This window comes from Triturus cristatus, chromosome 1_2 (genome assembly GCF_964204655.1).
Source record: "Triturus cristatus chromosome 1_2, aTriCri1.1, whole genome shotgun sequence".
Lineage (NCBI taxonomy): Eukaryota > Metazoa > Chordata > Amphibia > Caudata > Salamandridae > Triturus > Triturus cristatus.
Genome location: NC_140580.1, coordinates 347,215,111 through 347,359,289, shown reverse-complemented (window position 1 = coordinate 347,359,289; position 144,179 = coordinate 347,215,111). Strand labels below are relative to the sequence as shown.

At 45.4% G+C, this 144,179-nt stretch overlaps 1 protein-coding gene across 2 annotated transcripts; it reads left to right on the top strand.

Annotated features, from left to right (window-relative positions):
* The first annotated feature begins 52,023 nt into the window (after positions 1-52,023).
* On the top strand, positions 52,024-107,528 carry MUL1 (mitochondrial E3 ubiquitin protein ligase 1). 2 transcript variants are annotated; one of them, XM_085604106.1, is made up of 5 exons: positions 52,024-52,159; positions 70,195-70,328; positions 81,915-82,002; positions 92,426-92,546; positions 106,060-107,528. In XM_085604106.1, the coding sequence occupies exons 2-5, from the start codon at positions 70,209-70,211 to the stop codon at positions 106,790-106,792; spliced, it is 1,062 nt and encodes a 353-aa protein (XP_085460232.1). In that variant the 5' UTR covers positions 52,024-52,159; positions 70,195-70,208; the 3' UTR covers positions 106,793-107,528. The 2 variants fall into 2 exon arrangements, with proteins under 2 accessions (XP_085460232.1, XP_085460236.1); XM_085604110.1 differs by lacking the exon at positions 52,024-52,159 and adding an exon at positions 61,415-61,574.
* The last annotated feature ends 36,651 nt before the right edge of the window (positions 107,529-144,179 follow it).

The following is a 144,179-nucleotide window of genomic DNA, read 5'->3' as shown; positions in this document are numbered from 1 at the left end:
GCATTCATATGGGGGGCTGGGGGTATGGCGTGTACATACGGGGGGGCTGGGGGTACAGAGCGTACATACGGGGGGGCTGGGGTTACGGCGCGTACATACGGGGGGATGGGGGTACGGCGCGTACAAACGGGGGGCTGGGGGTACGGCGCGTACATACGGGGGTGGGGGTATGGCACGTACATACGGGGGGTACGGCGCGTACATACAGGGGTGGGGATACGGCGCGTACATACGGGGGTGGGGATACGGCGCGTACATATGGGGGGCTGGGGGTACGGCACGTACATACGGGGGTGGGGGTATGGCGCGTACATACGGGGGCACGATGTGTACATATGGGGGGGCTGGGGGTACGGCGTGTACATACTGGGGTGGGGGTACGGCGCGTACATACGGGGGGCTGGGGATATGACACGTACATATAGGGGGCTGGGGGTACGGTGTGGACGTACGCGGGAGGGGTGGGAGGCTGGGGGGGGCCGTATGACTCATACCCCGGGCACAAGTGTACCCGGGGTAGGGGTCGTACAAAGTTCGCTCCGTACGGGACATTTTCCATACGCTTGTGTATTCGGGATGCCGGTACGGATCGTACTTGTGCGCTCGGACTTCAGTTTTATGACTCGTACGTAAAACTGTCCGGGGACGCGTCGTAGACTTTTCCCGAGGTCATTCGTATGTATTTTTCACGTACGAATCGTACTTCGCCGTTTGTACGGGACTTGTACGATTCGTACGTAAAAAAATACGGATGCGAGTCGGACGGTTAATATTTTTAACGGATCGGAATCGGCACCATAATGTACAAAGAATGGCAATGGGTTATGCACCTATAGCAACATGATAACAACAATGGGTATATCATTTCCATCCATGGAGCCTAGTACACAGCTAAAATGGCAAATTCCCTCACCTAATGAGGGGGTGATATAAAACAAGGAGAACAGTCCATTAAATGTCCTAAAAAGTTCTGTGAAAACAATAAGTTATTTAATAAAAATGAAGAATTACATTAGTAGCCCACCCAAAGGGATCATGGAGCTGTCTGTGTTGTGTTGTGCTATGTTATCAGGGGGAGAGCAAGCCTGGCTACTGCTGCTGCTTTCCTTTACAAGTTGGAATTAAATTATAGAAGAGCGGGCCCCTGATCAAGAAGACAAGTCTGCATGGAGGATGTTTTGAATAATTTTGGTGCCCAAGAGCCACAGCCACCTTGCAGGCTAGATGACTAGAAGTGGTACCAGAAGATAGTGAATGACCAACATTCAAAGACGTACAGAGGTTCTGACATGGAGCATTGGAACACTGGGACACTGTTTGGCATTTTCTTTGGTAACATTTTGCACTCAGTTCCAATTTGGGAGGTGATTGTTTGGGCTTCATAGTTCTTTTAGTTTTTCATTTTGGGAGCACAGCCTCGCAAGCTCAAATTCACTAATAACCAAGTCTTGCACATATGGTTCTTAGAAATTAGGCAGCAGAAACAAACATTGTCAGACTCCGTTTGGAGTGTGGGAAATGGGCCAAGTAGAGGCTACCGGGCCTCAGCTTTGACAGCTGTGGTAATTTGTCTGTGATGCTCCGGGGTACGTCTTACTATGTCTCTGCAAAACTAGGCCAAGTACAACCTCTTCAGTTCTTGACTGTCAGAGGCCGTGAGCAGTCACAGACTTCTCAGGGGAGGCACTGTAAAGAGGTGCAAGATCAGAACTTAACAATCATCCAGACATGCAATAACTAATTGTCCAACCCAGTGCTTTACTTCAATAAAAGAAAAGCACTTTAATCTACACACCTAAAATATAACACTCAAACAAAACAAGCAACAGGTGCAAATAACACACTGGCAATTGGTCTACTGCCCCTGGGACTTTGCCCACCTCGCCCCCTCCCCTCGCTGTCCCCCTTTAGAGCTTTCCTTAGATATATACCAAGGCTCAGGTCTATTACCCGTTAGTTCAGAACGTAACATTCAGTTAATCAAAAAGTCCCCCTCCAGCACTGTCTCATCAAAGCATAGACATCAGAGTCCTTTCACAGCAAGGTACTACAACATATCCCTCCCTTTGCTCCTGATTCTGGAAGAAAACACACTTCGTGGTGGTGGCCCATGACCCGGAAGATGCTGCTGCTGCCCAATGTCCTCATGAACGGATGCTGACTTCTGGATATGTAGAGACCTCTAGCGGTCAATTGACTTTCTTCTGGGTCTCCGATGAGGTGCAGCAGATGAGTGGAAAGAGTCAGGGTGCTTGCCACACAAAGGAAGATCTGACAGGGTCTATGGTTGCAGTGGCAGGGTTCACCTTAGGTGCAAGCTTTGGTTGTGATGCACAATCTCCCTCAGGCACAGCGCTTGATGGCTGTGGCACTGCCCACCCCAGGCACATTTCTTGTGGCATAACAGTCCGCCTTGGCCACAGTTCTTGTCCATAACTGTGGTGACTGTTGTCTGCGATTCTAACCTGGAACCGCTAGCACAGAGAGACTGCATCCACGCTCTTCAGGGCACGTATATCATTCTCCACAGTCTTCCTTCTTCTGGCTGATCCACACACCAAGATTTTAGGAGCTGGCTCACCCCTCTGGGAAGCTGCCTGCTAATCAGACACCAGCTCTAGTTTCACAGCAGTCCTCTCAATACTCTGTGGAGCACTCTCTCCCTTAAAAAAGAAGCGATGATGGAACAACAAGTGGGTCAGTGGCTTCAGACGTACATGCAATCAAAGCAGACAGGAGATGTAGATTCACTGTCTGCACTTTCAGAACCAGCTTAGAGTGGTTCTTCTTTCAAGTGTCCTTTCCAGGCTGCTTTTGAGACACAGCCTTTGTGTAGAGTTCTGCTTCCCACAAGCAGGATAGACCCCAGCCTAGAGCACCCACAACAGGGGCAGAAAGAGGTGAGAGCTTTCTGCACATGGCTATCAATAACCACCCTGAGTAGTGATCATGTAAGAGACAAATGGCTGGCCTCACCTAAAGGGGCCTTTCAGCTTACCAATAGAGACTGCAGTCCCACCCGTCACCACCAAATGGTAGAGCAATAGCAAGTATAATCAGCAGCCCCTCTCAGCAAAAGGCCTAATTGAATTTCTATTCACAGGATAAGGCCTGGGGCTAACAAAAAATAAACCAAAACCCCCCAAAAAAAGGAAACCAACAAGCCTCCATTACTTTGACTACTCATACACACAATAAATGTATCATACAGAGCATATACAGACACATGCACAATACACACTTGGGATGTTAGCGCTAGGATGTGGGTTAATGCATAGAAGTGGCACTTTACACAAGGTGGGTAGTAGACCTCCACTCCTGTGACATAGACATAAATACCTGGTCACAACTATGGCTACACATGACAAGTAACCCACCTTTGATTGGACAAAGAGGGGCTTATTGATGATCTCCCAGAATAATGCAGTTTTTGAGAGACAATTGGCCTGAAGGAGCTGCTGGAACTCATCTTCCTTCAGGGCTTTTTTTCTGTCCTTCACAACTGGCCTATATTTGGACCATAAAAAGGAAACCAGTTTTTATTGCTAGGTATTATGTTTAGAGTTTCTGTAGGTCTCAACGAGCCCTAGAACAGTCCTTATCAAACCATCTAAAAGCCAGGAAAGCTGTTCGAGGCCCCGTAACTGTTAGTAATACATTGTTTATTTTGGTAACCAAATTAAAAAGATGAAGGATGGCCTGTGCGTCAATGTCCATTGTTTAAAAAATATATATTTTCAGTTGGTTTCATTGGCAAGCAACAAAAGGGTACAAACTCGCACTCACAACAATAGAAACATTTGAGGGGTGAAGCAGCAGCATTATTTGAACAATTACAGATTACAGGGGCAGGCACGATGAGATATCCAGTTAGATAGCTCACATCACACAGGGATAGGCAATTGCAAATTATTGAATGGAGCCTGGGCAGGTAGGGCTTTCCCCCTATCTATCATCAATTCTAGATCATAATATTTTATCCAGGGACCTCAGGTCTTGTGAAATGTCCTTGGGCAACTTCTAGTTTTGTATATTACCTTCTTGGCTGCCTTGCATGAATCCATTCCAGCCCTCCATTCTCTGAGGGTTGAAACTGTGGTGAAACCCCCCACCCCAACCCCAAGTATTTAGCTATATCTTTCTTTGCTACCACAAGGCCAAATTTACAAAAAAGGAGCTTGGTACGCGGTAAATCCACGTCTGTGGATATACCCAGGATAACATATTTCGGTTCAATTGGACAGGACGCTCCCCTTATCTTCCCAAATTCTGTGAGTATTACACACCAGTATTGTTGGTTGAGATGGCAATCCCAGAGCATGTGTAGGAAGGATCCCCTTTCATCCCTACATCTCAGGCATTCGGGGAGCGTGCTCTCCCAAACTTATGCAATTGGGCTCGATCATAGTAAAACTGGTGTAGTATCTTAAATTGTATAAGCCTTAGACGTGATTTTAGCACCACTTCTCTTGGGTACATTAATGCTGCTTCCCAATCTGTATCATCTATGTCTCCTAGTTTGTTTTCCTATTTCGCCCTCAATTTTATCATGAAGTCTGGCATGTTGTTACTAATCATTTTTCAAGTATAAGAAGCTGCCTTTTCCTCTATCTCACACAGGAGCACCCTACCCTCAACTGGTGCCTATTCAGGTACTTCTTGATCGTCCAGTTCTTCTGCCTTCCATGCATGTCTGAGCTGCATGTATTTGAAATACTGCATGTCACTGAGTTGGTAATCACGCTGAAGGGAGTTGATGGGCATAAAACCAACTTCTTCAAGGAGGTCACCAAGCTTAGAAATCCCAATGAGGTCCCATTACCCGAAGCCTCTAAACATTCCAATTTCTTCAAGTGTAGTCCCTGTCCACAATGGGTTCACTCGGGTGTTCTTAGTCCCCCACCCCATACACTTTCCGGCCTTGATCCAAACTTCCAATGCCAGCTGGGTCACCATTAATAGACGTCTCGCCCCTTCCTCCTGCCACATATCCCTAATCGGTTACTATAATGAAGTGAGCCGCACAATAATATGCTAGAAGATCTGGGAGGGTGATGCCGCCATTGTATTGATTGCGTTATAATGTCTTGAGTGTCACCCTAGGGTGTCCATTATTTCATAACAGTTTACCGACCTCTTTATCTATTTTAGTAAAAATATTGTCAGGGAGCTTATGGTAGATCAATATCCACTGTTAAACGAGTATTAAACTTTGTTAAACAAGAGGAGAAAAGGCCAGTCTGAAAGGTATCCACTGAAACCAGAGATCATTTTACACGTTGTTCCCTGTCTGTGATGCATTGAGATCCAAGCTTTGGCTGGGGAACAGACCTTCTCTTTAAAGTTCAGGCGAATGTTAGACAAATGGGATTATAATCACTGAACCCAGCCATGGGAATCAACACTCCTAATAGTGAGTAACGGGGCCAAAACAAATATAAAGTCAATAACTGAAGAGCAGCCTCTGTCAATATAGGTCAGAGGGATAGGATGTTAAGGGTAGAAGGTCAAGTTCTCAACACTATCTACACTAGAGATATGATAAAAATCATGATTCAGGGAGTCCAATAATGCCCCTCGGGTAGCGTACTGAAATTGAAGTGTAGAGTTATCTGGGCAGCTGTTCGTACAAATCTAGGGGCATATCAGCAACAACCGGCGATAATTATCGCTAAGCGCACTTAGCGCTAGGATAATTATCGCCGGCTAGCGTGGATTTTTATCGCTGATATAGCGTGCTATTAGCAACGCTTTTCTCAAAGGCGATAAAAATCCTCACGCTAACTGCCTAACGTGAGATTATCGCTGGAAACCCAGCGATAATCTCAGGCAATGTGGCATTAGCTTGTTGATAGGGCTCCACAAACTTAGCCATGATATCCACCTTCCATAGGATATCATGGCTAAGTCAGTCCTGAAGCAGGCGTAAGGAAAGTAGCGATAACAGGGGTTATTGCTACTTTTCTTGCCGCTATGCTTCATAGCGTGGGGCTTGATGATAGGAGAAATGTCGCTTAGCGACATTTCTCCTGTCATGTCAGGTCAGGAACGCCCACTTTGCATCTCATTAGAGATGCAAAGCTGGGCGTTAGGAATTCCCACACTAACGCAAGTTTTCACGCGTTAGCGTGAGCTTGCTAATTAGGCGATAAAATTATCGCCGCTTTTCGGCCGAAAACGGCCGCAAAAGTTGCAATAATTCTATCGCCTCGCCTTGCTGATATGCCCCCAAGTTCCCTTGTGCTAGTAGCGGTACAAAAGGGGGTGATGATGGACGGAGCATCAGAACCAATCAAACACTCACATTCAGTCAACAGATCTGGGTTTGATCCATCACCGTTCTTTAGCCCACTCTGCCACCCCAGTTCAGACATGGCCATATGCAAATCAGTCTGACCCTGTGCCTCATGGGAACAGTCCAGCCCGAACTGCCAAGCCATGTCTTCCCTGGACCGGAAACAAGTTTTCTAGGACCGGTTTCTGGCATTTCAGCCATCTTCAGCCAGGCTTGCTTGAATCCAGTGGCAAAATGAGCAAGGGACTCACGTCTGAGCATACCCTGCCAACTTGTGGCGAACAAAGCGGTACAAAAGGGGGTGGTGATGGACGGAGCATCAGAACCAATCAAACACTCACATCCAGTCAACAGATCTGGGTTTGATCCATCACCGTTCTTTAGCCCACTCTGCCACCCCAGTTCAGACATGGCCATTTGCAAATCAGTCTGACCCTGTGCCTCATGGGAACAGTCCAGCCCGAACTGCCAAGCCATGTCTTCCCTGGACCGGAAACAAGCTTCCTAGGACCGGTTTCTGGCATTTCAGCCGTCTTCAGCCAGGCTTGCTTGAATCCAGTGGCAAAGTGAGCAAGGGACTCACGTCTGAGCATACCCTGCCAACTTATGGCGAACAAAGCGGTACAAAAGGGGGTGGTGATGGACGGAGCATCAGAACCAATCAAACACTCACATCCAGTCAACAGATCTGGGTTTGATCCATCACCGTTCTTTAGCCCACTCTGCCACCCCAGCAAGCCTGGCTGAAGATGGCTGAAATGCCAGAAACCGTTCCTAGGAAGCTTGTTTCCGGTCCAGGGAAGGCATGGCTTGGCAGTTCGGGCTGGACTGTTCCCATGAGGCACAGGGTCAGACTGATTTGCATATGGCCATGTCTGAACTGGGGTGGCAGAGTGGGCTAAAGAACGGTGATGGATCAAACCCAGATCTGTTGACTGGGTCTGAGTGTTTGATTGATTCTGATGCTCTGTCCATCACCACCCCCTTTTGTACCCCTTGTGCTAGTAGGGCATAGATGGATAGTAAAATCTCCTAACAGTATGTGTGCTGCCAAATTAAAATTATCATCTCTATAGCTTTCCATGTAGGCCTGTAACAACTTTAACTAGTCTATGCTGACATGCGGAAACCTGGCATTATAAAATGTAGAACCTGTTGCTCTTTCGTGAGACTAGACATAACTGCCTGAATGTTAGGTCAGTCTGTACGATATACAAATGACATTATTAAAGCTGCGTCATAAATAAAATGCATAAGGTAAGTCAGACCTCTCAGTCTCTACATATTGTTGCATATCCCTCCTTTTCCTCCAGCCATTTGAACCACATCGCCGGAGTTTCTGGAAGGCCTCAGTCTAGATCACAAATAGGTGTTTCTACACAAATTCCAATAATGAAGCTCTACATTTAAATTTTGACCTCAGTAATATGAAAGCAGATAAGTTTATTGACAATTGTTACCATTTACATTTAGCTTGGTAGGGGGAGGCTAATCATCAGAAGGATTATAGTAGTCCCAGTGATTAATTATCCATTGAGGTTCAGTGAATATGTAGAGCTGCAACCTCTACTCAGACTTAATTTTTTACAATAGGGTTATTTTTATCCTTGGGTAGGCCATATAAAATGGAATTATAAGATAATAGTAATTGATGTACTTGCTTGGTTTCCAATGGGTCTTTGAGCCACACTTTGTTCCACTGCCTTGTGTCTTTAATTTCTGTGCTTGAGCTAAGATTAATCAGATTCGTAATTTGTCTTTGGCTTTATCACTCTCTACTATTATTTTAGGTTCCCCATCAGTTGATTGGATTCATTCTGACATTAAGGGGAAACTTCTAGACTTGATACACTCTCCTACAAATGTCATAATTATACAATTGAAATGTTAAATGTCTGTTCATTGGCTTTTCAGTTGTGGAAGATTTATTGTGCTCACCCTTGATATTCTATTTATTTAAAGCAGTGGTCTTCAAGTTATTTAACGATCTTCCCCATGTAAAAAATCATTTAGAGTTCCATAGTGACAAACATATGTTTTCATAATTATTCTATAAAATTGTCATCTTTAAAAATATTTAATAGTGCAAAAACTGCAGTTATGCTTGGTTATTCCTTTTGGAAATGCAATTAAATTCATGCTTGCTAACATGCTACAGCCTGGTCTCTTTTTATAAGGGATAAGTATCCACAGAGTGATCCTTTGTCAGAAATGGGGCTAGGGTTTTTGAGGGCTATTTGGAGCCATCGTCATCCTTTGGTACCTATTTCCAGACAGAACATGAGTGATAAAAGATGTTGTGATGGCCCACTACTCACTGTCACTCTGTGTTTTTCCCCAAAAGAAGCACTGTTTTCAGGATCGTGCTCTTCTTGACCAGTGCCAGGGCTGCCAGATATCTATTGAGGCTCCCCCGAGGGCCCCACCACCTAGTTTAAAGACATTGAATCTCTTTTAAAAAACATATTTTTATTGTTTCAAGTCAATATTTTATATACATAATATTTAAAATATTCAAACAAACAAATAGAGAAAGAAACAAATAGAAAGAAGAAAAACCAACCTACAGAATTTAGGATATAGTCACAGAAAAGGCATATTTGTACCCATAATAAACTAATGAACACAAATTCAACCAACATTGCAGTTTAAAAAATCCGAGCTGAAACCTGCCCGAATTTGATTGAACTTTTTCAGGGAAGAAAGATCACTAGCTTTGACCAAGGACATTTCAGACTCATAAATTTGTCGTATGGAATCCCATCATTTGACTGCCTTTGGGAGAGTGGCAGAAATCCATGACCTAGCAATACACAGCCGGGCACAGACTATCATTATTGGCATTAAACTCTTGATACCCCTTCGTAGTCAAATTTTACTCCCATGAGTATCTCTTTAGGAGACAATAAAACTTGAAAGACTAAACCAGATGCCATTATTGTGATTGCACCAGCCCAGAATTACTGAAGGGCGTGGCAAACATATGTACAATAGCCGCAGCTAGCAGACCGCATTTAGGGCATCTAGTATTATCAGTAGCAACATTTCCACCCCACTTAGAGATTTTCTCCGGTGTGTAATACAAAAGGCAGATAGTCTGAAGCTGTTGTAATTTCAGAATAATAAAGTGTACTGAACAGTCCACAATCTCTAATGCCCTCTGAATCTCAGACATGAGGATATCAGAAGAAAGCAGCCGGCTCCGATTTGCTGCCAACAACGCACTGTCGTCAATGACATACTGACAGAACTCTTGATGCACCATACTTATCAAAGGCTTCCTACCACTCTTATATAAATGTGATATTAACTCTGTGCTTTCAAGATTGATTGAGTATTTGCATCCTGATAAGAAATATTCCCTCACTTGTAGGTACTTAAAAAAAGTGATTGGGAAGATCATAAGTAGCCTGTAATCCAGCAAATGAAAAGAAGCCTTTTAAGTTGTACAGCTGCCCCAAAGAATGAACCCCATATTGTGCTCAAGCCCTGCCAATTAGATCGTGAAACACTGGTGGGAAAGCAGGATTATCCTAGAGTGGTGTCTTATTATTTAGCACTGCTATTGAATATTTATTTAATGGAAATTTCCTGCCAAATACAGATGACAACCATAACGACCTAAAAACGCACCATCTTGCAGTAATTGGGATCACCCTGCTGGTAAAAAAAAGAAAGCTGAAACTGGGCCAAGTGCTAACTGATAGCCAAAAGCTGATGTGTTTGCATAAGCCGGGATACATAAACTACGTAGATGACCCGTGAAGGTCGCCCAAACATATACCTCAAAATCAGGAAGCTGGAGCCCTCCCTGCTTGTTTGGGAGTTTCATGAGGCGAATTGCGCATCTCACCTGCTTATAACCTCAGATAAAACTTTCAATGTTACCTTCCAAACATCTATCAAAAGAATCAGGAACCTGTAATGGGAATGCCCTAAATAAAGAAAGAAATTTTCAGAGGATGTTCATCATAATAATGTTACATCAGCCAATAATACTACGTGGAAATGTATTCCATGACTTCATTTTAGAAATAACTGATAACAGTGAAGGTTCATAATTCAATTTAACTATGTCCCCGATCTGACAGCACAGTTTGATACCAAGATATACAGCAGTCGAGGTTGCCCCTGGAGTTTAAGAATCTGGCTTACAATTCAAGATCATCTGTGTCTTAGGTATATTGAGCTTATACCCAGAAAACATTCCAAAGCTAGTTGCTTCATTAACAGCCTGTTCCAGAGCTGCTAACGGAGTTGAAGCAAAGATTGCAACATCATCCGCATATGCAGTAAGCTTGAGTTCATGACCACCAAATATCAAAGGCCGGATGCCCATGTTCATATGCAGCCATTGCAGATATGGCTCAATATACACAGTGAATAAAAGGGGAGAATGCGTACATCCGTGTCGGATACCGCTGTAAATCAGAAATGACGATGAATAACTCGCAGCATATACCACCTTGGCACATGGGGTCGTGTATAGTGCCTGTATAAATGTATTAAATCTATCTCCAATGCCAAAAGCTCCCAGCGAAACCCACAAACAGTCCCAGACCACACGGTCAAAGGCCTTCTTGGCATCTAAGAAAATCATACCTATTCTGCAGTTAGATTTTCCGGCAACATCGAATGCCACAATTGCTGTGTTAGTATGGCTAATAGTATCCCCATCTGGTACAAACCTGTGCTGTTGTTGAGAGACAAGCGCCGGGAGCAGAGAGCGTGTCGCATAGATAAGATTTTGGCAAACCACTTTACATCTGTGTTAAACAATGAAATGGGTCGGTAAGAACCCATGTCCTCGAATGCCTTACCTTTCTTCAAGAATACAACAACATTAGTTATATTCCAAGTGCCGGGAACACTCTCACGCTTGTGAATAATAGCTCACCTTTAAAAATTCCCTAGCTATTCTGTCCTTGCAGGGGAGACTCCTCCGCTATGGCAGAGGAGCGTCGCCTCACTGCTTTCTCGCAGTGTGAGAAGCCAAAATATAAAATGGTAATAACTTTAAGTTATTACCATTTCATGTTTCCTTTGCTGGTGGGCGGATGGGCGGGGCTGCTCTGCTCTCCGAGCAGGGTAGGGGAGGAGTGGTTTGCCCACTCCTGAGTGTGCAAAGACTGTTTGGTCGACCTTCTCGGGCCACCCAAACCAGTCACACACACTCTGCCATTCTCCATGCAGGCTGCATGGCAGCCTGCATGGACATGCCCACCCCCACTAGCACCTGGCTGCACGCCGTCCCAACCAATCACAGCGCTGCATTACAGCGTTGTGATTGGCATAGGGGAGGGAGCCTGGCTGCTTGCTTCCTGTTCCTGTCGGAGACAGGAGAATAGGGAAAGAGAAGACGAGGGACACGGCGGAAAGGTAGGTTTAAATTACGTTTTTTTATAATGCCCCTCTCTCCCCGCATAACCCACCCCTCCCCACGCCCGCCCCCCACCCGAGAGCCGCTAATGTGTCCTTGAACATTTTGTAAAACACAAGGGGTATAGCATCCTCACCTGAAGCCTTACCCGAGGGCAGAGCTGCAAGAGCAGCCTCAATCTCGCCCATGGAGAAGTAGGGCTGCAATACACCAGCCTGATTTGAATCTCAACTATTTAACAATTAAGGGAATCATTCCTTAAACGTTTAAGTTACACCTTTGTAAAAATGCTCACTCTTTTAAGCTACTTAGAAAGTTTATACATTTTACATTACCTTAAAAGGGTTTTATGTTCACTGAACACAACTTTTCCATGCCCCTCTTCCCTATTATAGAAAAAGAACGTTTTTACATTTTCTTTTTTAGAAGATAAAATGTTACTTACAAATGTATTGGGGTAAATATTTGATTGTTTATGTAAGTTGTTTTATCTACAGATGATTCATCTAATATGTCTGTTGCCACTTATACATTTATTGTATTGATCTTTGTGATAAATGTAATTTATTGTCTGTTTCAAAATATATTTTAATAAATCTATTTAACAGTCAAAATGAAAAGATAATTTTTTTAAACATGTGCTGAATGCAGTTTGAGAGACAACACTACTGCCTCAATTGAACTTGCCTTCTGATTTTCAATTATAAATAGAAAGGGCTGATAGGTGTCTGACTCCTAAACCATATTCTTTGTTGATTGTGTCCTCCGTTTACAAACTAAGTATTCATTTTTAAAGCTATCTCAGTTATGAACAATATGATCTGATGTGTGATGAAAAAAGCTTTCATAACCTAAGAAGGAATTGAAGATAGACATAGCCAAGAAACACAGGTATTTAATTTCTAATTCAGTTGTCTTTGCTGAATGGTGATTATTGTTAGACCTGACACCCTTAGGGTGGTCTCCCCCCCCACCCTTCAACTTTTTGCATTCCTCCTCCTCTTCTTTGACTTTAATTTTGCAGGTATTAGGACTCTGTGCGCTGTACAACCGCTAACCAGTGCCAAAGTGCTTGTGCTGTCTCCCCTAAGCATGCTAATATTGGCAAAAAACACAAAGATCTGAGCGGCAACAAGAGCAATATATAATAAAATAAAGGGAAAATTGCCAAGCATAAATAGATGAAGCGAGAGGTTATCCTTGTAAATTAGATCCTTTATTTCATGTTCTTTGATGATTTATCAACACAGCCAACGCGTTTTGCCCGTATCGGGCTTCTTCAGGGCATCCAAGAAGTAAAACTCCTCGGTCTCAGTGTTAATTTCTGTATGGTAAACCATTAGAAAGACCCAGAAGCTATGTAAGTAGATTTCCTTCTGCATTTAGGCATTCAAGGAATAAGGACGCTGAGAGTCTTCAGTGAAGAGCTGTACAACAAGGCTGTTTCGTATACACACTAGTGATGCATCGTAAGGTTAAAACCGTGTCCGGTTCCGGCGTCGAGGCAACGTCCCAATCGAATCCCACGTTGCCTTGTCGCCGGAACCGAGCGAACTTTGTGTCTTTTGCTAAATTATTTGTGGGTCTAGCTGGTGGCGAACTATTTATTGAGGTGGGCAACTGTGAATCTGATAGAGTCTCTGACAATTTTAGCTGCACGTGATTGTGTGACATACGGGCCCCCTAGCCACCATTGTTTGTCTGAATGCTAATATTGGCTCATACCTAGATGGCATATTTCATTTACTTATAAGTCCCTAGTAAAGTGCACTAATGGTGCCCAGGGACTGTAAATTAAATGCTACTAGTGGGCCTGCAGCACTGGTTGTGCCACCCACAGAAACAGCCTCTCTAAGCATGTCTCAGGTCTGCCATTGCATAACAAGTGTGTGCATGTTTACACAGCCATGTAGAATTGGCAAAATAAACCTTTTGCCAGGCCCAAACCTTCCCTTTTTATACATAAAAGTCACCCCAGAGGTAAGCACTGGACAGCCCAGAGGGCAGGGTGAAGTGTATTTAAAAGGCAGGACATGCACCTTTAAGTTTTACATGTCCTGGGAGTGATAACTTCTCAAAGTTGTTTTTTAGTACTGCAAGGCCTATCTCTTCCATAGGATAACATTGGTATTACCTTATTACATTTCATAAGTGTCATTTCCAATTGGGAAGAGAAATATCCTTCAAGTCTGGCATCTCTGGAATCACAATTAAAAATCCAAACATATGGTGAAGTAAGACTTTAAATTGAAATTCTGAAAATGCCACTTTTAGATACCCCGAAACCGGTCCCAGAATGCTTATTTCCGGTCCAGGGAGGACCTGGCCTGGCAGTTCGGGCTGGACCATGCCCAAGGAGAGCAGAGTCAAGACTGATTTGCATATAGCTGTGTTTAAACTGAAATGGCATGGAGAGCAAAAAAAAACAATAGATTGAGGCCCATATCTCTGTACTGGGGTGAATGTTTGACATTGTTAAATATTCTGTCCATCAATTGTTCTTTTTGCACTTTTAGAAAGTTGTCATCATCTTGCTTTAGCCATTTGGTGCCTATAGCCTGTCTCTCATCACAAGACTAGGTGTAGTTGGCAGTTGGGTTTTGTGTATTCCTTTTAGACAGCCACATTCAATGGGAGCTTAGGTGTGTCTCAATGGGCCATGTCTGACAGTGTTTGAGGGAAGAGCTGGGCACAGCCTCACACCTGAATAGGCTGTGCCCTATCCATACACAAAGGGCTGCGTGCCCACCTGTAGTGAGTCTGGAGCCAGGGCAGGACAGGAGGACATCTGTGCACTTCAAAGGCATGTCTTTGAAGTCTCCCCCACTTCAAAGGCACCACTGGGTATAAGCACTGAACGTCAGACACCACCACTTCAGTACACTTCTGGACCTGTGGATACCCTGCCAGGAAGAAGGACTGCTGTGCTGCGGAAGGACTGCCACTCTACTGGACTGCTGCTCTGCTGGACTCCTGCTTTGCTGTGCTGACCTGCTGCTCTGCTGCTTGGGTGAGAAGGACTGACCTGCGTCACTTGAGCTCAGAACCCAGAGTGACTCCAAAGGCTAGCAGGCTGGCCTCCTCAACTGAAGCCTCATTGACATAACAGGTTTCCAACCCCTGCACCTGGACTCTGCCATTTGTGAGACTACCCTGCCAAGTGGTGCCACCCCAGTCCTGGCCCTTGGAAGTGGGTCTAAGTTGCTAGCCAGTAGAACCGACGAATCTTCTCTGCTAAACGATGTATCCCAAAGCAGAAGTGATGCATCTTATCGGCTGAAGGGGGGCATCCCTGAGCAGAACCAATAAATACCTCACTGCTGCAGCATGGATTGGACCCATTGCAAAAGAATTGCATTGCTGCTGCCTCCCGCATCTTGGGGCCCGATGCATCGCCTTCGGAACTGCCGCTGCACAAGCTCCTTGCAACTCTCGTCGACAGCAGCCTCAATGACGAAACTCTGCATCACAGCTTCACCACTCATTGGAATTGACGCATTACCTCTGCTGTGCCTTGCATCCTCAACACCAGACTCCGCATCACAAGCCCTGTCGATATTATCCTCTACGCAACAGGACCTCATGCCGCAGCCTCACCACACCTCGGAACCAATGCATCGCCTTTGCTGCATGATGCAACTTCGACGCGGATCCACGCAATGCTCAGCAACCAAGATTTAAGATACTTTGTTCAGTGGGCCTAATTGGATCCCTGTAGCCGGCCCGTGCTCCATCGCGGTCGGCCTGAACTTTTGATTTTGTCATGGTCCAGCACGACCAGATATTCCTCAATTGCACTTTCTGCTTTTTGGCGCTATTTTTCACTATACATTTTTAAAATCAATATCTCTGGTTCTACTCACTGGATTGTTGTCATTTTGGTCTTGTTTTATTTATTAAAGTCTACTCTATTCCCCTAAACCTGGTGTGGGATTTTTTAGTGTGGTGTTTTCACTGTTTTACTGTTTGAAGTGTTGCACAAATACTTTAAAATTGTAAACAAACATTGGTGGCTGCACAACTGTGGGACTTTGCACCTTCCTAAACCAATGTTTTCCCACAAGAGAGGCAAGAGCCTATGCGACATGGTTGTCCACACAAGACCACGCAATACTGCTTTGACGGAAGTGACAAACATCTTGTTACCACCCGTCAAGGGGCATTACCCTTGCGGGACTTGCAGTATATACCATCTAATAAAGAAAAGCATAGACATCAAGTTTAGGAATGGTTCTGAGTGGGAACAATGCAGTTTCAACAATTGTAACAGCAAAAACGTTGAATAAATGATCACATGTCCGTGCGCAATGGAGTACATTGGGATGACTACGCAACAAGTTAGGACGTGCATAGTAAAACACAGAAGCAATGTACGATGCAGAAAAGCCACCACAAAAATGGCATCTCATTACCTAGAATTCAACCACACCACAGAGGACCTGAAGTGGACTGTCATTGAACAAGTGAACAATGAAGCTTTCCTTTTCGAAAAGGAACAGCGTTGGGTGTTATGTCTGGGCACACACACGACAGGTCTAAATGATGATATACCGTGGGGACAACTGAAATAAGATCTCTCCTCACCCACTTTTCCTATTAGTTTATAGAATCCCCTGCACGCACCACCTGGTTTACTAATGAGGAATGACCTATACGCACAATTATTTCATTAAAGGTACATCAGTAGTACATTAGGGTGTTGAGCACAACCCATTTTTCCATTATCCTACTCATCTGAATTTGCCCTTTCTCCTTTCTCTGCATTTAGGGCAGAAAAATAAAAAAAATGAGCAGCACTTTCCCTATACGCATCTTTTTAGGCACTGGCATAGCTTTTCTCCATGCTATGAAATGGGCATGAAGCGCCAATTTGTGAACAGGAAGTGAACTACTTCCAATGAACTCATGGCCCCGCTCGCGGCGGCGATTTTGGGTAGTTTTACGTTCTAGCTCCTATTACAGGCACACCCCTTCTCGCACACAAACACAGAAGTCACTCCACTCTTAAGCAGCCTCCAGACGCCGACTCCCCGTTCAGCGGAGCCAAAGCGAGGCAGTACCTATGGCGAGTGAGTGACCTTGACGACGTGAGTACGGCATAGCCGGTAGATCCCCCTGGGCAACGAGCAGTGATTTAACTTTCTCCTAATTAATTTGGACATGGTTTCTTATCCCAATTTTCTTTAACCATTTCTCAACAGTGTATGACTATAAGCGCTCCTCCCCTCCCGTACACAGGCTCATGGGGCATTAGTAGGGTATTAATAATGTACGTGCTTTTTTGTTATATGTCACTCATAAAGGCAGCATGATACATCACGCCATACATAGATGGCCATGGCCTTATTTCATGTAATCTGATCTATGGATGCTTTTGATCAAAAATAGAGAGTGTGTTTTATGTTATATGTTGTAATGTCAAGTACTGTCATTTGTTTGTTTCTAATGGGCAGCACATCACCCACACACAGTAATGATGAGATTCATGAAGGTAAAAATATATCACTTCTCTCGATAAAATATATCACTTCTCTTACAGAGTGCCACCACAGGGGTGTTGTGTTCAAAAGACGTTACCCATGCAGTGTAACCTAACAATGTTTTTCTTCCAGACTAGTTTAAAAAGAAGCTTACCTATTAGGGTATAGTATTGAGTGCATGTCATTTTATATGCACTATATTCCGCTAGATTGAGTAGCAGATCACTTTCTTGTTTAGTAATAAGAGTGGTATAGGGATCCGTTAAGGTCCTGAAGAGAAGCCAGGGGGATAGCTTTGAAACATGTCGACGAAGGAGGTGTTAGCCCATTGTAGCATAGAACCTCTGTTTCTCCACTTTTAACAATACAAGCTAGAAGGAACATTAACATTTATTTCTCCCTATAGCCAGGTATTTTTTAGCTACGGGGCAGGAAGAACCCGATGACGAAGCATGCCACCAAGGGTCCTTTTAGTGGGTGAGGGTTATTTTAACAAAGCTGTGTGCTTCCCCGAACAATAGGAGAGACTTACAACTTATACTCTGGAAAGATACCTTCATTTCACTCCATGAAGGGTGGATTCTGTTTGTTTACTTTAGCACAAATACTTTACACATTGCCTCGAAGTTTAGCTTGGCTGCTCTGTGCCAAGCTACAGGAGGGTGAGCACAGGTTTATTTAGGGTTTGCTTGCCTCTTACCCTGACTAGTTTGATGTTTGTTGCTTGACTAGCACTCATAAAGCAGTCACCCAACAACCTAATTTCAAACAATTATGTACAGTTTCATTGAATATTGTAATGCAAAGGAGTTATTAAGTGACTTTTTGATATCAGGGAATATGCTTCTGGAAAAGGCTCTCTTTTGTCATGATACGGTAGATTGCCTTGACAAAATGCCTATGCTGCCATACTTGTTGCATCATTTTCTGAATATCCCATTGTTTCTCACTAGGTCGCTACTTATAAAGTCACCAGTGTGTTATAAATCTGAAGTCTCTAGTTTTGGCCTATTCTAAAATGATGAAGCATTGATCTTCATAAACGTCAATTACCATTGGCTGCTCAGTACCTCAGGGTGACCAATTTTGAGCTATACTATCTTGCAGCAAAGCCCTGGTATGTAGTGAAGTGGATGGTGGAGGGAAAGACATATGAGATGTTATTTATCAGTAGAAATCTATGGCTGACAACCTTAGTGGTGGCCCTTTTAGGTGGCACCAGTTCTGAATTAACCTTCCCATGGTTGGTCAAACTTGCACCTCACTGCTGGTCTAAGTGTCACACCTTTTGCTTATACAATTGGAATCCAAATATAGTGCATACCATAGTACATGAGTTTGTCCCATGAAACCAACATGACTATAGGCTCAATTCAGGTGTATCTTGTGATGTTGATCTGTATTATTACTTTAAACAAGAAATTAGTTTCATCACACGGTACCAGGATACTGTGCAAGCTTTTCTGTGAAATGTTGCACTGTCCTGCAGTACCATTGTGTGGAAGCTTGTATAGCACCTCCTGAGGGAAAACCAATGTACCTCATAGGTCGGCTGTGCTGGGTCTTGCTGGAGTAGTGCAGTACTGCTGCCAAAATATTTTTTTTATTATTTAGATCTCTTAGTCCCGATAACAAGTGCCTGGGGTCAGGATGTCCCTGTCCCTACCCCTCCCCCTTATGTACTTTCTAATAAACGTTTTGAGGACACTGGGACGAAGGAAAAGGTAGCTGCACCATTTTCTCCACAGTTGCCGTTAGCCAATCAGAATGCTTGTTCCTGCAGGACTGGAATAGATTCCGCATAATGAAATGGCTGACAGGATAAAAAAAGTCCCTAATATTTTAAAATGTTGGTACTACAGGACTCCCACAGGATCAACTTTCCAAATACACCTAATGCTGATCTCTCAAAACAGGTAAACAAATTCACAAAAGCTCACAAAAACACACTACCTAGCTAAAGTTCTAATTTACTGCCAGGTTAGGTGTAATCCTGGTCAGTCAGGTTTCCAGTATCTGAGACCAAAGGTTCCTATGGGAATTAATATAGGAAATCAACGTTTTGGTAACCCCTTTTTTGGCCCCCAATTGAAGGATCAGCATGGAATATTCCACAAGTGCACCTAGGCGGGTGAAATGTTTTTTAGGAAATATATCCCAATATAATTTAAAATCAGATATGCATGTTGTTTCTTTTTAACCTGAAGACTACTTTGCCCCTTTTGCCTCAAGTATACTTGCTAATTGTCACAACGTTATTAAGCCCAGAAACTATTTTATTCAGGGTAGTACACTTACTAATTTCTGCAAATTGTAACATTGACTTCAGTTTTGGCAACAAGAAGTAATTAATTCAGTATTGTATTTGTGAATTATATCTTCTCCTTATTGAAGTCTTGCTCTTCCTCCAGAAGATCCTGCCACCTGCTCATATTGTATTTGTGAATTATATCTTCTCCTTATTGAAGTCTTGCTCTTCCTCCAGAAGATCCTGCCACCTGCTCATATTGTATTTGTGAATTATATCTTCTCCTTATTGAAGTCTTGCTCTTCCTCCAGAAGATCCTGCCACCTGCTCATATTGTATTTGTGAATTATATCTTCTCCTTATTGACGTCTTGCTCTTCCTCCAGAAGATCCTGCCACCTACTCATATTGTATTTGTGAATTATATCTTCTCCTTATTGACGTCTTGCTCTTCCTCCAGAAGATCCTGCCACCTGCTCATTTTGTATTTGTGAATTATATCTTCTCCTTATTGAAGTCTTGCTCTTCCTCCAGAAGATCCTGCCACCTGCTCATATTGTATTTGTGAATTATATCTTCTCCTTATTGAAGTCTTACTCTTCTTCCAGAAGATCCTGCCACCTGCTCATATTGTATTTGTGAATTATATCTTCTCCTTATTGACGTCTTGCTCTTCCTCCAGAAGATCCTGCCACCTGGTCATATTGTATTTGTGAATTATATCTTCTCCTTATTGACGTCTTGCTCTTCCTCCAGAAGATCATGCCACCTGCTCATTTTTGCTGAAAGTAACAATTTTCTGTCACATTATTAGGTTCCATAGATTTGTACCAATAGAAAATATATATAAACTGCCCCAAACGTCAACAATTTAAACTTTAAACTCCAATTGACATTTTTCTAGCGATTTTGATTCTTTGTTAGGTTGCTGGCCACTTTTGTAATAAACACATTATACCTTAGGGCCTCCTGACATGTTTTGTTGTATTTTTAACACTGTCACCACACATACTTGACTCTGTTTAATCTCCATAGAATTTAAAGCTCTGGTTCAGGACTTTTTTATATGGTGTGAGGTGCTCTATCATTCAGCGCTTCTGGTGGAGCACCTTGGATGAGGATTCAGCCTTATCAGGTAGGTCTTACCTTCAACATCCTGAGGCATGCTTGCTGGGAATGTGATCATTCCAGAAGGCTAAAGTAGAAGTCCAGATTCACTGACTTGGAATTTTTGTTGGTAAAATGCTTGATTGCCATGGCCTGGAAATCTGCATGTGCTTCCACGGTTCTGGACTAGAGAGGTGGCCAAGGAAGGTGGGCTTCAGCACAGTGTATTGCCCTTACAACTCTCAAATACTGGACAGAAGGTGCAGACATGGTCCTAACTTGGGAGACTATACTGATTGAACTCATTAGACACACTGATGAATACCTGCCAAAAGTATTTGTCTTCTGTACCCAAAACCTGGCAAACCCTGAATATGTAGTGTTTATTACTGCTTGTGCTGCCTTGTTGTCAGGGTTTAATTGAGGCACATACATTGAAAGAGACACAAAGGCAAGACTGTCTAATTCTGTATGAGAAACACACAAAAAACAAGTAAGGGATTGAAAACTGCAGATGATCGGCTCTTGGAGGCTAGCTCGAACAAAGACACAGAAGGTCAAAAACAGGTAAGTCTGGGTCAGGGCCATTAGTGCTAGCACCATACCTTCTGATTTCTATAAAAGTCTGTGAACTAGCAACAGGCTGTGAACAGTAGGAGGTCGGTCCGTGATCAGCACAGCTTTTTGTGTTTTTCACTTTGCCTATTTAAAAAAAAAAAATTAAGGATTACTTTCTCAAATTGATTGTTTTTAAAAAAATGTGTTGCTGATAATAACTTTGGGGCATTTGGTAAGGTGGGAGCTGCGTTTACCTGGGAGGGGGGAAAAAGGAGCCTCTACCGGGTCGGACATGTAGAGACGCCATTTTTTGATTAGTGCGTGCTCAAGTAGCCGCAGAGGCTCATGTTTAAAAGCAGAGATGCTGTGCGGATGCACGTAACAGGCGCGTCACGTGCCAAAGACAAGCCTGTCTGCACCTGTCAGCGATTAGATAGATTCACTAATGAGCCTTGCTCCGGGTACCAAATGTCAAGTGCAGCCATTCGTTCCTTCACCTAGGTTGAATGCAAGCTACTTAAATTGCGACTTCCACCTTACTTACTTACTTACTGTTCTGAGCAGAACGCAAATCTGTTCCTTCGGGTGGTTCAACTAGGAAAGATGCTACTCTAATTCGCTCAGCACAGATTAACGGATGATCTACGCAAAAACTAATAACATCTATGATCTTCTAGTTGAGGGCAGTTTGGAGTTTTTATGCATAACTGAAACTTTGTTATCTGAAGTTTCTAATTCCTCCATTGCTTGTCCAATCCCCAATGGCTTTAAAATGTATAAGAAAGACCGCCAAATGAGGAGGGGAGGTGGTTTGGCCTTGATCCTTAGATAGGAATAGAGTTGCCAAGGCTTAGAGGTGAAAGATTTGCTGGGAGCAGAAGCCCTGGGCTTTTGCATTTCCCTATCGCGCTAGGACTCAGTGGCTGCAGTCTTAATTTACATGCCACAGGGATCGGCTGGCTCTTTTTTGAAGTCTTTAGATAAAGCTATCACTCATTTAGAACTTCACAACAGGAAACTCCATCACTTTCAGCCACACCACCGAACTCCCATGAACAGACCACCCGATGCGTCCACTTCGCCTTCAGAACACCCACCATCCACAGACACCACCACCTGCTCCCACGAAGAAACTGGACCAAAATCCCCGATGACCAGCTCACCTCCTCACTCAGCAACTCAACCCCAACCATCGCGGAAGACCACGACCCAACACCGCAGCCAGAACCCTGCACAGATGGATCACCGACAGCGCCAACACCATAGCCCCCCTCAATAAAAACAACAACACACAAGCCAAAAAAGCCAGATGGTTTACCACCGAACTTCGAGAGTCCAGACGCACATGCCGCCGCCTTGAAAAGGCCTGGAAGAACTCCAAATCCACAGAAGCCCACAACAACTTCAGAGCCACCACAAACGCCCACCACCAACTCATCAGAAAAACGAGAAAAACAACGATCGAAGACAGAATCTCCACACACACGCACAACAGCAGAGAACTCTTCAGCATCATCAAGGAGTTTGCCCAACCCAACAGCCATGTCTACTGACATTCCTCCCTCACAAGACCTCTGCAACAAACTCAGCACCTTCTTTCACCACAAAATCAAGAACATTTACGACAACTTCTACAAAGACAACCAACACACTGAACCCTCAACAGCCACCCCCACGGACCCCTGCACCCATCACATCTTCAACAGAGCCGCCGACACCATCGCACCCTTGCGAATGCCTCATTCCCTGACGGCTGGAAACACGCTGAGATCAACCCCCTCCTGAAGAAGCCCTCGATGGACCCCACCGACCTCAAAAACTGTCTCCCTGCTCCTGTTCCCAGCGAAAGTCATCGAGAAAGCCATCAACAGCCAACTCGCCACCTTGATCGAAGACCACAACATCCTCGACTCCTCCCAATCCGGTTTCAGAAAAAAACACAGAATAGAAACCGCCCTCCTCACCGAAACAGACGACATCCGCTCCCTACTGGACAAATGAGAAACAGTAGCCCTCATTCTCCTCGACCTATCGGCGGCCTTTGACACAGTCTCCCACCGTACCCTAACACGCAGACTCCACGATGCAGGGATCCGGACAAGGCCCTTGACTGGATCCACTCCTTCCTCTCCGGCAGAACGCAGCGGGTCAGACTCCCTCCTTTCCTCTCTGACCCTACACCAACCACCTGCGGAGTCCCCCAGGGGTCCTCCCTCAGCCCCACACTCTTCAACGTCTCCATCGCTCTGCTCGCCCCCATCGTCAGAACCTACAGACTTAACATTGTGTCATATGCAGACAACACCCAACTCATCTTCTCCCTATCCAACGAACCCAACACAGCCAAATACAACTTCCAATAAGGCATGGAAGCTGTCGCCAAATGGATGAAAAGCAGCTGCCTACAACTCAACACCGACAAAACAGAAGTACTCATCATGGGCCCAAACCCCAACACCTGGAACGACATGTGGTGGCCCCCGCCCTCGGACCACGCATGCAACCTTGGATTCGTCCTGGACTCTGAGCTCAAAATGGACCGCCAGATCAACTCCGTCGCATCCTTCTGCTTCCACACCGTCCGCCTCCTACATAAGACCTTCAAATGGATCCCTCTCAAGCACAGATAGACCGTCACTCACGCCCTCGTCACCAGCAGACTCGACTACGGCAACGCACTCTATGCCGGAATCAACAAAAACCTCACCCGCAAGCTACAAAACATCCAAAATGCCGCCGCAAGACTGGTCCTTGACCTGCCAAGACAATGCCATATCTCCCAGCACCTGTGCACACTCCACTGTTCCCCATCGAGGCTAACATCACCTTCAAGGTCCTCACCCACGCACACAAGCCCTCCACGACACCAGACCAGCATGCCTGAACAGCCGACTCAAATTCCACACATCTCAAAGGACCGTACGATCGGCCGATCTCTCCTACGCTGTGGTCCCCCTCACCAGAAAGACCAGATCAGGAGGCTGCTCCTTCTCCTTCTTCGCGGCCAGAGCCTGGAACACCCTACCGCTCCACCTCAGACAGACAACATCACTCCCCATCTTCACGAGAAGCCTCAAGACCTGGCTCTTCGACAGACCCCCTCCTTGATGGACTGGAGCCTGCACCCCCCCTCCCCCCAGCACCTTGAGACCCTTCGGGGTGAGTAGTCATGCTTAACAAACACCTGAATGATTGATGGATTGATTCCAGGCCATAGTATTCTGAAATTAATAAAACAGGAAAAAAATGCTGTAAGGTACTGGAAAGGAAATAGAGGAAGGGATATAATTTACTGGATAAAGAGACTTATAAACTAGCATTAAAGGAATATTATGTCTCAATAACTAAAGCTAAAAAAGCCTACTGTGAGGAGAGGATTGAAAAGGCAGGGAACAGGTCGAGAGAGATCTCCTAAATTGTTAATAGTTTTATGGCCACATCAGCATGTGTTAGTCCCTATTCAGTCTCAGCAGAAAGGTGTGAACAGCTTGACAGCTTTTTCAACACAAAGATTTTAAGTATTCTAGCCAGCCTGTCATCAGGTTTAAGATCAGATGAAGCTTCTTGGATAAAACAGTAAGCCAGTATGTTTCCCCTTTCTAAGGCAATGTTGAGTCCCTTAGAGCCCGTTTCTCTGGACTGTTCTCTAAGGGCTTTGAAGTCCATTAAATCAGGTTCTCCTGAAGATCCAGTCCCCCTAAATTACTTGCATCGGGGGCTGACATTATCTATCCTGTGGCCAATTTAATTTTAAATACATCAATAAGGAGAGCCACAGTTCCCAGTGTGTGCAAGCCGGCAAAGATTCTTCCGCTGATAAAAAAACCTGCAGCAGATACGGCTATTCCTGCTAACTATAGGCCGATCTCCCTACTTCCTGCCCTATTTAAAATTTTATGAGAAACAAGTGGATAAACAGCTTTTCAGCTTTCTGGAAGCAACCAATTTGCTTCACCCTAGCCAGCCAAGATTTAGAGCCCAATACAGTATGGAGACGGCACTGGTGGAGGCATTGAAATATATTAGCGGAACTCTGGATGCCGGGGGAGTGGCTGTACTGATCATGCTCGACCTATTGGCAGCATTTGATATGGTCCCCCACTCAATGCTGCTGGACCGTCTTCAGGCCATTGGAGTAACAGGGCAGGCTTTAATAACATCATTTTTAGCTAAGAGGAGCCAACAAGTCTGGATTTCTCAATGCTCTGCCAACCCATGTAATATACTGCTGGGAGTCCCTCTGCCCTGAGCTCTACCCTTTTTAATTTATATCTGGTTCAACTAGCTGAAGATCTGGGAGATAAAGTGGTCTCCTCAGCGGATGATTCACAACTGCTTTTCTCTTGGGATAATGGAGTTGAGTTGAAGGGTGGACAGAATAAAATGTTCCTGACTTCTGTTTTTTATTGGTTAGCAACTGCTCAACTCAAATGCAATGAGGAGAAAACAGAAATTCTCTTCTTTGGGAAGATCCCACCAGGCTTCTGGCAAACCTTTTGGCCAGGTTATGCTTCTCCCCATGGTATCCAGAAAGACTAATTTAAAAATCTGGGTATTAAATTTGATAACTGGCTGTCCTTTAGGCCTCAGGTAAAAGGGTTGGTAAGCACTTGTTTTGGGATTATGAGGTCCCTAAAGAATTTTATGCCCCTCTTATCCTTTTCAGCAAAGAAAATTGTCATTCAGGCGCTAATATCATCCAGAATCGATTACAGTAATGCACTATATTTGGGCTTACCGTCGACGGAGCTCCGAGGAGGGGAACCTAGAGTGAGGCAGCGTCCTGGATCGTAGTGCGATTACTGGCACGTGTTCCCCCCCCCTCGTTCTAAGGCTCATGGGGCATTATTTTATCCTTAAACAAATTGCCAGTTAGGAAATACCTTGGGTATTGTATATTGGATTAAGACGATCGGACTTTTATTCATGTAGTATTAACTACCCATACATATACCTTTCTAGAATATTTTGAGATTTTCAACATTGTTTTGTGAGAGCAGAAGGGATCAGAAATTTGTCCTGAAGAAGAAGCAGCACACTTTGAAACATGTTGACACACACAGGAGGCATTGCACATTGAAGCAACATACCTCCGACTCACCTTTTTAATAGTACCGGCTCAACGGAATATTAAAAATGTTCTAATCAACTTTAGCTAGGTATTTTTATTTTTAACTCACTTTTTATTCACTCCTGATCCTTTTCACTCACCCATTCCTACACCACACATAGTTGTGACATCAGCGCTCCCACGTATTCGTAAGTTGTAGCACGCCCCGTCCCGCAGCGGGGCGTGAAGACCTCCATGATGAAGCATGACACCAAGGGCCCTTTTGATGTGTGAGGGGTATTTAAGAAACACTATGTGCTTCCCACCATTGTAAGTAATGCACATGACCTGTAATTTGTAATTTTCCTTACTTTTTTGTAGCTGCTGAGGGTGGATCCTATTGTTTATGAGACAGCTGAGATCCGCCAATAAATTGCTGGCAGAGATCCCCAGGATTCAGCATGCAACAGCAGGAGGAAGGTCTCTGGCTTACCTGGGTTCAACAGCCTGGAATCAGCTTCCTCTGGAGCTGCAGACTACGAGTGATGTGGCAAAGTTTAAGAAGAAACTTGGCTTTTTGTACAGGCCTAAGCCTCTTTCATATTCTGATCTCGCTGCTTTGTGCTGGGACACTCCTTGGAGTAGCTGTGCACGTTATCAATTGCTATCATCATCATCAAGATGGTGCTTGGCAAATGTTCATTTTTTTGGCTTCTGCTCTCGCTCACTTTATCACTGCATTACGTTCTTCACCTTTGTTGTTTTGTTCTTATCCTGTTTGTGAATCTTGTTTTCCTTTGTTGTCTTTCCTCCTTTCCTCAGATTGGGTCATACTTTCCATGGACCTTGAGCAGATTGGTTCCATTGCTACAGCTGCCTGTTGCTTGACTGTTTACTGGGCACTTCTGGGCCTCCAAGGGTTTCCTAGTGCCTCAGGGCTCGCTGTTGCCATCTTCTCTGAAGGACTTGGTAAGGCCATACTTCCTTCCCACTCCTTGTGTATACTTTCATGTGTTTTACCCATAAGTATTAATCCTCATTGTGCCATTTGCCTTCTGCACTGACCATGACATTTGCCCACTCCAATGTCATCTGCTCCGGACCTGCAGAGGGATTCTCCAGTGATGTTTCCTTGCTGGTGTTGTGTGATTTCTTTCTTGCCTTCACTTACCTCTTATAACTCTCTTGTCCTGTTCCAGACTGATCTGGGAAGTTGCTCCAACTATACCACCTCTTGAGAAGTCCGTGCAGGAAGATTGGTGGCTTATCATCTGAGTCCAGGGCTTCACCCATTCTGCAGGAATGGGCACATTCCTGGCAATTTTGCAGATATCTACAAGGCCTATGACATGTTGAGGGTGTGTTGCTGATACTTTAGAATATTAACTTCCCATATAGCAGAACTGAAGGAGACAGTACTTTTAATAGGGCGGAATCCGAGTGCTGTTGTGGAGGAGGAGTTTGATAGGTAGAATCAGAGGGGATAGCATAGTTTGTGATGTTTAAATGATCTACTTGTGATACTTCTGTGATTACTGATTTATTCTAATTGTCCACACAATGGGGACCAGGAATCGGTAGCCAACTTTAACAGTTTTATTTCAAGGTAGGGGTTAAATTCAATAGATCACCCTCAATATCAAGTAATATAGACACAGTATTGCACCAGGGAGGCCTAGCCTTCAAAAGAAATTTAAGCCAACAAGAATAAAACAAACAAGCAGCTCTGTAGATCTGTAGCTGCAATACAAAATAACAACATTATATCTGATTCTCTGAATATAATCTAGCTTGGTCTTTCTTAGGCATTAGCAATTCAAATCTCTCAGATGCAAACTAAGGCACATAACTCTTCACAGCAAAAACATACAAAAAACTGTAGGGATTAGGCAAAAGAGTACAAGAGGTATGAGCAGTAGCATTGCAGAAGCTTTGTCAGGAGTGTTCAAATTATCAGGAAAGTGTTGGGCTAAACCACAGAAAAAGGGGGAAATTAACGTGGCAAAGGAAACGTCCGTAAGACTCCAATTAAATGGGCCAGGAGATCTGGGGTCTAGGAAGAGGTTAGAGAAATTCAGGTCAGAGTCCATAGAAGTTCTGCAGAGAATCTGCAGAAAGAGTTCAGCAAAAGTAGTTCAGCATGCGATCTGCAAGAAAGTCTGAAATCAACTGCTATCTGAGTTAAATCGCATCTCTTCTCTTTTAATCCAGGGCAGCAATATTAAAATTCACAAGGTACGCTGTTAATTTCCCTTTTGGTATGGCATCAATAGTAGTCCATTTTATTTGTTTCAAAAGTTCATATGGTTTCCATATAGTATATTCTGCAACAGTGGAAAAAAGTCCCACACTCGACATGGGAGCTCCATCTTGGTCCCACACTCATGGGTAAAGACAACAGTTCATTGTTAGCCCACAGAGTTCTCATGTGCTCCCTGTCAAATTCCATTTCCAGATGTGTATCAAGTACTTGTTATCAGCAATGTCTAACAGTCGGTAAGAACTACTGCAAAATAAGCAAGGCAGCAAAATGAAAGAACAAAATGCATTCTCATGGAAACAGATTTTAGGCATTTGATATAAAAAAGCTAACTTTAAAGTATTACATCTATAGTGCACCCTAGTATATATGTGTGTGTACATTTAAACCCATATGCAAATATAATATTGCTTGTTAATCCGTTAACTGAATTGTTAACATAATGAGCAATGAAACTGCATAACAGTGAGTATGATGTAGAAGTACATTCATAAGTATATATACGTGTAACATAAATGCATACATTAATAAACTTTTATTGTTTATTCTAATTTAATACAAGGCACATACAAAGATCATTTGAAGCTAAGAACAACCAGCAGCAGTCCCGCAGCACAGGAACCTAGGTGATTGTTGCAGGGCCCGGACCCCCTCTTTCAGAAGCCCCTTCCACTCTGCTTTGTGATCTAATAGCGGATTATCCCTCTCCTTTGCATGGGAAGATGTCAGAGACTCTGTTCTTGCTCGCCCACACAGTATAGCTCCTGGCTCAGATGGGGTCCCGCTGGACATACTTAAGTTCAACATGGGAGCCCCACTGCTTACCATCAACATTAATGCAATCCTCAGACACAGGCTTCCACCTTCGTAGTCCAAATCTGTAATAGTGACGGTTTTTAAAAAGGGCTCAAGAACTGAACAGCGCCCAGTTTCATTAATAGCAGCAGATGCTAAGGTTATAGGCAAAACTATAGTCTCCAGGTTAATGAACTGGGCCAAAGACTGCCATGTGCTATCAGATGTGCAGTATGGTTTCAGATCGGGCAGGGGCGCAGTAGACCAATGACTAAACTTCTATCTTTTAATTAATAAGTATGGTAGCCAGATCAGGAGCAATACACTTGGCCTTAATGAACTTGAGTACTGCTTTTGATTGGGCTAATAATAAAAAGAAACTGTCCAGTTCCTGTGTGATTTGCACCTTGTCTTGAAGGCCTCTGTAAGGTATGGTCAGAGGGGGGAATGCACTGAGCACTTTCTTCTTAACAGGGGAATCAGACAAGGCTGTAATGTGGCCCCCTTTTTATTCACTTTATATGTGACTAAATTTGAACATGTTCTAGCAGCAAGGGGTTGCGATATGCTCATGTTAAGTGGCCTGCCTGTCCCAGATCTACTTTATGCTAATGATACTGTCCTAGTATCTAGATCACTCAAGGGTTGCACATTTTATTGGACACCTTCGCAAATTATATGGGCACACTGGGCTTGCACATTATTTCCATCAAATCTCACTCCATGACAATAGGACCTAAAAACACTAAGGGGTTCATTAGTATGTCGGGCGGATCACTGCCGCCCGCATGGCGGTGGCAATCCGCCCGACATATTCCCTCGCCCACATGCAAATGTCCCCCCACCACATTACCATGGCGGGGGGGACCCCGGTGGACGGAAAGACCGTCCGCCAATTTACCGCCCGGTCGATGAGTCGACCGGGCGGAAAAGCTGTTAATATGGTGGCGGTGTCTGGTGGACACCACCATCCATATTAGAATACATGCAGGGACATGCCTTTCCATGGCGGCGTTGCCACCACGGAAAGGCATGCGGTTCTCAACATTGGGGGCCCGTAGCGGGCCCCCAGGGATTCTGGGGGGTGGGGGGTGCACATGGGGGTACCTATGGTACCCCCCTGCATTTGACAGTACAACGTGGCAGGCACCTCGCGGTGCCTGTCACCTTGTACGGTCAAATGCACAACTTGCATTTCTGGCATTGAGGCAGGCGGCGCTTTCAGCACCGCCCGCTGCAATGTTAGAAATGCGGGATGCGCCCGCCAGTGTGGCGGGCGCATCCTAATGGGATGTGCAGGACCGCCACATGCATTGCGGGCAGTCCCATTTCCCGGGGGTATGTTCGCCCGCCATGCTAATGACCCTCTAAATGTAGACCCCACTTTTGAAATGGTAGAGCACTCAGTCAAGTCAAAACATTCCCTTGCCTTGGCGTTCTGTTTGACTCTTCCATTATCTGGTCACCACTGATCAGGGATAGGAGGCATGTTTTCAATAGGAGTATTTCTTACATCTTTGGCTTTGCTGGCAGGCAGGCGGGGATACAGTTCTGTGGGAGCATTGCTCGAGATTTACAAGGCAAAATGTGTTCCCATAGCGACTTATGGATGTGATATCTAGGGTGTGCCAACATAACTACCTTACAGGATGTTGAAAATACGTTCTTGAGGAGACTACTTGCGCTCCCCAATAGATCTTCCAATGCTTATTATACATAAAGAGGGTTTTCTGGTGGACACTATTTGGCTGAGACATCTCATTTTCTGGTTGTCTGTTTGACTTAAACCCAAGCTGGAGCTTAAAAGGAAGTTTGTTAAAGATTGCACCAGTCTGGACCAGGCCCAACAGGTACCGTGGCTTAGATATGTTAAGGCTAGCTTTATTAAGCTAGGACACCTGGCTCTTTTTACCAACACTGAGACTATTGTTAAAGCGGACCTTAACTGGGTGAAATACATCTTTCTAAATCAGCAATGTGATGAGAGTGAGTTTCTTGCTCTGTCTAAGGTATCAGTTAGGGCGTATGCACGTTTCCACAACACTATGGGGCCGATTACGATCCTGTAAAAACAGGGTACGAACCATCGGACGGAGTATATTCTCCGTCCGACGCGTACCCGGTCGTAACAATATACAAACATGGAAGTACGATTCGCACGGAAATACTAATTCCGTACGAATTGTACAAAACCCCGACCGACGAAAATAAACATACAAATGTGATCCGGGAAAGCGCCGACGTGACGTCGGGACGCACGCAGCCTGCCATTCACGAACCAGGAAGTACGATTCGCACCGACGTCATCCCGCACGGAGAATATTTTCCGGCAGCCAAAAACTGCCGGGAAATCAGGACGACGCGAACAAGGAGTACCTGCACGCGACGGACAGACATGGACCCGAACCTACGTGTCATCCCGGCCCTCATAGCAGTCGACCTCCTCTACAGGTTATGACGCAGACGCCGCAGAAGGTCAGAACAACAAAGGGAGGGGGGAAAGGGGGGGGCAGGAGCAGGGGCAGGCCACAAAACCCCCACCAAAGTCACACAGCACACATGCCCTGGACATACCTGACCCCCAGGCCCTGGTCACTACCAGGGGGTGGGGGCGTGTCCAGCGAAGCCAGCGTCTGCCACAACGGAAGTGGTTGACGACGCAAACCGGCAACACAACAATACAGGTACGTCCCGTACCCACGCCTTAAGAGCGTGGGTATGAGTCGTACCACGCCCACACCTACGTCACCCCAACAATGGCGGGACAGCTGTACCCACGTGGCAAAGGCCTGGGTACGGCCCGCACAAGCATTCCACAGCGTGGATACGGATATGTACGGACCGTACCCCCACCCCCGTATGCATGGAGCGTACCCCCCACCCCAACAGTGTATGTACGACCCGTACCCTCACCCACGCACGTATGGAGCGTACAACCCATGCCAACAGTGTACGTACGGACCGTACCCCCACCCCGTATGCATAGAGCGTACCCCCACCCCAACAGTGTATGTACGACCCGTACCCCCACCCCGTATGCATGGAGCGTACCCCCACCCCAACCGTGTATGTACGACCCGTACCCTCACCCGCGTATGTATGGAGCGTACCCCCACCCTAACCGTGTATGTACGACCCGTACCCTCACCCGCGTATGTATGGAGCGTACCCCAACAGTGTATGTACGACCCGTACCCCCACCCCGTATGCATGGAGCATACCCCCACCCCAACCGTGTATGTACGACCCGTACCCTCACCCGCGTATGTATGGAGCGTACCCCCACCCCAACCGTGTATGTACGACCCGTACCCTCACCCGCGTATGCATGGAGCGTAACACCCATGCCAACAGTGTACGTACGAACCGTACCCCCACCCCCGTATGCATGGAGCGTACCCCCACCCCAACAGTGTATGTACGACCCGTACCCTCACCCGCGTATGCATAGAGCGTACCCCCACCCCCGTATGCATGGAGCGTACCCCCACCCCAACAGTGTATGTACGACCCGTACCCTCACCCGCGTATGCATAGAGCGTACCCCCACCCCAACCATGTATGTACGACCCGTACCCTCACCCGCGTATACATGGAGCGTACCACCCATGCCAACAGTGTACATACGAACCGTACCCCCACCCCCGTATGCATGGAGCGTACCCCGACCCCAACAGTGTATGTACGACCCGTACCCTCACCCGCGTATGCATAGAGCGTACCCCCACCCCAACCGTGTATGTACGACCCGTACCCTCACCCGCGTATGCATGGAGCGTACCCCCACGCCAACCGTGTATGTACGACCCATACCCTCACCCGCGTAAGTATGGAGCGTACCCCCATGCCAACAGTGTACGTACGGACCGTACCCCCACCCCGTATGCATGGAGCGTACCCCCACCCCAACCATGTATGTACGACCCGTACCCTCACCCGCGTATGCATGGAGCGTACCACCCATGCCAACAGTGTACATACGGACCGTACCCCCACCCCGTATGCATAGAGCGTACCCCCACCCCAACAGTGTATGTACGACCCGTACCCCCACCCCGTATGCATAGAGCGTACCCCCACTCCAACCGTGTATGTACGACCCGTACCCTCACCCGCGTATGCATGGAGCGTACCCCCACCCCAACCGTGTATGTACGATCCGTACCCTCACCCGCGTACGTATGGAGCGCACCACCCATGCCAACAGTGTACGTACGAACTGTACCCCCACCCCCGTATGCATGGAGCGTACCCCCCACCCCAACAGTGTATGTACAACCCGTACCCTCACCCGCGTATGCATAGAGCATACCCCCACCCCAACCGTGTATGTACGACCCGTACCCTCACCCGCGTATGCATGGAGCGTACCCCCACCCCAACCGTGTATGTACGACCCGTACCCTCACCCGCGTACGTATGGAGCGTACCCCCATGCCAACAGTGTACGTACGGACCGTACCCCCACCCCATATGCATGGAGCGTACCCCCACCCCAACCGTGTATGTACGACCCGTACCCTCACCCGCGTATGCATGGAGCGTACCACCTATGCCAACAGTGTACGTACGGACCGTACCCCTACCCCGTATGCATAGAGCATATCCCCACCCCAACAGTGTATGTACGACCCGTACCCCCACCCCGTATGCATAGAGCGTACCCCCACTCCAACCGTGTATGTACGACCCGTACCCTCACCCGCGTATGCATGGAGCGTACCACCTATGCCAACAGTGTATGTACGGACCGTACCCCCACCCCATATGCATGGAGCGTACCCCCACCCCAACCGTGTATGTACGACCCGTACCCTCACCCACGTATGCATGGAGCGTACCACCCATGCCAACAGTGTAAAGTACGGACCGTACCCCCACCCCGTATGCATAGAGCGTACCCCCACCCCAACCGTGTATGTACGACCCGTACCCTCACCCGTGTATGCATGGAGCGAACCCACACCCGTGTATGTTCTAAGCGTACATATGCTGAAATAGGAGGGTTGGGTGCAGAGTCCTCCCAGCAGTGCCCAGACACAGGAGGGGTGTGTGCAGAGTCCTCCCAGCAGTGCCCAGACACAGGAGGGGTGTGTGCAGAGGCCTCCCAGCAGTGCCCAGACACAGGAGGGGTGGGTGCCTAACACTCCCAGCAGTGCCCAGACACAGGAGGGGTGTGTGCAGAGTCCTCCCAGCAGTGCCCAGACACAGGAGGGGTGTGTGCAGAGTCCTCCCAGCAGTGCCCAGACACAAGAGGGGTGTGTGCAGAGGCCTCCCAGCAGTGCCCAGACACAGGAGGGGTGTGTGCAGAGGCCTCCCAGCAGTGCCCAGACACAGGAGGGGTGTGTGCAGAGTCCTCCCAGCAGTGCCCAGACACAGGAGGGGTGGGTGCCTAACACTCACAGCAGTGCCCAGACACAGGAGGGGTGTGTGCAGAGGCCTCCCAGCAGTGCCCAGACACAGGAGGGGTGGGTGCCTAACACTCCCAGCAGTGCCCAGACACAGGAGGGGTGTGTGCAGAGTCCTCCCAGCAGTGCCCAGACACAGGAGGGGTGTGTGCAGAGTCCTCCCAGCAGTGCCCAGACACAGGAGGGGTGGGTGCAGAGTCCTCCCAGCAGTGCCCAGACACAGGAGGGGTGTGTGCAGAGGCCTCCCAGCAGTGCCCAGACACAGGAGGGGTGTGTGCAGAGGCCTCCCAGCAGTGCCCAGACACAGGAGGGGTGTGTGCAGAGTCCTCCCAGCAGTGCCCAGACACAGGAGGGGTGGGTGCCTAACACTCACAGCAGTGCCCAGACACAGGAGGGGTGTGTGCAGAGGCCTCCCAGCAGTGCCCAGACACAGGAGGGGTGGGTGCCTAACACTCACAGCAGTGCCCCTGCAAAGAAAATGGTGGAGTACCCACAGATCCAATGCCCACAAATGTCAGTCAGGTGCACAAAGATCCTGCAGTACATGTACCACATGTGTGCGAGGCTGGGAGTATACACATGCATAGCGCCGAAAAGAAAACATGTCCACATGAAGTCATGACAACAGTCTACATACAGAAGTACAGTGACCACCAAGGACGCCACAAATGATGCAGGTGGAGACATCGCTCAGCATGCATGGCCCAAGTCTAACAAGTCCGTCACACACCCAGCCAATGTAGACACAGCTCAGCACCACATATTGGAAAGAGCCTGCAGGGAAGATGTCAGGTTACACAAAGGAAGGAACACACCTTGGGACGATGTCACCATGCAGTAACTGCTTACATGAACAAAGTTATGTAGCCAACAGCTTGTGATGGCACACAGATACCAGGATCCACCCTATGACCAGCACAAGACTACAATTACCACACAACCAACACATTATCACCACCCAAAATAATGGGGCAGGTCCACCAACAGCAATACCAGACAGACAGTAGTGTACTAAGGAAATAGAAATTGCTTTATTCAGCATCCAAAAATGTGTTTGTCCCTTGAAAGTTCAAAATGTACAATGCCCATAGGGCAATCAAAAGTTCAAATCCAGGTGGGGGACACAGTGGGACGCGTGTCCCCTAGCTTGCCTGCACAGTCAGACTCCATCGTCTTCCAGAGGTGGGAGGGCATCATGTGGGGGGGAAGGACCAGGCACCGCAGGGACATGAGGGCGAAGGGTAGGTGTCGTGGGTGCAGGGATGGAGGACTCCACCACAGGGGGTGGGGCAGGGCCAAAGGCGGAGGCCAGGATGGCGCTGCACACCTTAGCAAGGTCCTCCAGCGACTCCCCTGCACCCGAAGGAACCACAGGCCCCAAGGAGGGGTGGGGTCAGAGGGATGGGTCGCAGCGCCACTGGGGGAGGGTGTGGACAGGGAAGGGGGACTCAACCACCCTGACCGGGGACTCCCTTGACCGCTTGCGGGGTGGTGTCACTGTGGGGCTCAGGGACAGAGCGGCCATGAAGGAGTCTTTGCCGGATATGTGACCAGGAGAGCTGAGGGGAGGGGATTTGGAGGGAGTGGATTTGGTGGAATGCGGACTCCCACTCTGGCTGCGTGTCTTACGTTTTCCCCCCGACCCAGTGGGTGTGCCTACTTCACCCTGTGTGTGCGTGCCAGGAGGTGTGCATTTGACCTTCCCTGCTGGTGTGGTTCCTGTGTCTGTTGTGGTGGGTGCATGCTGACGTCTGGGTGTACGTGGGACAGGCATGGGAGTGGGAAGTGTGGATGGATGGGTCAGGGGTAGGGGGTTGGACAAAGCGCTGCAGGAGACCCACTGCTGCAGTCAGTGTCGAGTCAATGGACCTCAGCAAGTTGCGTTGGTCAGCCTGCGATGAGAAAATGCCCTCCAAGTATGCCTCTATGTTGTTCAGCACTTGGCTGTGGCCATGGAGGACATTAAGCATCGCAGCCTGACCAACCGGCAACTGCCGCTGGATGTCCACAGACTCGGCATTGGCGGCAGCAGTGGAGACAGGGGCAGGGGGTGCGGTGCCTGGCAGGAAGGAGACATGTGGTGACTGGGCACGCTGGGAAGGGACACAAGCAAGTGGGAGGCGGTTGATGGCAATGGAGGGGGCGGGGAGAGATGTTGTGCCGCTGTCAGCTGCTGGTGCAGCCTCCGCCCACTCGGAGAGCTCATCCTCGGACCCGTCAGCTTCATAATCTGTGGTGGCACTGGACAGGTCCTCGGCCTCACTCTCCTCCGCCTCAGTTCCACTCGATGTGCCAGCCAAGATGTCACCGCTGGCACTGGTGCTCGGTCCCTCCGCTCCGTCTGTGCTGATGTCTCCCTCCGTGTCCCCCGACGATGCTGTGGGCAAGGTGAAGAGACAGCAATTAATCATACACCTGTATACATATGTCACATGAGTCCAATCTACATAGGTTACAGTGCATAGCCTGAAAAGAAAGATGAGTAACATCTACAAAACAAGGTACATATGTAGGGCATGCAACACACAGTTGGTTGACCCACCATGCCACTGAAAAACTATGGAGAGCATGACACAATAGCAAATGACATGAAATGGATTTTGACAGAGGAGCCAGGCCCTGGGGACAATCCAGCACTGCATCTGCACCACACAGCGTTGCCGAAAATAGGGATGAGCAGGGACCATAACCATGAACTTGAGGCACATGCTGCATAGGTAATACTGAAAACATGCCCACCATGACTGGCTCACTGCACCTTGAGTGTATGTCCAGACAAACATCACACACTGGCCAGACCTAGCAAGGAGATATCAGGTTTTGACATGTAGGCTTTGCCCGCACCAACCACCCCCTACATGATGCTACAGGCATTGTTCACGTGGATAAAGTGCCAGCCTAGATAACCTTGTGAAGGAGTGACTACACACAGACCAGGGAACACATTGCAAGGAGGGGAAGGGAGGCAAGAGAGCACCGCTCTACTGTGGGTAACCGGATCTGCACAGCACCTTTAAACCCTGGCAGTGTATCCATGCAACTGTGCACTTACAAATGCTGGTGGCACACAACAAACACACATGTACCTACCCCCTTCCTGCTGCGGCTTCTCCTGTAAGCGCCTGTCCAAGTCTGGAAAGACCACCGCCAGCACACGCTTGTGGATGTGGGTCAGACGGCAGCGCCCGCGGTTCTTATGGGTCTCAGGTGAGTCCCCCAGCAGGACCCGTGCGATCCTCCGCGTCCAGCACCGGATATCCTGCCAGCGTTTTCTCACCTGGGCCAGGCGCCGCTTGCGACCCTCCGTCCTCCTCACGGCACTGACGGCGTTCATCCAGATCTGCTTCTTGGCAGAGGCGGCTACCTGTGAGGATGAACAAGTGACACTACATCAATACACCTGGCACATGTCACAGAGACACATATTAGAACAAATTTGCTGTTTACAACAAGGCATAGTATGCATCCAACGCATTGCACCTTTGTCATAGGGACATGATCCTCTGGGGAAGGGCAAAAGCAGTACGTGCCATTGAAAGTACACAGGTGGAATGGGGCAACGACACAATCAATGATCCAGGCTCACACTGTGCATCACAAGCTACACCAGGATTATGTGCAGCACCTCTAAGCAGTCACATGCCACAGGCCACTGACGCTACCTCAGCAGAGTACACAGACACAGGACATTCACCTGCCATTGCCAAATGCAGCGACAAACCTCACTCTGCACATGTGCCACTAGATGGGGGGGGCTCACAGGTGTGGGGCTGGCTCTGCACGTCAGACACACAGCACTGCTCCCTGCTCACATCAGATGGGCAGGGCATCTCCATCCCTCATGCAGCCCGGGTGCTACACTCCACATATGCACCCACCCACATGACAGGGGACTTACACACACACCGATGTCCAGGGTACGAACACATCATGTGGACACTCTCAGCACAGGTACACAGAACTAACACACATCTTTGGGTACAGTCACCTGTCACACTGGGCTGACCACATAATCACATGAGGATTGTAGAGGCTACATCCCCAGGAGGATAAGACAGGCAGAATGTGGCATGCACCATGCAGTGATAGTCACAGTAAACACAATGCAAGTGAGGATGGCAGACATGCACCACAGCATGTTCTGGCTGGGAGACATCAGGCATTCCCCCCTCTGGGACTGCCCCTACAGTACATTGCATGTGTGTCACACCTGGACACAATGCCAGGAGTCACAGTCACAAAAAAGGGACACAGTCTGTGCCAGTAGACTCTGCACTCACCTGATACCCTGGTCGCCCATACAGCAGGGGGTACTGTGGGAGGATCACATCCAGCAATGCCAGGTTCTCTTCCAGGGTGAAAGGCTGTGCCCTCTCCACAGACCTTGACATGGTTCCAGGGAATCAGGAGCAGCAGCTGGGTCGTAGAATCCAAAGATGTGCAGGCAAGTGCTCCCTCATGGGACCTGGCTGCCTTATATCAGCCTTGCTGGCCTGTTTCATGCACAGGAGTACAGAGTGATTGGTCACTCACATTTGCATCCTATGTTTCCTCCAATCCCTTCAAACCTAGCACAGTCAGTGTGTTTTTATTGCTCTTTTTTCTTGAGCATGATGTCAACTCCAGAACCACATTGCAACAAAGTAGATTCATTCAAACTGACTTCTGGTGTGCACCTGCAGCCAAAAAATCATACTTTAAACTTGGTCTCCATGACAACCAGCATGCATGTAGGCCTTTATACTTGTCCCTCATGTGTCCCCTATGTAATTTGGAGTTTCACACACAGGTACGGTGCGTTCCGGGGCCCTAGGGCACCCCAAATGCATAGCAACAGGCCGTACAGGCCTGTGTATGTTCCCTATCACTATGGGTGTGCTCGCGTATGCGTACCCATAGTGATAGTGAGCATACAGGCGTGTGTACGGTCCGTATCACTATGGGTGTGCTCGCGTATGCGTACCCATAGTGATAGTGAGCGTACAGGCGAGTGTACGGTCCGTATCACTATGGTGTGCTCGCGTATGCGTACCCATAGTGATAGTGAGCGTACAGGCGTGTGTACGGTCCGTATCACTATGGGTGTGCTCGCGTATGCGTACCCATAGTGATAGTGAGCGTACAGGCGAGTGTACGGTCCGTATCACTATGGGTGTGCTCGCGTATGCATACCCATAGTGATAGTGAGCGTACAGGAGAGTGTACGGACCGTATCACTATGGGTGTGCTCGCGTATGCGTACCCATAGTGATAGTGAGCGTACAGGCGTGTGTACGGTCCGTATCACTATGGGTGTGCTCGCGTATGCGTACCCATAGTGATAGTGAGCGTACAGGCGTGTGTATGGTCCGTATCACTATGGGTGTGCTCGCGTATGCATACCCATAGTGATAGTGAGCGTACAGGAGTGTGTACGGTCCGTATCACTATGGGTACGCATACACCCATAGTGATACGGACCGTACACTCGCCTGTACGCTCACTATCACTATGGGTACGCATACGCGAGCACACCCATAGTGATACGGACCGTACACACGCCTGTACGCTCACTATCACTATGGGTACACATACGCAAGCACACCCATAGTGATACGGACCGTACACTCGCCTGTACGCTCACTATCACTATGGGTACGCATACGCGACCACACCCATAGTGATACGGACCGTACTCACGCCTGTACGCTCACTATCACTATGGGTACGCATACGCGAGCACACCCATAGTGATACGGACCGTACACTCGCCTGTACGCTCATTATCACTATGGGTACGCATACGCGAGCACACCCATAGTGATACGGACCGTACACACGCCTGTACGCTCACTATCACTATGGGTACGCATACGCGAGCACACCCATAGTGATACGGACCGTACACTCGCCTGTACGCTCATTATCACTATGGGTACGCATACGCGAGCACACCCATAGTGATACGGACCGTACACACGCCTGTACGCTCACTATCACTATGGGTACGCATACGCGAGCACACCCATAGTGATAGGGAACGTACACAGGCCCTCTGAGCGAATGTACGGTGCCTTTCACACATCACAGTGGTGACAGGCAGCACACAGGAAGGAATAGAGCTGACATACTTGTCCATGGATGGACATCAAGGCATTGTCTGGGCAGTACTACATGTGTGGGGCACAGGTGTGAAAGGCTGTGATGTGGCACATTACTCCTGAGTCGAGAAGGCTATAGATGTATGATGAGATGTGTACAGATGTTATGTGTGACGGTGCAATATGTGCCAGGCATGCCCTTAACTCCTTTAACATGTGTGCATGTTGTACTGCACACTTGGGATGAGCGTCACTGGCATGGCACAGTCAACAACACACGCAAGTGTCCCCTGATGCCCGCTACAGGGTTTACCACACCAGACATGTGACTACCCACAGTGCACGATGTGTCTATGTCATGTATGTGTGGTGTGTTCCCATTAGCTTGATGTTGGTGTTCCCTCAAAGGCATCAGCTGTTGCAGCAACCAACATGTGTCTGTATGTAGATGGACATGGCACACTGTTACGCACACCAGGCCACATGTGGTATCGGATGTGAGGTGCGTATGTATGCATGGGACACGGAGTGGCGTAACAAGGACATGTCTGCATCCTCTCAATGTATGTGTGGTGAGTCATTACATGTACACCTTATTGGCTAGGTGTGTGGGCTGTCCTAGTGTAATGTCATGTGACCTGTGGCTCTAGTGTTCCGCTACCTGTCTCTGAAATCGATATCCTACTTCTGCTGATGTGTTGATGTATGTCACTCCTGTGTTGCGTCTGGCTGTTCACTTACACTGGGACACAGCTAATCCCATGCCATGGCATGTGAAGGTTCACAATCTCCGTGTGTAGCTGGGTCTTGGTAGGAGTGTCACCTGGCAGCCATACGCGTCCAGGGCATGTGGCACATACCTGACTCCGTATGTAGCATATGTGTATTGACAGATTGACATGTGCTCAGTACAAAAAAATTGTTGTTGTAGTGCACTCACTCTTCCTTGTCACTTCCAAATTCCTGCAGAGCGCCGCCTCTTCCCCGACCAATTCCGGACTTGGCTGACATGCGGGAGAATGACTGTATACGCTGCTACCGCTTCCCCCAACCGTTGATTGAGGAGTTGACGGCAAGGCTGGCACCACACCTGCAACCGCTGCACAGGTATCCTACGGCACTGACACCCAAGCTGAAGGTAATGGCAGCCCTACATTTTCTTGCCACGGGTACCTTTCAATATACCATAGCTCATGTTGGTGGCATGTCCCAGAGCATGTTCAGCTGTGTGCTGCATGATTTCTTAGAGGCCATGTTGCTTCACCTGGATGAGTTCATCCATTTCCCAACTCCTGAACTGTTGACTGGGGTCAAGCGTGGATTCTATGCCCTGGGAGGGATGCCCCATGTCATTGGGTCCATAGATGGGACACATGTGGCTTTGGTACCACCACAGGCACAGGAGGTAGCGTACAGGAATCGCAAGCACTACCACTCCATCAATGCCCTTGTGGTGTGTCTGTCCAACATGGTGATTTCACATGTCTGTGCTCGTTTTCCAGGATCAGCACACGATGCCTACATCATGAGGCGTAGCAGGGTGCCTGAAATGATGACGCGGCTGCGCAACGAACGAGCATGTGTTGTTGGTGGGTACACTCTGTCTGTCCTGTATTTTGCATAGACTTTCAGCACGACCGCTTCTCCTGTCCTACTTATGTCCATGTGGTTTCCATGTAGGGGACGCTGGCTATCCCAACATGCCATGGCTGATCACACCTCTCCGCAACCCCAGCACGCCGGCCCAGCTCCGCTACAACACCGCCCATGGCCGGACAAGGCGAGTGATAGAGAGGACATTTGGCCTCCTGAAGAGCCGATTCAGATGCCTCCACAAGACCGGCGGCGCCCTCCCATATGCCCCGGCGAAGGTCTGCAAAATCTTCATGGTCTGCTGCATGCTGCACAACATGGCAGTTGAGAAAGCTGTGCCACTCATCCTGGATCAAGATGATCAGGACCATCCACCCGTGGAGGACGAAGGGCTTGGCAATGGGGCTAGTGATGTGGAGGATGTGGTTCCACAAGAGGACATTCGGAGTCGGCTCATACGCGACTTCTTTGCTTAGTGGTGAGTACCAGTGTCTGAGTGTGCACGCATTGGTCCAGGTGTGGCATGTGTTGCGATGTGTGTGTCCATCTGCATGTATGCCACGTGAGTCAGAGGTGTGTGTGGATGTGTCACTCGAGTGATGGTGCCAGTGATGAGTGTATTTCCACAGTCATAATTGTGACCTAGCATGTTGTCATCCTTACATGTGTCGAGTACATGCACATGCAAATGGCTGTGCTTTTTGTGGCTGACTTCTTGTGTGTCTCTCATCCCCAGGTACTTGCGCATGCCGTCTGCTGGTTGCATTGTTGTGGCACTGCTATTCCTCATGGACACGTCATCGTGTGCTGACTCAGCGTTACACGCACGGACAAGTTTGGAAGTCTCCTTAGGGTAAGTGATGCATCGGGGTGTATTGGGTGTGGCAGGTGTTTACGATGTGTGCACACTGCCCCTGCCGATGTTTGGTTCCTCTGCAGACATGTCGCATCACCATGGGACACATGACATGTAGCTGGGTACACCTGAATAGATGGTCAGACTTGTTGACAGTCATCTGTGATGGGATAGTGGATTGTGATGATGGCATCAATGTGTGTAACACTGCCCTCGGACACATACGGTTTGCATTGGCTTGACATGGTGTGGGACTTCCACATCAGAGGATCAATGGTGTATGGCAGCCTCTCCGTGAGCAGCAGGGGGTGTTTAGCTGTTAGCCGACACTTGTGTGCCAGTTCCATGGCTATCACGCATTTGTGCTGCAGAAGGGGGGGTTCCAGTGTTGGACCCACATGTTACTCCACATGACCTGTGTCTGTGTACTCCGACTTGCCTCTGCATTCCCGAATACATGACTAATAAAGGTGTCCCTATGCCTCCAAGGTGCCTCTTCTCTGTCAATGCTGGTGTGTTGCCACGGTGCATACGGCATGTCTGGCATGGTTTTCCCTGATAGTGGCTATGTGTCTATGTGTCGAGTAGCAAGATGCAAGCTGTTTGTGTGGGATTTGACTGTGTATTGTGCATGATGTCCATGACTGTGTGGGTATTGTGACATGTGCCATCCCCATGCATCCAACGTTGGCCAGGCCACCATTCTCTGCATCCACCTGACTCAAGCTTGCAGGACATGGTTCTGCCACCTGTCCACACATACTTGGGTGCCCCCCAGGACACTCCACATGATCCCTGACCTCTGCGCATGGCTGTCGCTGTACTCAATCTGTCTGTCGGCAAGGTTGTGCGGCCACCCCCTCAGCTGGTTGGGCCCATCACGGGTGTGTATGGTGCTCCGTGTCTGTGTTGCCTAATACATTGTGACCCATGTGTGTCCTGTGCCAGACTCAGGCCCCAGGGTGTGGATGGTTGAAGTCATATGAGAACTCAGGCATGGTTAGACTTTACAAGACACATGTAAGGTAATAATGCAAAATGTAGGCATCATCTCTTTATCGTGTAACCTTTTATTTTTGTTGGGGTACGTGGGGGGGAGGGGGTATGACATGAGGGGCTTTCCGGGTGTGTGGAATCCAAAGTTCACTAGGGGAGTTGGTGTCCTTGCCATTGGAAATCCTCAGAGTCCATGCCACAGTCTTTGTCAACATTGGTCAGACAGTGACCAGCAAGTCCATGTGGCAGAGGATGTCTTTTGCTGATGTGCTGCTGTTGGTCCAGTGGGCCAGGTTCCAGGCCAGGTGTCCTGGGAGATGGTGCTGTTGCGCCGACCCTCACGGTCTTTTCCATGGACGACCCGCCCTCCTGCGGGAACCCTCAGAAGCAGGCCGTGACGATGTTTGGGATGCTCCGTCGGATGTCTCCTCCTCCTCCTGATCCCTCCCTGTGGGTGGTGATGTTCTACGCCTGGTGGCACAGGGAGGGTTGCCCATGTTGTCGGCTATACGACGGAGTGTACGGTGAATTCCCGTGAACACCGTCACGAGCACAGCCTGTCTGTCCTCCATCCGCCCTTGGTGTCGCAGTAGACAGGCATGTTGCTCCGCATGTTGCTGGGCCTGCTGGGTCTTGATCTCCTTGAGGATGGACACAACCTGGGCCATGCCCGTGGTGTCCTGCCGGTATGTCTCCAGGATGTTTCTGACATGGGAATATACCGGTTCCGCAGCCAACTGGTCAGGCTCGCGCCTCCGCCGTCCTCCACTCCCACCACCTCTGCCCACTTGCACCTGGCCTGCCCTTGTGGGCACATCGGGTCTCCGGGACCCCTGAGGGGTGGCATTAGCGTTGTTGCCTGCCTCCTCCTGGGTGCCCGGTACACCGTGTCCCTCCTGGCCAGCCTGGCTGCATTGTGGTGGTGGGGCAGGGATCCTGGGTGTCTCCTGGGATGTGGCAGGAGTGGGGGTGGTGGTTGGCCCAGTTGTACCTGACGCAGGTGCTGCAGGTGGTTGGACACCAGAGGGGCCAGGTTGGTCGGGGTTGTCCACAGAGTGGTGAGAGTCGTCGCTGCCGGTGGGTCCGTCATCCCGCAGAGCCGGGTCCTGTGAGTCTTCCCCCCCCCAGTGTTGGGGGGTGATCCACGACGTTGACCTGTGTGTGAGAGAGACAATGTTATTTTTGTTCCATGCAACATCCATGTTTCATTCGTTTCTAAGTTGGCACATTTCCTCTGGGATTTTGGATATGTCTTGCATTCCACTCGCAGTGCACTTGTGCATGGGTATGTCCCTTGGCCACAGCTTTTGAGACTTTACCTATGTGTGGCACAGTCTTACTTGCTGCGTCAATTGTGACTGCAGTCAGCAGTGGAGTGAGCAGGTGTGGCGAGCCATGCATTGGCGCCTTCCGTGTTGCACTGTACGTGGGTACATGGAGTTGTTCCACACACTTATATAATGCAGGTAGCTGGCGTTGTGCTCGTGCACAGGTTGGGACATGGCCCAGTGTTTTGCCATGGAGAAGAGAGGGGGATTCAGGCACTGGCCACCCTTGTCTACATGCACGCAGTCCACCTGCTGACGAGCAGACATTCCCACACCCCCCAAGGCTAAATTGGTCTCCCTGTGTGTCCCTTTCTCACTCCCTCTCTGTCCCCCTCTCCCTCCCTCCCTGTGTCAGCCTCCTCCCTCTGTCCGTCTCCCTGTGTCTCCCTCCCTCTCTCTCCCCCTCTCCCTCCCTCTGTGTGTCACCCTCTGTCACCTCAGCCCAGCTTCCTAGGCACACACTTTTTGCAGATCTTTGAATGGCCCTTGGCTTGTTGATGTGAGTTTGTTTCTGATCTCCAGGTACCCATTGGGTGTAGTGTCTGTGTCTGCGCTGCTGCTGTGGTGGTGTGTGCTGCCACTCTTTCACAGTGTTGGCTGTTCATTAGCTGCTGTCATGTGCAAAAACGTGCCTTCACCCCCATGTCTTAATGCAAGGCGTCCGCCATTTGCTGGCAAGTCTTTCCTGTGTGGGGACACACTGTTTGTCTGGCTGTGACCTAGGCCATATGGGCAGAGGGCATTGTTGTCTGCTTCTGAGTTGCACTATGTGATTTTTGGGGCCCACACTCCCGCCATCCGGCTTACCGTGTCTTGTGTTGGTGTTTTCTGTGGCCTGTGACTTGGCATTGTCCAGCTGGGTGCATGGGGCATGGTGGCGCTAGTGGCATGTGCGTGTTCATGGAGTGTGGTTGAGTCATGCGATAGCTTGGGGTGGTTGCGTGCCTGATTGTGAGTTTGGTTGTGGATGACGTTCCCCCCATGTGAGGTGAGTTGTTTGTGTACTCACCCGGGTCTCGGAGTCCTTCTAATCCGTCCACTGACACCACCCGCAGTATGGCCATCACCCTCTCCTCCCAGGGATGGTATTGTACGGGTCTGTGGGGCGGCCCTCCTCCAGTGATGTTGGCCTGGTTGTGGTCGTCGGTCATTTTGGCTCGGACCCTCCTCCGCAGATCGTACCACCTGGCTTGGCATTCATGCCTGGTCCTTCTGGTGGACGCAACAGCATTCACAGCATCGACAATCGTCTGCCACATGGCTGTTTTTTCGGAAATGCTGGTCTGTCTGACCAATGTTCCAAAGAGGTGTGGCTCGACTCTGAGGATTTCGTCGACAACGACCTCCAACTCTCGGCTAGTGAACTTTGGATTCTTGCTAGTGGGCATGGTGAGGGGTGTGGGTGTGGATGGTTGTGGGGGGGGTGGGTGTGGATGGTTGTGGGTGTGTGGGTGTGGTTGTGCAGGTGTGTGTGTGAATGTGATGAGGGGGTGTTTGTGTAGGTGGGTGTGTGAAGGTGTGCAAGTGTAAGGTGTAGTAAAGGTTCAAGTATGGTGCTGTAGGTTGTCTGTGGGGTCTGGCAGCAGTGAGTCTGTTGCAAAGGCTCATGGTTTGTGTCTGTGGGCCCTTTTTATTGGTCCATTGATGGGTGTGGCTGTGTTTGAACTTTGGGTGGGTGTGTTATAAGGAGTGGTTGTGTTTTGGGCCTCTGTTTGGGATTTTGGCAGTTGCAGGTCAGTGAATGTGTTGTATTTGTGCTTGTTGGACATGTTTTGTGGCTTTGTGCCATTCGAATAGTGTATTCTTGTGTTGTTTTGCTTTGTCCTGGTTGTGTACGTGCGTTTTAGCGTGTGTACGGGTCGTACATACACGGTTGGGGTGGGGGTACGGTCCGTACATACACGGTTGGGGTGGGGGTACGCTCCATACATACGCGGGTGAGGGTACGGGTCGTACATACACGGTTGGGGTGGGGTACGGTCCGTACATACACGGTTGGGGTGGGGGTACACTCCATACATACGCGGGTGAGGGTACGGGCCATACATACACGGTTGGGGTGGGGGTACGGTCCGTACATACACGGTTGGGGTGGGGGTACGCTCCATACATACGCGGGTGAGGGTACGGGCCGTTCATACACGGTTGGGGTGGGGGTACGCTCCATACATACGCGGGTGACGGTACGGGTCGTACATACACGGTTGGGGTGGGGGTACGGTCCGTACATACAGGCTTGGGTTGGGGGTACGCTCCATACATACGCGGGTGAGGGTACGGGTCGTACATACACGGTTGGGGTTGGTAGTACGGTCCGTACATACACGTTTGGGGTGGGGGTACGCACCATACATACGCGGGTGAGGGTACGGGCCGTACATACACGGTTGGGGTGGGGGTACGCTCCATACGTACGTGGGTGAGGGTACGGGTCGTATATACACGGTTGGGGTGGGGGTATGCTCCATACGTACGCGGGTGAAGGTACGGGTCGTACATACATGGTTGGGGTGGGGGTACGCTCCATACGTACGTGGGTGAGTGTACGGGTCGTACATACACGGTTGGGGTGGGGGTACGCTCCATACGTACACGGGTGAGGGTATGGGTCGTACATACACGGTTGGGGTGGGGGTACGCTCCATACATACGCGGGTGGGGGTACGGGCCGTATGTACGGGGGTGTACATGCATGGGTGGGGGTACGTCTCGTACATACACGGGTGTACATACACGGGTGTACATAGACGGGTGTACATTCACGGGTGGGGGTATGTCTCGTACATAGGAGGGCTGGGGGGAGTGTTGGGCGTGTATGCGGGCACATGTCTCCATGGTTGCTATGGGAGTTCGGTGCAGACGGTGTTTTTTCCATCCGGTTGTAACATCGGACGCACGGGATGGATCGTACTTCCGCGGTCGGACTTCACTTTTCACATTTGTACGGTAATTCGTCCGAGGATGTGTCGGACACATTTTCCGACCCGAGGACGTGTGGGGAATAATTCCCAATGCGATTCGTATGGACTTTTTCCCATGCGAATCGTACTTGGCAGTTTGTACGGCACTTGTACGATTCGTACGGTAAAAAGACCGGATACGAGTCGTACGGGGAATTTTTTTACAGGATCGTAATCGGCACCTTTGTTTTCAGAGAGATATCTTTATATGACGCAAAATTCTCACAGTTTTTTGTTAACTTGTATTAGGTTAAATATGGTTTACTTTTTAATGTGTGTGACCACCAAGGAGTGGTCAAGTGAAGCAGACTGTCCGCTCTATCTCTGTGACTCAATATCTAAACAAGACACAGTGCACTTTATTCTGCTTTGTCCTGTTTTTAAACATTTGAGACTTTGCTATTTAAAGCTACTTTTTGTAGGAAGCAGTTACTTAGTGATATCCGGATTTGTTAGTCTGTTGCTTGCTTTTTCAATTGCGCTGTCAGATTAAGAAACTCTATGAATATTGATTGATGACGTATTGTTCATAGCAATTTTGTCTGTATATTGCTTTGGTTTTGTCTATACTTTGACTTTTATGGTTTTAATATTTTAAACCGAAATAAAGTATTTGATTGATTTAAAAAATGTAACCGCTCTTTTAATATGTCACTTTTTGGCTGGAGAGCAGGGCTGGTTTTATGATGAAGAAGACTCTATATCTGGAGGCTCAGGATAGGAGCCCTTATACTCTGCTTCTGGGCAGCTTGGGTTTTTGAGTAACAAATATATCAGCATTGCCAAAGCATAAAACCTCTTTATGTGCTGATATGCAGTGCTTGAAATAGAAAAGCATTGGAAAAGTCAGCAGGTCTCAGCAATGCCCGAGCTATTGGCCTTGTCAATGTGAATGTCTTTTAGCCATGTTGTCTAGCAGCACATCGGCTGTTCAGCATGGCTAAAAGTTACTGAAAGCCCAGAATCACAGGATGTTGAGCCGATGCCGAGTCTCTTCGCCCCCATGTTGAGTTTATTGTCCTGCCCCTCCTAACACAAAAATAGTGCTATAAAGTGGACAGCGCTGGCTGCCTCATAGCACATTTTTCAGTGACTATGCCTTGCCGAACAGCAGATGTGCTGCTAGACAACATGGTTAAAAGATATTCACAGTGACAAGGCCAATAGCTCGGGAATTGCCGAGATCTATTGGCTTTGTCATTGCTCGTTTGGTGCTGACAGAGTCTTGCTGAACAAATGTGGAAGTGATAATGAGCAACAGTTGAGCTTTGTAGTGAAGCGAGGATGTGGTGTAACGGCCAGTGCTGCCAAAAGGGGAACTGGGGAACCAGGTTCTGATCTCGGTTTTGGCTGAACAATTTGTGATTCTGGGCAAATCACTTACGTTTCCTCCTGCCTACGACAATGAATGTGTCATTGTGTAATGAATCTGGTGAGTACTTAAAGGACTCCAATACCATTGGCTGGCGTTAGCACTATGGCAAGATGGAGGACAGAACAATTGATCCAAGAAACTAATCAAGTGTTGTTCGTGTTTTAACAACTTTTTAAGAAATGCATTAATTTATGTACATGTGCATGCCTTTAAGTGGTATTTGTGTATGTGTCTATGGGAGACGGCTTGTAAATACAAGTACTCCTATGGAGTGCTTGAAAACAAAGAAAAAAATAGCTCCCCAAATTGGGAGCAGTACAAGGAGACATGTACTAGGTCCATGTGCTATTAGAGGGCCAAACACAAGAGGGCATGACGCCCACATACCATGACAAATGGCATCAAAGAAAATGAGAGAGACGCTGAAGTATACCAATGGTAGAAGATGGGCAGCCTGTAAGCTCACAGATAGAACAGAACACATCTCTTTGAGACAGCGCATGTGCTGTCTAGCCGAGATCTAAAAAATGGAAGAGTGGGTAGCCTGTCCCGAAGTACCTGCATGTTATTGAGAGGTGCAGGTACTCTCCATTTAAATGTATTGCACCTCTGCTGAGAAGTACCATTAGGGTTGCCACCTGGCCAGTTTTATAGTGGCATGACTAGTACTGTAATGTTGAGACCAGTGCAAAAATTAGAAAAATCACCTAAAGCTGGCATTTTTCCCCTTATCAGCAGTGCTTTAAATGGGCCGGTACTCACCGGTACTGAGTACCGGCACTTCCAAATTCTTTTGCCGTCAGTACCGGCACTTCTCTGTAGCCAGGGAGAGTACCAGTACCCTGATACACGGCATGGCAGTCTCGGTTTCTCTGCTCCAGTGCAGGGCAGAGACTGCTCTGCCTCCGAGGAGCTTGTAATTAACTTGGCTGAAGTTTCCTTTCACAGAGTTGCTGGTGAAGATTCCAGCCGCGCCCATTTCATTGTCCCCAAACTGCAGGGGGGTGAGAGGGCTTGTGTCATAATAATACTGATATTTGTAGAGCGCGAACAGCTACCTCACGAGGAGGTGTCCCGGCGCTATAGACCACTGGGGAACCCGTCCTGGCTATCCCTGTGAGATGGTCCCTTTCTGGGTATCTCCAAGGTGAAACCAGGCATCCCCAGCGTCTGTGGGGGGCCGTTGTAGAGATGAGGCAAGCTTAATGCCCAGAGTTGCCGAGTGTGTTCCTGGTTAGAGTAGGTACCGAGGCGAGAATTATCGAATCCATTTTGACCCTGGTCCACAACCCTGCCGCGTCGGGAATTGAACCCTGGTCCCTGGCCAATTCTCTGCTTACGGGTCTGCCGCCTCTAACCAGTGAGCCACACCTCTCTACATGCTGTGATTAACAGGGCAGGGTCTCTAGACAGACCCTGCACTGTCAATCAGGTACGCAGCGACCATTCAGGAGAAAGTGCCATCATGACTTTCATTTTGTGTTATGAGTTAATCTGTGTTTTTTGACATAAACACATTTCTCATGTGTTTTAATATTCCTGCAACTGGTACAGAAGTCTCTATGTATGATGTTATTTTGCCCTTAGCCCCGCCCCTAGCCCCGCCCACTTGACACACCTCTATTTTAATGAGTACCTGCACTTATTTTTCCCCATTTAAAGCACTGCTTATTAGTACATATATGAAACAGTAAATGGTGGAAGAAAGCACTTTAAAGTGTGCTTTGGTGCTGCCCTAGTGACCATGACCAATAAAGTAAAACAAGGCATACATTATACATACGATTTCATTAAAGTTCTACTCAAGAATCAAGTGTAGGGCCTTTGTAGAATCTTACGTGAACACATCGCCAGTATTTTCCTCTGTGTAAGGTGGCAACCCCAAACTCGGCCCTTGCCCCTTTGGTGGGGACGAGGTGTATGGGGGCAGCACTCTAAGAGGCCCCCATTCATACAGTGAATATCTGCAATATATTGGAGACTCAGGGGCCTCATCACAATCTGCAAGGGGGTCCCATCATTTTACGTTACACTGTTCATTTGAAACCCTGTTTTGGTATTCGCAAAATCAGGAGAAACGTTCGAGTTTTCCTTAACTCGATCAGAAACCCCCTGACATTAAAATGAGACCCCCTGCATAAACTCAGGTGACACTAGTTGGTGTCGTTGTTTATAGCCGAGCTCTAGCTACTCGGCACTAAGCTTGCAGCCTGCTGCTTCTTCCTGTCACGCAGGCGCACGGCTGAGAGAACATACTGGAGGGGGCGGGCTAACGTAGAGCCGCTAGAGCTCTCCATTCGCGCTTGAGGGTGGGCGGAGTTAGAAGACACCCAGAGCGTACAGGATATACGGATCCCAAAGCTTGCAAAATACCGGAAGAAGAGCTGCTTGGTGAGAAACAGGGGGACACAAATGGAAGGGGGGAGCAGACAAGGGACGGTGGAATGTAGAAATATATAGATAGGTGCGGGCCTAGAACAGTAGGGGATTTTTTGTGGCCTTTAATATGCAGCGCAGTGAAGAGCATTAACTAGACGTCCTACAGTGCATAGAAAGTTCCTGAACGGGATGATGTACTCACTCATTGTCCAGAACAATTTGAAAACTCTGGTTAGCTATATGCGAGCATGGAGTGGTTGTATACACGTCAAAACTTTAGAAGAGCAAAGTGGGGCATTCTAACAAATATAACCGGGAGAATGTAATTCCCCCATTGACTTCTGTTGAAGCAGAGGCACTTTCAGGGGAGAGACACCCCAAATAAAGCAGTTTCTAGCTTCTCACCTGAATCGGGTTTATTGACATGCATGTGGTTATTGTGAAAGACTTGGGGATGATGGGAATTGTTATGTATTGTCAGTACGCGGGAGAGTTATGTCAGCATTCTTATTGCCCATTATCTGAACATTGTGTGGATAGATCAGCGAGTTGAGCACATGATAGAAACGTTGTCACTTAGTTTACAGGCCTATTAGAAAGGAGGTGGCTCAGGAGGTTGATAATCTTCTGGAGTGATCTGTATGTAATTCATGGGAGGCCAAACATCCCTATATATGAAAGTCTGTCTCTATTACTGGCGATTTGTGACGCAACTGGTCGCCTGAAATAATGAAATGACGTAACCACTAAACTGTAACACTTATTGCAGTTGGATTTTGACATAACTCCTGCCGCTAAGGAAAAGGGCAGGGCACTGAGCATGATTAATGCTACAGTTTCAAAAACAACCTCACTTTTCCTTCTGCTCTCTTTTTGTAGATGAACAGTGGTAAGCAGAGAGAAGATGCTTATGTTTATTTTTTCCACACCTTAGCTAATTATAAGAAATCTTAATCTCTTTAAATGTTTCTACACATTCTGGTCGACTGCTTTTTTAAAAATTGCCTATATTAAACTGATTCAAATATCTTTTTGCAACAAATATCTAACTATTTTAGATTAAAATTGTATTCTTAACGTTTACAAGCATCTGATCTCTTTCACATGAAGGAGCAATGCATTAAAGATTTAAGCGTTGTGTGGGAAGGGTAATGGCGTGGGCATGTATTATAAAGAATAAAGTACCCTGTGCCATACATTATAGGGATATCGCAAGTCACCACAGAGTTTCATGGCAATTTAAAGGAACTCCGCCTTCGGCATCATTCCTCTAAATGGTCACAGAACTCCTCGGTGAATTGCAATATCCTTAATGTACAGCTGGAGTACTTTATCACATTTGAGCATAAATTCCTGTATAAAAGCCTAACTCCAATTGCCTTCTTAAAGGCAACTCGTGATATCCCTAGTCACCTGTGTTAAAATAAATGAGATAGCTACTCAACTGTAATAAGTTATTACAGTTGAGATCTGACGTCACAATGCCTGCTGGCAAATCCTTCAAGCGAGGGAAAAGGCGGTCAAAGAGCATAATTAAAGCTCCACTTTAAATAAAATGAAACACAGCTTTTCCTTCTTCTGCATTGTTTTTCTAGATGAACAGGGAAGGTGACATTTATAGCAACATGTTTATTTTTTTCATCCTTTAGTTAATCATTGAACTTATAGCATCTCTCTATTCATTCTGAGGTGTGCCTTTTTTCAAAATCTGACTTGAAAATTGGTTCTAATATCTTTTTGCCACAAATATCATGTTTACTAACATCTTATCTCTTTCTCATGAAGGCGCACCCATCAAGGATTTACCCGGTTTCTGGTTAAGGGTTATGGGGTGACCGTTAGTTATAAGGAATAAAGTTCCCCAGCTCAGAATTCCATGACCTTATAAAGTAACTCTGACTTCAGCTTCCTTCCTCTATATGATCTCAGTACTCCTCAATGACTTGCAATATCTGTATAAGATTATGGCAGGGAGCACTTTCTCCAGCAATATATAACATGCAAGCCACAAGGTTCCAGTGCTAATAAGGTAGTTTGTTTTGCTAATGCACATGCTGTACAAATGTGTGTTTTTCTGTCTGCATGTGCGTGTATAACCTCATGGTTATACCATGTTACCTATTTGAGTTAGCATGGACCTAATTTAATGGTGAGAATTTTTTTTGTGAGCATAAGAATCTCAATATTCCATTTCTGTACATATAACAACTTTGGGTCTTGTTGATACCATGTTACACAAAAACTGAATACAGTGACTTAGTGGGGAATAGAACCTACTGTACAGTAAGTTGATTGTTTTATATTTTATAATTACACCTATTTTTATATGGATATTTTTATAATTTGAGTTACAGTAAATATCATACTTGTTTTAAATCACCCCAGAACAAGTTCTGGGTCCAAAATAAGGATATTTCTGTATGGTAGTGATAAAAAGTCTTTCTCGAATTGGTGGGAGGTATGACACAGGCACTGTCTATAATTTGCATTTTGATGTTTTAGTCAGGGCGGACTGGCCATTCTGCCACTCTGGCATTTTCTCATAGTGTTTCTGGCTCGGGAGCTGCTACGACTTAACCTCGCTCTCTTGCCCCTTGCCATTTTTGGCCTTCCGCAGTATGCGGCTTGTTTGGACATTCTTACTGTGGCTTTTATTTTTGTTTCTAGTCCTGAACTATTTCTACTGCTCCTATTGACACTAATGGGAAAAGATACCTTCCAGCAGTCAACAGAATGGATTTTAAAGAAATATAGACTTATGATATGTACTTATCTGCTACATGTACATCTGAAAGTTAGGGCCATTAGGTTAAGAGGGTGCACTGGGAAGTATAAAATAATATATGCCCAGTTCTAAGCATGTGCCCTTCTATCCTCCAACTAATTTAAACATACAAGGAGATTCGTCAAATACCGGTGTCCTGTTGATTTGTGACCTCTAAGGTGCCGATTCCGATCCGTTAAAAATATTCCCCGTACGAATCGTACCCGGATTTTTTTACGTACGAATCGTACAAGTCCCGTACAAACTGGCAAGTACGATTCATATGTCAAAAAATCCATACGAATCGCATTGGGAAAATTCCCGACACGTCCACGGGTCGGAAAAAGTGTCCGACACGTCCCCGGACAGTTTTACGTACGAATCGGGAAACTGAAGTCCGAGCGCGCAAGTACGATCCGTCCCGTCCGTCCGAATGCACAACCGTATGGAAAAAACACCGTACGGTGCGAACTCCCATAGCAACCATGGAGACGTCCAAACATGTGCCTCTCCTCTGCCTGTGGTTTTTGAGGAATGGAGAACGGACTAGTTTAACTGTGGACTTCAGTGGTTCAAGGGCACATGCATGTGCTTCCGCTTTGACTTCAAATCATGCAGCCCTGGCTAGACCGACTTAGTGGCTGATTACAATGTCGGGTGGAACGCCTCCTCCCGACAGTCGGAATCTCCTCAACCGCATCAAAGCTCTTCCGACCGACTTGGTTGGCTTTAATTCTGATCACCATGTTCGTGGTTGGAAAGTAAACCGCGCAGTGATTCCGAATTGGTCCTGAGCGATCTCAGAGTATTTGTGTCGGTTCGAACTGCATCGTAAACCCCTCTGGACAGCATTTCTACCTTCAGGATTATGATGTCGCTTTCCAACAACAGCCTTTCTGTGTCGGCCTGTCTGACACGGAAAGGCTGTCAGACAGTGACTTTGGGGGCCCCTGACAGTACCCCCTAGCCCCCAAGGCCTATGGTTGATGGCCGAGGGGGTACTTGAGGGACCCCTCTGTGAAACCCTGCACTGTGTGGCAGGCACCGTGGGGTCCCTGCGAAAGGGTGCAGGGATTTCCGCAAACACCCCATTTCCCCATAAGAGCCTGTGTGACGGCAGGTTGTCGGGCGGAACACGAGCTCCCATACGGAACAATGGGACTCCGATCGAACAGTGTTCGGTCGCATCGTAATCTGGCAGTCGGAACCGCCGACTGCAAGTTGGTCGGTCCCGATTCCGAGTCGTTGTACTGCAGAGGCTTTCCGCCTGACATCGTAATGAGCCGCACAGTTGTCATCTCAAAATGCATTTATGTGACGGAGGGAGTGATGAGGTATTTGGAATTCCTATAGCCTGACGCTCCAGGACATATTGTTTGAGGTCGAGGGCAACAAGTTTTCATGTGTATTTTGTCCTGGGGGACAAGTAGGCCCATTCCCCCACCAAGCACAAACCCTTTTGCTGCCAGTTTACAGTGCCACATTATGGATCAGGGAAGGACATTGTCTGCAGGGTGCACTGACAAAATAAGGATGTGAAAAATATAGAAGAAAAAATATAGAATGCAAAAATATCAACTCTCTATGCTTAAACAGGTAAGTACAAAAACATCGAAGTAAAAACTATAGATGTAAAAAATATTGATTAAAATATATATGTAAAATAAAATATATTAATATTATTTTTAACAAAATAAAGTAAATTTAATATACATTTAACTAAATATAACAAATAAACTTTATTTTAAAAAATTATAAACGGAGAAACATAATAATTTATACATATATCTACTTAAAAATACTTTATTAACTGTTTTCTTTATTTAATTTTTAAACTTTAAAATGATATAAAAATATATACATATATATATATATATATCAATAATTTAAAAAAATCTATAATAAATTAAAACATTAAACTATTTAAAAAAAATTAAACTTACATTTCCCAATAAAATAAGTGCAACAGTAGGGAAAGTGTTGAATAGCGGAATAATTATTTGTACTATTCCAACTCCAGTTAGTGCAGCAGTAAGGGAAGTGTTGGCTAGCGGAGGGGTAAAAATTACTATTCCCACTTCAGTGATAGCAACAGTAGGGAAAGTGTTGGATAGCGGAGGGGGAAAATACTATTCCCACTCCAGTGAGTGCAAAAGTAGGGTAAGTGTTCGATAGCGGAGAAATTAAATTAACTATTCCAACTCCTGTGAGTGCAACAGTAGGGAAAATGTTGGATAGCGGAGGGGTAAAAACGACTATTCCCACTCCAGTGTGTGCAACAGTAGGGAAAGGGTTGGATAGCGGAGGGGCAAAGATTACTATTCCCGCTCCAAAGAGTTCAACAGTAGGGAAAGTTTTGGATAGTGGAGGGGTAAAAAATAATTTTCTCACTGCAGTGAGAGAAAAAAAAGGGTAAATGTTGGATAGCGGAGGAATTGCGTTTACTATTCCAACTCCAGTGAGTGCAACAGTAGGGAAAATGTTGGATAGCGGAGGGGTAAAAATTACTATTCCCACTCCAGTGGGTGCAACAGTAGGGAAAGTGTTGGATAGCGAAGGGGCAAACATTACTTTTCCCAGTCCAGTGAGTGCAACAGTAGGTAAAGTGCTGGAAAGCGGAGGAATAAAAATTACTATTTCCACTCCAGCAAATACAACAGTAGGGAAAGTGCTGGATAGTGGAGAGGTACAAATTACTATTCCCACTCCAGTGAATGCAACATTAGAGAAAGTTTTGGATAGCAGAAACAAAAATTACTAATAACACTTAAACAATAGGAAGAAAACAAAAAATATTACAAAATGTAAAAATATCATAAAATAAATAAACAATATTTTAAATATATAAAATTAAACATATAAAAAGAACACATATTATACTATTAATTACATATAACAAAAACCTACAAATAATATATAAAATAAATTAATAAATACATTTATAAACAATAATTACTTAAAAGTAGCACAAATTAACAAACAAACAAAATATTCAAAATATAAATATATTTATTTCATTTCCTACCCTATAACACCACACCAATAACAAAACACTTCAACATTTTAAATTGCATTTATTTCCATAATTAACATAGTTAATCATCAATTAAACAAATCTTATTAATTACAAAAATAAACATTCATTGAGTACACATGCTTTAACACTATAATATCCACACCACACACCTAAATTAAACTAAAATAATAAAACGCAATTAAATAGTTTCAAAAGAAAAATTATTACTATTAACAACTAATAATTAAATAATTAAAATTGATTTAATACCCATCTATTACCCCTTTAAAAGTAAAAACAACACTCACATAAATAAATAACTACACAAAATAAATATCAAATAATTAACATTAATTAACAACTATATAATAATTAAAAACAAATTACTTTATAACTTTTACTCCTATAAACACCACAAGACACACCTAAACTTAATAACACAATTACCATAATTAATGACTAATTAATTAATTTAAATTAATAAACAACTAATTATTAATTCATCAATTAAAAATAAATTGCTTCTCACGCTTTCCACCTATAAACACCACAACACACACCTAAAATTTGCACAATTACGATTATTAATTACCAATTAACTAATTAAAATTAATTAACCAATTAATTAATTAATAATAAATTACTTTACACATTTAACACTTTAACATCTCAATTAAACAAATATTAGTAAAAAAGAATATTCAATAAATGTAATATAATGAAAATACTTCCCACCCTATTTCCCTATAAACCCACAACCCACTACGGAACTAAAAACACAAAATTCTAATAAAAAAATATTAAGAACTACTAAAAATAATCAATAATTTTATGTAATTAAATTACTTCCCACCCTATTTCCCTATACACCCACAACCCGCTACAGAACTTAAAACGCAAAAATCTAATAAAAAAGATTTAATAACTACTAAAAATGTAACATATAATAAAAATGCAAACAATTTTTATACAAAAAATACATCACATACATATAAAATATATACTAAAATATATAAAGGTAATAAAAAATCGATATTTTTAACAACTATATTTTTGCAAACTATATTTTAATCTTAGATATTTTTCACATCGATATTACTTACCTAAAATCAATATTCTTGACCACAAGAATTTGTATGGCGATATTTCTGACCCACGATATTTTTAACTCGATATTTGTGTAATTGTATATTTTTGATTTAATATTCTGTGTCTGCACCGTCCGCATTAAGGTAATATTTGTGTCCATGTGTTAGTGTTGTTCAAGCCTGTAATTATGTTTCACTAATGCAAAGCGTTTATTATTAGGGTGAGCTCTCTAAGTAAATACTGACAGTGGTTCCAGTATAAAAATGTGTAAATACCTTTTCAAAGTTTAGCAATATGAAGCTATGTATAATGCTCGCTGATTAGATGCAAATATTTGCAGGAGCTTGAAAGCAAGATTGATGATTCTTTGCTTTCAAAATAAAATGTTCACAAAAAAGTGTAAGTTGGAAAAAACATTTCCGCTAAACTACTGTGAAATTTTATGTACCATTTCTTTGCAGCAACATTTAGTAAAATGTGCTGATGTATACTAGTATTTCCCAAAAATATTCATAATGGAAAATCAGTGTAACCAGTTTCAATAAGATTATGGGAAATATTCAAATAAACAAGCATTGGCAAAGTCAGTAGGTCTGAAATTGGTGGTCGCCTTTTGGTTTTGTCGATGCGTCACTTGTTTTGGCATGTTTACTGTAAAACCTTATTGGTGTGGGAGCTGCCGGGCCTGCACCATTATAACAGCATTGGCAAAAGCAAAAATTGTTTTTGGTCCCAAAAAGCACACATCGACTCAGTAGTTCCTGGCACTGAACAAATCTACTTTGTATGCAGATATGCTCCTTGTGAAAGAGCAGAATGCTGTCACTCACAGTGAAGCCAGCAAATAGAGAGAGAGAGAGACAGAATTTTAATATTCACAAAAGGTCATTGTCAACGTCAGACCTAATTAGAAGCCCAGTTATTAATTAAAGTCTCAAAATTGCTCCCATGGTATATGTCCTTGCATTAAGTGCAGATATATGACTTTTGTCACAAGAATTTACAGAAGTAGGCCAAGAAATATACTCCTAGCATATATTTGTGAACTGTATTTTAGCATGAGTAAATATGCATGTGTAGTTTTGCGCATGAGAAAAATCTGAGTGTTTGCAAGTTCACTTTCCCTCCAACCACTTTTTTTCCCAACCCAAGAAGAAGTTTTACGTTTGCCATTATCAGGAGTAAATTTCCAACCTTTCTCAGTATAGGAAAAAATTAGAGAAGAGTTGATAAAAACCCTTAAAACATGCAAGTTAGTAGGTTTGCACAGACTTAAAAGGGCATTCTAACCCTGGAACTATTGCTTACCTCTACCTTCAGCCCCAGTATGTAGATCTGCGGAAACGTGGCAACATAAGGGAATTGCTAGTATTCAAACCCTAACATGGTATGAGCCGTGGCGTAGTCAGAGAGGCTATATCAGAGCTCCTATATATTGAGATTGCTGACATATTTTGTCACCACATTACATTGCACAAAAGGGGCAGGTGGATTTTGTTACAGGCCAAGTAGATTTATGAAGCTACCTGCCCCAAGGACAAGTAGATATTGTAATAACGTCCACACCCCCTGAGTGATGCATAGATGAGGCAGTTATGGGACTGAAGATGAGGAGACGCAAGGAGATAGGAAACAGGCAGATGTACAGGCAGAGGTGGGGTAGTCAATGAAATCTTGAGGCAGAGTCTAGTTTCTGGCTGAGCTCAAGGTCCTTTTGGAACGTTGAGCACAAAATAAGCCAAGCTTTCATGGAGTTTCTCTGTGCCTCCCATGCTGAACTCTCAGGCCCCAAAAATTAAAAGCAGAGCATTAACCTTAAATATAGGAGAGAGAAAAAGATACACATGCAGTGGGTGAATTGCACCATGTGAAACCAGAAAACCTGGGCTAAATTCTGAATTCCCTGCTTGACCATAGTGTATGATCATGGGCAAATATCTGATTTCTCCAAGCCTCCTTTTTCTTCAACATTACATGTGACAGAACCTTCAAATACAGTTTCAGATGTGTGATGTACAAAAACCTCATGTTTGATTTACTAGATTATAAATTTGCTCAATTTTTAATAAGAATCTAGGCCACATAATGTGTACCCATAAAAACTCACTTGTCTCTTAGTCACTAATGGCTCTGTCAGCAGGTGAGGAGGAACCTTTCTGAATTCATGTTTAAAAGTCACTTAAAATAAATGCCTCTCAGTCCAGTAATATCTGATGTACTATGGTAAAATGGTTGTTACAGAAATACACTTTAAAAAATATTTTTACATGATGATGTTGCATTTGTTATATGCCAAGTATTTTTAAGGCTTGGCTCATGAACGGGCTTTTAGAGCTGAGCCAGACCCTTGGCTTGGTTTCCGATGCTAATTTGTTGGGTCTCTCATCTCTATGTACAGAGTCACAGATAAGTGGTCGTCAAATGAGAAAATTGATATTGGAGTGATGTCTGTGAGAGAGTAGAAGGAAAGAGAGGTGGGACAGAAGGAGGGATGGGTGACAAGTCAATCTGAAGAGGCGGCGTAATGAGAGAAAAGATGAAGACCAGTGTGAGAAAGGGTAAGACATTGTGGTGTAGAGGACATGAGAGTAAGCACTGTTCATGCAACATACCTTGGTGTGAGTGAGGCAGAGTACAGGAGGAAGTCAGAAGAGAGGGAATGAAGCATGGAAAGTGTTGGTGTGTCTTGATCTAGATTGAGCCCTGAATATATGGGAGAAGATATGGTGTGCAGAGACAATAAGGTAACACATTGAAGACATGTGTGGACTGCTGTGATTTAAGGAAGAGGAAGGCGAGATGTAGAGATTATTCCTGGACAGATTATGACGATAAATAGTAGATCAAGAGAGACGTTAAGGTGTATGGGGTAGGGGAGCCTGGCAAGAGTGACAGTTTACTAGCCGGCGGGTGATCTAGTGTTCAGTGCTTTCAGTAAATTAGAAAAGTCTTACTTACATGTAAAATCAAAAAAACGTCATTCGTGAGCTGAAGTAGTGCTAATATATTTAGCATTTTGTAAACCAGCATGACAGGCTCGAATTGTGCGTAACAACAGCTTAGCAACCATTGTCTATATATTATTCAAGTTTTTAAGTTAATTTCACTACAACATAGCTAAAGTAATGTTTGCAAACTAGATTGCTGTCATCTATTGTTTGTAGATCTTACATCTTTTCAGTCTCTTTTTGGTAAATCCAGCCATTTGTGAATGTTTTTTTGTTTGTTAAGGACAAAACACCAACTAGTTGGCGAGCTGTGGCACAAAGATTTTGCTGCTGTGGTGAGGCACAGCACTGCTAACGGCAGTTAATGTCCTGATGAAATTATATTGAAATAGCTGCAGGTACTACTTCATAAAACACATAGGATCCCTGCTTTGAAGTGTTCGCCCATTCGAAGTGTTGTGCATAACTATTCAATTAAAAGCGTAGCCACTAAGTTGAGCAGTGTAGACTCAATGGCTCCAATTACAGTCACATAACTCTTGAAGTGTATGTGCCAGTGGCAAAGAATTTGCACCTAGTCACTAGAGGAACTATACTGACTGCAGATACCTGTGTGTAATCTGCAGGTTACTAGTTCCAGTTTCAATAATATAGTTTATAGCTTTATTTGATTGTGAACAAAATTGAACTTGAGGTAGAGACAGCACTGCCGTCTTACCTGCAGGAAACTCAACAATATTTGAGTCCACTGGAGGTGGCCATATTTTTAATGATGTACCACTGGTCAAGAACAATCCTCTATTGCCTTGTGAGTGTACCTCGACCAACAGTGCATGGTTGGCTTTGACCCTAAGTGCCAGGCTATTGGTAGCTGATTCTATTTCATGAGGGCACATACTTTTCTACCAATACCACTGATAGGTGTGTGTAGACTGCAGGTAGAATTGCATCCTATGATGGACAGTGGGAATACTGCAGAAAATAGTAGTTCTGGGCGCCATTCTTGTGAGTGTAATCATCTGCAAGTTGCCATGCCTTGGGCATCAACTTGGAGAACTCATGAATGTCCGATTGTTAGTGAAATCTAGATCCCAAACTTGTCAAGACTTAAGACGTGTCCTACTGCAGTGCCTGAACACCTTACATCATCTATTGTTTTTCTTCACTTTACCTAGAAAGGGTGAACCTTGCTTTGACAGGTCGGGCTAGCCTCTCCTTAAAACCACAACCCAGTCATTTGGTGATTGCCCTTTCCAATGCCACCCAGAAGCCTGAGGAAAGCCCATGTAGATGTTCTCTGTTTGGATAAGCATACGTTTCATTTTGAAAGGATTCGTGCTTTGGATTGGCCTGGCTTCATGTCAGTGATCTTGAAGGAGGATAAATATAGACTCCCTCAACACAGTAGTTATGCTTTATCTGACCTTCTAGAAGAAATTCTGTACACTAGTCCATAGCATTTTTCTCAGGAACAGATCTCTGTGCGTCTCTGTTCTCTCCAAGGCCTGATCAGCCTTAGCCTTCTGAAAGAAATCTGCTGCTGTGACCAGGAAAGAAGAGGAAGCTGTGTTTCTTGCCTTGGAGAGAATTGGACTCATGACCATCAGACCCTGGCGGGCCACTAATTGTCAAAAAAATGATTCTGTCAACATCTGCATCTATCTCAGTCCAAAATATTTTGAATCAACGGATGTTTCCAAACGGAAGAAGACTTACATGTACCCATCACTTAAGAAGGACTACTTGGACCCATAGTGTCCAATGGATCTTTTTTTGGTAAACTTGTTGAAATGTCAGCATTTCTCCTGATTTCGGACTTCATAGACAAAAACACCTACTCACTGACTGGCAAACAGTATTCCTCCCAGGAAGAGGAACCAAGTCAGCCCTGATCTTAATTTGGTATCACCTCAAAACAAGGTTGACAAAAATCGTTTAGCTGGATTAATACTCCTGAAACTTTCTTGAGCATCTGACACACTACAGCACTAGGCAATAATTCTTTGACTCATTGAAGGTGGTATAGATGGCATTATTCTTATTTGGATTTCTTCTTACCTACTCAGTACGGTCTTCCGGCTTCATGCACATCCTTTTTTTATCAAATCCTTGCAGCATTAATATTGGAGTTCTACATTTGTACATAAAACCCGCTAGGGTATATGAGTGCTGTACATTGAATCATAGATATTAAGCAGGTACACAAGAAAATGATACTCCAAATATTAGGTTACACATGCAACAAATGCTTATTAGAACGGTAGGCCAGAGTTGAACACAAAAAATAAGAGTTAGTTTGGGAGTTTATTGTCCCATTTGACTAATCAAGAGTAATCCTTTGACTTCTTTTTTTAATGTGACTGTCGAGGGGTTGATTCTGATTTTGGGAGGGAGATCATTCCATATTCTTAGAGCCAGAGAATGCGCGATTGTAGGTTTTCTTCTTTTTATTATCAAGGGTTTGAACTCGTCTGCTACAACTCCACAGACCACACGCAGAAAATTCTCACATTAGAAAACCCTCAGTTAACAGCTGCCTCATAGCAGTAGTCCAATGGATTATGTAGAATTGCCTCAGGTTAAATGCTTCAAAAACCAAAATACTGACCTGCTGTGAACCAGAAAGTTATGATCCTCTGTCTTTCTGGCTGGATGAACTGTGGCCTCCTCCGAAAACAGTTAAAGGAGTACAACACTTTGGAATTATCTTCAACTCTCCACTTTCCATGAATGCTCAAATGGACAAGATGTCTTTAATCATCTTTCTGCACAATGAAAACACTTTTGTTCTTTTTTCCACATGTTGGATTTCCTCAATAGGTACAAGCAGCAACATCCCTTATCCGCTCTAAAGTGGATTATTCTAAAGGGATTCCCGGCATCCAACTCTCAACCTTGAGAAGCCTTTAGACAATTCAGAACAAGTCAACTTCTAGATGTTATTATACAAACTTTCATATCTCATGTCCTGAAGGCTCACCCCTGGGTCCATGTAGCAAGGTAATGTTCTCTCAGGCTGTTATGCATCATTTACAGAGCGGTAAACTGCATAGAACGTAAATTCCTTCAATCAAAAAGTGCCAATTTTTACAGTTAGGAACTTATGTTCCAGATTCATACCTCAACTAATATTGAAAGATTATAGGAAGAAAACCATTGGGGGCATTACTTTCTCCATTCAAACTGCCAAAGTATAGAATTCCCTACCTCAAAGCTTAGATCCACTGAAAATAACTTGGAGTTCAGAAGAATGGTTAAGAGTTGGTGAGTGCCAATGTGATAAATCAAAGAATCTGTATGTTCTTGTTCACAAAGACAACACAAATCCTGGCCTCACTTTCTACTGACATACACTGCCTACAAACAGATTCCCCTGCACTAGCCTCTACTGGACAAGGAAAAACCAGAGGAGCCCAGTCCCCTTACAAACATCTGCTACTAATATCAAAGGAGAGACAGATAAGTAAGTGCCTCGTCTGCTATACACGTGCTCTTTGGGACATGAGGAGCGAGATCTTGCCTGCGGTCTCGGGGGACCATTGCTCAGACGATCCATGACGGGCAGGACGTGGCCAGGGTCGTCATCTGTGCAGGCTTGTATACCACAGACTTCATTTGCAGGGCAGTCTGTACCAGTGCAGTCCTTTGTAGACATGTCTGGAGGAGATCAGTTGGATTTTCTGGTGAAGATCAGGCACCACTGAGGGCTATGCTTTTGGATGGTCTTCCTTCTTAGGAGAGATGGCAGACTGCTTTGAAACACTTTAGCAATAGCAGGGCTACAGCATGTTCCTTGGGGTTGCAGGCAAAGCAGTTTCCTTACTGGTTGAGATAATTAAGGGCTATTCCAGGGTCAGACATAGGCAGAGACAACCTTCCCAGCCAGTGATGGAGCAGACAGCCCATCCCTTTCAGGACTGTTGACGTGTAACCTGCACACTGTGCAGGTCAGTAGGGGCACCAGTCCTCCAACTCTTTTCTCCCTGCTATGAAGGCCAACAAACTGCTTTAGTTTGCCCATGGTGGCGAATGCTCAGCAGTTGAGGGGCAGGATCCTACCCATCCTTCCAGGTTTGTGATCCATCATGTCTGACACTTGGGATTTGTATACTTTTCAAAAAGGCTACACACTACCTTTTCCCTTCTCCCCACCTATTATTCCTCCCACCCAAGGATGGAAGAGCTTCTGTTCATCCTGCTACAGAAGGTAAGCTTGCTCCAGAGAGGATACTAGATTTTGGGGAAAGATGGGGCTTGTTATTCCTGCTTCCTCAGCTCGAAGAAGGACGGGGGCCTTAGGTATATTGTGGACATCTATTCCCTGAAGGTTTTCCTGAGGGAAGACCAATTCAAAATACTAGCATAGGCTCAGATCCTTACTGGCCTGGACCCCGATGACAGTATGCTGTCTTCTATTTGCAGGGATTGTATTTTCCTATACCCATCCTGCAGTCCCCCATGTGTTACCTTTGGTTCAGTGTGGGTCAGGAGCATTTTTGGTTTGCTGTTCTACCCTTTGACCTCACCAGCACCCACTCAGGTGTTCACGAAAATGGTAGCAGTGGTCAGGATTTTCTCTATTGCCATACCTCAATGGCTGGCTGCTGAAATTGAGCTCATCTAAGTCTGTTGTAGACCACCTCCGGGCACCATTGACACTCCTTACATCATTGGGGTTTATCATTTATCATGAATAAGCCGAAGTCCCACCCGATTCCTTCACAGCAGCTTCCATTTATTGGGTTAATCCTGCACGCACAGAAGTTCATGGTATTTCCTCTGCCCCAACAAGTCCAGAACATTAGGGCTTTGATCCTGATGTTTCACGCTCAATCCCTGATCCAGGGGAGGGTGATTCTGAGACTTATTGGCCTCTTAGCCTCATGTATCCTCTCTGCCCACTACTACAGGTGGCATATGCAAGCCTTACAGTTGAACTTAAATTTCCTGTGGGGACCCTTTCCAACTCTATCAAGGTCACGGAGGAGATGGTTTATGATTTGAATGTTAGCTGACTTATCTCAATAAGGTCTGTGGCAGGCCTCTCCCTCTTCCTCCCAAAGCTGAAGGTGGATATTGTCGCGTCGTTACTGGGCTGGGGGGAGGTCAGTCAGGGGCCTCTGTTCTCCCATGGGTGGCCGGCTCCACATCAGCCTATCGGAGTTACAAGCCATTCATCTGGTCCTGAAGGCTTTCCTGCTGTCCATCAGGGAGAAGTTGGTGCAGGTCCTCAAGGACAAAACCACTGCCATGTAGTGCTGCAACAAGTCAGGTGTAGTGAGGTGCTGTGTCCTGGCCCAAAAGTCTTTGGCATCTCTGGAGGTGGCCGAGCTGGCTGGAATGATAGGGCATTTTCCTGGTCGCCAGCCATCTGACGGTGTCTCTGATGGACGATCTGAGCAGATGTCTGACAGATCTCGAATGGCGCCTACATCCTGAGTTGGGGCAGGGCATCTTCGACCAGTGGAAAGAGCCTTGGCTAGACTTTTTGCCGCTGTTGAGAACGTGCAGTGTAAATAATTTTGTGTGCTGAACTTTCCACAAGAACACTTGTTAGGAGATCCCGAATGGAACAAGGGACTCCTGTTCGCTTTCTCACTACTACCTATCTTGGCCTGAGTTCTGAAGAAGATCAACAACAACCAGGCCCAAATCATCATAGTTGCCCCACATTGGGCAATAGTGTGTGGTACCCAGAACTCCTGAGCATTAATATCTGTCCTGCGATTAGGTTGCCACTTTGGGAGGACCTCCGTCTCAGTAGCAGAGCAGGGTCCTCCACCAGAATCTGTTACACCTCCATCGATTTTGAGTGGCAGCAAATGACTGCTTTCGATCTGCCATCTGAAGTGATGACTGTCATCCTTGCCTCCAGGTGCCCTCCTCAGAATCCATCTATTCCACGCACTGGGACAAATTTGTAACCTGGTGTGGTGACAGAGATACTAACTCCCTACGGACAAAACTGTCAGACACACTTTTGTTTGTTTTGTCTTTAGCCCAGGAAGACCTTGATGTGGGCACTGTAAAAGATTATTTGTCAGCCCTTTTGGTCTGTCTACGTTTCCCTGATCAACTGGCTTTCTTTAAGTCACCTGTTGTGATGAGGCTTATTGAATGTTTGACACAAATGTTCGTTCCCAAGCTATTTTCGATGCCCCTGTGGAACCTTAAGTTGGCCTAGACATTCCTCATTTGTACCTCTTTCAAGCTTATGTGTAGCTGCTCTCTGAATCTCCTAACCTTGAAGACAGTCTTCCTGCTATTATTATCTTGTCTCTTGAGTGAACTTCAGGCACTTTGAGTGCTACGCCCTACACCATCTTTTTTACAGACATTTTTTGTGCTAAGGATTCAGGGGGACCTCTTTCCAAAAGTTGTGACTCTTTTCAACGTTGGGCTTTCAATCACTTTACTAGCATTCTTTGCTCTGTTTCACCTCTCGAAAGAGGAGGAGATGCTCAATCAAGGCCCCAATAGAACTAAGGAAGATCGCATAGACAATAAATGTTTGTGGGTCTCTACAGAGCAGATGAAGGCAAGGCTGTTCAGACCCTGTCTGCATTAAGATATGCTGCGTACTGACAAAGTAGCTGCTCCTTAAAAGGTCTGAAACCCCATTCCACCAGGGCTAAGTTCACTACTACAGGGTTGGCATGAGTAATGCCGGCCCTCTATATTTGCCAGGGTGCGATGTGTGGATCAATACATCAGTAGCGGTTCCTGGAGGGAGTACTGCGGGGCGGTGGGGCGGGGGAGGAGCAGGGTGGGGGTAGTAAACTATGGCATACGGCCAAAACGAATCTAATTGCGCGCGCTGCATTGCCAAATGCGATGCAGCTCATGCAACAAATTTAGTTTTATTTATTTATTTATTTGTTTACTTACCTCCGTTCGGCCATATGCCGTAGTATACTACCCCCCACCCTGCTCCTCCCCCGCCCTTCCCCACAGCACTCCCTCCAGGAGCCGCTACTGCAGTACATGTGTGACGAAGCACTACTGTCTCGGCATGTTCAGTTCTAGAAGGCTTTTTGTTCTGAGCTCACTATTCAGATCCTCCACCTTTGGGGCATACTGCTTTGGTCTCTATTCTGCAATTCTGCTTTGGTACCAATTTTAAGATGCAAATGCATCTATCAGTCCATCAGAAGAAAAAGTTACTTACCACCGGTAATGATCTTTCTGGTGCATAATCTAACCGCAAATTCCTTACTGCCCTGGCACCTCCCCATTCTGTGGAGTGGCCACTAACATCTAAAAAAGATCCCAAGTTAGTGCTTAGCACACTAACATTTGTAAATGGTCTGCGTCTGAGGACGCGGAAAGGAAAAGGCAAGAAACTGACAGTAGCACTTATATGTCGCTCTGCTCCTTCACTACCGGGGTGGTATGGACTCCCAGCGGTATTGCTCAACGCCACCTTTTGGCACGCAGGAGAACTGTTTAAAATTCTCCAGATCCAGTCTTGTGATTATGGGGCATTCGAAGGTGCGGAATCTGATGTTGTAAAGAGTATCCACCAGGAAATGTGTTACTGAAAGTAAGTAACTTCTTCTTTGGCAACATCCATAGAGCTACAATATATATGCTTATCCATTTTATGTTTTTTCGAAGATTCTTATCCTTTCTATATAGTCAGTCTCTCATGCTGCACATAGCCATTCAAAGCCACCCATCGGCTCCTGGGCTTGATTTACACTCTGTAATTACATCAAATGAAGTGAAAAAATATATTATTCTATCACACAATTACTTAATTAATTTGATTACTGTTTAAGTTATACTGCATTTTTTCACCAATTTGCCACCTGCCTCGAAATGTGCTTTCCCCCCCCCCCAATCTCTGCCTGTTAAAGGAAGATGCATTGTATTAGTGATTATAAGGATCGGCTTTCTCCCTGTCACCCGCAATTTTTTTCTGAGAATTGAATTCAGTGCATCTGAATCCGTCACTCTTGAAATACGTGGAAATCTCCACAACTCAAATTTTAATCACCAACATTAGTGAATAATTAATTGATTGAAATTTGTGTAGGAGTTCTCCGTTCCAGTGAATCTCTAATGGTGATCTGCTCTGAGACTATATATCTATCTATTAACATCATTATTAGCTTGTGAGACCCCATGCAGGATGCATTGGAACCTTGAATATATGCTGCTGATTCAAAATAGTCCTTTATTTGCATCTTTCAAGGAATCTTCCAATAGGTTTTCCTTTTTACCTCAGATCTGAAATGAAATATGGAGAATGGAGGACGGACTTCGCTCATCCTGGCTGTCTTATTGGGCTCCAGTTCTGCAGTAACGGCAATCTTTTATGCCATTTACAGGCAGAAGTCAAAGGCTGTGCAGTTGTTAAAGGTAAGAGGTGTGCACAGAATAAAATCTGTCTGTCTGCTATAATGCTTGTGTTAACCATTAAAGTCGCAACTTGCTTCACTGCTGTGCCGTCAACAATACTACTTAGTGACTTTTGTATTTAGTTTTTCTTTGCCCTAAACTCCATTTATGCTAGAAGTTCAGTTGTTTTCATTCATCGTATGACTGTTTCACTTTTCTTTTATTTTGAGATCTAGCAGATCTCCAGCTTCATCCCATTATGGTGCTGTATTCTTCACCCCAACCTTTTTAGTTCTCGCCTAGGCAGCGCGCATGTGCTGCTCTAGGAGATGACCTTTAGAAATTGGTCAGCTCCTTTTTCAGCACTCGTGCTTGTGCTGACATCCACCTTGCGGGAGCGAGCAGCGGCGCGCGCGCTAATTGAAAACACATGGTCCGCGCGCTGCTGCTCGCTCTCGCAAGGGGCATGCCAGCACAAGCACGAGTGTTTAGCACGAGTGCTTCTTGTTTTTTCCCCCTACTCTCGAGTGTTTAGCCGCACCCCATTGCATACACCACTTGCTGCTCACCAGAGCCTCCACTCCCTGCGGGCAGTCCCTTGTTAAGAATTGGTCCCACACCATTTCTCCCTAAGCTCTAGCTTTTGGTAAGGCAATGTAGAGACCGCACAGCTTCAACATCGCCACACTATATTTTGAAACACTTTCTTTCATACGGTGTGTTTCCATATCGCCGCTTTTAAACCCCCGCCATAATCTGGATCCCTAACGCCCCATTGTTTTAATTTAATTGGTCCCGCGCCATTTCTGCCTAAGCTCTCGCTTACGATAAGGTAAACACCGCACAGCTTCAAAATGGATGCGCAATATTTGTAAACACTTTATTTCATATGGTGTACATTCAGCTTCGGCGCTGCTTATATTTCACTTTAACTCCCGTGTCCTACTGTCCCCACGCCCTCTCCCACCCATCGATGCTTGTTTAACTCTGTGTCTTTCTCCCTCCAGTGGCACTGGAACACTGCAGTAGGGCATGTTTCCATTCGCAACGGAGCATGTCATGGCCGGCTACCACGTCCTGTTAAAGCCAGCAGCGAGGCACCACTCCAGGCCCATTCACAGAGCCAGGAGTTCCAAGCAGCTTTAAGTGAGCATTATACACTTCAGCTGCAGAGACCGATATATCAACACTGCTTGTATTTCACTTGATCTCCCATGCCATCCCCAACCCACGCCACCTTGGCTATTAAAATCTGAAATTGTGATCGCCTTAAAGAGAACCACAGAAAGCCTTATTACAAAATTTGCACTCCTTTATGAAACATGAAACTCCAGCAGAGTTTATCTTTAACAGATGTGTATGTTATGCTAACTCCTGATCCAGAGACTTTATTACTTTCACCCTAAAACTACATGTGTAGAACTATGGAAGATTCATCAGTGGACCCGGCATGGCTGATTCTGGGCCGTGTTTACACAGTTATTGATGGGGTCCAGGTCAAAGAACACTATTTTGAAAGAATAACAGGGACAAAAATGTGGAGAGCATATCACATTACGCTCCCCCATCTGTCCATACACTGCACTCTGCGCCTGCCCCCCCCCACACACACATACTTCCTGTGCCCTCTGCACAGTCACTCCGGGCACTACTGCTACTGGCCCTTCACTGCTCCTTTTTCTTCTGTCCACAGACAGACACTTTTTGCATGAATGCTCACACACACACATCCCACATACAGACACACGCACGCACATACACTGCTCCCTGATTACACACTTGTCTTCTCTGCTCCCTGCTCCTTGTGCTCATACATTTGCCCTTCTGGCTCTTCTACTCACACTATTATTAAATTAATGTTATTATTTTTGTTTTTTCAAATAAGTGTTTGTTTTTTGGTGTCACTTAAACACCAGTGGTTTCAAAACTCATATTAGACTGGACCGACGCCACGTCTCTGAATTTTAATGATACTTACAGCAGAGGGCATTGGCATATGCAATAGGTCTCGACTTTGGGACCTTATAAGTGTTTAGCTATCCAGAACAATATGCTTGGTGCAACAGCATCAACTGTTGCATGGCTAAACACTTATAAGGTCCCAAAGGTGAGACCTATTGGCTATGCCAATGCTTGTTTAACTTATCCCCGGCCCCTATGCTGCTCACCTCTCTTATGTACCAATGCTACTAGACGCATCCATATTTTAGGAAATAATCAGGGCCCTCCTGCTCCTCTCATTCCACACAGTAAGTTGTCACCGTCCTTTCTCATGCCCTAATGAATTGTATTTTCTTTCTCATTATTGCATGAGTTTTTCCCTCAACCTTGTTTTCCCTATCTGTCTCATAAAGGACCTGTGCTTGTTTCCCCTGTCATCTGACTTAGCAGTGGTGCTTCGACGTTCTGTTATGGAGCACCATTTCGCTTATTCCCTCTCTCTTAATTTCTGGTTGGACATATAGGGGCCTATTCAGAAGCTCGTCTCACAAAATGCTGTTCACATACCTATGTGTGGAGACGTTTGACCCACCTCTCCTGTCTATCGTTGCAGAGGTCGTCACCCTGTGTGCAAATGCCTCCGGACACATATGAATACGTTTTAGTAGTAGTTATAGGAGGAACATGGGGGAGTGGCTGAAAAATGAGGAATAGCTACTGTAAAATGTGAGGGGATTAGGAGGGAAGGGACATGCACACTTTTCACAAGTTACAGTTCTAAAGGTTTTGCAGCAACCAAAAAGGACTTGTATAATAGTAATATGTACTTCAGACCAGCCTTGTAATAAGTCTTGCACCACACACACATATATATATATATATATGTATATATATATATATATTCACTTAAAAAACCATAGGTTTCACACATGTTATAGTTAGGTGGATATTTCCCTCGTAAAAAACCAATGAAATTCCCCCGTTATAGTTAGTTCAGATAACTATAACTCGCGCGCCCGCAATCCTGCTCATGATGTCACATATTACATCACTCATGACATGGTCAGTGGCATCACTCATGACATCACTGATGACATCATCCTTGTGATAGAGTGGCGGTCGCGCGAGTTATAGTTATCTGAACTAACTATAACGGGGGAATTTCATTGATTTTTTACGAGGGAAATATCCACCTAACTATAACATGTGTGAAACCTATGGTTTTTTAAGTGAATTTGCAAGGTTTTTTAAATGCTAATTCCTAACTATAACGTGTGTGAAACCTATGTTTTTTTCAGTGAATTTGTACGGTTTTTTAAATGCTAAGTTATGTATGTATTATTTTTTTTTTATATATTTATTTTACAATAAACTACGCATTAAAAACATTTTTTATATTTTTTTAATTTTTTTTGTCTCACCGTGCGCGCACGGTGCGCGCACCCCCGCAATTTAAAAAAAAATAAATTAAAATATTTGTTCTGCCTTCGGGGTCCTTCAGGGACCCCCTGACAAAGGCTAGGGGGTCAGGAACTCTCTACCCTGCCCCCTTTTCACGTTCGCCACCTTCCTTTTTCACTCTCGCACTGAAAACAAACAAAATGGCGGCCGACACTTCCTGATTTCGACCGATTCGAACGTTGACTAACATGTAACCACCAATCAGAATTATGCTCGCGCACGTTAGGGTGCTCGCACGGTGCTCGCACGGTGCACGCACGGTGCGCGGCTATAGATATGTATGTGCTTTTAACTGCAATTTTCTCAGGAACTACTGAACAGATTGACTCCATATATGCAAAAGGCACATCCCTGACCTGAGGACTACCTCGCTGCCAAATTTCAAGTAATTCTGTTCAGCCGTTCGGGCTGTACCTTCGACTAAAGGTCCTATGGGAAAATGCATGGGGAAAACGCGTTCTGGGACCCCCCTTTTTTCTCGGCCCCCGCTTGACGAATCCCCCCGAGACTTTCAGGGTAGGAGCTGAGCGGAGCGCCCCATTAGTTTTGAAAATTTCATGAAGATTCGTCAACCGGCGCCAAAGTTATTCAAAATAGAATTTTCAGATTTCCTATGGAAACACGGTCCTAACTATAACTATCTACTGGCGACCGCCAGTAGATAATATATATATATATATATATATATAGTTTTTTCATGCTTTATTTTCATTTTGCAATGAAACAAACAATCGCAAGAAGTAAAAGGTGAAGCATTCCTTCGCCATCGCAAAAACATGGAACTTGCAGTTACAATAGAGCTTTTCGCATACAGTGCATGGTAACTTTATCTGCAAACACGTTTTTGTGACCGACCCCCCGCTCCCACCACCAAAGAGGCTGATCAAATCATGAGATCTGAGTTCCCTTTCCCTCGATCTCTCCACCTCTCGCCCCCCCTGCCAACCAAACTCAGCCCAAAAAGCATCTGTGCCTTCCGCTACCAGCCAGAGGAGCATTGTGCTGTAGGTGTTACTGAAGTCTGGCCATGCATCTTAGACCCCAAGTGCACACACCTCTCCCATCATATCAAGTGGTTTGGGCCTCTCTGTCAGACTCGCAGCAGCTGGTGCTATATCCTGTGCCTCTACCACATCACTCAACATGCTCTCCCATTTCCAACAGTCATTTTCCAGTCATTCATATGCCTCAATTCTGCCCAGGCCCATTCAGTCTCCGATCTCTTGACTACGCTATTGTCGTAGGTCTGCGGGCAGACATCCACTGGATGGCAACCCTGTGTTTGGCGAACAGGAGCCCTAACTGTGCGAATTTATAGAGTATTTTCCTGTCCTTGGGACTCTGGTTAAGTCCAAGCAGGTAGTGTTTAGCTGTGACTTTGAGGCAGATGTTAGTTGTTCAGTGCAGGCAGTGTATCACCTTCTGCCAGTACTACAACCCCAGGTCATGTGGGTGAATCCTGCTCCTCCCTCCCTACATCTCGGGCATTCATCTTTGCGAATGGGATATATCCTGCTAAACCTGGTTGGGGCCAAGTACGCCTTGTGAAGAACGTAGAAATGAACCAATTTAAAGCGTGCACTGCATGACATCTGCTTCACGAGGGATCATGTTTTAATCCATTCTGCATCAAATATGGGTTCTGGTAGATCTTCCTCCAACCCACACCGCGCAGGGAAGGTGACCGGTAGTTTGTTGTCCTTGAGGGCTCTATACAAGTTTGATACTAATCTTCTGGATGTTCCCATGTCCAATAATGTGCCCAGGGTACAATTGTCTTCAGGGGTTGCCGGGAATTTGGGCCACAGCCTAAGTTCCACCCTGGTCAGTGCAGCAAACTGCATAAACTGTCCAGGGCCCACCCCAAAGGTCTAGTGCGACTTACCAACGGTGATGCAGTCGTCAGCGTGGTAGAGGTCTCTGAACGTCTCGCATCTTCCTTCCCTCCACCAAACCAGCGGCATCTCGCAGCCAAGCTGTGCAAACTGTCTAATTCCTTAAATGCGCATCGAGGGATCGGACATTGTGAATTCTGAAGTATATATAAGCACCTCTTGAGCTGTACCATCTTCGCCAGGAAGATTCTACCCACCACTGACAGTGGCAGTGGTTGGCAGAGTTTCACAGATGCTCGCAGACCAGGCCAATACCCTGCACATATGTGCATGCAACCTTTGTCCTCAAGTATCTGAATGACTGCAGTTCCCATTGCAGCTCGACTTGCGGCAGGGTCTTCAATGGCATGCCCTCTAGACTTGCTAGAGGTAATATCAAGCATTTGCTTTGATTGACCAGAAGGCTGGACACAATACCGAAATGCTGCAGCATCTGCAGGAGAAGCTGGTATCAACACTTTCGGTCTCTGCAAATATCTGAGGTGTCTGTGTAGAGAGAAACCAGGTGGTCCACCGCCCCCACCCATATCGCCCATCTGTGCAATGCAGTCCGTAAGTGAGTGGCTAAGGGATCCATGGTTGGGGCAAACAACAGCAATGAGAGCGGGCAACCCTGTCTAGTACCCCACTCTATTGCCCAGGCCCCTGATATATGTCTTCCAGACCGGTCCCTCGCCGGGCAGTCTGTATAAATTAAGGTAACCCATCTGCCAAATAAGAGGCCAAACACCATTCGCTTCAGCACTGCCCAGAGGTAATCCCAGTCCAGGGAGTCAAAGGCCTTTTCGATGTCCAAGTCTATCAAGGGTCCCTCCATCCCCAAATCACTTATAGAATGCATTTAATGCATCATTTGGCATATGTTCATGTGGGTCCTGCGTTGCAGAATAAAACCGCATTGATTGTCATGAATCAGGTAAGGACATTACCTTCTTTTATCGATGGGCCAGGGCGTTCACCAACACTTTTTCATTGGTGTTGATCAAAGACAACACTCTGTAAGAGCCCATATGCGTAGGGTTCCACCCTGCAGCAACATAATTTTGAGGGGCCCTCGCATGGAGGTCGGTAGTGTGCCTGATGCTAGGGCTTCCTGAAACACTTCCAGTAGCCTATCAAGGAGGTCTCGACAATCCATCTGGTCTAACATCTGGTGGTTGGAAGTCTATGGACTTTTTCCCTCCTGTAAAGACAGCAAAAAATCTTGGTATTATATTTGACAATGACTTGAATTGTGACACATAGGTCAGTTGCACTGCTTGTGCTTGTTTTTACATCATCTTTCCTTATATCCAGGTAGAGTGGCATCAATCAGTCATCATCGACTTAGTCACCTCGCGGCTTAATTATTGTAATGCTCTGTACCTCCACGTTAACTGCTCTACCCTGAACAAACTTCAGGCTGGACAGAACGCAGCTGCCCGCCTTCTCTTAAACATTTCCAAGAGGCTCTCGGTCCGAGACGGCATTCACTCTCTTCATTGGCTTCCAGTTACGAAGCGCATCTCCTTCAAGGTTCTGCACTGTCTTTTTGGCATTGCAAAAGAATGATCCCGGCCAAATAAACACACTTTTCACTAACATACACATCTCAGATCCACTCAAATTAAAAAAGCAACAATTCCAGATTTATAAAGGAAAGATGGGGAGGGCGCTCCTTTTCAGTTCCTGCTGCTAAGCTGTGTAACACCTTGCTCACTCATATTTCTGAAGCAGACTCCCTTGTGTCCTTTAAAAAATATTTGAAAACCTGGCTTTTTTTTTAGTATAGTTTCCGTTTTTCTTGGTTGGTCATTCTCTGTTGATTACTCTGTCTTGCAATAGTGCTTTGGTACCTGAGGGTTTTAGTGCACTTTTTAACATTTTATCATATCATATCATTGGCCCAATTAGCTTTGGTGGAACACAGTGGGGAGTCTGGCCGTGCCCAGCGTCTTGCACCGAGGCATGTCTTTTACAGTCACCAGTAGTTCCTCTCTAGTGAGACCTGCGTCCGGGGTAGCCACCTGGTTACTATGCAACCACAGAAGGTAAATCTGCTTTAGAAACTCCATTCTGACAGTAGTTTCCCGAGCAGCTGGCCTTCTGTAAAGGGCAGACAAGTGGCAAAGGAGTTACCTCAAACCTGGAGGATGCCATCCATATCTCTGTAATTGAGGATCTTTGCTATAATGGCCCTCAGGAGGGCCCCTTGTGAAAGGCCATGGCCTATGCCTGGTGCGCTCTCTCAACCACACAGAAGTCGGATAGGGCCTCCCTTCTCAGCACCCACATGAGCCACCATTCCAGAAACAGCTCCGCAGTGTCCCCCTCACCCCTCTTTGGGAACCCCAAAAAAACACAGGTTACAGAGCTTTGATCTCCCTTCGGCATCTTCCAGGTGCTCCTCAAAACGATTTGCCTATTCTGATGTGGCGCACACCTTGGCCGTCAAGTCCTTCACCTCTTTTGTGAGCGTCTGTACCTTCCCCTCGAGCATTCTGATATGCCTCATGAATCTGTGCGCAACAGGTTGACCTCAATGGTGACGGTGTTCATTTGGTGCTCCAGGGCCTGCTTAGGGCCCTCTATGGCTGCAAGGATTTGTGATCCCGAGGGCTCTGTTCCTGAGCCTGGGGAGTTGGTCCCCAGGTCTGTCTGCATCGATTCAGTTTTTGTTGTGTCCGTAAAGTAGTCCATGTGCAATTGCTGCAGCTTGTGGGAGGATTTGCCTCTCACCATCCTGCCCCTTATCTCTGCGGAGTATAGTTCAAATGGTTCTGTCTGGTGAGTTTGGCTGAAGCCCCTCTTATGCTGGGGTTTCCTGGGGTCCCCTCTTGTATGGTATGTCAAACTGCTAAGATAGCTTCACAGGGTGCTGCCAAAGACCCAGCCCAGTCCCACGGGCAGCAGTTTACTTCCTCAGGCTCCCCCCACTCAAGCCGCCAGGCACAACCGGGACGCTTCCATTGGCAGTACGTGGGGCAGCGAGCACTACAATCTTCAGTAGCTCCAGCCGTGCTTCAGAGTAGAAGCGTCGCCAGAGCACACAGCATCAGGTGCCTGCCGTCTTCTCCACACTCAGCCCGTACTCACGTCGGGCTCCCCCCTCTCGGAGCATCAAGGAGCCCCGTGGGCACCACAGCTTCCAGCTGCCCTTCGGGGGAGGAGGAGCACCCAGAGTCTCTCAGAGCCTCCGACCTTGACCTGCGGCCGCCACGACAAGCTATTCCCGGCTGGCCCCGGTAGACCACAGACCTGGAACTTACTCTCGGCTCCTCCGGGTCAGCAGCACGCAAAGCTTTCTCAGCTCAGTTCCCCGAGGTCTTATAGCAAGTGTCCTCATTCGAGTGGCGCTTCTCTTGTCTCGCTGCCTGCGCCCTGCCAGTGTGCTCCACCGGCTCAACCAGGCCGGATGGTTTTTGCAGCAGTTCAGCTGGTCATCTCCATCCGGCAACAGGGCAGCCGCTTGTGTATTAGGTAGGGTGAATTGGCAGGTTGAAAACAGACAGGATTACAAAGGATTAGATTAGGCAGTGGGGAGGCTCCTACCTAGTGTGTCTTGTTGGCTGTCTAGTTGGCTATCTTGCTTGGCCATGCCCATATGTATGTATATGTGTGTATATACACACACACACACACACACACACATAAATGCTTGTATGCGTTAAGTTATGTTCATTTTACATTTTAGTAAAAAAAAGATACATTAATATTTCACTTTTTGTTTAAAAATAATGAGAGAAGTGTTAATTATTTTTAGCTAATTACAGTTAATTAAATATTACGTTTTATTAAAATATGCTACTTAATTTAATGTAATACTTAAAAGCTACTAATGAATTAAATGTAAAATGATAGGAGTTTGTCTTTAAAAATAATAAATATAAACAAAATTAATTAATTGTATTTATTTATTAAACATTTAATTAGTGAGTTATTGTGTTCTAACATGTTTTCTACCTAATTATAATTTTAAGTTAATGTAAATTTCGATTTTCCATTACAATAAAAATATTTTTTACATTTTTTAAAAGGATTATTAAACACAATTATTTTTCCCTATACTTTACCATAGTGAGATCTCCGCCAGTGTGTTGGAGATCTCTTCGGAATTGTGAAAAGATACTACTAGTAAAATCCGATTTTTTCATTCTCCACAACTGGCTTTTTAGGGGGGTGGAAACATGTAAGTCTTTACCTAGTAATAAATGTACACTCGGAAATGTTGAAAACAAAAAAACTGTAAAGTTCCTACTAGGGGCAGGAGTAAGTGTACACTTGAATTGACCTACGTGTACAAATTTGCCTGTGTGAATATATCCCTGCATGTTCACCACCATCCGATGATCGACTAGTCTACTCCTCTCCCATAGGCAGTCACACTGAAACCCCTTGATTGTGCATATTGTGCAATGATGTTGCTCTTGTCAAAGAACCCGCCTCATTTTCCACCATTTCATATCAGAATTCATCTGCACTATACCTCCACAGGCCCTTGGCAGATCTGGGTAAAATCAAAAATTGAAGAGAGGGACCCCTTTGCCTTACCAAAGGAATAGGGTACTGTTAACAACTAAAAAGCAAGTTTTTCCTTTGTATCCTGCACGCTCACCAATAAGCACCTCTACTCACTCATGCACATCGTTTCCTTTCACCGGGTTCCAAATTATTTCAAACAAGGCCCAAACAGTAAACCCAAAATACGTCAGGAGTAGAAATTAGTACAATTGTTTATTAAAAAGGATTTTTTTTTCTTTTTGTTATCCTAATATATCTTTTTTTATATAAAAAAAAGGACTGTTAAAAACAATTCCGAATTTTACTGGTATAAAATACTTCATTAAAAAAACTTTACAAGATAAACAGTTCATACACATTGTACCCTTATACTAATAAGGGGAACATTAATACATATCAATAACACTATGCTACCAATAATAAGAGAGAAAAGAAAAGACAATACACTATGTCATTCAGAAATACACATTCGTAGAGGAAAATATGCTAACTGGAACCCGATACGTTGACTCTCGTTTGGTATCTACCGATCCAGCCAACCATACGAATTGTGCAAAGGATGCGTCGACGCGTTTCGATGGTGTTGTCTCACTTTATACCATCTTTCTCAAGACATTACTATTACTCTCATTATTACACATATACATGATCCTAAACGTAGTCGTGTATTTAAACAAATATGAATTTATATCACTACTCTATTAACAACATAATTAAAAACAGACGAAAAAAATCTAACATTTCAAAGTTTTTAAATCGCTCCAGCAAAGCATTATTTATATCATAATTTATTTTTTGTTTTGAACATGAATATTCTAAAAAACAATAATTTCATACTAGAAATATATAATGACCTACTGAATAGGCTAGGAAAAAAGAGAGGGCTATATACATTCACTATCACACTTCACATCTTATACTATCTGTCATAGACAGCAATTACTAAAGATAAAATCCACTGCTTCACACACTGAGTTTAAGCAGATCACATGGTAGGACAAACCTCACCTGTTCATTCAACCAAAGCTTTATTATAATTATATGTCAAATATTTGAAATTAAGGATATATCGTTTTTCTCCTCTCCCTGTGCGCATTAGATACCCGGTCTGGGCTTTTATTATCAGATGTTAATGCCAGGGATCAACTGAAATTGACGTCAGAAATTATATTAAAGCTTTAGTTGAATGAACAGGTGAGGTTTGTCCTACTATGTGATCTGCTTAATCTTTGTGTGAAGCAGTGGATTTTATCTTTAGTAATTGCTGTCTGACTGGATTGTAAGGAACTGTCAGCCTGTTTAAAATATAGAGATCAAATATTATGACAGATAGTATAAGATGTGAAGTGTGATAGTGAATGTATGTAGCCCTCTCTTTTTTTCCTAGCCCGTTCAGTAGGTCATTATATGTTTCTAGAATGAAATTATTGGTTTTTAGAATATTCATGTTTAAAACAAAACAAAAATTATGATATAAATAATGCTTTGCTGGAGCGATTTTAAAACGTTGAGTGAGTAGAGGTGCTTATTGGTGAGTGTGCAGGAACCAAAGGAAAAACTTACTTTTTACTTGTAGATCTGGGTAAAATACTGAAGTAAAAAATAATGAAAAGTGCAGGTTGGTGGGCCTCACCCTCCTACAATAATGGTGCTGCTCCTATTCTGCATTTGAGTACTTAATTTTACCGTCTGGTTTCTTAGGGCGCTTGATTGACATCTTATCCTCATTTATCCCAGCACCTTATGCTGGTAATGTAATTTCGTAAACTGACGATTAACAACCTTCTGTTTCTTCTACATTATCTTTTAGGAAGCCCAAATACTTTCACTAGATCAAGATTTGCAGAAAATTCTGCAGGCAGCACCGGGGAAGTGTGTCCCCTATGCAGTTATTGAAGGTAGGAAATATTCTCTCCCATTTTATTGTGTTTAATCTGTGACACCAAATGTTTCTGACTGTAGCTCATCTCTTGGCTCTACTGTCCTCTGTTTTCTGTTTCCTATGTACTTTAAATTGGTTCTTTCGTCTCTCCCACACTTCCAGAGAAGGTCCGTGATAGCATTGGTCCTTGTTTTGTGTCACTTACCGCTCTCCATGCCCTGATCTGACCTTGGTTGTATACCTTGGAGACTGACTATGAACTCCAATGATTGAATAGTCCGGTCCACATCTGCAGTATGTGAGCCCCTTTTTCATGTACCTTTTTACGTGGGCCATGCTTAGCTTACTTGCCCGTCCTACAGTGGAGAAAGCAGATGAGGAAAAAACAATAATTGGAGAATGATTATATTCTGTGCTAATTATTGCTGTTCTGATAGATACTCCTACCTGCAGATTCCTCACCTGTAGGACAACCCCTGGCATCAGACTGCATCTGGAATGCTTAAAAGTCCTTGCATCGCGGTAGGGGACGCTGGCTTCTTAACAATGTCAAAAGTGACATCAGGTGACGTCATCAAAACCATATAGTGCCCTCCCTTGCACAACAATGTTCTCATTTTCCCACATCTTTGACACAGATACCTAGCTACACTCTCTCTAAGGAGTTTCCTCCCATAACACACATTTAGCTGTGCAGTACAATGCCTCCCCCTAAGAAATGAAACCCTGTACAGATATAGAGAGACAGATGACTATTACATACCCCCACAAGATCGGCCTCTGGTGCCTAGGTTCAGACCACGACTTCTGGACCTGCGAATCCTGTTGCAGTTTGCACCCGCAGACCACAAAAGAGCAAAGTGTTTTATTTCATAGATAAACAATGAAGTTAGCACTGTTCAAAGCCTCGCTCAGTCCTCTTCCTAGCAGTCTCACCTGCCACTTCTTCCTCTGTCACATGTTACCATTACAGCCACACAGTCCTCTCTTTTAAACCTTTATTTCATCAAGTTTCCCTGACCTAAACCTTTTTTACTCTAACCTGTACACGTAATCTAGCCCTAATGGCGGCCCTAACACTCTAAACATGCTCTTCTACATAACCCATACCCCGGCCATAACCCTATCTCTTTTACTTAACCCTAAATCGGCCCCCTTCCTCACTCGGACCTTTTCACTTACCGTAACCCTATTCCATACCGAAGCCTACAACTTAAAGCTGTTTCTTCTCTGAAATCTAAAATGATCACATGCTCTTACCCTTCCCCTAATTACTTAATTTATTCCAGTCGATGTAATGGTAATGACTAGCGAATGCTGCAGAGGTAAAGGCACCTTGCGTACTGATGCAGACGAGGTAATATTAGATCACAGTTTGCGAGGTAATGGAATACGCTCCTCTGAGCTTTTCCTCAGGACAGTGTGTCTTTCATGGCAACAGGTAGTTCTAAGAACTGAGTGGTTTAATGTTCCTAACATCCTATTGGGCCAATATATAAAGTAGGAACTTTTCCTTCATATCCTTTGATGTGCATATTCTTAACAGTTGTGCTACACCTAAAGGTTATATCTTGATAGCTGCCACTACGTCAGCTCATTCACATGATGCAGAGGGTTTATATTTCAGTATGGCCACCTCATTTTCTCATCTCTGCAGCTTCTGAAGATTTTTGCTCAAAAGAGAAAGTAAGGATGCTCTCCTGTTACTGTTATGCCTTTCGAAGCCATCTCAGCTGTCCTCCGTGGAAGCAACTGTCACACTGTCGTCATGTTGTGCCTCTGTAGTGTATTACTATCATGTCACAATAAGGGTTTGGTAAAACAATTATATTGCATTATAAAACCATCTTACTAATAAAATCTCGGGTTTGCAAATATTTGAAGAAGTCGTATTTAGGTATTTTATACCGTTCCACCAACTCGGAAAAGGGAAGGATTGACCCATCCCTAAAGATATCCCCTAAACGTCGTATCCCCTTAACCTGCCATATAGCCATTTTCGTATCCCAAAACACCGAAGGGAAAATTTCCATAGAATTAAATGGTGTGTAGTAACCTATCCGATTTATAGGAGTAATTTTTCGTATCCTCTTCCAGGCTTAATATGCAGCTAATACAATTTTAAAGCGAGTTCTTTTAAAATAGCTTGGTTCGTAAAACTTAAGCAAGCCCTCCCTCGCCTGAATTCCCAACAACATCTGGTATACATCTGGTGTTTCAAAGGGCCGTGCTTCGGCCCCGATCACCAAGTATTGCATATTCAGCAAAAAACAAACTAAATAATAAAACGTAAAATTCGGCACGCCCCATCCACCACGTATCAATGGAAGTGTCATATATTTTGAGGCTCGTCGACTTTTTTTCCATCCCCATATAAACCTATCTACAATAGACTGTAGCTGCGCTAATTGTGCGCTTGTCAATTCTAGCATTACCGTCCTAAAATAGTACATTACCCGGGGGAGTACACACATTTTTAAAACATTACGGCGTCCCACCATTGATAAGTGGAGGCACTCTATCTTTTCCAATTGGCGTTTTGTAGCAGCAAGTATACCTGCCCAATTTACTTCAACTATCTCTTGAGGTGACATTCTAATCTTTATACCCAGATATCTTACTTCCGATGTAACACGGGCATCGCCAGGACAAAGTCCCTCAGTACATACAATCTGGGTTTTAGAAATATTTAGCTTATACCCAGCAACTTCCCCATATTGCTGAGTCTGAACCTCAATCTCCCTGATTGCCTGCTCTGGATCGGATGTCACTACCACTATATCATCGGCATAAGCAAGGACACGTGTCTGTTGTTCCCCCACTAACATTGACTTTATACCATTATTAGTTTCCAATATTTGCACCAGTGGATTGATGTAGATAGCAAAATGTAAAGGTGAGCAAGGGCATCCCTGCCTGGTCCCCCTGGTTATATATACACAAGATTACTCCTTCCCCATCGTACAAATTCTAGCCCGTGGTCGTTTATACATAGTCTCCAAAGCTAACAAAAATTGCGGACCAAACCCCATCTTTTGCATTATGGCCCACAAAAAAGTCCAGGATACTCGATCAAATGCTTTTTCAGCATCAAGAAAAATTAACCCCATATGCTCTTGACGTGTAGTGGCATAATCTATCATTGAAATTACCCTGTGTATATGGTTTACCGTGCTCCTACCAGGCAGAAAGCCGTGCTGACACCGAGAAACCAACAATGGTAAAATTTTAGCTAGTCGTGTCGCAAGAATTTTCGAGTACACTTTGTTGTCAGCGTTAATTAATGATATCGGCCTATAAGACCCCGGATTTCTAGGAGGCTTATCTTGTTTTTAAAATATCACTATATTAGCATCGTCCCACGATGGCGGTGGATTACCACGTTGGGCTTCTAAAAACGTAGCTAGCATATCATCCTTAATAATGGGAAAAATGATCCGATATACCTCCAAAGGAAGTTTATCCGGCCCTGCCGCTTTCCCTGACGCTAGCCCTGCTATCGCTATTTGTATTTCTATCATTGACATAAGAGCTTCTAGCTCCTCTCGATCAGCTAACCCTATCTCGATTAAGTCCAGGTTAGAAAGATATTGCTCTATAGTACCCTGCCTGGCCAGGTCCTGAGTATATAATTCTTTATAATATAGATAGAGTACCTCCAATATACCTTCAATAGTCTCTGCTACCCCCCCTTTCCCATCTTCCAATACATCTATTCTCTGTGAGGTTTGTCTTCCCCGCAACCTTTGCGCTAGACATCTCCCTGTGGTCTCGCCATATTCATATCTCTCAGTTTTATAGATTTTATACTGAGCAGCAATATCTTGACTCCATATCTCGTTAATTCTAGCCCTGCATCGACCCATCTTTGCTAGGATCTCTTTAGTATCCAATTTTGCTCTAACCCCTTGAATAAATTCACATTCGGCCTTCTTTAACTCCTCACATAGACCCAACATGTGCTCTTTCCGTTTTTTCTGCTTCGCCCATCCATAACTAAATGTTTCACCCCTTATGCCAGCTTTCAAGGAGTCCCAAATCATTGGCTGAGCTGCCGACCCTTTATTATTTTCTATAAATCCCATGGCCCACGTTTGAATATGTTGTATATATTCCTTGTCACTTAACAATTTTTTATTAAATGTGAAAGATCGCTGTTCCCTTAAAAGGGCAAGACTAACAAGATCCAGAACCACAGGTCCATGATCTGACGAGATCCGAGGCCATACCTGTATTTTTGAATCAGCAGCCAACAATCGAGGTAAAAATATATAATCTAGCCGAACACACTTGTTATGCGGGGATGAATAAAAAGTATACCCAAGGTCCCCTTCATCATGTTCCCCAACCCTCCAGCCATCAGCTAGTCCATGATTTTGTATCAATTGTTGCAAAGCCCTGAACACTTTGGGCTACGCCCTCTATAGTCAATAAAGTAAGGCTCCCATGTCTGTCCATCCCCATGTATATGAAAGTCCCCAGCTAGTATCAACGGAGTCCCCCAGAGAGACAGCTCAACATTCAAGAACTCCAAGATCTCTGCCTCATCCAGGTTAGATCCATATACAACGCAAATGACAATTTTAACTCCCCCCACGATGCATTCAGTAATAGCCCACCTCCCAAAATTGTCCACCCTCTCTTTACCCGTACTGACTATACCATGGCGTGCCATGATCGCCACTCCCCTGTTCATAGTAGATTGCTTAGAAGTTTATAGTAAATTGTAGCCCAACTCTAATAATATCCTACGGTTATCCCACGGGACATGCGTCTCTTGCAGACAAAGAATATCAGGATTAATCAACCGCAACTCAGCAGCAACTCGCTTCCTCTTTAAGCCATTATTTAGCCCACATATATTAAATGTACATATACGCAAACTCCTATCGGCCATTTCTATAGAAATGCCCCATGGCCATCAAATTTTCCAGAAAAATAAATTCTATAGCTTCTACTTCTCATGCTGCGAACTGAGATTTTACCATTTAACCCCTTCCCACCCAGAACTCTACACCCCAAGTGCCCCTCTAAACCTCCCAAACACCCTCCCTCTAATCCCACCTCCCCAACCCAACCGTGACCCACCCCAAGCAATAAGGCATTAGGGCCAATGGCCCTTATGATGTTTAGTGATTAGCCCATTGATGCTCGCACCCCCCCTCATCATCCTATAGAACAGCCAAATAAGAAAAACAATGATTAAACACATAGAAGTTTGCAATAGCTACTCCAAAGAAAGACCATCATTCAACATAGTGATCTTAATCAACAAAACAATGATTGCCCTTAAACCTTAACCCAAAGATAAAAGATATTCTTTGGCTTCGACAACAGAAGTAAAATACCGAGTCTGACCTCTATTAACAATCTTCAAAGTAGCTGGCTGTAATAGAAAAGCTTGTGCATTTTTAGCTTGAAAAAGATTAATCAGCTGCCGCAGCTGCCATCTCTTCTCAACAGTAGAATGGCAATAGTCTGGTCTCACAAAGAATTGTATTCCTTTACCAGCTCTCTGTTTGTTTGGCCTAGCCAAATCATATAAAGACTGTCTAGCCAAAAAATTATTAAGAGAAATCAGGATAGCCCTGGGTTGCTGCGGCGCTTGACCACTCCTACCAGGTCGCTGTCGAAAGGGAAACCTATGCGCCCGTTGTAGTTCTTGTGCCCAATTCCATTCTTTCAATTCTGGAAAAGCTTCCTGAAATAGCTCAACTACAAATTTTCGGACATCCTGTCCCTCAAGTCCTTCAGGCACCCCCAAAATGCGAAGATTGTTGCGGCGCAGGCGATTTTCCAAATCGGCTAGCTTGTCATGTACATCATCTTTATTTGCTTTAATATCTGCCACTGCATCCTTTTGAGCCACCATCTGGTCTTCAAGCAATGAAATTCGAGTCTCAGCTTCCCCCATCCGGGCAGTAAAATCATTGCAAGATTTTGCCAATCGTCTGACTGTATTTTGCAACTTTCGACATGCAGTGTGTGTTTTTAAATTCTCGGCTCGTGTTTCCAACCTATGTGATGAAATTAATCTATGGATCGACTCCAATGATGTATGGCCTTGGCCCTCTTCTGCGACACCCCCACTAGCTTGATCAGATATGTTAAGGCTTTCCAACACTTCACTTGAGGGTTCCCAGTCCAAAGTGTCTATCGTTGATAATCCAGTAGCTCCTTCCTTGACTTTCTTCCGCACAGTTTGTACTGCTATAGGGGCCCCCTCAAGAGAAGGGCTTTCAATGAGGCTTCTGCCGGTGGAAGTTATATCTCCAGGACCCTCGTCGTACAGTTGAATATTTTCTTCTAAGTCAGATTCTTTCGACTCTTCCGAGTGCTCCGAAAGTGAATAAAATTCACTGTCTTTGCTACGGATTATAGGTTCATCTCTGTCCTCCCTTATAGAACCAATCTCACCTAGGAATGCCGGGTCATTAGAGAGATTCGTAGCCCTCTCTGTTACAGCACCATGTTCCAAAAGAATTCCACTCTCCTCTGTAAATAGACTTCCTTGTTTTGAAATATCAGAAAGAACGCATGCAGAGGTCGCAACTTTTTTTCCATGAATTGTCTAAAAAATCTGCGATATCTTAGGTGTCCCTTGAACAATCCCCTGTGGGGGGGTATCCTGACACAGAGCACCTGATAAATCTTTTAGGCCCTTCGCCGCTAATGCTGCACGTGTCCCTACAGCAGACTCCCCTGAGGCTCTTGTTTTTCCACCTCTGGCAGTCTTAGGCGCCATAACAAACGAGGGAAAAGTAGCGTCCAAAATAATATTCAAAAGGCCCAGTTAGACAGACTAAACAAACGTCGAGGCGACCAAAATTTTTTTCCAATCCCAGCTGTTATGATTTAATATATTTTCCTCCCCGTTGTCTGAGACTTTTAACCTTTTTTTTTTTTTTTTAGCTGTTTAACGAGGCCAGCCCACTCGGAGCCTGCAATTGAAACACAGTTTTAAGTGGTTTTGTACTCACTGTCCGTTTTAAACAGTTGTCATCCATTTTTCACCGACTTTTCAAACTCTCTCACCCCCACAGTGACCTGTAACCAAGGCACCATCCATGGCTTTGCTCCACGAACTTCAATCGGCCGTTAGCAGTCAGCATCCATCAGCCGCCCGTCACAATCCGTCTCAGGTGTATTACATCTTGCAGTCTGTTGCCGAGCCGCTCTCTTCGTTTCCAGTGCCGTTTAAGATCTGTAACGCGTCCGTTCCGCGTCTATTCCATAGCCCTTCAAAATCCCGCAAAAGCTGCCAATAAGCCGCCTCGAAGGGGAGCTCAACTGATATCTTCAATCGCAAGCCGAATTATTGCACATATGTCCTGTTATTCATATGGAGGAGACGAACCATCCAGGAGCTCCTCACAGCCACGTCCGCGCGGACGCCATCTTGCCTCATTTTATTAATAAACACGGTAGATGTACATGTGTGGTAACAAATGATTTATTAGAGGCATTATCAAAAAAAGTCAAAATTGGGGCTTTGTATGATATATTATTGGCAACTCAGCGGGATGACATAGAGGTGCAAGATGCAAAATGGAGGGATAGACTCGGTAATACTGGTTCATATGTGCAATCTTCAATTCTGATGGCAAGCAAAGTTATATTAACGGCAAATTTACGCACCCAACATTATAAAACTTTGTTTAATTTATATTGTACACCTGTTAAGATGATGAAGTGGGGTGGGATTCATGATGGGAAATGCTTCAGATGTCAGGCGGATAAAGCTGATATTGTACATGTATTTTTTGATTGTATAGCACTAAAACAATATATATCTGATATTTCAGAATTTCTATCACAAACTACTGGGGTAGAAGTTAATATATCTAGAGAGGTTATGTTTTTGGGTTTGGGTGAAGATATCGAACCTATCCATATATGCTATCCTTTTTGTTATTTTATATTTATAGCGATGGCCGTTGCTCGATTATGTGTTGCATCTATGTGGCTGCAAGTAGAAGTACCATCATATGAAATGTGGCGCTCTAAGTTTCATAATGTGTTTAATTTAGAATATAGCCTTTATCGTATAAGATCTTTGAGGAAAAAACAACTAGGGCTCAAAATTTGGCAGCCAATGTTACAATATATGGAGTTGTAATGTTTTACGCAATTATGCTTGTGTCATCAGGATTTAATGAGCGTTATATTTGGACTTATTATATGTGATGGTTCAACAGCTTGGGTGATTCAAATGATTGATTTATGTAAGATTTATTGCTGCAAACTGAATAATAAAGATATCAAAAAAAAAAAAAAAAACATCTTACATCACAGTCTTCTTGTTTGCACTTCTGTCCTTGGTGTTCCCCTTCCAGGCAATGATGATCTATTAACAAAGATGCACTGATATGTAATCAGTATGTATTTGTTTATCATAAAACTATATGTACTATGCATACTTTCAATTGTTAGTGAATATCTTCTTGTTACTGTACCATAAATGGATACTTTGTACTTCATTAAAGTTCCATTACCCACCGTTACGTTATTCAGAACTCTGGGCCTTTCTTAGAGTTTGGAGGGGATGTGCCATTCTTCAAAATGTTGCCGATGTTCTAACCCTCTAAACTCCAAATGAGGTGGACGCGACATACACCACTTTTTCGTGGATGTGATGCACCCCAAGCTCCAAAAACATTCCTATGTCTTTTACCTGGTCTGTGATGATATGGGGCTCGTCTGTGACTTGACACTAGTACTACTAATCCTTCGGTAACTGATCTGGCATATGATAACATCTTTCTCAGTCCAGAAGCTTTTCAGAGGCACATCTGCCATGCTACTATCCCTTACCCAGTCCTACCATCCTTTCAGAAGCCCTCTTGGCATGTAACGGACTATCCTTAGTCATACCAGCCTATAATATATATTTGTGAGTACCATTGAGTTGGGTAACAATACACATCTGTTTTTCAGCTCCAATATTCCCTTGGGTGAACGTGCACTTTTCAAATACACGTTATGGTATAATGGTGTTGCTTAGATGAGAGACCGTCTGTTCCTGACAGCTGACTGCAGTTTGACACCTTCAGCCAGCCTGGGCCTTTTAGTCGGTAGCACTCTGATTTCTGGACTGTTAGTTTTGCTTTCTTCAGTTAGAAGTATGGGCTGTTGGCTAATAAACCGGAGCTGCTGGCGATTATCTCACTTGTCATTGGGCAACCTAGCAGTAAGTGACTGACTGCTCCTCAGTCCTGTCCATGTACCAGGCCAATTAGGGGGGCACAGTCATACATGCAAATAAAGCTACTTAAGTTAATATCAGTACAAGTCTGTCAAGTATTGCCTAAGTGAATAAATACACGAGTTCCTAAAATTAAACACCGACAATTTAGGAGATTAAGGGGCATATGTATCAACCGAATTTTTAATCGCAAACGCTGCGATTCGCAAAAAACAGCGTTTGCGATTAAAAATTCGCAAAACGGGATGTATGAGGCAAATTCTCATCGCAAGTTTAAGGAATCGCTAATTTAGCGATTTCTTAATTTAGCGTAAGCATTTAAGAAATCGCAAATTGCGATTTCTTAAATGATATGTAACACGCAACAAAGCATTGCGAATTATCCTTAAGAAATCGCAAATTACCACCAACTTCTAGTTGGTGGTATTTTGCGATTTCTGTTAAAAATGCACTATTTGGAATTTTACAAAGTGCCACGTGGCGCACATACATGCCCTTAGGGCATGTATGTGCGCCATATGCACACACATGGTCATTTCAGGGGTGCATCAGGGTGTCATCATGACACCCTTGCACCTTTGAAATTATGCTCAAATTGCGATTTGCAAATTGCGAATCGCAATTTGAGAATTACTTCCCATTCTTTCCTATGGGTCTCCTGGCCCATAGAAATGAATGGGAAGGTATTCCTTAATTGCGATTTCGCAATTTGCTAATCGCAATTAAGGAATTTTAAGAAATTGCTAAAGTTTTGCGATTTTTTAAATACATCCCGTTTTGCAATTCTCAAATAGCGATTCTTTAAAAATCGCTATTTGAGAATCGCAAATGGAGATGTTGATACATATGCCCCTTATTTACCTTCTTGTCTTCCATAAAATGATTCAGTTCCTTAGCATTCGCTGCCTGAAGGTTTGAATTGTTAATGTTCTCAATACTCTGTGCAGAACAGAGCCCTTGGTGTTGCACACTCTGAAAGAAGTCAGCCCTGGTCAACGACAGTTGGCTCTCAGAGGTTCCAAAGTGTGTGTGTGTGTGTGTGTGTGCATGTACTTACCATGTACTGTATTTGACCAAGTAATTGAATTGAACTATGATTATGTAGTACCTTCGTCTGTCCTTGGTGATCCAGGTTATTGTGCCTTATGCCATCAGGACAATGGAGTGTCCCAGGTTGGTTAGACCACTCTATAGCACTTAATGTAAAATAATCTTATCTCTTATTCTTTGCCAGGTGTTGTACGATCCGTTAAAGAAACTTTGAGTAGCCAGTTTGTGGACAACTGTCAGGGAGTCATCCAAAGGCTGTCATTGAAAGAGCATAAACTGGTGTGGAACCGTACCACTCATCTCTGGTGGGTACCAGTATTCAGTTTCCCTTTTGATATGTGAAGCTTTTATTAGAACATATCTGAGCTCCAAAACTCCTATTACTATTTTTAATCCTATTTTGAGAAGAAGAGAGATGATTAAATGGCCTTTGAGAAAGATGTTTTCAGCTCTAGTTCAGGTGGTCGTTGTACTCTGTATATGGCACCGCATCCATAGTATTTCCCCATTATGAGTGGCCCTTTAAAATTGCCGTTACTTTCCCACCACGTAATTACCCCATACTTACCAGAGACCTGGTAATTCAGGTGGTGGAGGGCCGGATATAACTGGGATTACATACTTATGGTGAATAACATTTGGGAATCTGTTTCTGCGCACATTCCTGAATGTTTTCTCCTGGAGTTTCACAAAGATTTCAGCTGCTTTCCACAGCCATTATGTAAGTTCTAAAACCTCATAAGGGGCCCAGTAACCTGTATTACCGGGCCCATTGAAATTTATGGGCCACTCTTAATGCAATTATATGTGTCGTTATTCACTAACTCATAAGCAAGTTCCACGAGTTGTCACTGAGCCCTAAATCCATGAAACACTTCTGTTTTGCTCTCTCCACTATTGCTTTTCAGAATAAGTGAATTAAATCTGTTCTTGAGATATTCAGCCACTTCAAGTAGTGAGTAGAAGTATATTTGGACACCCCCTACCTTTGCCAAGACCCAGCATTTCCTGTATGTCACTGAAGGATTTACTCCGAGTCCAGTTTTTCCACCAAGTGGATGTGGTGGGAACTGCTGTTCTGCATATATATTTCTAGATTCTTCTGGCTTTTTAAAAATGTATTCAAGCTCTCACCTGCACATGTGTGGGACCGCTTTCAGAGGAACCAGGCCAATTGGAGGTTACGGGGCTCAAATTATAAGAAGAGGAAACTTCACTTCGGGTGTCCTGGTGCTGATCTTACTCTTGGACCCCAAACTGAGCACCAAGTACACCCTTTAGCACTTGACCCTCAGAGAAGCGAGATGGAGTGGCTCAAGGGTTGCTCATTAAGGTAGTGTGCAGTTGTTACACAAACTTTAACCAAGTGCTTTTACTTGAAAATAAAAAATATTTTTGTCCTGATACAACGAAATACTACACCTGAAATGCAAAGGGCAAAAAAAGTGTGCACAATTTCAATGTGGGCTAATTCGACTTTGAAGTTGCTCTGAAATGCTTATATATGGCACCGAAACACCAGGGCAGGGATGCACTCAGTGGCCCAAGGGCTCCTAAGGTGCAGTTTGGTTTCACTTCCTCAAGGCAGTAGATGCACAATGTTAGAAAAGGGGTCTCTAGTTGGCAGTGGTTTGCACCGTCTCCAAGTAAGGACACTCCTAATCAGGGTAAGTAAGTTACACCCTCAGAATGACCTGTGCTCACCCCCTTGGTAGCTTAGAGCAGTCAGGCTTATCTCAGAGGCAATGTGTAAAGTATTTGTACAAACACACACAGTAACACAGTGAAAATACCACAAAAGGACTGCACACCAGTTTAGAAAAATAGCCAATATTTCTGATTAAAACATGAACATCGACAAAAATCCAACATACACAACTGAAGTTATGAATTTTCAAAGTTAAATAAAGTTATAGCTGTTGAAAACATGATAACTCCGGCTGGGGCTATAACGACTTGATTAGCAAAGTAGAATCAAAAGTTTGGGGCTGACCGTGACAGAGCGCGAAGTCGTACAGACCATGGTCACAGTACCTTGGAAATTGTGACAAAACAAAGACGTTGTGAGGTGCCGGGGAGGGGAGGTGTCGCTCAAGCTGGGGCAGCTTCGGTTCCTTACTGTCTGTGCAGAATATTGGCACATCGGTGCTCAGGACTGTGCTTTGTCCACTGGAGGTGAAGCAAGTGAGGCGTTGGTTCCTGAAGGCGTTGCAGAGTTGCTGATCCAGTGACGCCTGGGACGTTGTAGGGCACAGGGGAAGTGATGCGGCATTGGCATAGAGGCGTCAGTTCCGCTGGCGTTTTGGGGACAATGAAGCGTCCAGAGTCAAAACACATGGCTTCGACTTCGCAGTGTCAATGCCACCCCATAGGACCACAGATGCTGCAGCGGAGTCAAGTGTCACGGAGTTAGGGGACACAGTGTGCAACAGTCGCGCTATGGCGGATCTTCTGAGGCACTGCGGCAGAGTTGAGGCCTGCATTGTAAGTCACAGTCGTTGCATCCAGGGGGACCACAGCTACTGTGCAGGCAAAGGCGCAGGGTTGAAAAGCGGCGCCGGCTCGAATTTGATGTGCTTCTTTCTTCTTGTTTAGCACATCGAACTGTGTGTCAGTGGCGGAAGACCACCACCAACGGCCAATTTATTTTCCCATTTTTATGTTTTTCTTCGCCCTTTTAGGACAACTTTATTCAGTGCCTGGAAGTGGTGGGGAGGAGTTTGCTATGCCCTTTCCTTTATGGACACTGGCAAAATCCTTATTGAGCTATTACTTGCCTCAGCTCCTCCCTTGCATGCAAGCCCACAAGCTTGAAACACATTCTGTTGTGTGTGGAAGAGAGGTGGGAGTGATGGTGGGAGGACCAGTGCACCATCTCACACTCTCTTACACACCACCCCAACCTCCCTACTCATAGAACAAAATGTACCAGTATGTGTAGATTAGAAGGGTTATTGGCTAGGACTGGGCTCAGCTCCCCCTACTTCCACTCCCTGATCCTGAGTCAGTTACAGGCACCTGCTTTGTCTCCCAGGGCTTCTCTGCCCAGAAGAAGTAATGGAATAAGAAGGAGCAGTGTCGGTGCACTAGCAAGGAGCCTGATTGCTGTTTGGATCTAATGTAGACTTAGAAAACATCTAGACAGTGCTGACTTTTGTGGAGTACAGACGCACAGTTTTTCTTTCCAGCAAACAATGAGATGCTATTTGGATTTTATTTATCATTAGAAAAAAACGAACAGTGCCTAGTTCCTTTCTTGAGGGGCAGATGAGCAGACTTCTGTGCCCCAGAAAGAAGCACAGGCCCTGTTTGGGTTTGTTCAGCAACAATATAAACAGTGACTGTTTTCTTGTTAGCGTGCAGGTAGGTGCATGCTTGCACTGCTGCAAGGATCATGGGCATTGTAGGGAGTTTTTGCTTACTGAGGTCCAGGCACACTCACAGCTGAGCCCCAGCGAGAATTCTTGACCAGCACTTGACTCATGCCCTGCCCTGTGTGTTTTCTGGATCAATCTCTGGAAGGGACATCTTCTGTGTAAGGTAATTTGGAGGGAATTATCATATTTTGTTGAAACAAATGCTAATAATCTGTTAGCCTTCTGTTTGCTGGCCAGTCCGGACAAGAGAGGTCTTGCTTGCGCCAACAGATTTCTTAGTTCATTATGCTATTTTTGGGAAAACGCTCAGACAAGGAGGTGCGCAAGCACCCTACCAGTTAAGCTTTAATATTAGTTTTGTGGATGGGTAGAAACAATTTTATTAACTAGAACACAGCATGAGCTTCTGTGGTCTCCAGATATGACCGATCATTTTACATAATTCACCGTTTCATGGTCATTCACAGTGCAGCTGTCAAGGTTGTATACATCTCTGGTAGGTGTATCTCTTTATTAACAGCCAAAGCTGTGCAGGCATCGCTAACGCTCCACTTAGTCCTGAACCATCTTACCTGTGGGCATTTGAGATTTCTTAAATAATCTCTATGACAGAGATGGTCGTGGAACGTGCAGGGCCGGGAACGGTGTTTTCCTTAAGAACGGATGAGACAATGTGTCCCTAATGATAAAATTCAAAACAGCATATCAAAATACAGTTAACATGTACGAACCGAATCAAAGAGTACGTTTGAGATCAATACAATTAGCTAAACAATGAAGTTCTTAAAAAAGTTAAAGTGAAATACAGAAGGAAAAATAAATAGTGAATCTCAATAAATTGGTCATAAGACATAGAAATCAATTGCCATAAATGCTTTTAGTATTCAAAATTGAAGTAGCACTGAGCAAAATCTGAAAATAAACTCAATCCATAATGTGCATCTAATCAACAAGAAATCTGGCAGTATCCCTAGAGGCTGAAATAAAATCTGGCTCCCCCCCCAATTTGAGTGACTTTTATAGTTAATTCTACCATAGAACAAATTAAAAATACACTGTCCACATTGAGAGAGCAAATGTAGCATTTCAGTGACAAATCACAGTTCAGCATTATAAAATGTCATACAATCCCACCATGTTAGCGCTATCCCTTATTTCGACCATTATTAAACTCTACGTGACCCAATGTCATCAGAGGTATCAGAACAAAGTAGTTACATAAGCAATGGAAAGACTCATAGAGGAACTGTGTACAGAGTGTGAGCAGGAAGTGCATTGGAAAATAACTAAACGTTTCCTCCCAAGAACTGCATGTCAGTACAAAGCAAACAGTGTACATTTTGCTGTGTACGTTGTCAATATAAACACACAACGAATATTAGGAAGCAGCAGCTATATTATTTCAAAATAGAGTCGAGGCCATGTTGAGGCCTAGAAAACCACTGATCAGAAAAAAAAACAGTTCTGTACATCTCAGAATGTTTGTTTCAGTTTCAATGCATTCATATTAATATGCACTTGTAATTTAAATCAAGAAATAACTTACACATCTGCACTTCATTCTCTCTCATTCATTGGTTCTACCGCTAAGAGGCTTAGAGAGAAACATAACCATTGTTATGAGGTAGATTACAACAGCAATTTCACATACTGCCGCTTAAATCTCTTGAAGGACCTCCTGCCTGATCAATTTTTCAGAACTGCCTGTATGGATGATTCCAGTCTTCTTGCTTGAAATAAACAAATCTGTTTCAGCACACAAATAATGCTCAAAAGATAACACTTCTGACTCTTCAGTTTTTTGAATTTGTATCATGAAAACTAGGACACTGAAGGATGAACCTTTTATTGTATATGGGTAATTAACATGCAAAGTCTGCAGTGGTCACTGGAGTAAAAACGGAAAGAGGGACATATCACTCAATTTCTAGACTTTTCTTATCAGATACTGTGCGACCGCTACATTAAAAATGTGAACAAAATCTTGACTTTACTCTTTGCCACATTAATTCAGCCTCAACCTTGTACCAATATAATATGATTTGGTATGAGGTGGTCAGGTGTGTAGAAATCTGTCTTGTGATTAAGGTTAGCTACATTTTGTGATTGTGTGTTCACAAACTACATATGGATGTAGGCTTCATACACTGTCACGTGCTTTAAAGTTTTTTTTTGTTTTGATGAAGATAAAGGGATTCACCGGTCTCTTTAATGGAACTACCTTTCATTATGCCTCTATTCATGAGGTTCGCCAACAGTGTATTTTACATGTGGTTATTGCCACATCCCTTAGTAATCTCTCACTTTCTCCTTCATGATTTAATTGAACGGAAGAATAGGCCTTATAAGTCTAGAAAGCCTATCACCACTTCACCTCAAGACTCCAGAGTGTCCTCATTAGTCCTTTCATGCAGAATACATTCCCTCTAAGTGAAAGTGTAGCGTAATTCAATCACTGTACAATATTTCTCACAAGTCAATTTCAGTATATATATTAAGAGAAATTATTTCTGATGGTTGCTTCAAACCACAGATTCCTCTTCTGTAGTATATTCCCAGGCACCAGACTAGATTCAGAAATTTTCACAAAAGTGCCACTGTGAGCCGTTAGGTTGCACTAAGCGGCTAAGTGTTGATTTTACTCCACCCCAGACGTGATGGAGCAGAGCCACATATAAGCACCCCACTGCTCAGTGACAAAGACTGCAATTTTTAGACTGTGCTGTGACTGTTGAAAACAGATGTTGGTAATGGATCTGTTTGAGGTGTTGGGTCTTGGGACATTACTCCACATCATATGAATAATGTGCCCTCATACACCAAAGGGTGACCGGGACCATGAAGCAAAACTGTTCGTTGCTGAACACCGAAGGAAGTCTCGAACCTGCTCCAAGTAGAAGGCGCAGACTTGTTCCCGCTCTTGAGGCCACTCCCATGCCAAGTCTTCTTTGCTGTCAATATTGTCTAGTAAGTCTAAGTCTGAGAAAAAATGTAAGAAGTCAAAGTGGGACTCAATCTTATCACTTCACTCTCTGAAGAGAAGACAGGAGGGCTTCAAAGTACCAACCGATCTCAATCACAATTCCTCAGCTGCTGAACCAATTCGACAGCTGGTCCAGTTGCACTCCGAGTTCCCCAGGCCATCAACACCTTCAAGTAGGTTTTCGATATTTTTGGCACTCTTCCATTTTCCTTAGGTGTAGATTTGGGTCTCAAGGATCTGCAGGGGCATCCAGCCAGGTTACCACTGACGGATACATCCTTGATACCATCTGTGCCCCTAGAAGCTGCATCACTTTCTACACTGATCTGCAGAAAGACTGCACCAAGATCTGCATTGGTTCTTTCTCCTCCAGTGCCCGTCTTGACGTTGCCGTCTCCAGAGGTGGAGCCCCTATTGACACTGAGGTGTTCGGCCTCGAGCCAAATCTGCTTAGACCCTGACCGAGTTAGCACCTTGACTCCAATTCAGCACTCTTGGTCCGAGTATATGTTCCAATTTAGACAAAATTCTCAGGGCCTGATTTAGATCTCGACGGAGGGGAAACTCTGTCACAAAGGTGACGGATATCCTGTCTAACGTATTACAAGTGCATTATATCCTATGGTACTTGTAATACAGCGGATGGGATATCCGTCACGTTTGTGATGGAGTATCCCATCCGCCAAGATCTAAATCAGGCCCTTAGTCTCCTATGAGGCCTTCCTCAGAGGTTTCATCACCTTTTTGATTCAGATTCTGATCAGCCTGAAGATGGAGAACAACAGGATGATTTACGCCCACACTGTGGCAATGATGACAATTACATGGACTTGAAAGAGAGCAATGGGCTGGATACCTCCCCGGACACAAGGTTGGGTTAGCCTCTTGAGTCCCCTAAGGAGAAGACCACATCTGTTGCTGTGGTGATTAAACGTGCACCTGAGGTCTTTTACCCACTGCTACCTTCAGTGTAAGTCAAGACGTATGTACTTACTGAAGTTTTACATTTGGGGAAAGCCTCATCTGAGCCTTTAATCCTATTTAATAAAGCGCGGCCCCTCCCCTCTCCAGTGTGTCTTACCCGCCTCCCAGCTTACCTGCCCTCCCCCGATCCCTGCTTAATAGTGGCAGCTGTGGGGCCACGGGCAACTACGCCCGACCGCAACCAGCACCAGGGACCCTGGTCCTCTGACCCGCCTCTGCTACAACTCCACCACCCTCCAAGATCTCAACCCCGGACGCAACAACATCTGCCAGCTCTCAGCGCCAACCAACAACCACGGCCGTCTCTCCTGTCTGCATTGCTGCTGCACATTCGCCTACCTCCGTACCCCAGCAGCATCTCCTAGCCTACCGGACATCACCGCTCACAAACCGCTCAACTGCATCCTCCTCAATGTACGTTCCCTACACAAGCACCCCATAGAAATCTGTGACCTCCTCAACACCTACTCGCCCGACGTCGCCTTCCTCACGGAAGCCTGGACCAAGGGCAACTCTGTACCCGACATCGCCACCAACAATTCCGACGGATACAAGATCCTGCGTCAGGACCGCCCCATCCATCCAGGAGGAGGCTTCGCTGTCATTTACAAAAGTACCCTCTGCATGACCACCATCCCAGATGCCATAGAGCACCTTCAGTTCCAGATCCAGACCAAGCCCAAAAGGAACCCTCAAATACAGGCCGCCCCTCCACCAGGCTCCCTGTACCGATGCCATCATCTACCTCATCGCACCCCAAGCCTTTGCATCCACAGACTACACCCTACTCGGAGACCTTAACTTCCACCTTGATAACCACGACAACTCAAACACCGCCTCCCTCCTAGAGAACCTTGCCAACTTAGGACTGAAACAACTAGTCACCACCCCACACACACAACAGGACACACACTAGACCCCATCTTCACCGTAGTACAAAAGCGTCTCCTACAGCCACACCACAAAACTCCTCTGTATAGATCACCACTGCATCCACTTCTTCAAACAAAACACCTTACACAAGCACGCCTACTGCCTCCTCCACAGAAGCTGGAACAAAGACACCTAAGACCGAAGACCAGCTCACCTCCGCCCTCATCAGCACCCCACCACTGACTATATCAGACACAAACACCACAGCACGCAACCTCCACCACTGGATCACGAACTGCGCCGACACACTCGCCCCCCTCAAGAAAGTCACTGGAAGACGCATCAATAAAGCAAGCTTGTTCACCCCTGCACTCCAAGAATCCAGACGCTTCTGCAGACAACTCGAAAAGACATGGAGGAACAACAAAACCCATGTAAACATGCCGCCTACAAAGCAGCTACCTCCAACTCATCAAATCCACAAGGAAGAAATGTCTCCAAGACAGAATCCTCACCAACACACACAACACCAAAGAGCTTGTCTCCATCATTAAGGAATTCCCCAAACTCTGCAGTGAAACAACAGACTTCCCACCCTTCCAAGACCTCTGCAACAAACTCAGCTCCTTTTTCCACCATAAGATTAAGATGATCTACGACAACTTCGGCAACCAAGACCACCTCACTGCTCCAGCTTCCCCATCATGCGACGCCACCCAACAGACACTGCTCAAATGGATCCCGCTCATGACAGAAAACACCTTGAAGACCATGAAAAGCATCCACTCCGGAGCACCCTCAGACCCCTGCCCAGATCACATCTTCCACAGAGCCGCCTCTGCCATCGCACCTGAACTACGTCAGATGATCAACTGCTCCTTCGAGACCGCCACCTTCCCCAACAACTAGAAACACACTGAAGTCAAACCCCTCCTGAAGGATTCCTCTGCGGACTCAATGGACCTCAAGAACTTCAAGCCAATCTCCCTGCTTCCTTTCGCAGCCAAGGTCATACAAAAGGCCATCAACACCCAGCTAGGAAACTTCATCGAAGCTAACAACTTCCTAGACATCTCCCAATCCGGATTCCAAAGCAACCACCGCACCGACATGGCCCTACTCGCCCCCACCATACTACATCCACTCCCTCCTTGACCAGGGTGAAACGGCAGCCCTCATCCTCCTGGACCTCTTGACTGCCTTCAACACCTTCTCCCACTGCACCCTAGCCACCAGATTCCACGACGCCAGCATCCGTGACAAGGCCCTCGACTGGAGCAGTTTCCCTCCCTACCTCTCGGAACCGACAGAGACCAACTGTGGAGGGCACCAGGGATCCTCCCTCTTCAATGTCTACATGGCCACCCTCCCAACCATCGTCAAGAACCATGGGCTCAACATCATCTCTTATGCCAACGACACCCAGCTGATCCTTTCCCTCACCAACGAACCCAACATCACCAAACACAACTTCCAAGAAAGGATGGAAGCTGTTACCATCTGGATGAAGAACAGCTGTCTGAAACTCAACTCAGAAAAGAAAAAAGTCCTCATCCTTGGCTCCACCACTTCCACATGTGACTAATCCTGGTGGCCCTCCCCCTTCGGAAATTCCCCCACCCCGATGGACCACGTACAAACCCTTGGCATCATACTAGACTCATCGCTCACAATGAACCACCAGATCATCGCCGTATCCTTGACCTGCTTCAACACCCTCCACATGCTTCAAAAGACTTTCAGATGGTTCCCAACCGAATCCAGAAAAACGGTCATGCACGCACTCTTCAGCAGAAGATTGAACTACGGCAATGCTCTCTATGCCGGAATGAACAAGAAACTCCTTTGCAAACTCCAGACTGTCCAGAACGCTGCAGCCAGACTGATCCTCACATCCTCCTTTGCAGTCACATCACCCAACACCTCCAAGATCTCCACTGGCTTCCAGTCGAAAGAAGAATGACCTTCAAACTCCTCACCCGTGTATACAGGGCCCCTCACAAGACAGGACCCGTGTAACTGAACAGCCGCCTCTCCTTCCACACACCCAAAAGACACCTCTGATCAGCCCAGCTCTCTCTGGCCACCGTTCCACATATCAACAAGACCAGAACAGGAGGAAAGTCCTTCTCCTACCTTGTAGCAAAAGCTTTGGAACACCCTCTCCCTCTGGCAATCTCCCACATTGCCCCAGTTCAAGAAGGGCCTCAAGGCCTTGCTCTTCATATGACCCCAGCACTCAATGGAGCCCCCCCCAGCGTCTTGAGACCCTCACGGGTGAGTAGTTGCGCGTTTCCAACCCTGATTGATTGATTGGTTAGTCTGTGATGGCAATTTGTAACAAGGCAAATGTTGCAGGTGATAATCAAGGCCTTTCCTTGAACCTCTCCCACAATGGACTATAACTACTGATGCCTTATTGTTGGGGTGGGGGACATAACTAAGTCACATCATTGCTCAGGGTCCCTGAACTCCCTAGTACCCGAGCCGTCACAACAGTTACTTCAAACTCCTGGTGGTCCTTTTTAGCTCTCAGGTCACTCCTCAAGCTCAGGCTGGGAAAGACAATACTCAATAAGTCGGACAACTTGATTGCCATCTACCAACTTCATAAGGAAGGAAATACATTTCCCTCAGCCCTCTGAACTGGCTCAGGATATCTGGCAATTCACAACATGATCCACCACTTAGTGGAGCACTTGCTAGTGGTGGACAACAACTTTGTGGACCTACTCAAGAGGACACATGAACAAGTTCACAAGTGGAAACTCCTACCACAGGTCCTCCAAAGGTACTTTCAACAGTGAAGCATATCGGCCATCGACCTCTTCAACACCCCCACAAGCAAAAAATGCCAAAACCTCACCTCTAGGTACCCACATCTACAGGGTTTGGACAATTCACTATGGATGAATTGGGCAGTGATATTTGACTTTGCTTTTCGTCCTCTCCCTTTCAAGCCCTTACATGGTGAGGAAAATGAGGCAGGTGACCATGTCACTCATCTTAGTGGTCCCAACTTGTGCCACGCAACCCTAGCTGCTAGAGAAGTCCTCCATGCTGCTAGAGAAGTCCTCCAAGAAAAGCTGTTGCTGGGGCTGCACCTTCTCACTCAACATCATGGTCAGCTCAGACCTCCAGACCCCAAACAGCTGAAACTACCAGACTGGCACTCGAGGTCCTAAAATTGGGCTATCTCAGCCTCCCAGAGAAGCGCGTGCTTATACTGTGCAAGGCAGGTAAATCCATCATGTGTGCATGCTAAGCGGCTAAGTAAAAAAGATTTGTCCACTATCTTTGCATCTTCAAAGAAATAGACCCTTTAAGATCTCTGCACAGGATATAATATGCTACCTCCTACACTAGCAAAAGGCAGGCTTAGCATACACCTCCATTTGTTTTTACATTTATCCGCAGTTGTAGTGTATATGCAAAGTAGGGAGCATTTTTCCTCCTTCAAAATCCTGGTGGCAAAAGCCTTCATGTTGGGCATTAAGAGAGTGATTCCTCCTAAAATTTCTCCTGCTCCCATGTGGAATTTCAACATAGTCTTCGAACGACTCATGGGAAATGGAAAGTTGCTCACCTAATAGTAATAACCTCGCTCATTCATATTAGAAATCTTCAAGTCCTGACAATCCAGGAAGCTCTCATTAAGGTCTAAAAAGATATGATGGAGTCGGGACCAACCTCAAATTTCTGCCCTAGGTAGTGTCACTTTCCAATTTGATCAAACCATTGAGCTGCCTCTCTTATTTTCAACTCCAGGCTCTGGAGCAGAAAGGGCGTTATACACTCTAGGCGTTATAAGGGTGCTCATATACTGTTTAGACAGGACCAAGACCATTTATAAAACAAAGCAGCTTTTAATGGGCTTTGCTAAATCCTACAAAGGATGACCCATCTCCAAACCCAGTATTGCTAAAGGGATTGTGAAGTATATCCAGACTTGCTAATGCAAAGCGTGCACTTCCTGTGCCCCTTAGGGCCCACTTAATGCGTAAAAAGAGTAAATAATGTTTTCCTCAGTAATGTCCCATGAGCTGATGCCTGCAAAGCTGCCACTTGGTCAACACTAAACTTTTTTACCAAACAACAAAACTACTATGCGACTAATCTAGCACATCAATGGGCAACAGTGGGCTTAACTGTGTTAAGGACTTTGTGCTTGGTGTACAAAGCCATTTTGCGATTACTGCTACTGAGAATCACAAAATCACAGGGTTTATACTGCTGCAGATGGCTATTGTACTAACCACATTTTGCAATGATTGCATGACTTTACCAAGCTTGCCCTTACCACGCATGCCTTTACCATTATAAGAAAAAAAGGTAAGTAAACACATACATATTTACTGAAAAGAACAAGGGTTAAAGTGACGTTACACGTAGGGTAACATTTCAATGACAATATAACGTTTAAACTCAAATAAAAACACTGAAATTCACCAGTTATAGCCCTCTTTAGGGACAATTTCTCGCTCCCTAAGGTCATTATAACTTGCGCCCCTTCCATGGACAGTCTTGTCATCAATTATGTCATTTAAGATTTTGCAGTCATATTATCAATGATGTCATAGGTCTTGTCATGAGTGATGTAATGTGTGGGATAATTAGCTGTGCATGGCGAGTGCGTGACTAATAGTTACCTTAGAGCACGAGTTATGGTTGGTAGAAATAACTATAACTGTTGAATTTCAGTGGTTCTTTTTTCCATATAAAACGTTACGCTGTCACTGAAATTTTCACCTAACCATAATGTCACTTTAAACTTTGTTTTTTTCGGTGAATTTCTAAAGGTTTTTTTCCTGGTAAAGTAATATTTTATTACCATACATAAAGCCAACCCCACCACAGTGTCGGGTTCTAGGTCCTGGCATGCGGTTACGTGCAGTAAACCCCAAGTCAGGCATGACCGAAGGGGTTGGCCCATCTCCCCATTCTATTAGTTGCCCCTGGGGACTAAATTCCATGGAGCCTTATCTCTTTTTAGGTGGGTGCCCACACCCGCAACCCCAGCCAGCACCCAGCATGCACCCATCCATATTGTATCGGGAGATGGCATTGCTCCCTCCTGGCGGGCGCAGCTGTTTTAGTTTGCTTCTGCTGGACAAGAGTAGTCTGAGTTTCCATGCTCCCATGGGCATGGGCAGGAAAGTTACGTCAGCTCCTACCCGGCAGGAGATTTGAAAATGCTCCTGCCAGGTGAGAGCTGGCTTACTCTCCCTGCCTGTACTCCTGAGAACAGGGAAACTACTGTGTCCGGCGGTATTGGGTCCTTGGAGACTTTTTTGAACCTTTTAAGGCTTGGGAGTGTGACAGCGCACCCCTCCCCTACATTTAAGTAATGGCCCAAGAGATGGGGTCCCCGTGGCTCACAGCTGGCTCAGGGATGGGAATTGTGTGTGCCTCCCCTAATTCATTTTTCAGCTCTGTGGGATGGGGTCCCCTTGGCCTATCCAGGCCTGCTCTCATATAGTATTCTGTTTTTTAAAGATCCTTCAACAAGCCGAGGTAGGATGCCACAGTTTGTGACAGATTGCACAGTGGCTGTTAGATCAATGAATTTACATTTTTCTCTCTTCTTTTATTGCAATGCAGGAATGATTGTGAGAAGTTGTTTCACCAGCGAACCAACTCCGTGCCCTTCGAACTGGTTCCAGAGGATGCTAGTAGCGGATCTGTGTCTATAAGGGTGCTGAAGCCAATAGAAGCAGGAGAGCTTGATCTGGAGACTGTGTATGAGAAGTTCCACCCTTCAGTGCAGTCTTTCACCGACAGCATTGGCCACTACTTCAGTGGCGAGCGACCCAAAGGCATCCTGGAAACAGAGGAGATGCTGAAAGTTGGTTCTACGGTCACAGCGGTGGGGGAGGTGGTCCTGGACCATGAAACTATCAAGTTTCAGCCACCCAAGACTGGGATGCGGTACTATCTGAGCAGTGTGAATTTCCAGTCACTAGTACAAAAGCAGGAATCTCGAATGAGGATATGGAAGATTCTCACCATAGTCTTTGGGGTGGCCACTTGCACCAGCCTCTTCTTCATTCTGCGACGACAGTACCTGCTGTACCGTGAAAAACAAAGACGGAAGGAGGTTCAGAACCTGTTCAAGGAATCTCAAGCACGGCTCCAGCGTGATGGTTACCCAGAGAATGAGGAGACGGTGAAGAATATCTGCATTGTCTGCTTCAGTAACAGCATCTCCTGTGTGTTCCTAGAGTGTGGCCATGTGTGCTCCTGTCACACCTGCTACCAGGCATTAGTGGAGCCCAAGACATGCCCCCTGTGCCGTTCACCGATCGATCGTGTGGTGAATCTCTATAACAGCTGAGTGTCTTGTTTATACTGCCCCATGGATCTTACCGTTGAGCATTGAACTCACCAAGTGTGCTATTCTAAGCTGTGCCAGTAGCTGTATGTCCTCATTTAAGAGATGTATGCCCCTAATGCGGTGTCTCACAAGTCCAGACCATTGCAGTCCTTTCTGGATAGAGTGTCTCCCCTCAGTTGTTCAGGCTGAGAACATAATGTCTTACGAGATTACAGCACACCCAATCTGCAAATGAAGGTAGGGCAGCTCTTTGCACTTCGTCTGTGGCCAGTGCTGCCTCTCAGAAGAGACCACTGTGAGCATTTTCTCTTCATTGAGTGATATTCCAAAGGTGTGATGATCTTTTAGCGAAAATGCTTTCTAGCTCTGGACAAAAATATTTTATGCTCGACTTCAGAACAAAGAAATTGTTTTTGGAAATTTGTATGACGGTAACACACTTCATTATGTTGGGCTAGGAAATTGATTCCTGGCTTTTGGTCAAGTGATGTTTGGTGTAGGGAAGCGCATATGAATGTTTTGTCTTCAGAGATAGTGTGTCTGCTCTTGAATTATGCTAGCAGATAAACAACCCTCGATTCTTTCCATTTAATTTGATTCATGACAAGTTTAAGCATATCAAACCCCTGTTTCAGGTCCCTTCCTCCCCAGTCCAAGCAGAGCGCATGATGTGTGACGGAAGTCCTGAGGAGGAGTGGAAGTTGTAAATATGATTTCAAATAAATAAGGAATTCTAGTTTCCCTGTGTTCATTTTGGAATCTCATTTATCACGCACTTTACTATCTGTTCTTAGAGCAAGGGGGCCTCATTACAAGAATGGGAAGCTGGATTATTTTACTGCTCTCTGGAATTACTGAGGCTGGTCCCACCTTTGTAGGTCTTGTGTATGTACATACAGCTTTCGGTGTTTGTTGCAATGAACAATACTATACAAAGAGCAGTTTTGAGACATTTGCTTACTCACTTCTGGAGGGCTTTATTGTCTACCCAATTTCTCTGCTCCTGTCTTCCCTTTGTGTTTTTCCCGCCTAAGGAATATTTCGATTTCCTGGTGTTTTTATGGGATGCCATGTTTTCTTCAACTGTTGACATCCGATCTTGCATTGTAGTGCATTAGAGAGACTTTTCTCTTCCTATCTTTATGTCCCATTCCTTTCCTCATGCCACTTTGTTTATTACAAACTGTTCCCCTCATAGCCTTCGTCCCTGCAGTATCAATGGGCAGCCATCTTAAAATCGTTTCTAAACTATTCAAAGGTGTATGTCCATGCCTGCCCATGCACACACGTTTGACAACTATTTTCAATTACTTTTCTTTTTAGGTAAATTCATTCAAAGACGACTGCTGCGTATGCAAGCACATCTGCTGCAACCATTTTTATTAATGGTTTTTCTTAAGTCATAAGAAAATTAAGTGAAGGGAGCCCACTGTGCCTGCATTCTTGCATCCATGGTAGCCATCTTTGAATGGATTTTCTTAAAGCATACAATATCGTGCTGCATGTTTGTACACACTTCAACCATCTAGGGAAGAAAACCATTGTGAAAGGCAGTAGGCTTCACAGGGTATTAGCGTTACCAAAGCTCTTTTCGAATGGGTATGAAGATGGCAGCTTTTGGACATGTTAAAAAGCAGCGATAGGAAGCTACTAACAAGGCCAGTCTCAAGGGCCAATATCACATACAGTGAATACTGTTAGTGGTAATTTAAGGCATCATCTCTGCCAAAGTTTTGGGCTGACTGGAGTCTTGGACAGTTAAAGGTCTGGGGCAGCAACATGTTATCACTTTAGGGCCACATTATGATTTGGTGAAACTAGGGGCTGCTTACCACAAGTGGTAAATATCAGTAGCCCAGAGCGAGGTAATTACTAGATGCCATACTGCATGAGGGATAACATGCAGATGTGATATTTATGACACCAAAATCCACGTTTTACCATTTTTACCGGTACAAGCCCGCCTCCCCCGCCCCCCCCCCCATCCCCACCCCTCCAAAACGAAAACATGATATGTTGCCAGGTTTTTCCTGGCGAAATATATCAGGAGAAAAAACGGATGTTTGCACAGGGATTGAAATGAGTGAAGAAGTAGCAGCATTTGTTGCTACATCTATAATAATTTACAAAGCAGAACACAATAACATAAAACAAATATTCATAACCATAAATCCTGGTTACAGTATAACAAAACTTTCGAAAAGAACTCAAAACAATAGCTAAAACAAAACAATAACACCGTGCAATAATAGAGACCAGAACACAAAAGATCATAAAGCAACACAACATATAACGACCACAGCGAAATATAATGCAGGCACATCGGCACAAATATTCGTGTCGCACATCACCACCCCTGTTTTCATGATAGCTGTACTTTCTCCCAAGGGTATGTCTAGGACCAATCAAATGTTTTGTGATTAGGCCAGTTGCGTATTCCCTCAATACCTCCTCCCCCTCCCCATAGGCAGTCAAATTTCGACAGTTTTTCTTCATTTAGCCTCTTCCGAGCGAAAACGAAACTGGCTGAATCTCCCTGGCTTGTAGCCCTGTAGCATTCCTTATTACAGTAATCACTGCATGCACAGCTCTAGCGGCGAATTTAAGCCACCAACAGAGAAGCACGCCTAATCTGTCTCTAAGGAGCCGGAATCTTTACTCTGCAGTATGGCTCCATCTAGTGATCTGTAGAACATTTCTCCCAAACAATTAAAAATAACACAATTTCCCTGGCCCAATTTCCTTTCTGTGAAAACGTAACAATCTTATACTCGTTTCCTGTTTCCCAAACTCCTTCATTTGCTGCACACGTTGGTGTTTCTACAAAACCGCCTCTCGCAGAAGATATATACTGTGTGAAGGGGGAGTGCATCAGACTCCAGTAGCTCCTATTCCAGCCTTTCTCTTGATCCAATAGCACTGTTTATAAAATGCATGCCTTCTTTATTTTACAAGTGTCCACTTTACATGCTGTGCGGACGGCCCACAGTGACAAGCTGCTGGAGTAGGACTAGGAAATGCAGCATAGGGCTTTACAATGGCTGGGCATTATTCTCATTTCAAAAGTGCTGATACTTGTTCGCTCACCTCGGTGGTAGAGTCCCTGTGCTACCCAGAAGTGCTGGAACTCGTTCACTTAACTCAAAAGGAGATTCTCAGGTCAAGTACAGGTACTCTTTTGCTCACTACGAGGTAGATTCTCTGTGATGTTCAGTAAGTGCTGGTACTTGTTCCCTGACCCCAGAGGGAGATTCTCAGGGCAGCCCAGTAAGTGCTGATACTCGTTATCTCAGTTCAGAACGAGTTTCTCTGTGCTATATAGTAAGTGGTGGTACTCATTTGCTTACCTTGTAGATAAGATTGTCTGTGCTCTCTTTAAGTGCCGGTACTCATTAACTCACCTTAGAAGGAGATATGCTGGCTCTTCGTTGCTCACCTAGGGCCATATGTAGGTAGCCCAATACCGGTCGGTAACAGCCGATTTTCGGTAAATATACCGTTACCGACCGGTATTTAGGCTTTTGCTATGTAGGGGGCATATTTCAGGATTCGGTAATTTACCGAATCGGTAAAATTACCGATTCGGTAAATTTACCGATTCGGTAAATACCGAATCCTGAAATGAGATGTAGGAAACACTCAAATGAGTGATGTGTAGGAATTAGAATTCGGTATTTACCACCAAATATAGGTTGGTGATAAATACCGAATCCCTAGCAAAACGTGACATTTTGCTGGTGTCAAAGTGCCATGTGGCAGACATACATGCCCGTAGGGCATGTATGTGCGCCACATGTGCACACATGGACGAATCAGGGGTGCAACAGGGTGTCAATGTGACACCCTGCCACCCATGATACTGCCTCCCCCATTACCGATTCGGTATTTACCGATTCGGTAATGGTAACTCGCCTCCCATTCATTTCTATGGGCCTCCCGGCCCATAGGAATCAATGGGAAGGTATGCCTCATTACCGAATCGGTAAATACTGATTCTAAATTACCGACCCTTTCCGAATCGGTAAATTTTACCGATTGATTACCTACATCACATTTACCGATTCATAAATGCCGAATCGGTAAAATTCGGTATTTATGAGTCGGTAAATGTGACCCTACCTACATATGGCCCTTAGTCTCATTGCTGCCTGGTTAGTGGTGGAACTCTCTAGCTCACCTCAGAGGGTGGTTGTTGGTGCTGTCAGGAAAGTAAATTGCTGCTTATTGGTGAACAAACCAAATGGCTGTTTTTACTCCATGTTGTAGTTATAGTAGCAGAAAAGCAATGACTCATTTAGTCAATCAGGATTTAGTGTAACATCGGTTGCTTGTCTTCCATAAAAATAAACGGACTGTGTCTAGACTTGACTGTGCCACTGAAACTTTATAGTGGCCTTAATGAAAAATCTTCCAGTCTTTTTCATTTATCAAGTCGAGCAGTTGTTTCCCTGTTGCTGTATTAAATATCGAGGTTCCATCATGAATAGGTTTGCCCTATTACTCATTAGATAAAAATGGGGCTCTGCTGTCTCTCTCTCACTCTCTCTCTCACCCTCCCCCCCAATAATTAATGTACTTTGGTGAAGGAAAAAACAGCATTGGAAATACCAAGAGGCCTGGAATTTTAAGGTCTCGCCCACAAGAAAGCAGAAGCTATCCTGTAAGGAAAGACCTGTTGTAGGCTTACTAAAAACATACAGTTGCCTTTTAGTTCACCCATTCCTTACCATTGATTGGCTTTATTGTCGCTCATTTGCTTGCTTCTTATTCAATGCGATTACTTCCCTTGTCCATCTTGTTCTATCTTGTGTTTCTACCCCCCCCCCCCCGACCCCTCTCTGGACTTGTATTCTTCCACTGCCCACTTTTAGGGAACTACTTCTTTTTTGTTTGAGCACTTCATGAGTGGATGTGTTTTTTTAGCTCTCTCCCTTGAGCCCTTTTACTCTGCTTGTTTTTTTGCTGTCCCTCCGCCCCCCATGTTTATATCTTCATTGCACACTGCATGCCCCCTCCACCCCAGGCTTCATTTTCAATTTGAAACTGCTTGTTGCTACTTCGTGCCACTCAACCAAACCACTTCTCCATTCACCCCACTACTCCCATACTTCTTTAAATTTTTTTTATTTATTTATTTATTTAGTTTGTTTGGCGGGCCAGGCAGTAGATTGCTGATGATGTATTTATGCGTCAAAAAAGACACACGCCTACAGAATGATGCTGCTAACAGTGGCCACGTCATTGTGCCTTTTTTCCCCTCAATGTTAGGTCCCACGGTTGAGACCAGTTGGCTTGGTGAATGCCTATTTATAATTGATGTTGCCAACCCATATAACATCAACAGAAAAAGAGCTTTAAGAAACACTAACGAGAGAGGCTCTGCTCACCTATCAATCTTCATCCCTACTGGAGTTCATTAGGTAGAATTGGTTAGTTCATCTGAAAAAGCACACTTGCTTTTTCTAGGGCAGAGTTAGTCATGGAGCAAGCCAACGTAAGTAGGACTTTATGGATGGGTTCCTATTACATTTTGTTAAGACCTGTAGACCAGTATTTTCCAACGCAGATGTCAGGTCATTTACATTACGAAGGGGCTTTGCATGGTGCACCCCGTCACCAATACAGTAGGAGTGGGTTTCCTATTGTGAACTCTCTTACAAATATTCTAGGGAAGTGTTTTACTTTGAACTGCTGGCCAAAAACCTTACAGCGAGGTTTTACATTGTGAACTCTCTATCAAATACAGTAGGAAGGGGCTTTACTTTGTGAACTCTATAACAAGCATCAGAGGAAGAGACTTCATATTATTTAATTATTTGACGAATGCAGAAGGAATGTGTTTTAGAAGGTGACCTCAGACAAAAGCAATATCAAGTGATTTTTACATTGTAAACCATTCGCCAAATACAATAAGAAGGGTTTTACTTTGTGAATTCCACGTCAAACTCTAAGGCAAGGAGCTTTTCATTTAGAACTATGAAATAAATAGAGTAGGAATCTGTTTTATGTAACTAAGTCTCTGACAAATATCACTTTTTAGATATGGCCACAGTAAATTCTTGGTGTCTTTAGAAGTAGATCAAATGTTTAGGCCTGGGGGAAACTTATGTTACGCCAGAATACGCTTCTATAATTTAGTGTTACACTTGTTATGCAGAATTCTCAAAATGACGCTATTACACCACATCATATAAAATGTTGTGCCATTAGTGGCAAAAATTGAGCACAAGCACTCGGGAACAATGTGAATGACCAGAACGGGAGTGTTTTTTGTTCTAGATTTTTAGAGTGCAATGCATCTTTGCATCGAAAAAGGATGCATTTTGCAACAGAGTACAGGCGACAAATACCAGTTTTCCATTTCAAGTAATTTTTCTGAAACTTCACATAACTGTGCAAAACCTAATAATGAAAATTTCGCACACCCTTAGTAATGTTCATGTCAATGTATACTTTGAGTCTCCCTAAATTCTGATGGGTCTCTTTGGGCGGAGATGACTTGGTCATGTTTATGTTCAATTTAAAGCCAATAGGCTTGTTTTATTGATTTCTAACTCATTGGCTACTATTCATTTCCCCCCTAGAATGCTAAACCCTTTTTTGGCTTTTTGGGGTAGTTTCCTCTTAGGCATCCATAACTTTTTTCCACATAAGGTATTCATGCCATATTTGTGTCATTTTTTCCTGTATCCTGGGGATTCTAAACGTACCCAGGGTTTGTGGATTCCCCTATAGGGGAATTTAAAAATAGGCAAATTTTGCTAAATTTTGAATCTTTGGGGAAATATAGGAAATAAGTGCTCTTCAAATAAGTTTCTGTTTTTTTCCCCCTGAAAATGACATCAACCGGAGGTTTGCTGTGCTAAAGTCACAATTTTCCCGGATTTCAGGAACATGCAGAAGTGAACCAAAAAACATTTTTTTTACCAGTTTAGCCATTTTTCAAAGAGAAGCCTATTTTTCCTAATTTTGTGCTTTCAACCTACTTCCAGTTTGTGATGAAAACCACTCTGAAACCCATGAGTGATCATGGGGAGCAAAAGAAAAGCAGACCAAATTCTGAATTCACCAGTGGGTCATTTGTGTAGATGCCTCAAGCTTTTCCCAAAGAAACTAACTGTTGAAATAAACAAATATTGACAGTTTGTTTGAAAAAAACATCAATTTGTGACAATGTTTTCATTTGTAACTTCTTAACACGATGGCTGATTTAAAAATGCAATATACCATTACATCTGCGAGACCCTTCTGGTTTCGGGGATATATGGGAATTGTTTTTTTTCCCAAGAACTTGGGGTACCCAGAGCAAATAACTGAGCTTTACCTTGCAATAGGTTTTCATTGTGTACCGGGTATAGAGCATCTCATTTGGTAAAAAAATAAAGAGTAAAAAAATAGGTATCAAGGAAAACTATGTATTTCCGAAATGGACACAAGAAATGTAGTTCAGAAGCAGTGGTTATTTGCACATATCTGAGTTTCTGAATACCCATTCTTACACGTGAATAGAGGGCATTTATCAAAATGTCTTCTTTCTTGCCCATTGTCTTACATTTGGAAGTCACAAATGCAGAGAAATACAGTTGCTAATACTGCATGTTCCACTATTCTGTGTTCCACCTCAGTCGCCCGATAAAAATGGTACCACACTTGTGTGGGTAGGCCTAGTGCCCGTGATTAGAAAGGGCCAAAAACACAACATGGACACATCGATCTATTCCACTGAAAACTGACCATTTTTTGGCAATATGGTTAGCTGTGGATTTTAGGCCCTATGGTGCCAGGCATCTAGGAAACCTAGCAAACCTTTTAATTGTTTTAAACTAGATTCCCAGGGGAGTCCAGGATGGAGTGACTTGCATGGCTCTCAACTGGTTTTCTTACCCAGAAGCCCTTGCAAACTATGACAAAAAAGCACATTTCCCTCACATTTCTATGATGGGAAGTTCTGCAATTTGCTGGAAGCAAAACATTTCCTACCACCTACCATTCCCGCAAGTCTCCTGATAAAAATGGCATGACACTTGTGTGGATAGGGCTATTGGCCCCGACAAAAAACGGTACCAAAAAGCAACATGGACACATCACATTTTTCCACTGAAAACTGACCCTTTTGTTGCAATGTGGTCTAGCTGTGGGGTTTGGGACCTAGCTCAGCCGGCACGTAGGGAAACCTAGCACATATGTAAAAACTAGACACTCGGAGATTCCAGGGTGAGGTGACTTGAGTGGCTCTCGCCAGGATTGCATAGCCAAAAGCCCATACAAACCTCCAACTATGACTAAGAAACACATTTTTCTAATTTTTCTGTGATGGAAAGTTCTAAGATTTGCAGTAAGCAACACATTTCCTGCCACCTACCATTACCCCAAGTCTCTCGATAAAAATGGTACCACACTTGTGTGGTTATTGCTAGTGGTTATGACAGGAAAGTCACCAAAACGCAACATAGATACCATTTTTCACTGAAAACCGACGCTTTGTTGCAGTGTGGCTAGCTGTGGGTTTTGGGCCATAGCTCAAACTTAGGGAAACCTAGCAAACCTGCACATTTTTGAAAACTGAACACCTAGGGGAATCCAGGGTGGGGTGACTTGCATGGCTCTCACCACATTTCCTTACCCAAAAGCTCTTGCAAACCTCAAACTTTGACTAAAATAAACATTTTCCTCACATTTCTGTGATTGAAAGTTCTGGAGTCTTTAGGGAGCAACACATTTCCTACTACCTATCATTCCCTCAAGTCTCCTGATTAAACGCCACACAAGTATTTCACTTCTGCATCTGGGCCTAGTGCACGTGACAGAAACCGATCATACCATGGTCAATGAGTGTCCCTTTGTGAGGACTCCTGTTGACCTTAGTTTGATCGGTTTGCATCATGGACGCACGGCCCAGCCACACAACTTGGGCAGTATTTTTATCTGGACAAGTAGGGCGACGCTGTGTGGTAGGAATTTCATGGATTCCTTCTGATTCTGGCAGAATAAGTAACAGAAATGCACAGGATAAACTGCTTTTGTTCGGAAAACGTTTGAGGTTTTCAGGGCATTGTAGGTAAGAAACCTTTGTTGCATCAATGCGAGGCATACCACACTGGTCTCCCCTGATTGTTTAGTTTTCAGAAATGTGTGGGTTTGGTAGGTTTCCCTGGGTGGCAGCCGAGCACATGCCCAAAAACAGCAGCTACCCCTTTTGCTGAGGTTGCCAAATTGTGTCTAAAACCCCATCATTTTGCGGACCCTAGGCCTACCCACTCAGGTGAAGTACCATATTTATCAGGAGACATGTGGGAACTTTTAGTGGCAGGAAATTTGCGGCTCCCCACAGATTCCAGTAATATGAAGAAAATGTGTGTTTTTAGGCTATGTTTGAGGATTGCAAGGGCTTGTGGGTAAGAAAACCTTGTGGCACCAACGCAAGATACACCAACCTTGAGCCCCCTGTTGTCTACTTTATGAAAATATCTGGGTTTGGTAGATTTTACTTAGAAACAATGTACACCCTGGCAGAGAAAAACAGAAACGACAAATATCACTTCACCACCATCTACTCCTTAAGTTCACACACATACTGATAGGATTTGGCACGAGGGTGAGTGAAAAGTTCAAAATATAAATTTTATTAACAAAATATTTTGTGAAAATTAAAATGTGGAAATTTACTGCTAAGAAGATAATTATATAATACTGAACCAGTGACTCAGTTGTGAGGTGACAAGCCAGGACAAGGCACTAACCGCTTTACAGGCCATTCACACACCTTTCATGTGTCACATGCACAAAACCATTCACACCGCCAGCTACAGACCCAGCACATTACAACACTCACATTAATAAACAGTGCCATTCAAGGCCCTATCACTTTCATATGTCCACAGGACTGACACAGCAATCACATTGCCTGGCAGCTGGCGGAGTGTGTGGACTGGCATTCAGCTGCCAGTGTGTGTGTTGTGACCAGCAGCAAATCACTAAACACGCTGCCAGCCAAACGCTAGTTCACACAAACACCACCAGCCAGACGCCAGTTCAGACATAGTAATCACACCGCCTGGCAACTGGCGGAATGTGTGGACTGGCTTTTCGGTGATGGTGTGTATTTAGTGATTTGCTGCTGGTCACTACACACACTGTGGCAGCCAAACGCCAGTAAAAACACACACACCACCAGCCAGACGTCAGCCAATCACACCGTCAGCCAAACACTAGTCAGACATCACCATGAAGCTCCACACCTCTCTCATTTCTAAAACACTCCCACAATAAACAGATTACACACACAGAACAGTCAGGAAACAAATAAAATATCCAACTAAAAAGAGCAACATTTTAACAAATGGAAATAACAGCTTACTGGTAGACTATAAAATACCTATTATTAGTGCATACTTAACAGGTGCAACTAAGCACATCAGACTACTGCCAGCCGGGCATCTAAACAAAAAACATATAGCAATAGAGACCACAGTCAGTTCCCTTTTATTGTCATAGTTGCTCCCAATACTTGAGTTGTGTATGGTACAATTTAAAACGTGGACACATATAGGCCTAGATTAGAAGGACACTCAGGGCTTCATACAACTCTCCTTTCATACTACTCTTTGGACACAGACTCTACATTTCCGACAAGGAAAGTATTTTTTGGGTGTTGAACGAATGTATTCAGGAAAATGGTAATCTTTCCATCTAGCCACATCCTCCACCACTTTAGGAACACTTGCCTTCTCAAATGCAACAAGACTGTTATTGCTGACTGCTGAAACTGTACAAAAGTCATCTTGGATTCTGGAGAACGATCTTTGAAAACAACATTCACACTGAAGGATGTTAAATTAAATAGATGAACAGTCAACTTCTTGTACCAGATATGCTTGTTGTGGTGTAAAATGCACACTGTTTTGCGCACTTCCACCACCTGAACCCAACCAGGCACAGGCGCAGTACTTTGATCATGAATAGTTGTCAGCGTGTGGACATCTCGTTTGTCTGAATATTTCACAGCAAGCAGTTCATTACTATGCAAAGCACTGCTCTGTCCCCTTTCAAGTTTTTTACACACAAGTTCTTTAGGATAACCTTTACAGGTAGATCAGATTGTGCCATATGTCACAGGCCCACTCTAAACAATTCTTTAAATAATTGCACACCTGTGTAGAAATTGATCACATGTAAATTGTGACCCTTGTGAAAAAGTGATCTGGCAAGTTCACACACAGTTTTCTCACTGACTCCAGAAGTGGAAGGACAACCAAGTAGGGTCAATTGAAGAGTCCCTATCAGTGTACACCCTGAAATTATACGCGTATCCAGTGGCACTTTCACACAGCATATACAGCTTAATACCATAGCGTGCTCGCTTGCTGGGAATGTATTGTCTGAAAACCAAACGCCCCTTGAACAAAACCAGAGACTTATCCTCAATTATATCTTTCCTTGAACATAGATCTCTGAGAAATGATCTCTAAATGGGTAAGGACAGACTGAATGGTGAAGAGACAGACCCAATCAGGGTGATCTCGTGGCAGTGCTGTAGCATTATCCACAAAATGCAGCATCGGCTATACTAGCAAATATCGATTTTGACTCATAGTTGATGGCAATGTAGCTGTTGCCATCTAAGGACTAGTAGACCAATACTAAGACAGCGATGGCGTCCTTATCTGATAAAGTCTTCTAGCCGCAGATTGATTACCTTTGAATTATCCCCTGGTGTCAGACTGGATACGGAATTATTTTGGGTGAGCAGTACCCCTGCGCAGCGGTAGGTGGTGTTGATCTGCTTCGCCCAGTGTGACATTCGCAGTGCCTGTATGCGCACCACCCCAGTGCACTGATGTCAGTTTGTTTCTTCCATGCCAGTCAGATCCTAACTAGAGAGAGCTACCCCTTTTGTCAAAAAGTGTTTGAGTGTTCTTCCCCTAGTGTGGCAGGGATTTCCACTAAGAAGACCAGCTTCAAGCCTTTTGGCGCCTGTTGCCGACAGATGACGGACCCGCAACCTGTATGCCTCTAGTGCATGGAACGCAACCACAACACAAAGACCTGCACCGATTGCTGCACCATGCACACCAAGACCTTGAGGGAGCGACCCTTCAAGCTCCTTGCCACCCAACGATTTCAAGAGGAAGGTTCTGGGATCGGTTGCGGAGTCCACAATCCTTGTTGCAGTCCGAGTCGTCTGGCCAAGTCCCGCAAAAAGAGAAAAAGCAAGAAGTCGAAGAGGTCTTTGACTTCAGCTTGTCCGACAAGATGAAGCAGCGTCAACATTTAAGGTCTGGCTTCGCGACTGAGCCAGCACCTGGGACAGCTTCATGCTTCCCCAAGTTTCCAGGAGCCGCAGCAACCTCGGCTCAGCTCCATGAGTTTTATGAGGCCATGCGCCTCATATTTGAGTGGCCTGCTCGCTCCTACGTGCCTTTGGGTCCCATGGGTTAGGGAGGGGCCCCTGCTGGTTTCGTGCAGGCAGTTCCAGCCCTGGTGCCAGTTGGTCCATTGGATCCACAGATGGATCCAGACTGATGGCGTTGAACCACCTCAACTTTCCCCACCGCTGGTCCGGAAGCCAGTGCTCCCGATGCCTCTGGTGCCCCCCCGGCGGCACCGCCCTGATTCGGATCCCCGACACGAAACCCGAGGGGCATTGTCCTGCGCCGACTGGAACCATGCCCTCCAGGCTAGGGCCTGAGCCCTATTCCTATGGACTCAAGGGGGATTGGAAAGGGACGCTGGACCCGGAGGAATACCAATCTTTAGATCCCCAGATGGACTGGTGTGAGAACTTGGCAGAGGTCAGTGGACAGGACACTTCTCTAGACACTGGCATGCTTTCTCTCCCTACCATGGCTACAGAGGAGGGTGCGTCATTGGCAATGGTAGTGAGGAGGGCGGCCAAGGTCCTGGACCTTAGCCTGCTCTCAATGGCAGTCAAGACAAATGTCTTGATGGAGGTGCTTCAGCTGGGAATTTCCCCTTCCAAACCACTTCTTCCTTTTAATTAAGCCCTTACAGATGTCCTGCTTGGGACCTGGTCTGAGCCCAGCAGAGGGGCTCCTGTGAGCAAAACGATTGCCCACCGCCCCAGGGCACCCCAACTATCTCACACAATCCTCTACCCAAAAGAGCTTGATAGTCCAAGCCTCTACTTCACATGGCACGTTCCCTACTGGACCCCGGATAGGGAATTCAAGAGGCTGGACACCTTGCGCAGGTGCTACTGACGGTCCCAGAGGAGGCCTGGCTGTTCCCTCTCAGGCTTTTTGCTGACGGCAGAGATACAGCCAAGTTCAGCATTTGATAGGTACTCAATAGTACTGACTCGCTGGCCAGAGCAGTTTCATCAACGGTGGCCTTGCGGCGCCACGCCTGGCTGAGGACAACTGGCTTTTCTGGGGATGCCCAAGCATCACTTATTGATGTGTCCTTTGATCGCTTCCATCTATTTGGAGATGAGGCAGATTCCGCGCTGGATCACTTAAAGGACAGAAGGGCTATGGCCAGCTCCTTGGGCCTTTTCATGGACCCTCGCCACTCCAATCCGCCTTCTGCTCCTTTCGTGGCCACGGAAGGGGCTTCTAGCCGCTTCTATACCCACCCTGCCCCTGCAGTGTACACGCTTCCCAGCCTCTGCATGGCCGAGGCACGGTTCCCACAGACCTTGTAGGTCTGGCAGCCACAGGTCAGGCCAGTGCACCATCGCTCCGGCAGCGGCAAGCTCCAAATCCTTACAGCCTACCCCTTCACCATTATGGGCACCCAGTAGGCAGCAGGATCTGCCATCACCTGCCCCACTGGTGGTCTATAACATCAGACCAATAGGTTATGCAGATTGTCCAGAGGGGCTACTCCCTCCCCTTCCAGACTACCCTTTCAGCAATGCCACCTGTTTGTGACTGGCTGATGGAGGACCATCTTTCTTTGCCCCTCCAGGAAGTGATGGCTCTCTTGGCCAAGGTAGCCATTGAGAGGGTGCAGACGCCAGAAGTAGGCCATGCTTGCTATTCCTGATACCCAAGAAGGATGGTAGCCTTCAAAATGCTCATGCTCACTCAAGTCTTGTCTGCCCTGGACCCGGGAGATTGTATAGTAGCGTTGGACTTGCAGGACACTTACTTCCACATTCCCATCCTTCCGGCCCACAGGCATTCCCTGCGGTTCACCGTGGCCATTAACACTTTCAGTTTGCTGTGCTTCCTTTTGGCCTCACCAGCGCCCCTTGGATGTTCACCAAGGTGATGGTGGTGGTTGCGACATGCAGGGCGATGAATATGTCTTGGGCCGAGTGAGGACTCATGATGACTGTGTGGCTATTGGGCACACTTCCCTCCGGAGATCCCTATGGGGCACCTGGCGTCCACTAAATAAGTGGACCTACTTCCAAGATAAGTTATTATGGTAATGTACTGTTTATGTGTATGCTGTATGGTATGAATGATTAAATAAATAGCCAACCACCATTTCCAGAAAGGGAAAATACTGATACTGATGAAAGTCACTGGATTGGGGTACATGGCAGAAACTAGTAGATCACATTCAGTGGCCAAGGAACTAGCCCATTTCCCCCAGTTTTTTGCCGTGCCAGACGGGCCCGTGAATAAATACTGATTTGAGCACAGCCTAGACAATTTTAAATATTACCTTACATAGATCCCACAACCTATTCCTTAAAAAGTGTTCTGTTGTAACGAAAGAGGTTACAGCATGCCTCATCCTTTAGAGGGTCGGGAAGAACTTGTTGATGAATGTCACTGGATAACATTCAGTGAGTGAGAGTTCCTTTAAAAATAAAAAGGTCTTTCCCCGATACCCAGTGGGCCCACCCTAGATGACTCGAGGTTGACTCTCTCTTGATTGTGACATTGTATACCAGAATGGTGAGTCACGATCTCTGTTTCCCTCTTCCCTCCCTCTCCTGATTTTTACACAGTGGTTGCAGCTCATTTGCGTTGATCAGGGGTGCCTGACTTCCCCTTACTCGATGACTGACTGTTGAAGGCTGTCGTCTCCCACCTCCATACTATAGTGGACCTTGTGCATTTACTGGGGTTCACTATCAATGTGCCAAACTCACACCTGACTCCCTCTCACACGTTTCCTTTCATTGGAGTTGTTCTCGACACTGTGCACTTTCAGTCCTAGCCTGCCGAACGGTGAGTCCAGGATATTCAGGCTGATACCGATATTTTAGCCTCTGTCCTGTATTTCAGTGAGACTGGCTCTGAAGCTACTGGGCCTCATGGCCTCCTGCATCATGCTTGTGACACATGCCTACTGGCCTATGCGGGCTCTGTAGTGAGACCTGAATTTCAAGTGGATGCAACATCGGGGAAATCTCTGACATGGTCCAGTCTCGGAGGGAACAGCAAAAGATTTTGGTAAAAAAAAAAAATATATATATATATATCTCGGCTCATTAGCCTTCTTCGGATGCCGCTGCTTTCAGGGTGCTGCTCAGCCCGTGCCTTTGAATATCATGTCCCTCTCCCATTGGTGGGAGTACGTTTACACATCGTCACATGCTAACTGCAGACAGATTGGAACTGCAGTTCCCAGAAGCAACCATTTTCGGGTAAGTGATAGGTGGTGAAAACATGAAAGTTTTAAGCCCAAATAGGCATTACAGTTTTAGGCAAAGGCGCGGAGTGTCCAAATGTAATGTCCCTGTTCGTGTAAATGTCCTCTGGCTTCCTTGGGTCCCCTTTACATTCCAGATCCATGTACAAGTGTCTGCCGGGCCGTGAGCCAAAGTTACAGTGAACTCGGCTCCTCGTGTAAAAACGAGCTGTGCCTGACAGCAACCCATGTCATATATACAAGTAGTCTCTGTCACACTCGTTATTTAAGGAAAACGGGCTACATAAAAAAAAAAGATTGCTTTATTAAAAAGCAATCTCAGACATGGTGGTCTGCTGACCAGGCCACACCAGGCTGGGATGGCTTAAATTCATAATGGGGTGCAAATTGTGACATACCTCATTAATTGGTTTTTTTCAAACTTTGTATTTATTAGGCTTTAATCATACAATACAAGGGAAGCATGTATGCACAAGTTGTCGATTCAATATCAATAGCGTAAATTCGCAGACTACCATAAAATTATCTGACAACAATGTAACACAATAAGGCACAATGCAGTATCGTCATAGAAACCAATGTACAATTGACATCACATTAGAACGTTATAGGGGACTTCAGATATCAAGCATTGCTGATGATTCGTTACACACTCGTGACCCATTGATGCTATGGTTCTGTAGCTATGGCAGGCTGAAGACGCATGCACAAATGGCATGTCTGGACGTGCCAGGATGAAGTACATATGCTTAGGGATAGTGCCATCATCACACGCAAGGGAAGCATAAACATGATTATGGTGCGCTCTCTCGTGACCCTTTAGGATACGGGCGCATCAGTTTCAGTAGTCTGGTTCTCGCGTGGGTGCGTCAAGAGGTAGCATGTCAGGGGACTCCAAATATCCGTGGGCCTGGATGTTCTGGGCAACAGCTCCGCATAAGTGGTGAGTTGTTCCTGACAAAAAACGAAATCATCAATCCAGATCTTGAATTTGGGTGCCCTTCACCTCTTGGCCATGAGCAGTGCAAGGGCTACATATTTACGATGCACTACCTGTATTGGTTTGACGTAACCCAACAGGGCCAGCAGCGGCGTGGGATCAATGTGGGTGCCTATCATCAGTTTCAAGGCTGCAAAGACCTGACTCCAGTAGTCATGCACACCTGGACACTCCCAGGCCAGATGCAGAAAGTCAGCTCCCGGTGCCTGGCATCTTTCGCATCTGTCTGAGTCCCGTAGTTTGTATCTATGCATCCGGGCTGGGGTGTAATACAACAGATGGAGAAAGTTATAGTGTATTATACGTAGTCTGCTGCTGGCCGAGACCTGTTCAGTTTGCAAGCAGCAGTATTCCCATTGCTCATCTGTCAAGTCAAAACCCATCTCCTCACTCCATCGTGTGCGTGATAGTGCAGTCGGTTCCGTCCTTTGTGTATGCACTGTATGGTATATCCTGGAAACGAGGCGGTTCGCCGCCTTGTATTTTAGGAACAATTGTAGTGGAGCAAGCGCTGGGGGTTCAGCCGGAAACTCCGGGGTTAAAGAGCGGACTCCTTGTCTTAATCGTATATATATAAAGACATCAAGTGGAGTTTGTTGTATTCCCTGGAAGACATGCCCCGCTGTCGGAATTGGCCCTTATGGTAGAGGTCCCCACAGGGTTTAATGTGAGTACGTTCCCGGGATTTGTGGAATATTGTCTCTTGGAGAAGGGGCATTTGAGGATGATACGTGAGAGGCAGCAGTGAGGAGTAAAGCAGGGGAGCGTTCAGCATACGACCTATGCGTTGCCACGCTGTGATTGTACATGTAACAGTGGTTGATGTCTTCTCCCTAGCGCCATGTATATCATATAATGCACGTCTATAGGAATGGGGTCTGCAAGCCAGTGTTCCGCCGCTACTTGCGGCATGTATCGTGGCTGATGCACCCAGTAATATGCGTAGTGAGCCTGCGCACTTATGTAATATAGTTCAAAGTTTGGTATATCAAACCCTCCTTGCGAATGTGGCCTAGTAAGAATATTCCACTGCAGCCTAGGCTGTCTGCCCCCCCACACCAGATGTATCAACTCTGACCTGAGTGTTTTAGAGAAATATCCCCCTGGATGGAATGGTATGTTTAAAAAAAGATAGAGTAGTTGGGGGAGTATCACCATTTTTATCAGGGACGCCTGCCCCGCCATTGAGAGAGGTAGTGTGATCCAATGAGCAACATAGTCTGTGACGCGTGTCAGTGCTGTGCCGTAATTAAGGTGCATCAATTCGTCTCTATCTCTGGTGATACGAATGCCCAGATATCGCAGATCCTCATCACACCACTCTAAGGGATAATCCAGCGAGAAGCGAGTGGTCGCAGTCGTCAGAGGAAAGACACTAGACTTTCCCCAGTTAATCTGGATTCCCGAGAGTTTCCCAAAGACTATAAACTCTCTGAGGACCGGATTTAAATTTTGCTGTGGGTCTCGGATATATAGGGTTATATCATCGGCATATAACGATATAAGTATCTGGCTCATGTTGCACCGGAGGGCTTTATCATTATGGTGCTGCCGCAGCTTTGCTGCCAGCGGTTCAACCGCAAGTGCAAAAAGTAAGGGGAATAGGGAGCATCCCTGTCGGGTGCCTCTAGTGTTCGGGAATGTCGGAGATATGCGCCCGTTTATTAAGACCTTCGCAACTGCTAGGTGGTATAGTAGCTGGATCCAGGATAGAAAGAGGGGTGGGAAACCCATTCGTAACATCACCCCGAAAATATAGTCCCACTCAATTGAATCAAAAGCCTTAGTGGCATCTAAAAAAACAGCCGCCAGAGGTAGCTCAGGGGAAATGTTATTTAATATGGTAAAGAGAGTTCTTAAATTATTGGAAGTAGCTCTCCCGGGTGCAAAACCCGATTGGTCGGGGAGAACCAGATTTTCCATTAATAAGCTTAGACGATTGGCAATAAGCTTGGCTAGTATTTTTGCATCGCAATTAAGGAGGGATAATGGCCTATAGGAATTGCAGTGACGAGTTGACTTCCCAGGCTTCAAGATCGAAATAATGAGAGCCTCCCTCATAGATGGTGGAAGGCGGCCAGTATCCAGCGAATCTTCGTACACCTCGCGCAGTATAGGGGCCATCTGGTCGATATATGTTTTGTAGAATTCCATAGGAATGTCATCCGTACCAGTAGCCTTCCCCGATTGCATGTGCATGATGGCCTCTCTAACCTCATCTAGCTCGAAAGGGGCGCATAAAATCTCCCGCTGCCTATCACTCAGCCATCCCAGTGCCACATTCTCCAAATAACCCTCTAAATCCAAACCATCTTTCCTGCTTGTGGTGTAGAGTTGGGCATAATGACTTGTAAAAGCATTGAGTATATTTGTGGTGTCGCGGTAGACCCTTTTGTCTGCCCCGTTGAGCTCTAATACATAATTGGAATAGCGTGGCTTTCTAATCGTGTCTGCCAATGCCTTGCCCGGTCTTCCTCCCTCCCCATAGCGACAAACTACCCAATATTTACCCCTGAATCGTGTTTCTCTCTGCTCCGTGTCCATGCAATCTGTGAGCGTCTCTCTGAATTTAAGCTGAGTGGGACTGTCCGGTTCCACAGCGATTTTTCTTCCAATGCTTTAAGCTCAGTTTCTAGCTTGCGCAATGTATTAGTGAAGTCCTTGAGTACACCGGAGCCCTTCGAGATGCAAAAACCCCTGAGAGTGACCTTGAAGGCCTCCCAAATAATCTCAACACTGTCTACTGAGTCTTTATTTTGTATAAAAAATTCCTTTACCTCTTCCCCCAGCTCTGCCTGGAATAAAGTGTCTATTAGGATAGACGCCTGCAGTCTCCAACTGCTTTGTGAAGGGCCAAAGTCTGACGGGGACAGTGTGAGTTTAACCGGTGCATGGTCTGTGTAGGTTCTGCTCAAGTGCTGTACCTTGAATATAGCTGGCCCCAGCCCTCGGGACAGGAACCAGTAGTCCAATCGCTGCCATGGTGCCGCCTGTGCAGTGTAATGCGTTCCCTCAAGCTTGTGGGGGTGTGTGTGCCGCCAGGCATCTATCAATTGATAAGCAGTCAGCATGTCTTGCAGAACGGCACATGCTTTAGTGTAGGGATGTGGTGCGGGGTGGGACCTGTCAATGGTTGGGTTACACGTGACATTGAAGTCTCCTCCCCAGATTATGTGATTGGAGCCTATGTCCAAAATCTTAGCCCATAGTGAGGTGTAGACAGGGCCGGACTGGCCGTAGTGGGCAACGGGCAATCCCCCGGTGCGATGCACTGGTGGGGGACGGTTTTGGGCCCCTGGGGGCCATTTTTGTTACAGGGCCGTTTTTGCTGCATTGCTGCAAAATCGGCCCTGTAACAAAATCGTCCGAAAACCGGCCCTAGCAAAGAGCTCGGCTGCACCCCCAACCCCCCGCAGGGGAAGGGGGGGGGCGGCTGAGAACTTTGCCAGGGCCGGTTTTGGTTCCCAGTCCGGCCCTGGGTGTAGAAGTCTGGAGCATCCACATTTGGCCCATAACAGCAGGCCAAGGTGACTGACTCAGATCCCAGTCTCCCTCATGCCAGACAATACCTTCCCTGCGTGTCCCAATCAGCTCCAGCGAGGCTGAAAGGAGTCCGTTTTTCATGAGTATGGCCGATCCCCTTGCATAGGAGGAGTAAGAGGAAAATATTCTATGTCCTGCCCATCTGCATGCAAAATGATTGGGATGCTGAGGATTAAAATATGTTTCCTGCAACATAGCTATATGTACTTGATGCCTGTCTAAATAGCCCAGTATGTGTCATTTTTTCCGCGGATCCCCTAGTCCCCTGATGTTCCACGTGATAATATTCAGTTTCTTGGGATCTCTGTCAGCTATGGATCTGCATGTCTTTCAATAACAGACCTTGTGCCCTTAGGGTGTATCCCAACGCAGGGATGCGTGTATAATATAGAGCGATATTTCGGTCCGATTGTACAGAAACTGAAACGTGCGTCATATATCCTGGATTGTTAAATAAACCACCGTGTTTTGTTAAAGACATATACAGACTTAAACATTCCCCTCCTGTCCCCACCCCCACCCATTGAAGCAGCCCCAACTTGCCAGAAGTTTTCACCCACCCTCCCTCCCTTGCCCCTAACATAAACAAAAAAAAACAAGCATACACCGCAAATTGTATGCAGTTAACAGTAACGGGGGAATGCCTATTGGGGGGAACCTCTAGGTGCCAGCACAGGTACACCTCGCCAATAGAGTCCTTGACAGATGGAATGGCTGGGCTCTGGGGGGCAGAGGGTGCCTGACGTGTCATTAGAAAGAGCTCAGATTGGCCTACCAGCTGAAGCATATCATGTGTCCTGTAAGGTAGTCCAAGCTATCAAGCGGCCTTCCCATCTCATCCCGTCTCTCAGGTAACGATAATTAGCAGTATAGTGTAAATATTGAGTCATCCTCTGCTCCTACCGAAGAGGATTGCTGGGACGATGCTAATGACCCATTGTCGCGACCTGTACGCTTCAAGTGTTTCAGGAACTTATCCACCTGTTGTGGTTTAGTGAAAAAACGTTGTTTGCCCTGGTGAGTGACTCTGAGGTGTGCAGGGTATAGTAGCGCATAATCAATTTGGGCCAATCGCAGCTTGTTTTTAACTTCCGTGAATGTGCGCCTCTCTTCTTGAACTGTAGGGGTAAAATCTGGATAGATGGAGAACGTATTGCCATCATAGGACAGTTTTTGTTTGCTTCTCACTACACGAAGAGCAACGTCCCGATCCCTATAGTTCAAAAGCCTCGCTATGATGGGGCGGGGTGTGCTGCCCAGTGGCGGACGCAGTGCCAGAGTACAGTGCGCATGTTCAACGATAAACTGAGTGGAGAATGATTCTGCACCTATCGATGACCTCAGCAGCTTCTCTACGTACTCCTCCATCTTTCCCGTATTGGTCGACTCAGGTATCCCGAGGACGCAAATGTTATTGCGCCTGCTGCGTGCTTCTAAATCCTCATTCTTCGCAGCGATGAGTTTCAGAAGTTTATCCATGTGGGCGATTTGTGTGGTGGCCCGGGATGTAGTGTCCTCGTTATCTGAGATTCGGCGTTCTGCCTCCTTTATGCGATCCTCATGCCCCTCCAGCTTATGCGCGAGGCGTCCATGCGTGTCGACATCCTGTCCACAACAGTGGCAAAGCCCTGCCGAATCTCTTGCAGCAGATTTTGCATGTCAGCAGGCTGAGCGATCGCACCTCCCTGGACACCATCCCCTGCGTCGATATCCTGGTCCTCTTGTAGGTTCCGGGTGCTCTGTTTTGCCGCATCAAAATTTAATTTAGGTTGTCGGGGGTCCAGTTTGCCCATGGTGACTCGCATACACTGCCTGACCCCGCACACACGGTGCTGTTGTGGGCGCCTTATAAGTAAAGAAGACGATGTGCGCCATATCTAGTGTTGTACGGGTGTACTGGAAGCAGTGGCGTGAGGAGCATTCTACTTATGTCCACTCTCCGTGCGTTTGGGTTACAGGCAAACTGTTGTCCCTCTGAAGCGCCAGCCGGTCAGTGCAAACAGTTCTGTGTGCTCTCGAGTATTTGCCCACACCCAATCGAAATCAGGCCAGTCCAACGAGCTCAAGGAAGGGCGGTATACCGCTCCCGGCGAGGCCCTGCGGTGCAGCAATACCACCGAGCCCCCGCACACCGGGAAGTCAAGTGTGGCGCTGGAGCGAGCCTCCCAGATAAATCTTGCAAAGGGCGGGGGGGGGGTCCAGAGCATTGGCTATATCATGGTGCTCTGGCAGGAGTCCCTCACCTTCAAGTGCGTCTGCGGCCAAGCGCAGCTCCTCGAGCAGGCAATAACAGCATGAGGAAAAGACTTGCGTTGCTCACCCAGCGTCACCTAGCAAAAGATGGAGGTCGGCAGCCCCTGGTCACGGGACGGCACCAGTACAGGGATCTCAGACGCTCAGTAATTTCTGGTCGAAAGGCACAGGTAAGCGGTTGAGTTGTGATTCGATGTTCCGTCTCTCCGTCAGGGCCATGCGACAACTGGCGATGTGGATGGGTGCAGTCAGGGATAGCGCTGCTAGACCGCGCCTCGCACTTCGGCAGCAGCAGGATATAAGGGCCAGTCTCAGCGCTGAGTTATGGAAGTTTATTCAGCGAGGGCAATGCAAGCGTGTGGGGTGGCCGCTGATTGTAGGAGAGTAGGTTAGGATTGTAGGGGTGAGGTGCACGCGGCTGCCAAGAAGTCCACGGCAACAGCAGCGATGACCTCACGCAGCACTCCTCTCACTGGGTCCGAATCCGCCAAGTCCGGTGCAACCCGCCCGAGCCGCAGTCTCTCAAGACAGAGTCCACACTTACTGTGCAGAGAGCCGTCACGGCAGGCGGTGTGTGAATCCGGCCTCTGTCCTCCGGTCCCGCTGTCCAACTCGCGTCACTGGGCCTGGGCGCCTCGTGAGGAGCCGCGGTCTCGCGCAGTTGCCTGGGCTCCATGCTGCTTCATTCGCTCCCACAGCAGAATCTCGGCAATGTCGTAGCAGGAGCAGCAGGGACCCAATCCAGCCAATTTTCACAGCAGAGCCTCAGCAGGGCGAGACCTATGCCAGGCTGCAATTTAAACCATCAGCGGGGCCTCCAAGCAGGATAAATTAAGGATTTGGTCTCCAGGCTGCAGGAGCCTCACGAGAGTGCAGCCATCTTGCGTGTGCGCCACCTAGCGCCCCCAACCTACCTCATTAATGCATGAGGTAAGACTATTTACGTTCCACTAGGAATCGCTAATACAACTAGGAAGAGTTTCATACATTAGGAATACTGATTTCCTAATGGTGATTCAGGGAGAATCGCAACTAGGACATCGGTATTCCTGATATTAATACATCTGGCCCTTAGATTTGCAGAAGCAGAAGAGCATCTGGGAAGCTGAAGGTCCAGTATGGCTGCAATATTCTGAACACATTGGAGTGCCTTCATCGGTTTCACAGAAGATCCCAGAAAAAGGGAATTGCCCCAATCCAACTGGCTAAGAACTGAAGTTTGTACTACTAAAAATCAAATGTAGGCAGGAAGATCAGAAATAATGTATCTCTATGGACTGAATAAACAGCATGTCAAGTACAGATGATCGGCCTACTGAAATAGAAGATGGTATTATGCTCACGTCATGGGCCACAAATTTCAAGTTGATAGGACAGCCAAGCATCACTTCTGTCTTCTCGGAGGTAAAATTCAAGGAATTATCAGATACCCACCCTGCCACTGATTCCATACACTTACAAATGCCCTGGGCGGAGTCGTCATTTTCATCTTTGGTGATCTCAAAATGGACTGCCTGCTCTATGTCTGTCAGATAAAATATATCCACTTCCTTTAGCATATCTATCATCCTTGTTATGCCTCACCATATCAATGGCAAGTAACAAATCTAGCACGACCAGGGCAGATATTGGGTCCTGCTCTGCTAGCCTTCGAAGGTCACCTAACGCAGAGACCAAAACTGTTTCTGTGCTATAATCTGACTGGAAGCCACACTGAGCGGGATTATCATGCATGTTCAAATAGTCTGTAAAGTGCTTACTGATTGTCTTTTCTTTATTTTTAGCTGAAAAGGAAACTGCAAGGTATGTTGAGAATTTCTAGTTCACACAGGGTCAACAGATTTTTTTAATAAAGGTCTATCAGTGCTTGTTTTCAAGTTATAAGTAATATTATCTCACAAACAGATTTATTATAGACCTCTAACAGAGACTGTTACAAGATAGAAGAATCATTATGCCAGACGTTTGGGGAAACTTGGTCAAGAGGAGAACCAGAGGCGATGGCCGGCATCATTTAGTTAGCTCCTTCTGAGACAAAAGTGTTAAAATATATAAAACTGGATAAGTAACAATAACCTGTCCTGGACCTACAAAGTTCAGCTGTTCCTGATGGTACATCACTCAAAGAGTCACAGATCTTTTTATTTTACCTGAGAAATACTCATATAACTTATAGCAAAATGTGTGAGAATAACCAATTTATTGAGTAAGACAGGAAGGTGAGGCTTGTAAGTTAATGATTGAAAAAACCTCATTTGAGGTATTATGGTCTTTTAAAATCCTCTCTACATAATATTTTTTTCAGTGTTGAAACCAGTTTTTTTTCCTAAAACTTGAGAACCTACTTTAATGTGATGTTTACCTCTAGTGCACAGTGTGCACATCACTTCCACTCCATTCTTTTAGAATTTACTTTAGCCCTACATAATGAGGAATCATACCATTGGGCAGACAGAAGTTGACGCTCTGAAATTTGGGTTGATGTGGGATGAGTTTTGTCAATCCTTTGAGACTGCCAACTAAGTTCTCATAGTCATAATCCATAGTAGAGTCACACACTGGTAATTCTACATTCTTTAAAGCAGTAGATAGAGTCTCCCCAGATTGCTTACACCAGGTTCTTGTGATAGATAATTTCTGACCTGAAAGAGCAGAGGTCTTACAGGATGTGGAGTGATAAGCCTAAAATGGATCACAAAGTGATTTGATCAGGTAACCCTGTGTAAGATTTACGCAATTAATCACAACCGCTGGAGAAGACACAAGGTGAAGACAATGGCCTGCTTAAAGCGTAGTATTATCAATATTTTGTGCCAAGCCTAATGCTGCTAATGAATGTAACAAATTTAAAGCTGACCTATTTTGTGATTCTGCACACACATTAAAATCCCCTAAAACAATAAAAGCTGTGAGACTTATAATCAATGATGACCGATAATCAGTAAACAAATCGCAGTAATTAGGCCAAGTTTCTGGTGGGCAGTAACATGTGATACTCTCAGTCGCGGAGGAAAGTCAAATAACTATAGAAAAGCCCATAAGCTTATCAGGAGGGAACTGGCTTACAGTAATTGGTTTGATAATAAGATGTTCCTTCAAAGCTATAGCCAAACTCTGCCTATTTTATAGGGCATGGTAAATGACAGGCTTCATAGCTCTGTGGGCATGCGTCTACTATATAAGAGTGAGAGGCATTAGTAGTGCATAACTCCCTAATAAATAATGTATTGGGTTATTACTCAATTAGAGGGTTGTGAATTTTGATCTTATGTTTGCCCAAGAAACAATCAATAATAAAAATACAATTAAGACCATTCATTTCCATCTTAGCTACATGTCTTTTTCTTTGCAAATCTTTTTTATTGATTTTACGTTTTTAATACAAACAATACCTGCATGCAAGCAGTACCGGACTTTTTGGCGTGTATCATGGGTATGGTACATGTACATTCGCATGTCTCAGTTGCACTATCAAGACAGTAGAAATATTATAAAAACACAAGTTTTTTGCGTGCAGTCACAATTTATGTCTATTAATCGAGCGAAAGAGGAGACGGGGGATAGAAAGGCAGGACAGTGACTATGATCATACAGTTCTAGTTGTCTTGTAAATCGTACCCGTTATTTCATATTTATTACTGTTTGCCTTTACATGTGCTAGCATACAGACAAGGTGATAGTATCGGTACTTGCAAATGGCTAGGTGATGTCAATAGAATAGAAAGAGAAGGCAAAACAAAGATTGCATAAACTAATAAAAGGAACAAAGAAACATGTGTAACCGTTTTTCAGCCCATAATTCCCTAGCGCTTTCAGGCATAGATTTGTATGTTGCTCTCACGGCCAGTGGCTACCAGCTACCCCTTCGCTTCTGGAGTGTGTGCTAGTATATTTGTACAAGCAACTCATATTTTGCCAGCCAAAGTGTTGTGGTGTACACGCTACCCAAACTCGCATGTGTGTTAGTTTCCCAAAGAGTGTGTATCAGGAGAGTCCTTGTTTGACATGTCTGCATTTAGTTGCAACTCAGTATAGAGAGTGTCCCAGCAGGCTGCAATGGGGATCCTGCGCAGCCCCAGTGTTTCCTCACGTCTAATGGCGAGGCTTTCCTCCTTGGCCCACGCGAGCATCGAGTTTCTCCAGGCCGTTATATTGGGAGGTTCTGTTGCTTTCCATTTTTTCGTAATCAGCCTTTTGGCTACTATCAATCCCAGTTCTAGAAATCTGGAAGTGACCTTTGTGTTGGGAGTCCTGCGGAATTTGTGTAACAGGTAGGTTGGCCATGCGAAAGATAGCTTCTGACCAGTGCAGGAGTGTAATATTGCGGCCACTTCACACCAGTATGTGCCCAACCGGGTACAGCTCCAAAGCATGTGTATTAAGCCAGATCCATTTTCAGCGCATCTCAGACACTCTGCATCTACTCGATTGAAGTACTGATTAATTTTTGCAGGTGTGAGATATGCCCTGTGGACTATATAGAGCTGTATTTGCCGGAAGCGCACATTCCTAGGTATGCTTGTCGTACTCTCAAGTACCCGAGCCCAGTCCGCGTCCGTAAGCTGGTGACCCAAGTCTCGTTCCCATTTATGACAGAGTAAAGCCAGGCTAATTGCAGCATGAGTTCGCAGCGAGGCCGTGAACCAGCACATTAGGTGCCTGCCCGACCCCATGTCATGTAAGTACAACATGGTGAGATGTGTTTGTGGCTCTGCAGTTATGTCTCCCCACTTGGTCGTAAGTGAAGCTACCAGTGTGCAATGGACTAGAAAGTGCCCTGGTGGGAGCTCTTCTTCTTCTACTAAAAATGTGTATGACATAAGCACCCCCTCGCGATATAGTTCTCTAAGTGTCTGTACGCGGTTCTCATGCCATCTCCTAAGTGCTGGCGTAGAAATTACCGCCTGTCCGCTGGGGGTTCCTTCTAAGGGTATCGCTGGCGCATAGGGGATCACCTTATGGGTTATATAGAGGCTTCTGCGGAAGCATCTATAGGCCACAGCAAGCAGCAAGGATTCCAGCAGTCATAATCATGCACCCGGATGGAAAAGGCTGACTATGTGTACTAGGGGTTAGGGTGGTCGCGTAGTTGCAGTGTCTGCACAATGACGGTCTGATAGCCATCGTGCCAACCACTGTAGCTGGGAGGCCAGGTAGTAATGTTCGAGACAAGGAGTCGCCAACCCCCCTTGGTCTGTTGGTAAGTACAACTTTTTCAGTGCCATTCTATGTCTGGCATTGCCCCAGATAAAATCTCGGATCTGTTTCTCTATAGAGGTGAAGAATGAGGCTGGGATGTACATCGGCAGATTCGCAAAAAAGTATAAAAGTCTAGTGAGTATCACCATTGTAGTGAGCGCAACCCTGCCCGTTGCAGCTAATGGTAGTGTACTCCAAAATTGCAACTGCGAATTGAGGGATGTCACCGCCCTTCCCAGGTTCCCATCAAAGAGATCATCTGATTGGCGATAGATCTGGATGCCCAGGTAGCGGAATGTATCCGTCGTCCACCATACCCATCTGCCACTCATAACAAGGCTGGGGTCCTGGAGTCCCTCCTTGAATGAGTAGAAGCAGGACTTGTCTACATTCACAGTTAACCCAGAGAACACAGCAAACTCTTCCAGTAGTTGCGCCAGCCAAACAGGGACTCGGTCAACGTCTCTAATATAAATGAGGAGATCGTCAGCATACAGCGACACTTGATGCGTGGCATCTCACAGGGGCACCCCGTCTCCCAACTGGGCGCGTTCCGCTCCTGCTAGTGGCTCCTTTGTGAGCGCAAACAGGAGTGGGGACATAGGGCATCCCTGTCGTGTACCCCTCTGTATTGGAAGTGAGTCTGAGATGTAGGGCCCCACTTTAACTCTGACTGTAGGGTTAGTGTAGAGTAGGCATGTTAATTGGATAAACACTGGGCCCAATTCGAATTTCTCAAGCACTGTAAACAGATAGTTCCACTCCAGGGAATTGAAGGCCTTCTCCAGGTCTAATACAAGGCCTCCCGCCCGTGGCCATTCCCTCACCGCGTATGTGGACACCCTAAAGAAACGCCGTAGATTGAGAGACGTACTACGGGATGGTACAAAGCCCTTTTGGTCTGTATGGACCAGTGCTGGAACCACTTGCGCCAATCTATCTGCCAACACCTTTGCAAGTATCTTGTAATCGGTGTTGAGCAAGGCCAAGGGCCTATAGGAGCCCCTCTCTGCTGGATCCTTATTAGGTTTCAACAGCGATATCAGGTGCGCTTCGCGCATAGTGGGTGGGAGTTGTTGGGTCTCTAATGCAGAGGTGTACACAGTGTGAAGACGCTGCACCAGAGAGACACGATATGCCTTATAGTACTCTGCCGGTATCCCATCCGGGCCTCACGACTTCCCGGAAGCAAGGGATTGTATGGCCTCCCCAATCTCTTCCAATGAAATCTGTGCGTTGAGTGTTTCCCTATGTAACCTCTCCATCGTGGGGAGTCGTAAAGTGCTTAGGAACCCCTCTAAGTCTCGCTCATCGCATCTTCCTCGGGATTGGTATAGACAGGCATAGTGTTGTGTCAAAGCTTCATGGATTTTGCGTTGTGTGATCCCCCGCAATGTCCCAATTGGGGCATGGGTATGTTCCTGTCTTATCAGCCTGGCTAACAGCCTGCCTGCTCTATCAGCAGAGGTATGTGTACGGGCTGTGTGTGCAGTGTAATTGTGACATTGAAGATGCTCCAATTGCTCCGCATGATCGGAGCGTAGCGCTTCGAGGCATCTCGAGTCTCTGCCTGTTCCTTCGCCCTCTTGTTCGTACTGTAACAGCTGTGTTTCTATTTTTAGAAGGGAGTCAGATAACTGGTTGTGGATATTCCATATGGCTCACATACAATGACCCCTGATCGACACTTTAAACACCTCCAGTTCGATAAGCGCATTACTGGCCATACCCTCATTTAATTCAAAATACTCTAGAATTGCCGAACCCAGTGATGAACGGAACGCCGAGTCCTCTAGTGCGCTGGTTTGGAGTCGCCATGTAGGGACCGGAGGGCGTTGCATCTCCCATCTGAGCTGCAGTAATAAGGGGTTATGATCGGAGTGGGTCCGCCCTAGATAATCAATGCTTTGGACCAAAGGGAGTAATGACTGTGACCCCACCAATCTGTCCAGACGTACATGTAGCCCATGCACTGCGGAGTAGTGAGAGCAAACAAGAGCATTGGGATTAAGGAATTGCCATAAATCAAGTAGAGCCCAATGTGTAAGCAAATTTAAGAGTGCCTTTGCATTAGATGTAGAAGGAGTTCTGTTGAGGGGTGGGAATGACCTGCCTAGGTCGACATTAATCACCAAATTAAAGTCTCCACCCATCAACCAGGGGATCTCATTCCACCGGGCCAGTAGCCCGGAGATGCGTTCAAGGAAGGAGGCTTAGTCCGTGTTGGGGACATAGATGGAGCCTATCAATATAGTTAGGCCATTTAAGTGCCCCTTCACAAAGGTGTACCTGCCCTCCGTGTCATTTATGTCCTCGTTGCGGACAAATGGGACCCCCACTTTGACCCATATCAGTGTGCCTCGCGCATGTGCTGAGTAGGTGGTGCCAAACACCTGACCCCTCCACCTTCTACGCAAGCGCTCTAGCTCAACCTGTGACATGTGTGTCTCCTGAAACAATGCTATGCTTGTCATATGTCTCTGTAGGAACGAAAATATATATAGTATCTGTGTGTGGGTGTGTGCATACCGCGCATATTTCACGTTGTCAAACCTGTGTCATGTTTGGCTAATATATTTTTCCGACGGATTTGGGGCGAGTTTTGGAACATCCGGCATGTGATGCACACGGGGGCTACGGGCAGACCATGTTGAACTAGAACTTGGAAAATGAACTCTTACCATGTTAACAATTGGGGCGAACTCTATGGTGACGTTCGTCCAAACTACTACTTTGCTCAGCAAGGCAGTGACTATTCCAGTATGGAGACTGAGGGGGGTGTGGGCAGTGTATGTCTACCTATGTATATTTCTTGTCCCTCTGTGTCGGGGGTGCAGTCACCCACTTCCCCACCCTGCGTGCCAGTGAGCACGGTACACTAAATATGCGCTAAAGTTTCTACGGCCTGTGTGTAGAACTTGTGTATATCGCCAATGCCAGATCGTACACCGGTGAATAAACAGCATCACAATCAATCAATGCAAGACAGTCTCTACTTGCCTGTGTGGTCTCCTTCATTGCTCTAGTCCATGAAAGTCTCTCACATGATGTCATCAGCGGTCTGCAGGGTGACATCAGGCAGTCGCACACCATCAAAGTCCTCAGGTCTAGGGGTGGACGAACCGCTGGCAGTTGCCGATCCAGAAGAGCTTATTTCCCGAGCCTCACGGTACACCCGAGTCCTCGGTGTCGCAGCTACTTCCAGGGCATCTCGACCCGCCAACTTGCTTTGTTCCGGCCGTGGTGCTGCTGCCCGCGTGGGCGTGTTTCCCATTCTTCCTCGCTTCCCCTGACGGCGGCTCCTCTTATTGGCTGGCCTAGTTTATTCCTCGCTCAAGGGACGAGGCCCCGTCCAGAGGCCTGACCCCTCCAACCAGTCACGTCTCTTTGGGCAAATCAAAGAAACAGGTAGTACCCTTAGCCACCACTCTCAGCCTAGCAGGGAACAGCAGGTAGTAGGGGAGTTTCAGTTTGCGTAGTTGACGTTTCACAGCAGTAAAAGTGCTTCTTTGCCTCTGTACGTGTGACGTATAGTCCGGGAACACCATGATCAAGCTTCCACTGACCTTGAGGTCGGAGAGTTTACGAGTTTCACGTAAGACTGCATCTCTATCTATAGTTTAAGAGTTTAAATAGGAGTGGTCTCTGTCGAGCCCCTGGAGGGGGCTTGTGGGCCGGTACACGGTGTGCCATCTCTACCACAAAGCGCGAAAACTGGTACAATCATTGGACACCAGGAATAGGGCTTGATCTAATGCAGTTCTCTTCCATCACTACCCCTGCTGTAGTCCCAGAGAGGAAAAGAAGCAGACTCCCTTCCCTGATTTTCAGTAGCGCGGTCCGTGAATAGGCCAGCCTTAGAAGACTACTTACTGACTGCAGAGTCTGGATTTCCCAATCCATAAGGACAGCACTGCATTAGGACATTTTGTTTTGTTTTTTTGAAGAAAAACTGTTATGAAAAAATGTTGGAGCTAGATCTTGGGGAAAAATAATAATACTTCTTGCAAGTCGCCTTATGTGCCAGGATTTGGTGTTCCTAATTGTTTTACTCGCCTCTCTAGCACTGAGAACTTGCCTGCAAACCAAATAATGTAAACTAATTGTGGCAAAATTAGGGTCTGAGTTCTGATCTTGAAACCGGTTATAGTGTTGATCCTAGAGGAGTGATATGCGGCATGGATGCAGAAAATGTGGAGGAACCACCCTTATTTTTACCAGCATATTTTTGCAGAATTGAACACCCTGGAATGCCTTGCATTTAACTGTTTCTTCATTCCTGAGGTTTGCAAACGATATTTCTAGTCGGTGAGCCAGCTGAAGGTCTTTTTGCAGATGGTGCATGTGATGGTTTTCACCAACACCTTCCTCTGACCCTCCCATGTGGCAGCACCAAAATACCCTTGTGGGTGATAGTGTGCAATACAAATACACATACTATTAACATGACAAACTGCCACACAATAGGTTGTGATAACCCTCTTTCTTCCTCCTGAAACTCTGATGTTTTTGCTCGCTTCCAGAAGCCATGACTCTATTTAGCTAAAAGGATCAAGCAGTGCAATAAAGGAAAACAGACAGGAAACAATCAAAAGAGCTTGTTGTACTGCGTGACACTGGTCCCCCTTGAAGCAAAGATTTGAACTCGGATTGATAAGAATCAAGATACACTATCTGCTCAGATAGATCTTGCACCCTCAAAGTAACTGCCAGATTTAAGTTGAAAGGGTTTATTTGCCAAGCTGGTTTCCCTGCAAAAGGAGTGTAGCTATCCCTTCGCCAGCTCTAACATAATTGACTTCACTGGAATGTCAGCTGAATACAAAGAATGCAGGCAGTCCCCACACTCCACATTTCCATAGAGGCTTCCTCACACGTGGCATAATAAAACACATAAGCACAACACATCTTCCCCCTTACAAATGAACAATATACACAAAGGAAAAACAAAAATAATAATAAGGTTCAAACCTCTATTTATACAAATAAGAAATGACCAACAGTAATGTTTTTAATGCTATTGAATAAACTCCTTCAAATATGCAGGTGATTTGCAAGTCCTGACATTTCTTGGCACAGACTTCCCATTACCTGCAACTGGAACCGCCACCATTGCAGCATCACCACCCAACACTAGGCACTACCAGCTTTCGCAAGGGAGGTGCCCAAATCCCCATCACTCATCAGCATGAAAGCGCTGTTGTTTTATTCCTCACCAGCCCGACTTTGACCACCTCTCTTATATAAAGCCACACGTCTATTGTTCCATTTTTCCCCATTTTTCAACAGTATGAAAAACGCTGAACCTGCTTGGCCTTTAATGCCCCTATGAACTTGGGAAAGCCTCCTCCTTTCTGGGCACGCCGAATTTTGACCCAATCACCTACCTGAAGGCATATACTGCCTAACTTCTACTGAACAAGTTTCTCCACCTGTGAGTAAGAGAATGCTTTATCTCTCATCCAGGCTGGAACTAACTTGGTGCCTGCCAACCTTCCCATCATGAGTTCAAAAGGGGTCCTTTGAGTAACCTCATGTTCATCCATGCCAGGCAGCCATCAATTTTCCCTCAGCCTTTTCTTGGTTTCGGACTGTCCAAGATGCCCCTCATGTGCCATACCTATAAATCTGCACCGAAGACTACATGGTGGCACAAATTTCTCACCTCTCATCAACACCATGTCATCACAAAAAGATAATTCTTCAAGAACTTTCATGTAAGGTCCAACAGATATAGACACAGGGCTTTGCCTTTTACCACCCAACATCACCAAATGTTTAGTTTCTAAGATCACAGGATCCAATGCCATTTCCTTGACTCATTCACCTTTGGAGATAGCATGCATACCTCTCAGTTCCAACACATCCGAACTGCCAATGTATTTACAGTTTGGGCAAGCAATCCGCTTTCCCGTTCTTCCACTCCTGAATATGCTCAAAAACATAACAATTATCTTGAAGCCTAGATGCTAACCTCTCTAATCTCGCAAGCCATTAGCTGCCCCCCTCTGTCAGCAATACTTAGACCAAGGATTTGTGGTCCATACGTAGAAGAAAGTTGGTTCCCTACAGATAAGTCTTGAAATATTCTGCTCTCCACGCTACAGCTAACGCTTTATGTTCAATGACTGAGTAATTCCTCAGATGGTCACAGTGCTGGAGGCAAACGCAACAGTTTTCTCGCCTTTAACATGTACTTGGGACAATACCGCCCCTATACCAGTGGAGCTAACATCCACCATAAGTATTGATTTCAACTTAGTATCAAAGGCATAAAAATCCAAACTATGCACATTTCTTCTTTAATAGCTTCAAAGCATTCGTGTTGCTTCTGCCCCAATCAAAAGAAGCACATTTTTTCAACAGTAATCTGAAGCATTCTATTTTGTCAGAATCTTTCGCCACAAACTTGTCATAGTACTCGATGAGTTCCAAGAAGGATCTCAACATATCCTTGTCTATAGGTGCTAGTGCCAACTTGATGGCCCTCAACAAATTCTCCTTAGGTTTGACTCACTCCGCAGCAATGCTATACCCCAGGTAATCCACCAGTTCAACCAAAAATGTACATTTTTCACTACGTAGAATCAAACCAGCTTCTATCTCTCTGTGCAATTCCTCCCTGGTAATCATATGTTGCTCAATTATGTCATCCAAACTCAAAATGTGGTCTTGAAAGTGCAAGATATTCCTCATGCCCTTAAACACTTCACCCATCATTCTCTGGAACACACTATGTGCTGAGCAAAGGCTAAAGGACATCCGAGTGAATTGAAACGTCCCCTGCATGGTGATAAAGGACATGAGAGACTTGAATCTTCATGTAATTTGACTTGGTGGTAGGTATTTTTCAAGTCAAGCTTAGAAAAATATCTACCACCACTCAAGGCCAAAATTAATTTGGGTAACGTGTGGGTATGTTGGGTAACGGGAAGTTGTCAACAACAACACTTTGGATAGGTGACCTCAAATCCACGCAGAATATGTACCTTTCATTAGATTTTTCATGAATAATAACCATAGACACCTAACTGGACGCCTCCATCGGTCCAATTACACCATTCACAAGCATCTCCTCCAACAAATCTTTCCACAGCAGAGGGGGCAACCAAGGAAATTCTCACTTTATGTTGCACAGGTACATGTACATTGAGCCACAATCTACCATGAGTTCAACATTTCTACATTAACCCTAAACACTAATCAGGGTCTTGACAACTTGCCTTTCATGCCCTCAACATGAAGAATGTGATCTTCACCAACTTTCACTGCACACTCCTCATCCACAGTAGCCACTCTATATTTGCCACTCTGTCTGCACACTGACGCAAAGTGACCCTTACAACCACATTTTCTGGAGTCCTTATTGAGCACTGCATATTTCTTACAATCCGCTTCTACACCTATAACATGTTTTGTTTTATTGTTTGGGTCTTCTAAAGGTTCTGGCAACCTTGACCAACACACCCACATCAGATTCCTCTCTACATACACTTGCGACATCACCACTAGACATTTCCTTCTTCTCCATTTCCCTCATGCACAACTGTGGCTGTTCTACTACCATAGCCATATCTATAGCATCTTTCAAGGATGGGTTCTTGGCAGCCCATAGTCGCTCTTGAATTTTCTTACTCATGCAATGAACAAAAAATAGATCACGTGCCTATTCATCTGTGATTGCCCCAAGCATGCATTTCTTGGACACCTCCCTCAGCTTAGCGATAAACTCATCAATAGTTTAATTCTCCAATTTGTGGACAAGTGTAAAATGTGTACCTATTCATCACTACATTAATTTCCTTCGCAAATCTGCATTTCAGACTTTTTTTCACTTCAATATATGCATCTTCAATGGGACCTCATTCAGTTATGTGCATGTTGAAAGATACTTAAAAGCTTGTTGACCTTCTTTGCCAAGGGTGTTGAAAAGCAAAGCGTTTTTTTCTTGCAGCACTAAACTTTTGACCGTCCAGAGCCTATATATACGTCTCAAACGTCTCTATACAGTCCTCCCACTCCACATTTAGTGGGCCCAATTGAGTAGAAACACAGGAGGGGTAACTATAGCGCTCTGTGTCTGCATAATGAATGCAATAAGGTAAAGTGATAAAGGTACAAACCAATAATATTTCACTGACCCAAACAAACAAATACATAAGGAATTATTGTAAGTCCCACAAGTAGTACTCTTAACAACAAAAATGTAGAAGAAGTCCTGTGACATCAAAAGTCAGATGTACACTGTAGGAGAGTAGGATCTGCACTTATGTTGCCCCCACTTTTTTTCTGATGTATACACTGGTTTCTGGCTATAGTCTGGCTGGGTCCCTGCTAATCAGGGCCCCAGTCTCTCTGTTCTCTCTAAACGACTTGGTGTGCATATTAGATGCACTAGTGATTGGATACTGTGGTACATTATGAGTCCCTAGTATATGGTACCTTAGGTACCTAGGGCATAGCCACTTCACAGGCCTACCAGGGGCTGAAGCATGTATTATGCCACCCCTGGGAAGCATGACTCAATCTGACACCACAGCCTGTGTGAGGTAGTGTTAGCACTTCTCACTGGGATATAGGTTTCTATGTCTCACCATACACACACATATAAACCTATCAGCCACCCCTATGGCAGGCCCTATCAATCCTGAGGGCAGGGTGCGTGGTTTACAATGTGCCTGAGCAGGGCCCCTCTGCAGCTATCAGAGTCTATTCTCTATGGCTGTTTGTGGATGCGGTTAAACCATATACTCTTAAGTGCATTAAAATGCTAACTTTGGAATGACTGCATCAAAACATGTCATGTTTGGTGTCAAACAACTTGGAATCATACTCCCACATCAGTCCATGATGTGGGAGCATGAAATCTGAAAGAGCCCTGGTATCACAAAATGGATGCCACCAGCACAGACACTGGGCTGCCCTCCTGCTGCTGACTGAAACTCGCAGTGGAGGAAGCCCAACAAAAGGCATCCTGTCACAGGGAGGTGTCACCACCTTCCAGACAGGATTTAGTGTATTGGGGCTGGGTGGGTGCACTTCTAGAGTGCTTTGAAGTCCTGCACTGGCGGAGCAGTAGGCTCCTCTGTGCATATGCCAGCTCAAACCGGTTCAGGGGCTACCTGCCCCTGCTCTGGCACGAAACTGGACAAAGGGAAGTGGGTGTAACCACCCCCTACCCTGATCCTCCCAGAGGAGTGGTCATAGAGCTAGTCCCTCCCCTATCTTCACTATAAGATAGCAAACCTGCACCTGCACTCACAAAATTGGTCAATCTTTGCTTAATGATCCCAATTCTTGCACGAATTCTGTGTCTTCCCTATATTTGAATGCAAGATCTCTTCCTAAACATGCAACCGAATTTTGGAGCCTTTTAGATGAAGAAAAGCCGGAGATATGTTTTATCACTGAGACCTGGCTCCAAGACTCCTCGTCAGTGAGTGTAGCTACCGCGTTCCCCCCTCAATATCAGCTGACCTGACTTGATAGGAAAACCGGACGAGGTGGTGGCATTGCGGTTGCAACGGTGCCCCCTTTAAAGATCCGTGTTTTAGATTCCCTTTCCTCTATTAAATTAGAAATTTTAATTTTTTCTATTCACGCATGGCCCGGAATCCTGGAATGGGGCTCTGATTTATAGACCCCCCCGGTCCCAAGACAGATTTCGTTAATACACTGTTAGAAGCCATCGCCCCGTATGTTTTAGCTGCGGATTACTTTATACTACTTGGTGATTTTAATTATCATGCAGAAGTATTATCAGATTCAGCCCCCCTCTTTGATGCAATGCTCACTTTGGGACTTACACAGCAGGTGACA

Excerpts from the sequence above, each read along its gene's own strand:
- MUL1 (XM_085604106.1), top strand. The coding sequence starts at position 70,209 with ATGGAGAATGGAGGACGGACTTCGCTCATCCTGGCTGTCTTATTGGGC. Across the intron at positions 82,003-92,425 it reads CCCCTATGCAGTTATTGAAG|GTGTTGTACGATCCGTTAAA; the intron begins GTAGGAAATATT and ends ATTCTTTGCCAG. Across the intron at positions 92,547-106,059 it reads AACCGTACCACTCATCTCTG|GAATGATTGTGAGAAGTTGT; the intron begins GTGGGTACCAGT and ends ATTGCAATGCAG.